The 140,860-nt window shown below is 44.6% G+C and overlaps 5 protein-coding genes across 5 annotated transcripts; all 5 read left to right on the forward strand.

Annotated features, from left to right (window-relative positions):
* Positions 1-926: 926 nt before the first annotated feature.
* On the forward strand, positions 927-17,364 carry LOC307226992 (uncharacterized protein; the record flags this gene model as incomplete). Its single annotated transcript, XM_079996021.1, has 2 exons — positions 927-3,808; positions 14,839-17,364. The coding sequence occupies exons 1-2, from the start codon at positions 1,607-1,609 to the stop codon at positions 17,362-17,364; spliced, it is 4,728 nt and encodes a 1,575-aa protein (XP_079852147.1). The 5' UTR covers positions 927-1,606.
* A 7,797-nt stretch (positions 17,365-25,161) lies between these two features.
* LOC307226996 (uncharacterized protein) lies at positions 25,162-36,640 on the forward strand. The gene is made up of 3 exons (XM_079996037.1): positions 25,162-27,768; positions 30,552-31,814; positions 34,424-36,640. The coding sequence occupies exons 1-3, from the start codon at positions 25,654-25,656 to the stop codon at positions 36,536-36,538; spliced, it is 5,493 nt and encodes a 1,830-aa protein (XP_079852163.1). The 5' UTR covers positions 25,162-25,653; the 3' UTR covers positions 36,539-36,640.
* A 5,860-nt stretch (positions 36,641-42,500) lies between these two features.
* Positions 42,501-51,781, forward strand: LOC307223795 (disintegrin and metalloproteinase domain-containing protein 20-like). Its single transcript, XM_079990098.1, has 5 exons — positions 42,501-44,021; positions 47,280-47,380; positions 49,791-50,129; positions 50,705-50,788; positions 51,624-51,781. Exons 1-4 carry the CDS (start codon positions 42,651-42,653, stop codon positions 50,706-50,708), a joined length of 1,815 nt encoding a protein of 604 aa, XP_079846224.1. The 5' UTR covers positions 42,501-42,650; the 3' UTR covers positions 50,709-50,788; positions 51,624-51,781.
* A 3,370-nt stretch (positions 51,782-55,151) lies between these two features.
* SYNJ2BP (synaptojanin 2 binding protein) lies at positions 55,152-64,346 on the forward strand. Its single transcript, XM_079990479.1, has 4 exons — positions 55,152-55,354; positions 58,632-58,768; positions 60,459-60,554; positions 61,821-64,346. The coding sequence occupies exons 1-4, from the start codon at positions 55,291-55,293 to the stop codon at positions 61,959-61,961; spliced, it is 438 nt and encodes a 145-aa protein (XP_079846605.1). The 5' UTR covers positions 55,152-55,290; the 3' UTR covers positions 61,962-64,346.
* An 18,303-nt stretch (positions 64,347-82,649) lies between these two features.
* Positions 82,650-131,416, forward strand: LOC307224018 (deubiquitinase DESI2-like). Its single transcript, XM_079990467.1, has 5 exons — positions 82,650-82,776; positions 120,592-120,664; positions 121,432-121,525; positions 123,122-123,263; positions 129,675-131,416. Exons 1-5 carry the CDS (start codon positions 82,738-82,740, stop codon positions 129,915-129,917), a joined length of 591 nt encoding a protein of 196 aa, XP_079846593.1. The 5' UTR covers positions 82,650-82,737; the 3' UTR covers positions 129,918-131,416.
* The last annotated feature ends 9,444 nt before the right edge of the window (positions 131,417-140,860 follow it).

Raw genomic sequence — 140,860 nt, forward strand, 5'->3', positions numbered from 1 at the left:
GTGACTTAAAAGCTTCAAAAATAACTCATGCCAGACCAATCTGATTTCTTTTTTTTAATGGAATTACAAACTTGGTGAATGAGGGAAATGCTGTGGATATAGTCTATCTTGATTCAGTAAGGCGGTACCTGTTTATCTACTTGCACTGGTATGCAAACAATACTGCCAATGGTAGTTCATGAGGAAGCTCAGGCTCGATGACCTGGGTCTGCACTAAGAGACAGCCAAGATGGTCTCTGGCCTCTTCAGCAGCCTCAGCTTTTGTAGCTGGACTCATAACTGCAACATAACTAAAGTAGTCAAAAGCAATAAAGAAAGCATAAAAAATATACAACCAGACTGAACAATTTCCACATAAATCACAAGATCTATAATAAAGATACAAAAAACCAGCAACAGCAGCAACCACCACCCCTCCCAACAAAATCCGGCAAACAACACCCCAGCTCAAGGGTGTGTTCAGCAGTCTCAGCTTTTGTAGCTGCAGTCAGTCAGGGTCCCTCCCTCCTAGGTCAGGTGGGAAGAGGTTGCAAGGCAGAGAGCAGGTCTTCCAGGACTCGCAGCCAAGATGCCCTTGGGATGAGGGGCAGCTGCCCTCTATGCCCTGCATGTGTGTTGGTGGGGCAAGGAGTGAGCCACCTCAAAATGAGTAGACACATTGGAGAATTTTGAATGTGAGCCTTTTCATCAAAAGGAGCACGTATGCAACAGCTACAGTGTGACTCTGTGGACCAGATGGACAAGTAAAGACAGTTCGAAAGCACCCTTAAGTGCAAGTAGATAAATAGGTACCGCTTTCAAGTGGGAAGGTAAAAGGCGTTTCCGTGTGCTGCGCTGGTGCTGGTTCGCCAGAGCAGCTTCGTCACGCTGGCCACGTGACCCGGAAGTGTCTTCGGACAGCGCTGGCTGGGCGCACAACCCTAGAGTCGGACACGACTGGCCCGTACGGGCAGGGGTACCTTTACCTTTACCTTTACTCCAACCTGCATCTAATATCTTATTGTAAATTTATGAGATCTATGGATTTAGGGCGTTATACAAATTTAATAAAATAATAATAATTAAAAACTCCCCCTTCGCCTTACCTGCTATTGCTGCATATTGCTGGCCAAATCTCTGTAGAGCAGGCAACTTGCTGTTCACATATCCTGCTTCCAGCCCTTCAGTGGCACAAGAAATAATATATCTATACCAAATTTGTTCATGACAAGGCCATAGGAACTCCTACTAGCGCATAGCTGTCAACGTTTCCCTTTTTCTAAGGGAAATTCCCTTATTCCAAATAGGATTCCTCACAAGAAAAGGGAAAAGTTGACAGCTATGCGACTAGGTATTCTTCCATTGCCCTGCACTCAGTTCCCATGATTACCTGACACTATGGTCCTCAGCCTATCAGCACTCCTTTCTGTTCTTCCTGTTAAGTCCCCTGTCAGGCACTCTGACCCGCTTCCCGCTCGCCCAGTCTCTGCATTCTATTCTGTCCCTAATCACCAAGGCCCGCCCACATTCCAAAGGTAAATCTACAGACGGTTGCTATCATCAGAATCCTTCTCTCTCTATAGGAGTCTCCTTCCCATTTTGCTTTGGGCCCACAACAGGCCATCCCATGGGGTGCCTTAGTGCATTCTTTCACCTGTCAGGGAAGATGACAAGCAGTCTTCCCTGGCTGCTGGTGCTGATCTCATGGAATGTGTTGAGTGAGACTGCAGGTCAGAACCCTCCACAGGGCTATAGGTATGCCTCCTATGAGATGATTGTCCCAAGGAAATTAACCCCCCGATATGGACAAAACCCCCACACTATCACTTACTTGCTGCAAATTGAGGGGAAGGGCCACATCGTGAAGCTCAGGAAAAAGAAGAGCTTTGTGCCTAAACATTTCCCTGTCTTCACTTACAGTAGGGAGGGGGACCTTCAGATGGACTATCCTTTCATCAGAGATGACTGCTTCTACCGCGGCTTGGTAAAAGGCCATCCTGCCTCTCGAGTCACCCTCAGCACTTGCTCAGGGGGACTCCGGGGTCTGTTGCACTTAGAAAACCGCACCTATGAAATTGAACCTGTTCAGGCATCTGCTACTTCTCAACATGTGTTGTATAGATTGGAGGAAATGGTGGGTGCTGTACGAATGAGGTGTGGGCTAACAGAGGAAGAGCAAAGACGCCAAGAGGCCATGATCCAAAGCACAAATAATGTAACAGATCAAACTGATGCGAGAGGAGCCTGGTGGACACATACCAGATACTTGGAGCTTGCCATTGTGATAGAACATGAACGATATGTCAGGTTTGACAGAAATGAAAGTCGTATTGCTTTGCAAGTTCTAGATATTATCCATGCTGCAAACTCAATATATGAGCCACTTGCTGTTGAGTTGTCTATAGCTGGCCTGGAGATTTGGTCAGAAAAGAACCTCATGAAAATCGAAGACACAATAGAAAAAACACTGCTCAATTTTGTCAAATTTGTAAGAGAGTCACTAAGTAAACATATACATCTTGATTCTGCTCACTTATTTGTATATAAAAGTTTTGGAAGTACACTTGGATTAGCGTACTTAAGATCAATTTGTCTTGCCCACTATGCAAGTGGTGTTGAGTCATATGTGACTCCCAGTTTGTTTGATTTTACTGTTACATTTGCCCATGCAGTAGGACATAATCTTGGAATGAACCATGATGAAAAATACTGCACGTGTGATCGACATGCTTGCGTTATGGCTGCAGATGGAGTAGGCACAGATAAGTTTAGCAATTGCAGTTACAAGGATTACTTCTCAGTAAGGAACAGACAGTGTTTGTTAGTTCCACTAGACCCTGATCTAATGTATAAATTTGCATACTGTGGAAACAAAGTAGTGGAAGATAAAGAGGAATGTGATTGTGGCTCAACAGAGCAATGCAAGTTGGATCCATGTTGTCAGTCTAATTGCATGTTGAGTCCAGATGCCACTTGCGCTTTTGGAGAGTGCTGTGTTGAGTGTCAGTATCTTCCAGTTCATAAGGTTTGCAGAGAACAGGTCAGCAGCTGTGATCTCCCCGAGTATTGCAACGGGACTTCAGAATGGTGTCCTGAAGATGTTTATGTACAAGATGGTGCCCCGTGTAGTGATGGGGCATATTGCTATCATGGGAATTGCACAACTCACACTAGGCAGTGCAGAATGATCTTTGGCAACAAAGCAACTGGTGCATCAAAGGATTGTTTCAGTGAAATGAACACTCGAGGTGATCGCTTTGGCAACTGTGGGCTTAGACATGACACTTATAAGAAATGTGATACTCAGAACATCTTGTGCGGCCGAATCCAGTGTGAAAATGTTGATAAACTACCTTCTTTGGAGGAACACAGCACCATAATTAATACGCCTCTTGGCAATAGGCATTGCTGGAGTACAGATTACCACGCTGGATTGGAGATACCCGATATTGGAGCAGTGAGAGATGGGACTCCTTGTGGCACAGAAATGATGTGTATTAATGGGGAGTGCAAGAATGTGTCCCTCTTGAAATATGATTGCAATGTCACAAAGTGTCATAATCGAGGAATATGCAACACTTACAAACATTGTCATTGTGATGATGGCTGGGCCCCTCCAGACTGTCTAAACCAAGGTAATGGTGGCAGCATTGACAGTGGACCTCCTCCACCAGGGAACCCTTCAAAACGTAGCGTCAACATGACAGGAATTATAGCAGCAATTGTATTTCTTGTTTCTACTATTTTTGCTGTTTTGGGGCTGGGTATTTATTTCAGGAAGCGTCTGAGAGAGCGGTTTGTAAAAAAAACCAGAAAAAACATGAAGAAGGTGTAAAAGAGGAAGAAAATCCTGTCCCAACTGAATCAGAGAATTGAACAATACACTGAATGTGTCAAATAGATGTGCAAGAAATAATGGACAGTATTATGCAGTGATACATTTAAGTTTCTAAAGTTTTTAAAGCCCTTCTTCATTTGTCTACTAGGCACAATAGGACAGAACTCTGCAATGTGTTGATGTTGTCTGCAGTCTCTAACTCTCAGAAGTATCTCCCTTAAGCTCACTGGGGAAAATAATGTGCAGGAATGCTAAATACTTTCAGCAAAAGCCAGGCTCTGAATAAAATCCCATTCTCACAGAAACTAATATAACCACTGATGTCATTTGAGTAACTGAGGTGATATCCTAAAATATGCCTGTTGTAGAGCAGTAAAAAGGCAACAAAACACTTTAACAGCTGAGCATCACAATGTTACGTAATCTTAGTGATTCCATGTCTTCATATCAAAGCAACTGAAGAATGCAGAGAACCATGGAAACAAAATGTTAAAATGACAAAATGTTGATTTGTTTATCAAATTTATTCTTCATACTTTAAAGAAGGTAATCCAAAGTGATTTATAATATAAAAGCAAACACATACAGTACATTGAAACCAGCAGAAAATAAAATAAAAACCAAAGATAAATGTGAAATAAAATCCCATTTTGAAAAGGCGGGATTAAAACATTCCAACCACTGGAGACCACAGATAACTAAAAACAAAGGTATAGCAAAAGGGGGGGGGGGTTGCTTAGTTCCTAAAGCTATTTCTTCATGATGCCAGGTGAGCCTCCTCAGGGGGAGCATTCCATAAGTAGGGAGCCACCACTGAAAAGCCCCCTTCTTGTGTTGCCACCCCCCAGAACTCCTGAGGAGGAGGCACAAGAAGAAAGGCCTCAGATTATTATTGTTGAGTCTATGCTGGTTTATACGGGGAGAGTTGTTTCTTCAGGTAGTTGGGTACTGAGCCACAATAGGCTTTGTAGGTCAAAACCAGCACTTTTAATTGGGCCCAGAAACTGATTGGCAACCAGTGTGGTTGGGCCAGGATTGGTGTTATGTGCTCAGACTGTCTTGCCTCCATGAGCAACCTGGCTACTGAATTCTGTACCAACTTCTGAATTGCCTTCAAAGACAGCCCCATGTATAACACATTGAGTAATCTAACCCAGAGGTCATCAGAGTATGGCTGGCCACCAGCCAAAGCAGATGGAAGGCACTTCATGCTACCAAGGCCACTTGAGCCTCAAGTGACAGCAAAGCGAAGTTTCCAGAAGTATCCCCAAGCTATGTAACTACTCCTTCAGAGGGAGTGTAATCCCATCAAGAGCAGGCCATTTCCCATCCATCCAGTCTAGGGAACCATTCACTTCAGTTTAATCTGAACTGAGCTTCAGTTTATTGGCTCCCATCCAATCTATTACTGAGTCAAGACATCAGTCATGCACATCCACTGCTACACTTGTAGATGTTAAGAAATCCAGATGTGCCATCAACATATTGCTGTCAACGTACTGCAAGACTCTGGATGACTCCACCCAGCATTTTCCTGTAGATTAACATCTTGTAGATTAACATGTTTAACAGCATGGGGGCCATGCTTGATCCCTAAGGAGCCCTGCATTGAAGACTTTGTGAAGCTGAAAAGCACTCCCCAAGCATCATCCTGTGGAAATGACTATCCAAGTAGGACCAGAACCACCGCAAAGCAGTGCTGCCCACCCTCACACTGGGACAACTGCTCCAGAAGGATACCATGGTGAATGGTATTGAAAGCCGCTGAGAGATCAATAGGATTAACAGGGAATTAACACATTCTCCCATCCCTCGCCTGACTGAGGTCATCATACAGCATAACAAAAGCAGTTTCCATGGCCAAACAGACCTAAACCTTGATTAAAATGGATGCAGAAAATTGGTTTCATCCAAGAGAGCCTGGCTCTGGCTCACAACCAGTCGCTCAAAATATACAAGTAAGCGTTTATTTCTTTGTTTTAAAAGACAAAAAGCAGTGATTAAAAACTCTGAAAGTACAAATGCTAACATTTTTTTTATCGAAATAGGTGTAAAATGGTTGAGAAGTCCTAATGTTATGAATAATTTCTTCTGAATAAACCCTAAAGGGAGATTACTGAATGTTGCTATGGACAAAAGTGGGATGCTTTAATCCTTAAGTTCCAAAGTTCTGCTAATAGCAGACTGATCTTCTTATATAGGGACCAATTTCAGTGTTGCACATAGAGGTGACTGGATCTCATCTCTCTCTCTCTCTCTCACACACAAACAGAGTTGCAAATATTGGCCACAGATACTGCAGCTGAGGGAGGAAGGAGCTTCAATGCTCTATTCCACAGCATCCCAGCTCTTTCCTTTTCAGTACAGTTGAAGGTGAAGCAGCCTGCAGAGGAAAAAGGGGAAGGTGGAAGCAGTATTATGCCCTTATTAGATCCTCCTCTTTGGAGACTAAAAATTGGAATGTGGGGCTGAGCTGCTCTTTTACTCTCCAAAATTTCATAGGTGAAGTAGGCACACTTATTTGAAACAATAGGAAACTAAAGCCCAGGGAATGAGGCTGCTAGTCACCGAGACAGCTAATCTTACACAGTGGCATCAGGCTTCTTGCTTATAGTCTGAGGTCTGCACTTGCTCAGAGTCCACGCTGGCACTGTTTTGAGCCTGGTCCTCAGCTATCCATCTCTCCGCTGTAAATGGAGAAAACCACCTTTCTTTGTTTCTACAGAGGTTCCTTACAAATAAAAGGCAAGTATAGAAAACCAGGACGTACCTCTGTAAAAAAAAACACACCCTCATTTCAGAGATAACATGTTTTTCTGCCAGAAAAAGTATTAGAAAAAGTTAGTCTGTTAAAGCCTATAAAACAATTTGTTCTACCAAGACACTCTGCTGATTTACTACAAATTCATATTATCCCAAACTTGTATTTAAATCAGTTTGTATGTGTGTGCTGTATAATGTTGTAACTCTTTGTGACCTATTTCAATTACATATTACTTTTCAAAACTGCTTTGAGGTTTCCCCCCCTACAATCAAGTGGTATATAAATTTTATTAAATAAATAAATAAACAAACAAACATTTGCATTTGCCGTCATCTTTTATAAAATCAAAATTACTTTTAAAAAGAACTAGATTAAGTCAGTAGGGCAGAGACTCTTAATCTCAGGGTTGTGGATTCGAGCCCATGTTGGGCAAAAGATTCTTGGATTGCAGGGGGCTGGAGTAGAAGACCTTCATGATCCCTTCAAACTCTACATCTCTATGATTTTATGATAAGAGAGTATTTTAATTTCTTTATAAAAATGTATTCTGCTTAATATATATTTAGAGTGTGACCCGTAACACTCAGTAAATCAAAACAAAACTATTTGTCACAAATAAAATTGATTTTGTCTTGTAAATAAAAGAAAAAAATATTCTGGAAATCCATTATCATGTTTTAAATGCAATGGGAATTTAAAAAGCCATGTCAGATTTCTGGTGTTGAAAGTGACTTAAAAGCTTCAAAAATAACTCATGCCAGACCAATCTGATTTCTTTTTTTTAATGGAATTACAAACTTGGTGAATGAGGGAAATGCTGTGGATATAGTCTATCTTGATTCAGTAAGGCGGTACCTGTTTATCTACTTGCACTGGTATGCAAACAATACTGCCAATGGTAGTTCATGAGGAAGCTCAGGCTCGATGATTCTATGTGTCAGGGAACTGCCATCGGAGCCAGAGGGAGAGAGGGGGCTCCAGAGGGATTCCAGAGAGTGTCCCAGGATGGGGAGAAGCAGCCCATCTTCTGGGGAAGGAAATCAGCGTAGCAGCAGTGGAGAAGGGGGGCAGATGGGGGAATCGGCGAGGCGTTCCCATGACTCCTCGCCGGGGACCAGCGGGGAGAGCACGGGTCCTCCGCTGCCCACACCCTCCTTGCGCTGAAGGCTTCCGCGCAGGGAGAGTAGGCAGAGACTAGGCGTCAAAGAGCTTCTTTGCTGGAAGAAGTTCAAGAAACGCCCACTGACGGATTCTGCCAGCGACTGAGACAGCCGCGGGCGAGTGGCTGTCCGGACAGAAAAGGTTCACTCAGGCAACCCAGCCAGGTGTGGCGCCGGTTTACGCATGAGCAACCCCTAGAACCATTACAGCAATCTGTCAATCACTGACGTTGCTTGTGCGCAGCCCCGGAGGGGCAGCACGATGAGCCAAACAGGGACAGCCGGAGAGACGGAGCAACAAGCTGCGGTGCGGAGTCTGGTCAAGAGGAACCAAGACCTGGAGGCGCATGTAGCTACCCTGATGGTGCGGCTGGACGAGAGACGGGCTCAGGATGCACAGGTCAGAACCACCCCCATTGCAAGGAAGGTACCGGGGCTGGTACACAAGTTTGGTGGAAAGCCCCAAGACTACAATGCTTTCCGAACGGAAGTGCAGTACGCTTTGGAACTGCAGAAAGATGACTTTGCTGATGACGGGGAGAGGGTGGCTTACATTGTGGGGCATCTGCAGGATGGGGCGCGCGAATGGATCAGGCCCCTAATGGCGACGCAAAATGATGCCTTGAAGGACCTTAAGAAATTCTACCAGGCAATTGACGCGATGTTCTCCAGCGAGGTGGAGCAAAGCGTCACACAGCAGGAACTGATGGGGTGCAAGAATGGGGGCCAGTCCATCAGAAACTACTGGTCGCGTTTTGCAATGTTAGTCCACCGACTCGGGTGGGATCTGGACTCTGAACTGATACAAATGTTGTTTGAGGCGGGTCTATCCCCCGAAGTGAAAGACGTGTTGTCCCAAGCGCCCCGGCCACGGTCGATGGATGAACTCACAAAGGCTGTGCTTGCGATCGGCGTACACCAGGAAGCGCGGGCTCAGGAGAAGCGGGAGATAAGAGGGGAACGTTTCCATGACAACCGCATTCCTGAAATACCGAGGGAGCCTTCCCAGGCGGCGGAGCCGATGGAAATTGATGGGGGGCGCGCGCGTGAAGTATCAAATGCTGGTGAAGGTTGGAAAAGGGAGGGGAAGGAGTGGAAAACTACCAAGAAGTGTTTCCCCTGTCAGCGACCGGGACATTTTGCAAAGGTCTGCTCTCAACGAAAAGCCTGACAAGGCATGATGGGGGCTGCAGGCCACGACGAGAAGGGGGAGGAAGGGCCGGTGCAGGGAAACGACAACGCATGGCTGCCAACCAGCAGGGGCAGCAGCCAGGCCAGTGACCAATAGAAGTGCCCCAGCCTGACCCCCCCAAGGCAGCTATAGCCATAGAGGTGGTGCTAGAACTCCCAAATGGGCACCCCGTCAAAGTGGAGGGACTGCTAGATTCTGGCACTCATGTAATTTCTTCAGCAGAGACTTCGCTCTGGAGCACCAACTCCACCTGTTACCACTAGATTTTCCCTTGCAGGTGACCACCATCGATGGCAGGGAACTTCTGGGAGGGGAGGTGACACACCAGACACCGCCAATGCGAATGAGGGTCTCCAGGCACACGGAGACCATTGCCTTTCATGTGGCCACGCTGGCAGGACCCCCAATAATACTGGGAATGAGCTGGCTGGCAATACATGATCCAGTAGTGTCATGGCATCAGCGGTCAGTCACCTTTGGGTCAGCTTACTGCTTAGAACACTGTCTGGGAGGGAAGGGCCTAAGAATTACAGTGGCCAGGGTGGCTGGGCTGGCCTTGGAACAAAAAGGGGAGGTGCCACCACAATATGCTGACTTGAAGGAGGTCTTCAGTGAGAGGGAGGCAGATAGACTACCCCCCCACAGGCCCTTTGACTGCCAAATCAACCTACTCCCAGGGGCTCAGTTGCCGGTGGGTAAGCTGTATGCCATGTCTGACCGAGAGATGCAGGACCTGCGGCAGTTTATTGACAAGAACCTGGAGAGAATTCATAAGGGAATCAAAGGTGGTGGGGGGCAGTCCGGTGTTCTTTGTAGACAAAAAAGAGGCTAATCAGCCCAGACTAGTCGTGGATTACAGGGCCTTGAACCTGGTGTCAGAACCCGTGACCTTCCCAATGCCCAGGATTGACAACATTTTAACACGTGTGAGGCAGGGAAAGATTTTTACCAAGCTGGACCTCAGGGGAGCATACAATTTGATTAGGATAAGGGAGGGGGACAAATGGAAAACAACCATGTTCACCCCCCTGGGGGCTTTTGAGTACTTAGTCATGCCATTTGGATTACAATCGGGGTCCGCCTGCTTTCAAGCATTCATGCACCACGTGTTGGGGCCCCTGCTGTACAAGAATTGCGTAGCCTTTTTGGATGACGTCTTAATCTATTTGGACAATGAGAAGCAACACATCAGAGATGTCAGGGAGGTGCTACAGAGATTGCAGAAGCATCAGTTGTGGGTCAAGCTGGAAAAATGCCAATTCCACGCCAGAGAGGTCGAGTTTCTGGGGTACAAATTGTCAGACAAGGGCCTAGCTATGGACCCAGGCAAGGTGAAAGCAGTGCTGGAATGGAAAGCCCCCCAAAACCAGAAGGATGTGCAGAGGTTCTAAGGCTTCAGCAACTTCTACATTAAGTTCATAAAGAACTTCGCTCACTTGACAGCGCCCATAACAGATTGTCTTAGTAGCAAAAAGAAGTTTGCGTGGACAGAGAGTGCGCAGCAATCCTTTGAAAGGCTGAAGAAGGCGTTCGCTTCAGAAGAGCAGCTCCTGCACGTGGATCTGGAGAAGCCCACGAGACTGGAGATGGACGCGTCCGACCGAGCCGTTGGAGCGGTCCTTTTGCAGCCCAGGGCCAAGCAGAGCTGGAGGCCATGTGCCTTTTTCTCAAGGAAGCTGAGCAAGTCAGAGCAAAACTACACAGTGTATGACCGAGAACTGCTTGCGATCTATGTGGTGTTTCAGCAATGGAGACATCTATTGATAGGGGCGCGGCACAAGATCCAGGTCTGTACTGACCACGAGAACTTGGAATACTGGCGGACCGCACGAGTGCTCAACCAGAGACAGATTCGATGGGCCCAGGAGTTCGCCAAGTTTTCCTTCGAGATCAGATACGTGCCGGGAGAGGAAAACGTAAGAGCAGATGCTCTCCCCTTGATACCGGAGTACATGGAAGGAGAGGGACCACCGGAGATCCGACATGTGTTTCCCAAGGGCTGTTGTGTGTTTGTGGGAGCATTGGTTGGGAAACGAGAACTGGCAGGGCTTACTAGAGACGACACATCCGCTCAAGCAAAAATCAGGGAACTCCGAGACGGAAGGGAAGACAATGGAGGGTTTGAGGAAAAGGAAGGGCTACTGTACTATAAGGGGGCACTGTATGTACTGGGGGAGACCTTGAGGGGGAAGGTGCTTAAACAACTCCACGACAACCCAACAGCTGGACACTTTGGACAGCACAAGACCATGCTGCTTGTCACCAGGCAGTTCTGGTGGCCAAAGATGGAAGACGTACGAGAATATGTATGAGGGTGCGACCGTTGCCAGAGGGCAAAGGGGGAGAGGGCTGACCCCGCAGGGTTACTGGAACCCTTACATACACCGGGAAGGCCCTGGGAGGTGGTGTCCATTGATTTTATGACAGATTTGCCCAAGTCAAGGGGGAAGACAGCAGTCATGGTAGTAGTCGATCTACTGACAAAAATGTGCCATTTCACAGCTTGCTCACACACGGCAACAGCAGAGGAGACAGCCAGGTTGTTTGTGGATCACATTTTCAGACTGCATGGGGCTCCCTCGAGGGTAATCTCGGATTGCGGGAAACAATTTACTTCCAGGTTCTGGAAGAAGCTCATGAGCTTGCTACAGGTCGAGGTGAGCTTCTCGACGGCGAGGCACCCAGAAACGGACAAGCCGAAAGAGCAAACGGTATACTTCAGCAATACCTACGCTGCTACATCAGCGAGAGACAGAACGACTGGGTAGAGAAATTAGCTTTGGCTGAATTTGCGTACAATAACGCTGAACATGTGTCCACGGGAATGAGCCCGTTCATGGCCAATTATGGGTGTCACCCCAGGGCCTTCCCGGGGAGGGGGGAGGAAAGATGGAGTGTACCGGTGGCTGAGCAATTTGTGGAGGAAATGGAGGCCTTGCACCAGCAACTCAAGATGAACTTGGAGCGAGCCAAGGAAGTTTACAAGAGGCAGGTGGACAGGCACTGTCGGGAGGGGGAGGCCATACGGGTGGGAGACCGGGTGTGGTTGTCAACCCAAGGGTTACCTCTAAAGGGAGGGTGCAAGAAGTTGCAGCTGAGGAGGCTGGGGCCTTTTGAGGTAATACAGCAGGTGAACCCAGTGGCATTCACACTCAAGTTGCCTGACAGCATGAAGATACATCCGGTGTTCCATAGGTCCCTACTTTCACCGTACAGGGAGGGGCAGGAATTTCCGGGGTGGGAGGGAGGAGTCACCACCCACCCGCGGGTAGAGGAGAGGGAACACTGCAACCAAGCCACGGAAATACTCGATCCAAGATGGCGATGTTGCCAGGTGGAGTACTTGGTAGCTTGGGAGGGAGAACCCAGGTCGGAAAATACGTGGGTCCCCGCTGAATCAATCAATGACGGGTATCTGGTGGAAGAATTCCACAGTTTGTTCCCGTATAAGCCAAAACCACTAGCTAGATTCTGGGAGGAAGAATTTGGACCCACAGACGACAAAGGGGACTTTGTGGGTTTTCCTGCCTCCTCAGAGGAGGAAGGGGAGGTGTCAGAGGGAGAAGAATCAGACTGGGAGGTTCAACCTGCGGGAAGAGATCTGAGCGGGGGGGAGGCTGGTTTTGAATCCTCAGAGGATGATGACACCTACTTCAGGGGATTCCCTGCATTGTCAGCCGAGGAAAGAGAGGAGGTTGTATGGGAAAATCGCGCCGGGGGTGGAGGGGGTCCTGGGGAGGAGGTGGATGTCAGGGAACTGCCATCGGAGCCAGAGGGAGAAAGGGGGCTCCAGAGGGATTCCAGAGAGCGTCCCGGGATGGGGAGAAGCAGCCCATCTTCTGGGGAAGGAAATCAGCGTAGCACCAGTGGAGAAGGGGGGCAGATGGGGGAATCGGCGAGGCGGTCCCATGACTCCTTGCCGGGGACCAGCGGGGAGAGCACGGGTCCTCTGCTGCCCACACCCTCCTTGCACAGAAGGCTTCCGCGCAGGGAGAGTAGGCGGAGATTAGGCGTCAAAGAGCTTTGCTGGAAGAAGTTCAAGAAACGCCCACTGACGGATTCTGCCAGCGTTTAAGACAGCCACAGGTGAGTGGCTGTCCGGACAGAAAAGGTTCACTCAGGCAACCCAGCCAGGTGTGGCGCCGGTTTACGCACGAGCAACCCCTAGAACCATTACACTATGGTTTTATGATAAGAGACTATTTTAATTTCTTTATAAAAATGTATTCTGCTTAATATATATTTAGAGTGTGACCCGTAACACTCAGTAAATCAAAACAAAACTATTTGTCACAAATAAAATTGATTTAGTCATGAAAATAAAATAAAAAATATTCTGGAAATCCATTATCATGTTCTAAATGCAATGGAATTTTAAAAAGCTATGTCAGATTTCTGGTGTTGAAAGCTTCAAAAATAAGTCATGCCAGACCAATCTGATTTCTTTTTTTTTTAATGGAATTACAAATTTGGTGAATGAGGGAAATGCTGTGGATATAGTCTATCTTGATTCAGTAAGGCGGTACCTGTTTATCTACTTGCACTGGTATGCAAACAATACTGCCAATGGTAGTTCATGAGGAAGCCCAGGCTCGATGACCTGGGTCTGCACTAAGAGACAGCCAAGATGGTCTCTGGCCTCTTCAGCAGCCTCAGCTTTTGTAGCTGGACTCATAACTGCAACATAACTAAAGTAGTCAAAAGCAATAAAGAAAGCATAAAAAATATACAACCAGACTGAACAATTTCCACATAAATCACAAGATCTATAATAAAGATACAAAAAACCAGCAACAGCAGCAACCACTACCCCTCCCAACAAAATTCGGCAAACAACACCCCAGCCCAAGGGTGTGTTCAACAGTCTCAGCTTTTGTAGCTGAAGTCAGTCAGGGAAAAGGCTGCAAGGCAGAGAGCAGGTCTTCCAGGACTCGCAGCCAAGAGTCACGGCCAAGATGCCCTTGGGATGAGGGGCAGCTGCCCTCTATGCCCTGTATGTGTGTTGGTGGGGCAAGGAGTGAGCCACCTCAAAATGAGTAGACACATTGGAGAATTTTGAATGTGAGCCTTTTCATCAAAAGGAGCACGTATGCAACAGCTACAGTGTGACTCTATGGACCAGATGGACAAGTAAAGACTTCCTATAATTTGTTTTAAAAATACCTTCATATAAAATTTATAGCATTTGATACAAACAACTCCAACCTGCGGGTGGCGCTGTGGGTAAAACCTCAGTGCCTAGGACTTGCCGATTGCATGGTCGGCAGTTTGAATCCCCGTGGCGGAGTGAGCTCCCGTCTCTCGGTCCCAGCTCCTGCCCACCTAGCAGTTCGAAAGCACCCTTAAGTGCAAGTAGATAAATAGGTACCGCTTTATAGCGGGAAGGTAAACGGCGTTCCGTGTGCTGCGCTGGTGCTGGTTCGCCAGAGCAGCTTCGTCACGCTGGCCACGTGACCCGGAAGTGTCTTCGGACAGCGCTGGCTGGGCGCACAACCCTAGAGTCGGACACGACTGGCCCGTACGGGCAGGGGTACCTTTACCTTTACCTTTACTCCAACCTGCATCTAATATCTTATTGTAAATTTATGAGATCTATGGATTTAGGGCGTTATACAAATTTAATAAAATAATAATAATTAAAAACTCCCCCTTCGCCTTACCTGCTATTGCTGCATATTGCTGGCCAAATCTCTGTAGAGCAGGCAACTTGCTGTTCACATATCCTGCTTCCAGCCCTTCAGTGGCACAAGAAATAATATATCTATACCAAATTTGTTCATGACAAGGCCATAGGAACTCCTACTAGCGCATAGCTGTCAACGTTTCCCTTTTTCTAAGGGAAATTCCCTTATTCCAAATAGGATTCCTCACAAGAAAAGGGAAAAGTTGACAGCTATGCGACTAGGTATTCTTCCATTGCCCTGCACTCAGTTCCCATGATTACCTGACACTATGGTCCTCAGCCTATCAGCACTCCTTTCTGTTCTTCCTGTTAAGTCCCCTGTCAGGCACTCTGACCCGCTTCCCGCTCGCCCAGTCTCTGCATTCTATTCTGTCCCTAATCACCAAGGCCCGCCCACATTCCAAAGGTAAATCTACAGACGGTTGCTATCATCAGAATCCTTCTCTCTCTATAGGAGTCTCCTTCCCATTTTGCTTTGGGCCCACAACAGGCCATCCCATGGGGTGCCTTAGTGCATTCTTTCACCTGTCAGGGAAGATGACAAGCAGTCTTCCCTGGCTGCTGGTGCTGATCTCATGGAATGTGTTGAGTGAGACTGCAGGTCAGAACCCTCCACAGGGCTATAGGTATGCCTCCTATGAGATGATTGTCCCAAGGAAATTAACCCCCCGATATGGACAAAACCCCCACACTATCACTTACTTGCTGCAAATTGAGGGGAAGGGCCACATCGTGAAGCTCAGGAAAAAGAAGAGCTTTGTGCCTAAACATTTCCCTGTCTTCACTTACAGTAGGGAGGGGGACCTTCAGATGGACTATCCTTTCATCAGAGATGACTGCTTCTACCGCGGCTTGGTAAAAGGCCATCCTGCCTCTCGAGTCACCCTCAGCACTTGCTCAGGGGGACTCCGGGGTCTGTTGCACTTAGAAAACCGCACCTATGAAATTGAACCTGTTCAGGCATCTGCTACTTCTCAACATGTGTTGTATAGATTGGAGGAAATGGTGGGTGCTGTACGAATGAGGTGTGGGCTAACAGAGGAAGAGCAAAGACGCCAAGAGGCCATGATCCAAAGCACAAATAATGTAACAGATCAAACTGATGCGAGAGGAGCCTGGTGGACACATACCAGATACTTGGAGCTTGCCATTGTGATAGAACATGAACGATATGTCAGGTTTGACAGAAATGAAAGTCGTATTGCTTTGCAAGTTCTAGATATTATCCATGCTGCAAACTCAATATATGAGCCACTTGCTGTTGAGTTGTCTATAGCTGGCCTGGAGATTTGGTCAGAAAAGAACCTCATGAAAATCGAAGACACAATAGAAAAAACACTGCTCAATTTTGCCATGTTTGTAAGAGAGTCACTAAGTAAACATATACATCTTGATGCTGCTCATTTATTTGTATATAAAAGTTTTGGACCTACAGTTGGATTAGCGTACGTAAGAACAATTTGTCTTGCCCACTGGGCAACTGGTGTTGAGTCATATATGACTTACAGTTTGTTTGATTTTACTGTTATATTTGCCCATGAATTAGGACATAATCTTGGAATGAAACATGATGAAAAATACTGCACGTGTGATCGACATGCTTGCGTTATGGCTGCATATGGCGTAAGCACAGATAAGTTTAGCAATTGCAGTTACAAGGATTACTTCTCAGTAAGGAACAGACAGTGTCTGTTAGTTCCACTAGACCCTGATCTAATGTATAAATTTGCATACTGTGGAAACAAAGTAGTGGAAGATAAAGAGGAATGTGATTGTGGCTCAACAGAGCAATGCAAGTTGGATCCATGTTGCCAGTCTAATTGCATGTTGAGTCCAGATGCCACTTGCGCTTTTGGAGAGTGCTGTGTTGAGTGTCAGTATCTTCCAGTTCATAAGGTTTGCAGAGAACAGGTCAGCAGCTGTGATCTCCCCGAGTACTGCAATGGGACTTCAGAGTTGTGTCCTGAAGATGTTTATGTACAAGATGGTGCCCCGTGTAGTGATGGGGCATATTGCTATCATGGGAATTGCACAACTCACACTAGGCAGTGCAGAATGATCTTTGGCAACAAAGCAACCGGTGCATCAAAGGATTGCTTCAGTGAAATGAACGCTCGAGGTGATCGCTTTGGCAACTGTGGGCTTAGACATGACACTTATAAGAAATGTGATACTCAGAACATCTTGTGCGGCCGAATCCAGTGTGAAAATGTTGATACAGTACCTTCTTTGGAGGAACACAGCACCATAATTAACACACCCCTAGGCAATAGGAAATGCTGGAGTACAGATTACCATGCTGGAATGGAGATGCCTGATATTGGAGCAGTGAGAGATGGGACTCCTTGTGGCACAGAAATGATGTGTATTAATGGGGAGTGCAAGAAAGTGTCTCTCTTGAAATATGATTGCAATGTCGTAAAGTGTCATAATCGAGGAATATGCAACACTTACAAACATTGTCATTGTGATTATGGCTGGGCTCCTCCAGATTGTCTCAATGAAGGCTATGGCGGCAGCATTGACAGTGGAACTCCACCACCAGGGAAGGCTTCACAGCATATTGACATCGTCATAGGAATTATAGCAGCAATTGTATTTCTTGTTTTTACTGTTGTTGCTATACTTGGGCTGGGTAATTATTTCAGGAAGCACCCGAGAGAGCGGTTTGTAAAAAAACCAGAAAGAACATATGAAGAAGGTGTAAAAGAGGAAGAAAATTCTGTCCCAACTGAATCAGAGAATTGAACAATACACTGAATGTGTCAAATAGATGCACAGGAAATAATGGACAGTATTATGCAGAGATACATTTTAAAGCCCTTCTTCATTATATTTGTCTACTAGGCACAACAGGGCGGAACTCTGCAATATGATGAAAAATACTGCACTTGTGATCGACATGCTTGTGTTATGGTTGCATACCAAGCAAGCACAGATAAGTTTAGCAATTGTAGTTATAAGGATTACTTCTCAGTAAGGAACTTTCAATGTTTGTTAGTTCCACCAGTCCCTGATCTAATGTATAAATTTGCATCCTGTGGAAACAAAATAGTAGAAGATAAAGAGGAATGTGACTGTGGCTCACCAGAGCAATGCAAATTGGATCCATGTTGCCAGTCTAAGTGCATGTTGAGTCCAGATGCCACTTGTGCTTTTGGACAGTGCTGTGTTAATTGTCAATTTCTTCCAGCTCAGTCTGTTTGCAAAGAGAAAGTTCATGCCTGTAACCTTCCTGATTACTGCAATGGGACTTCAGAGTTGTGTCCTGAAGATGTTTACGTACAAGATGCTGCCCCGTGCAGTGATGGTGCATATTGCTATAATGGAAATTGCACAACTCACAATGGACATTGCAAAATGATATTTGGCAACAAAGCAACCGGTGCATCAAAGGATTGCTTCAGTGAAATAAATGCTTGAGGGGATCGCTTTGGCAACTGTGGGCTTAACATGACACTTATAAGAAATGTGATACTCAGCATATCTTGTGTGGCTGAATCCATTGTGAAAATGTTGATCAATTATTTTCTTTGCAGGAACACACCACCATACTTCATACTGCCCCTGGCAATAGGCAATGCTGGAGTACAGACTACCACGCTGGAATAGAGATACCCGATATTGGAGCAGTGAGAGATGGGACTTCTTGTGGTAGTGACCTGATGTACATTGATGGGAACTGCAGGAGCATGTCCTTCTTGCTGTATGATTGTAATATCACAAAGTGCCATGATTGAGAAATATGCAATACTCAGAAACATTGTCATTGTGATTATGGCTGGGCTCCTCCTGACTGTCTCTATGAAGGCTACGGTGGCAGTGTTGATATAATATTTTGAAATTTAGGTCCAGCATGGCAGCAATTATAGGAGTAATTATATTTGTTTTTTGTGTTCTTGTGGTTCTGGGTATTTATTTCAAGAAGCACTAGACACAGAAGTTTGGCCAACTGAAGGAGCAAATGCATGAAAAAAATATTTAAAAAGGAGAAGACATTCCAAACTGAATTAGAGAATTGAACAATGCACTGAAATTGATGTGCAAAATTGATAATGGACAATATTATACAGAAATACATTTAAGTCTTTAACCTTTTGATTACTCTTAAAAGTTAGGGGTATTTTTTAATTATTTTTTTTCAGCTAGGCACTACAAACAGGAAAATTTTGCAATGTGGTCTATATTCTCTAACTCTCATATGTATCTTCCTCAAGCCCACAGCAGGAAAAGCCCTGGGCAGGAGGGGCTAAACCCTCTGTGAAAGAAAATCCCATTCACACAGAAATTTACATAGTGATTCTGTTGAAATAACTGAGATGCTAACCTAAGATATGCTGACTGTCTAGCAATAATATTGCAGCTGATTGGCTTAGCTACTGAACAGCAGAAATGTATGCAGTCTTAGTTATTTCCACCAGTGTAGGATGGGCATTGAAAAAGGTACTGTGGAAGCAAAAAACATCAATGTTATAATGCTAAAATATACAGCAACCTTACTTATAAGAGCTTTTCCTTAATCTTTATTTATATGCAGAAGATAGTGCATAAACACTGAAAGTACAAATGGCAATGTTTTCAATCCAATATAAGTATAAAATTGCTCTGAAGTCAAACAAATGAGATATATTAGTTTTACGGATAATTCCTTGAGTAAATCCTCAAGGATGATGATGATGATATTTTTATTATTTATACCCTGCCCATTCTGGGCAGCTTACAGCAAACATAAAGCATAATAAAACATCAAACATTAAAAACTCCCCTATAAGGTAAAGGTAAACCTGGATGGTTTGTTGTTGTCGTTTAGTCATGTCCAACTCTTCGTGCCCCCATGGACCAGAGCACACCAGGCACTCCTGTCTTCCACTGCCTCCCGCAGTTTGGTCAAACTCATGTTCGTAGCTTCGAGAACGCTGTCCAACCATCTCATCCTCTGTTGTCCCCTTCTTGTGCCCTCAATCTTTCCCAACATCAGGGTCTTTTCCAGGGAGTCTTCTCTTCTCATGAGGTGGCCAAAGTACTGGAGCCTCTGCTTCAGGATCCGTCCTTCCAGTGAGCACTCAGGGCTGATTTCCTTAAGAATGGGTAGGTATGATCTTCTTGCATTCCATGGGACTCTCAAGAGTCTCCTCCAGCACCATAATTCAAAAGCATCCATTCTTCGGTGGTCAGCCTTCTTTATGGTCCAGCTCTCACTTTCATACATCACTACTGGGAAAACCATAACTTTAACTATATGGACCTTTGTTGGCAAGGTGATCTCTGCTTTTTAAGATGCTGTCTAGATTTGTCATTGCTTTTCTCCCAAGAAGCAGGCGTCTTTTAGTTTTGTGACTGCTGTCACCATCTGCAGTGATCATGGAACCCAAGAAAGTAAAATCTCTCACTGCCTCCCTTTCTTCCCCTTCTATTTGCCAGGAGGTGATGGGACCAGTGGCCATGATCCTAGTTTTTTTGATGTTGAGCTTGAGACCATATTTTGCCCTCTCCTCTTTCACCCTCATTAAAAGTTTCTTTAATTCCTCCTCACTTTCTGCCATCAAGGTTGTGTCATCTGCATATCTGAGGTTGTTGATATTTCTTCTGGCAGTCTTAATTCCAGCTTGGGATTCATTCAGTCCAGCCTTTCTCATGATGCATTCTGCATACAGTGGTACCTTGGGTTAAGTACTTAATTCGTTCCGTTCTTAACCTGAAACTATTCTTAACCTGAAGCACCACTTTAGCTAATGGGGGCCTCCTGCTACCGCCGCACTGCTGGAGCACGATTTCTGTTCCCATCCTGAAGCAAAGTTCTTAACCCGAGGTAATATTTCTGAGTTATTTCTGTAACCTGAAGCGTATGTATCCTGAAGCACATGTAACCCAAGGTACCACTGTATACGTTAAATAATCAGGGAGACAATATACAGCCTTGTACTCCTTTCCCAATTTTGAACCAATCAGTTGTTCCGTATCCAGTTCTAACTGTAGCTTCTTGTACCACATTCTCAGGAGACAGATGAGGTGATCAGGCGCTCCCATTTCTTTAAGAACTTGCCATAGTTTGCTGTGGTCGACACAGTCAAAGGCTTTTGCATAGTCAATGAAGCAGATGTAGATGTTTTTCTGGAACTCGCTAGCTTTCTCCATAATCCAGTGCATGTTTGCAATTTGATCTCTGGTTCCTCTGCCCCTTTGAAATCCAGCTTGCACTTCTGGGAGTTCATGGTCCACATACTGCTTAAGCCTGCCTTGTAGAATTTTAAGCATAACCTTGCTAGCGTGTGAAATGAGCGCAATTGTGTGGTAGTTGGAGCATTCTTTGTCATTGTCCTTCTTTGGGATTGGGATGTAGACTGATCTTCTCCAATACTCCAGTACTGCAGTGGCTTGCTGCTCCAGGTGGATCACGTTTAGTCAAAACTCTCCACTATGACCTGTCCATCTTGGGTGGCCCTGCACAATATAGCTCATAGCTTCTCTGAGTTATTCAATTCCCTTTGCCACAACAAGGCAGTGATCCATGAAGGAGCCTGGATGGTTAAGTCCAGTCAAAGGCTACTATGGGGTGCAGTGCTCATTTTGCTTCAGGCCAAGGGAGCCTGCATTTGTCCACAATAAGTTTTCTGAGCCATGTGGCCAGCATGACTGAATCACTTCTGGCACAACGGGGCACCATGATGAGTGCCAGAGTGCACGGAAACACCATTTCCTTATATAACTACTGACTTCTGCTATGCCAAGAAGAAGGATGCACAAATTCATTTCAATTACGTTTAGTCAGGGAAATAGACAGGCCTGCTGCCTTGACCCTGCAACAGTGGGTGTCATGGGCATGCTGACATCACTGTGACTTATGCATGTGGTGTTGGCACGCCCCATGGTTTGTGTCCACTGTAGAGTGGAATCTGGGGGCAGTGGCCCCTTCATTTAAAAATTGTGGGTGCCTGGGCACCCAGGGTCTGTTAGTTTCTGTTTGCCACTGAGTAGTGCTTTGGAGTCACAAGACTGTTTACATTCCACACATTCTATACTGTTGGAAGTCTCACGGGAGACGGATGTGACGTTACTGGTTTCCTGTTCCTTTGTTTGTTTGCAGTTGCTCTCTGCTTTCACAGAGAGAGGATGTATATTTCTTTGCTGTCTGCGTAGTAAGAAATAAAGCATAGCGATGTAGCCATAAATCTCATCACTTTCCTGTGCTGGAAACTCTGCTGAACAGGAATGTGCCTGAGGCCTCATCAAAGGCTCAGGTTGTTATCGTCAGAGGCATTTCTGAAGTACTTGGCCGGATGAAAATGAGCTTTATAAGCTTGGCCGAGCAGAGATCCCGACAGGGCCCTACATAGTTGGCACCTATGGAAATAGAAGAACTAGAAATATCCTTTTTGAAATCAATTACAATACAATTGAATTTTGAAAAGCAGTGTTGAATTGCCTGGTATTGAATGTGATTTGCATACATTAATAGTATATAGTTATTGTGAACCTTCAAAGTTGGATCAAACTCAATGTGACACATGAAGGTGACTGGATCTTATGAGATTATTCGTTGTTAAAAAGCAGAAATATGGCACACCAGATTAGTCATAGATAGTGATACTGAAGGAAGAAGGAATTTAAATATTTTGTCCTATACCTTTTCCTTGTTGACTAAGGCAACTGAGTGCATTTCTCTGGAAATGAGCTGTGTGCCTGCCAGTTGTTCCCTTTTGATGTTGCTTGTGTGAGCATGCAAGGGAGCCAGGCTGGTGGTCCCTGGGTTGAGCCAGGCAGGTCAACCTGATTTGGACAGCTGGGCTGTGGGGTGTGCACGGCTCTATTAAATACAACCTATGAAATCAGCTGGGACGCAGGTGGCGCTGTGGGTTAAAGCCTCAGCGCCTAGGACTTGCCGATCGAAAGGTCGGCGGTTCAAATCCCTGCGGCGGGGTGCGCTCCCGCTGCTCGGTCCCAGCGCTTGCCAACCTAGCAGTTCGAAAGCACCTCCGGGTGCAAGTAGATAAATAGGGTCCGCTTACCAGCGGGAAGGTAAACAGCGTTTCCGTGTGCGGCTCTGGCTCGCCAGAGCAGCGATGTCACGCTGGCCACGTGACCCGGAAGTGTCTCCGGACAGCGCTGGCCCCTGGCCTCTTAAGTGAGATGGGCGCACAACCCCAGAGTCTGTCAAGACTGGCCCGTACGGGCAGGGGTACCTTTACCTTTACCTTTATGAAATCAGCTCTCGGTAATTAGCCTACCTCTTCACAAAATACACCCTACTTTCAGAAGTCATCATTTTTTTTAAAAAGCAGAAAAATATTATATGGTATAGGGCTTTTTTACTGTGATTCTTTGGTTGAATGATTGCAAATCAGTTTTACCTTCAAATGGCATTTAAATCACCGTGCACCAATCTGGGGGCAATGTGCGCTTATATTTCATTACTGGTGACTTATAGAATCATAGAGTTGGAAGAGACCACAAGGGCCATCGAGTCCAACCCCCTGCCAAGCAGGAAACACCATCAGAGCACTCCTGACATATGGTTGTCAAGCCTCTGCTTAAAGACCTCCAAAGAAGGAGACTCCACCACACTCCTTGGCAGCAAATTCCACTGTCGAACAGCTCTTATTTCAATTAAATATTAGTTTTGAACAATTGCAAATGACCTTTAAGTTTTGTTTTCTAAAGTGGAATAAAGCAAGAATTACATTAAGAGAATATACAGTGGTACCTCAGGTTAAGAACTTAATTTGTTCTGGAAATCCATTCTTAACCTGATACTGTTCTTAACTTGTAGTACCACTTTAGCTAATGGGGACTCCCGCTGCTGCTGCGCCACCGCCACACGATTTCTGTTCTCATCCTGAAGCAAAGTTCTTAATCTGAGGTACTATTTCTGGGTTAGCGGAGTCTGTAACCTGAGGCGTCTGTAACCCGAAGCACCACTGTAAAACATTAAACATTAAAAAAACCTTCTCTATATAGGGCTGCCTTTATATTTCTTCTAAAAGTTGTATAGTTATTTATCTTCTTGACAACTGATGGGAGGGCATTCCACAGGGCAGGCGCCACTACCAAAAAGGCCCTCTGCCTGGTTCCCTATAACTTCACTTTCTTCGGTGAAGGAACTTCTAGAAGGCTCTCGGCGCTGGACCTCAGTGTCAAGGCTGAAAACTGGGGGTGGAGACACTCCTTTAGGTATATAGGGATGAGGCCATTTGGGGCTTTAAAGGTCAGCACCAACACTGATTTGTGCTTGGAAACATAGTGGGAGCCCATCTAGGAATAATGTTCATTTCGAGAGCATTCAACTTTCTGCAAGTGGTAAGGTTTAATGGCTCCCATCTATCAATATCTAGGGAAGCCTCTTTTTTAAAATTTATGTTTGTTATTTTATGTATTTCATTTATGTTTACTAGCTGAGTTATATCTCTTGGTGTTAACATACAAATCTAGAACTGATATTGCCTCAGTGAATTTGCTTAAGTGAATGGGTAGGATGCTGGTGGCTCTGTGGGTTAAACCACAGAGCCTCTTGGGCTTCCTGATCAGAAGGTCAGCGTTTTGAATCCCAGCTACGGGGTGAGCTCCCGTTGCTCGGTCCCAGCTCCTGCCAACCTAGCAGTTCGAAAGCACGTCAAAGTGCAAGTAGATAACTAGGTACGCTCCAGCGGGAAGGTAAACGGCATTTCCGTGCGCTGCTCTGGTTTCGGTGTTCTGTTGTGCCAGAAGTGGCTTAGTCATGCTGGCCACATGACCCGGAAAAACTGTCTGCAGCTCCCTTGACCTGTAAAGCGAGATGAGCACCACAACCCCAGAGTCGCCTGTGACTACACTCAACTGTCGGGGTCATTTACCTTTACCTTTTAAGTGAATGGGTAATTGAATTTTCACCTATTGGCATCAATTCCAATTTGGATCAATTAATCGAGTATCCTGATATTTTACCCCAAGCTTCAATTGTTTACATCAAATTAGGAATACTAGTTTTTTTAAAAAAAAAATTAAATTTCTTTTTTACCTTTTTAAATTCCTTTTTGGTGTGGGGGGTGCGATGGATGTTTAGTTGGGTTTGGGAATCTGTTTTAGTATGTTTGCAATTTTGGTATGTTTGTAGTTTTTACTGTTTTGGGTTTTATTGTGTTTTGTTCTTAAGGGGAGGGGTCAGGGATGCCTGGGAGTGTGTCCCAGCCAACAAAATGGCTGGGGCAGGTTCCACAGAGGGGGATGCACTGGGACAACAGATCTCAGTGATCACGGGTAGGAGGAGGAGTTACGCTAAGACCAGACCATGTCATTACTAAGGAGGCAGATTTAATCGCTGTTTGAGAACTATCCCTGCCTCCGGGTCTGGTCTTGACCAGATGGACACTGGAATCAGCAAGGGATACCCCCATAACCTGAACCTACTGCTGTGCAATGCCAGGTCAATGATTCATAAGACCACTGCTATCCATAACTTGATTGTGGATGGAGGTCTTGACCTGGCACGTGTAACAGAGACTTTGTTGGATGAAGCAGATGGGCCTGTTCTTGCCACTGCTTGTCCACCAGGTTTCTCTTACGCACATCCATCCCACGATTGACACATTGGACATGTCTGGGCTACATGATCCTAAGGGTCCCTACCAATTCTATGATTCTATGATTTTGTAAAATTCAGTGGAAATCCAATGTTTCTGAATACCAGTTGATAGGAATCAGAAAAAGGGAAAGCACCTAAGTCTTAACAGTAGGCTTCCCAGTTTGGCCACTTTGGGAAGAAGATGCTGAACTAGATTGGCATTTCACCTGACATAGCAGGGCTTTTTAAGTTCTGATGCTCTGTAATTACGCTTTCATGCATTCCCACCCTCCATCTTCCTTCTCCATTCTGTTCCATCAATCAACTAAGCTCCACCCACATTCTAAAGGTAAATCTACGGAGTGTTGCTATGGTCAGAATCATCCTCATGCTCTAGTTAGCATGCAGCTTTATTCCCACCACCATTCCAGACCAAAAGGGATTGTCATGAATGACAGGCATTAGTACAGCGCTCTAGTGAATTCTTTCACCTCTCAGGGAAAATGACTAACCGCCACACATGGCAACTGGTGCTAATCTCATGGAATGTTTTGTGTGAGACTACAGGTCAGAAACCACCACAAGGCTTTATGTATGCCTCTTACGAGGTGACCATCCCAAGAAAACTAGTCCCTAGGTATGGACAAGAACATCATGATGCCACCTACCTACTGCAGATTGAGGGGAAAGGCCATGTAGTGCATCTCAAGCAGAACAGGGGCTTTGTCCCTAAACACCTCCCTGTCTTCACTTACAGTAAGGAGGGAGACCTTCAGGTGGACTATCCTTTCATCAGAGATGACTGCTTCTACCGGGGCTTTGTCCAAGGCAAGCCTTCCTCATGGGTCACCCTCAGCACTTGTTCAGGGGGCCTCAGGGGTCTGCTGCATTTAGAAAATGACACCTATGAAATTCAGCCTGTGCAGAGATCTACTTCTCAACATGTGATGTATAGGTTGGAAGAAATAGAGGGTGCTGCACGTATGACATGTGGGTTAACAGAAGAAGAGCAAAGGCATCAAGAGACCACGATCCAAAATACAGAGAATATAGTGGCTAGGGGTGCTCCAGAAGGAGGTTGGTGGACACACACCCGTTACGCAGAGGTTGCAATTGTTGTGGATTACGAAAGATATGTGAGAATTGATAGAAATGAAACTGTTGCTGCTATGCGAGTTCTAGATGTCATTCATGTTGCTAATTCATTATATGAGCCACTTGGTGTCGTCGTGACTCTTGTTGGATTGGAGATTTGGTCAGAAAAGAACCTCATTGTGATTGATAACAACATTTACACCCTGCTTTCCAATTTCAATGACTGGAGAACAAACACCCTAAATAAACATCTAGAGAATGATGCTGCTCATTTATTTGTATATAAGGGCTTTGGACGTACGCGAGGATTATCATATTTAGGAACAATCTGTTGGACTGATCGGGCATGTGGTGTTGAATCATATGTTGGTTATAGTTTGTCTGATTTTTCTAATACATTTACTCATGAATTAGGACATAATCTTGGCATGCAGCATGATTCAAAATACTGTACTTGTGAACGACATGCCTGCATTATGGCTGCAGCTCAGGCAAACACTGATAAGTTTAGCAATTGCAGTTATCAGAATTATTTTGAGCTAAGGAACACTCCATGTTTGTTAATCCCACCAGAGCCTGATAAAATGTATAAGCTGAAACACTGTGGTAACAAAGTAGTGGAAGATGGAGAGCAATGTGACTGTGGTTCACCAGATCAATGCAAGTTGGATCCATGTTGCCAGTCTAACTGCATGCTGCGCCCAGGTGCCACTTGTGCTTTCGGACGGTGTTGTGCTGAGTGTCAGTATCTTCCAGCTCATTATGTCTGCAGACAAGAGGTTAGCAGCTGTGATCTTCCTGAGTACTGCAATGGGACTTCAGAGTGGTGTCCTAAAGATGTTTATGTACAAGATGGCACCCCGTGTAGAGATGGTGTATACTGTTATCATGGAAATTGCACAACTCACAGTGAGCAGTGCAAAATGATCTTTGGCATGGAAGCAACAGCTGCTTCAAAGGCTTGCTTCAATGAACTGAATGGTCGAGGGGATCGCTTTGGCAACTGCGGCCTTAGACATGGAACCTATAAGAAATGCAGTGCTAAGAATATCCTATGTGGAAAAATCCAGTGTGAAAATGTTTATAAACTACCTTCTTTGGAGGAACACAGCACCCTAGTTAATACACCCATTGGCAATAGGAAATGCTGGAGTACAGACTACCACAGTGGAATGGAGATACCTGATATTGGAGCAGTGAGAGATGGGACTCCTTGTGGCACTGACATGATATGCATTAATACGCAGTGCAAAAGTGTATCCCTCTTGAACTATGATTGTAATTTCACAAAGTGCCACTATAGGGGTATATGCAATACTCATAAACATTGTCATTGTGATTATGGCTGGGCCCCTCCAAACTGCCTCTCTAAAGGCTTTGGTGGCAGCATTGATAGCGGGCCTCCACCACGAGGTAACATTCTGGATCGTAACAATCTCAGTGCAGGATTAACAGAAGTAATTGGATTTGTTGTTCTGCTACTATTGTTGTTGTTGGTCTGGATATTTATTTCAGGAACGGACTGAGACTGAAGTTCTTACATTTAAGTAGAAGAGTTTGTCAAGCACAAAAAAGAAGAAATTCTGCAACGGATCACAGAAATGAACAATTGGCAGTGTACCAGATACAGAACAAACAATAGATTGTACTATGTAGATATACATTCAATTTGCTAAGTTTTTGATTATTTTAAAAAATCTTTTCATTAAATTTTCCTCCTAGGCACTCTAGGTTGTGAAAATCTTGGTTTTCTCAACAGGGGAGAATTACATTATATGTTGAGCCTCACTACATCCTCTGTCTTCCAGAAAGTATTCCCTCTACCCAGGGCTTTTTCCCCCCTCTGCAACTCACCAAAACTTAGTTCTGGCACCTGTCAGGTGGGTGCCATTGCCATTCTTAGAGAATGAGAGAGACATTCATAGTGAGTTCTGGCACCTCTTTTTCTAGAAAAAATAGCACTGCCTCTACCTCATGGATTTAGAAGCTGTGATAGTCTAAGTATTGTTGGATAACAACCCCTATTAGCCCCAGTCAGCACTGACAATGTTCAGGGATGATGGGAACCATTTCCAACAACATCTAGAGAGCCACAGGTTTTTTAATTGGGTGTATGTGTGTTAAACACTGAGCAGAATTCTAGTTCCCAAATAAGAACCCATTCTTAAGGAAGTGTGTGGATTTTTAAAGCACCCAGGGGGTCCCACCACTGAAGGAGGAAAACCTTTAAATATTTTAATCATGCTATGTCCATATTTACCAAGGCAACTGAGTGACTTTCTCTGGAAATCATCTGCCTGCCTGTCAGCTGTTTCCCCTAGTTGCCTGTATGAGAAGGAAGGAGGATGGGAGCCAGTCAGGCAAGTATGTGTCTCCTGTGGCTGAGTTCCATCCCATTCCACCAATAGTAGGCCCACCATTTCACTGCATTCCAGATCTTCTTTCCCTTCCAGGCCAATTAGAAGGGGATGAGGAGGGTGGGGATGGAGCAGCCTGCAGGGGGAACAGGCCAAGGAAAAGGAAGCAGTGTTATCAACTTACCTTGTCTTCCTTCTCCTCTCTGGTCCAAAGATTGGAGTGGGTGGCCAAGCTGCTCTCCTACCCATCCAACATTTCTCAGACAAAAGTATGGATGCTTCTGTGAAACCGTAGGAAATTGAGCCCATAAGTGCAGGAGGCAGGATTAACACAACAACCTCCTACTTTTTTGCCTGAAAAACATTTGCAGTCTAAACTTTGCACATGGACAGTGGGAATTTATCAATTCTACAACTTCTGCTACTTGTTTTGAAAGGAATGTTAAGCTTTTGTGAGCTTCAACTATCTGTCTCTTCATTGTAAATTCAAACAAGCACATTTATTTGCTTCTGGTGAAGTTCCCTAGAAAAAAAATTAAACCATTAAAAATAAGTCTATGAAATCAGCTTTCTGTAACCAGAACTTACCTCCTCACAAAACACACACTTCTCCTCCCTAGCAGAATAGCCATCCATCTATAGGCTGCTACTTTGTTTTATAATGACTCAGGTTAAATTATTGCAAGTTCATGTTACCTCCAAAGGTGTTCAGACACATTTTGGAGTGATTTTACCGTCTTGAATTTGCTTTTCAGCTTCCTTTTTACCAGCCTCCTCTGTGGTGGACCCTACACCTTTCCCCCTACTTGAGGCGTATTTTACTGCCAGTACAGTGGTACCTTGAGTTAAGAACTTAATTTGTTCCGGAGGTCCGTTCTTAACCTGAAACTGTTCTTAACCTGAGGTACCACTTTAGCTAACGGGGCCTCCCGTTGCTGGTGTGCAGCCGCTGCGTGATTTCTGTTCTCATCCTGAAGTAAAGTTCTTAACCTGAGGTACTATTTCTGGGTTAGCGGAGTCTGTAACCTGAAGCAAAATTTGCTCCCACAAGGTACAATGATGGCCATCAACTCGTGTGACTTTAAAACAGAGTTAGACAAAATCTATGAAGGATAAGGCATCAAAGGCTACTTGCCAAAATGGCTGGCATGCCTCAATTATTAGAGGCAGTATGTGACTCAATAGCACTTCCTATCACAAGTGGGGTAAACATACAGTTCCTGATTGTGGGCTTCCTAGTGGCATCTGCTTGGCCACTGAAGAAACAATATGTTGCATCAGATGGACCTTTGGCCTTATCCAGCAGGGTTTTTATTATATTCTGTCAGTGCCTGTTCAGCTAAACCTCTCTTCCATCCATTTTCTCTACAGTGGTACCTCAGGTTACATACGCTTCAGGTTACAGACTTCGCTAACCCAGAAATAGTGCTTCAGGTTAAGAACTTTGCTTCAGGATGAGAACAGAAATTGTGCTCTGGCGGCATGGCAGCAGCAGGAGGCCCCATTAGCTAAAGTGGTGCTTCAGGTTAAGAACAGTTTCAGGTTAAGTACAGACCTCTGGAACGAATTAAGTACTTAACCTGAGGTACCACTGTACTAAGTTCTGTGCTCAACCAAGCTCTGTCCAAATTCCAAAGGTGAATATACTGACTGTTTCTACGGACATAATTCTCTTGCTTCCCAACTTGCTTGAGGTTCAAAAGAAGCTTCCCTGTGTTGAATGACATGCAAGAGTGGAGTGCTCTAGTGAATTCATCCACCCGTCAGGCAAAATGACTAATGAACTTGCCTGGCTGCTGCTGCTGATCTCATGGAATGTTTTGAGTGAGAATGCAGGTCAGAAACCTCCACATGGATTTAGATATGCTTCTTATGAAGTGGTCATCCCAAGGAAACTGACCCCCAGATATGGTCTACAAGAACCCCATGATGTCACATACCTGCTGTAGACGGAGGGGAAGGTCCATGTTGTGCATCTGAGGCAGAAGAGGGGCTTCACTGCTAAACACCTCCCTGTCTTCACTTACAGTAAGGAGGGAGACCTCCAGACGGACTATCCTTTCATCAGAGACGACTGCTTCTACTGTGGCTTTGTACAAGACAAGCCTTCCTCCTGGGTCACCCTCAGCACTTGCTCAGGAGGCCTCAGGGGTCTGTTGCACTTAGAAAATGACACCTATGAAGTTGAACCTATCCAGGCGCCTGCTGCTGCTTCTCAACACGTGGCCTTGATCCAAAATACAAAGAATTCAGCAGCCCCAAGTGCTGCTGCAGGAGTCTGGTGGGCACACACCCGGTATGTGAAGCTTTCAATTGTGATAGAGCATCAACTATATGTCAAGTTTAACAGAAATGAAAGTCATGTTACTATGGAAGTTTTGGATGTCATCCACACTTCAAACTCACTATATGAGCCACTTGCTGTTGAGTTGTCTATAGCTGCACTGGATATATGGTCAGCAAGGAACCCCATAAAAGTTGTTAATGATATGGATATTACACTAGAGAATTTTAATCTCTGGAAAAGAGAATCACTCACTAGGCATATACAAAATGATGCTTCTCATTTATTCATAAATAATAATTTTGACTTTACACCTGGAAAAGCTTTCCTAGGAACGATTCGCAATCAATATATGGCAATTGGTGTTGAATCATATATGGGTTTTAGTTTGTTCTACTTTTCTGTCATATTTACTCATGAATTAGGACATAATCTTGGCATGCAACATGATGGAAAATACTGTAAACGTGATCGGCCTGAATGCATTATGGCTGCATTTCACACAAACTCTGATAAGTTTAGCAATTACAGTTACAATGAGTACTACAAGCTAAGGAACAATCCATGTTTATCCATTCCACCAGTCTCTGATAAAATGTTTAAATCTCCATACAGTGGCAACAAGGTAGTGGAAGATGGAGAGCAATGTGACTGCGGTTCTCCAGAACAATGCAAGTTGGATCCACGTTGCCAGTCTAATTGCATGCTGCGCCCAGGTGCCACTTGTGCTTTTGGACAGTGTTGTGCTGAGTGTCAGTATCTTCCAGCTCATTATGATGCAGAGATAGGAGTAGCCCCTGTGACCTCCCTGAGTACTGCAATGGAACTTCAGAGTGGTGTCCTGAATATGTTTATGTACAAGATGGCACCCCGTGTAGTCATGGTGTATATTGCTAACATGGAAATTGCACAACTCACAGTGGGCAGTGTAAAATGATATTTGGCAACAACTGGTGCTTCAAGGGCTTGCTTCAGTCATATGAATGGTCAAGGTGATTGTTTTGGCAACTGTGGCCTTAGACATGGAAATTATAAGAAATGCAGTGCTAAGAATATTCTGTGTTGCTGAATCCATTGTGAAAATGTTGGTGTATTATGCTCTTTGAAGGAACACAGCAGCATAATTCAAACGAAAATTAGAAACAAGATGTGTTGTAGTACAGACTATCACAGTGGACTGGAGATAGCGGATACTGGGGCAGTGAGAGGTAGCACCCCTTGTGGCAAGAACATGATGTGTATTAATGGGGAGTGCAAGAGTATATCCCTCTTGAGGAATGAATGTAATGTCACAAAGTACCATTATAGGGGAATATGCAACAACTACCAACATTGTCATTGTGTTTCTGGCTGGGCCCCTCCTGACTGTCTAAACAAAGGTCTCGGTGGCAGCATTGACAGTGGGCCCGCTCCACGAGGGTACATTTGGAATCGTTCGACTTCCGAAACGTTTGAAAACCGAGACACAAAGGGCTGGCTGCAAGTTCAATTGAAAAAATTGAAAAACACGCAGTAGAAGCTGTTCTACTTCTGAGGTGCATTCGAAAACGGAAGCAATTACTTCCAGATTTTTGGCGTTCAAAAACCAAAACGTTCGGCTTCCGAGATGCTCAAAAACCAAGGTGCCACTGTATTCTAACTTACAAAAGTAACTCTGCCTTGCCAGAGTGGTGCATGCTCTGATTATCTCCCACTTGGATTACTGCAATATGCTCTACAGGGGTGCCAAATTGAATAAAATATGGGGGGGGGGCAGGTAAGCTACGCCCCACATAATTTATCACATGATGCAGCACACACCTACACCCACACACCAATTGAATGGCAATGTCCATCAACTTTGGTGGGTCCCAGCCCGCTCAAATATTTTACTGGGGGGGGGGCATAGGGACCTCAGCCCCTAGGAGTTGGCTCCTGTGGTGCTTTATGTGGGGCTACCATTGAAGCCAACTCAGAAACTACAACTAATCCATAATGTGTCAGCTAGACTGGTGACTGGGAATAGCTGCTGGGACCACATAACACCAGTCCTAAACTGTCTACATTGGCTCCCAGTACGTTTCCGAGCACAAATCAGTGTTGGTGCTGACCTTCAAAACCCTAAACGGCCTTAGCCCTGTACATATGAAGGAGCATTTCCACCCCCAACGTTCAGCTTGGACGCATAGGTCCAGTTCCGAGGACCTTCTGGCAGTTCCCTCACTGCAAGAATTGAAGCTATAGGAACCCAGTCAGAGGGTCTTCTTGGTAGTGGCGCCCACCCTATGCCATGCCCTCCAATCAGATGTCAAACAGATAAACAGCTATCTGACTTTTAAAAGACATCTGAAGGCAGCCCTCTATAGGAAAGCTTTTAGTGTTTGATGTTTTATGGTGTTTTTATATTTTGCTGAAAGCTACCCAGAGTGGCTGGGGAAACCTAGTCAGATGGGCAGTATTTTCAAAATGGTGTGTCAGCTTCAGAGCTCAGACATGCATGTGTGGTCAGCTTGGAGGCATAATGAAGAAAGAGAGATGCCTAGGCAGCAAGGACGTATATAGTGCTACAGCTTCCTGCCAAGGCAAACAAAGGAAGGGATCTCACAGAGTTCTCTCTAGAAAATTTTGGATGAAAGCTCTGTGAGTCTCAGCCCCATCATGTGTCTATCTCGCAAAACATGAATGGTTGCTTTGGGGTGCAATAATGTACCAAAATTTCACCCAATGTATTTTAGAAATCTGTCAATTTGTTTTTGTTATCGCAGTATAAACATAAATATTTAAATCATCTCTCGTAAACCAACTTGTAATTCACAAAAGTATTTACACAATAATATTGCAGAGTAAAGGATACTCAAACCTACGTATTTCCTAAAGATACTTATTTGGCATTTCCCCCTGCCCATAAGAAATTTGTCATTTTCTTGCCATTCTTTTCATGCCTTTTTTTGTGTATATGTCAGGGATAATGTAAATTTAGTGGTTAATGTACATAACAACCAGACATTCAAACACCTCTGCACTGCTGTTTGAACTTTGGAAAACCAGAGGTTCAAAGAGCAGCATGTTTCAAAGCCCTTAGCAAACAGCCTTGCACTTCTGCTTTAAACATCCAAATTCCAGAGGTTTAATGCAGCAACATGAGGCTGCTTGCAAAGGGCTTTCAAAGAGCCACACACTTTAAAGTCCTTCAACTCAAGGCTTCAAAGCACAGCACCCCCCCCCCGATGTCACTATAATGCCAGGTGACTGATGGGTGGGCAGCCCTACTCACCTGTCAAATTTGATATCTCCCCATTGGCAGGCCAATGTGGTCTCCCAGCCAGAAAGTATTTCCCACCATTACTAGACACCCTCTGTTGTTATTTTCCCATTCTGTTCCATCATGGATACTTCAAACTCCGCCCACATTCCAAAAAGTGATTCTACTCACTGTTGCTATGGTCAGAATCATCCTCCTTCTTTATCCCACATGCAGTCTCCTTCCAGTCTTGCTACAGGCCCACCTGCAGCTACAGAGGGCTTCCTTGCCCTGTATAAGAAGCTGGAGTAGAGTAATTTAGCAGAAATTTTTGTCTCTTGGTGGAAATGATCAGCAATTCTGCCAGCTTGTTAATACTGATACTACGGAATGCCCTGGTTGAGGCTGCAGGTCAGACACCACCGAAGGGTTATAGGTATGCCTCTTATGAAGTGACCACTCCTAGAAAACTGACCTATGGTTATGGACAACAAGAACCCAGTGATGTCACCTACCTGCTGCAGATTGAGGGGCAGGGTCATGTGGTGCAGCTGAAGCAAAAGAGGGGTATTGTCCCTAAACAACTCCCTGTCATCACTTACAGTAAGGAGGGGGACCCCCAGATGGACTATCCTTTCATCAGAGATGACTGCTTCTACCATGGCTTTGTACAAGGCAAGCCTTCCTCTTGGGTTACCCTCAGCACTTGTTCAGGGTGGCTCAGGGGTGTACTGCACTTTGAAAATAACACCTATGAAATTGAACCTGTTCAGGTATCTTCTGCTTCTCAACACGTGGTGTATAGGTTGGAAGAAAAGGATGGGGCTATCCGCATGAGGTGTGGGTTAACAGAAGAAGAGCAAAGCCATCAGCTGGCCATGATGCAAACCACAAGGAATATATTGACCCACAGTGCTGCTGGTGAAGGCTGGTGGGGACACACTAGGTATCTGGAGGTTGCAATTGTGGTAGAACATGAACGATATGTCAAGTTTGGCAGAAATGAAAGTCGTATTGTTATGCAAGTTCTGGATGTCCTCCACACTGCCAATGCACTATATGAGCCATTTTCTGTTGAATTGTCTATATCTGCACTGGAGATATGGTCAGAAAGGAACCTCATTCAAGTTACTAACAGTATAAATGACACGCTTAGGAGTTTCTCACGTTGGAGAACAGCCTCACTAGTTAAACATATAAAGAATGACGCTGCTCACTTATTTGTATATAAGAGTTTTGGAAGTACACTTGGATTAGCATACATAGGCACAGTTTGTAGTACCCTTTGGGCATCTGGTGTTGAATCCTATATGACTTCCAGTTTGTTCCATATTTCTAACACATTTGCCCATGAATTAGGACATAATCTTGGCATGCAACATGATGGAAAATACTGTACTTGTGATCGACATGCCTGCATTATGGCTGCAGATCAAGCTAACGCTGATAAATTTAGTAATTGCAGTTATAAAGATTATTACAAAATAAGGAACTCTCATTGCTTGTTAATTCCACCAGACCCTTATAGAATGCAGAAAATCACATCTTGTGGCAACAAAGTAGTGGAAAATGGAGAACAATGTGACTGTGGTTCAAAACGTGAGTGTAAGTCAGATCCATGTTGCCGATCTAACTGTATGCTGCGTTCTGCTGCTACTTGTGCTTTTGGACTTTGCTGTGCTAAGTGTCAGTATCGTCCAGTTCATTCTGTTTGCAGACAGAATGTTGGCCGCTGTGATCTTCCTGAATACTGCAATGGGACTTCAGAATGGTGTCCTGAAGATGTGTATGTACAAGATGGTGCCCCATGCGGGGATGGTGCATACTGTTACCATGGGAATTGCACAACCCATGACAGACAGTGCAGAATGATATTTGGCAAGAAAGCAACAGCTGCTCCAGAGGTTTGCTTCAAAGAGATGAATGCCCGAGGTGATCGCTTTGGCAACTGTGGCCTTAGACATGGCACTTATAAGAAATGTAATGCTACCAATAGCTTGTGTGGTCGAATTCAGTGTGATAACATTACTAAGTTACCTTCTTTGAAACGACACAGCACAATATTTCAAATACCCATTGGCAATAGGAAATGCTGGGGTACGGACTACCACATTGGAATGGAGATTCCTGATATTGGAGCAGTGAGAGATGGGACTCCTTGTGGCAAGAGGATGATGTGTATTAATGGGGAGTGCAAGAGTGTGTCCCTCTTGAAATATGATTGTAATGTGACAAAATGCCATAATCGGGGAAGATGCAACACTTACAAACATTGTCATTGTGATTATGGCTGGGCTCCTCCAGATTGTCTCAATGAAGGCTATGGCGGCAGTATTGACAGTGGCCCCCCTCCACCACGCAGGATTGGCTACAAAGTAGGAATTTTTATAGGAATTGTATCTATCCTTTTCCTTCTGTTGGTGTTGGTTTAAGGGAAATGGACTGAGAAACTAATTTAAAAGACTGAGTTCAAGATTCCTTCAAACTGAATCTAAACAGGAGTAAAACCCACAATAAATCATGGAAGTCAACAATGCACATTGTATAAAAAATATACAAAGAAAATAATAGGCAGTATTTTACAAAAATGTAACTTTGAGTCTGAAAGCTTTTGAGTATTATTATTTCACTGCTTTTGTGGAGTTACTCTCCTTAGCAAATCAGTTTATGAAAATCTTGGACTCATCAGCAGGTAAGAAACTTGCTTTTTATCAAGGCTATCTATCCTCTAATCCTCTGAAATGTTGTTCCACTAAATACAGAGGGAAACATCTGTTTTCTGGAATGGATAACTGCACACTGAGCAAAAGCCACATTTCCCAATATCATTATTTCCCCACAGAAACCTTCATAAGCACTGCTGCTATGCGAATGCCTCTTCCCAATACACGTTGTGCATCATAACACACATAAGATGATGCTATAGCATCCCCCGATCTATCAACGCTGGAGCCAGCAATGACCCAACTACTGTAAGTCTTACAGGCAGGTATTTTAGTCACTCACACAGCCCTCTGGGACAGTGGAATAAGGGATCAAGATGTGGTTCTGAAGGGAGGTGCTAAACCTTCAGCCACACACATTGAAGGGAAAGATGAGCAGTGAAAGGGAGGAGACAGACCATGCAATAAAGGCAGCCACAAACACAAACTGACAGCATTCCTGCTCCAGTGGCTCACTCCATATGGCAGTTATGGGGAACGAGACACCCTCCAGATAGTGTTGGATGATCAACCCCCAGTTAAAGATTTTGGGATTTGTAGTCCAGCAACAACTGGAGGTTCCCCATTCTTGCCATAGAGCATGGGGTTGGGAAGCAGAATATGGAATTTTGAGCTGCACCAGGAAGAAAATGACCTCATCTTTTTCATGCCTTGCAAAAAAAGAAGAGAAAAGATTGAGTCAGGAGGAAAAGAGAGTTCCAAGATTTCAAACGCAGACTGCAAATACAACAGGGAATTCCATAAGTACTTAACGATCTGACACATCATCGACCATTTGCCTCTCTCACTCCTGTGCCCCAATCATAGATGCCAGGAAACTCAGGGGCTGGAGGAAGAGGAGGCCTTATTTGTAGAACTGCTTGTGTTGGGAACAGGTGATGATAATCAGTGGGTCAGATGTTGAGCTCCCCCATGTGGGCCATTTTGACAGGTGGGTAGCAAAGGGTGGAGGCTTGCCCTGAATTCAGGTACACTTAAGCAAACCAGGAGAAGTACTGCATGAACCAATAGTCATGCATGTACCAAAGAGTCCTGTTGACCCACCTTCTCTCAGCAACCCATATGACCAACCTTCCCCTGCTACTTTGTCCAACAGGCAACCCTCATGGCTGGCATCCTAACAGGCTTAATTTACCCACCCACCCCCATTTCTCCCTCCCTCACATCTCCCTGCTGCTCCCTCCTGCCCTTGAGGGTTGCTCCTGTAAGGCTAGCAATGGCAATATTTATAGAGTGGAGTGCCTGGCTTCAACCAACACAAAGCTTACCTGCCTATGGGGATGGGAGTGTCTCCTCTGTGTGGATGCTGTTGCTTCCCACTGTCGAGGAGGAATAATGTTGGAGCACTGCAGTATAGGCAAGGCATATGGCAAAGGTGGCGGTATGAGAAACTTCACAATGTATAATTGTTATACACTCCAGGCAGTTTGCAAAGATCTGTTTAGTGAATTTTTTAAGGGTGTTTTCTTGATTGTGAGATATTACTTGGGTCACACACTGCTGTGGCTATTTCTGGGCAATGGTATCTCCTCTTCACTGTCTTTTATTGTTTATCCTGTTTGATCTGGTGACTGCACATTTAAAAAAAATTCTGTGATTTTATCTGTAGTGTTTGTTGTTCAGAGACATGTTTATATAAATAATAGGCAAATAAACATTTGAAAGCACTAAACTGATAAATCCAGTTGTCAAATATTAGCTATAGCAACCTAAATTTGTTATTACTTCAATAGTTATTACTTCCACTACTGTGCCTTGCAACCCACATCTTCCTGATAGAGCCTACGCCTGTGTGTACAGAGAAACAAATGCTGCCAAATGGTTAAGTCTGGTACCGCACTCTTATTGTAAGAAACCCAAGATGCATCCCTGTGAAGGAGGCTGATTTGCATGTTTGGTGGAGCTGTAACATATGCTTAACTTTAACTGTTGATGTATGTTCAGCAACAAATGAGTGCTTGGGACACTTTTGCCTCCACTCCAGTAACCCTCAATAAGTTTTAAAAGAGCTCATTTCACCCTAAGCACAAGTGCCCCCGGCAGTGCAAGGGTTAAATTCTGCTGAAGATTAAAATGGTCTTCCTTTGTGAAATGAAGATTTGTTGCTTGCTGTTAGATGTACTATTGATGTGCTGAGAGCTTGGAGATCTGCTAACTCCTGCAGTAAAGACCTGTGCTGTAAGTACTATCAGCCAAGATCACTATAAGTGGGCACTTTCTTCCTGGCTGAAATCTCTACCAAGAAGGAACGTGTTTGTTGAGTCACATCGACATCTGGGATCTCACCTGCATTTACAATTGGCTGATGGTGCAAAGACCAGAAGTTGCTACAGGAATGATTTGCTGCTGCTTGCTGGTTGGAATACAAATCTGCACCCGTCACTGATTGCCTAAAGTATTTGCAATGCACCCAGATTAACATACTGGAGATATTATATTACAACACTATCAAGTTGATGCATCTTCTTGAAAATTACAATGGACCTCACATCATGACTGCATCCTTGAATCAACCATGAACAAACAAAGTCAAAGGATTACACTGAAACCTTGGGAGGAGGTGGGCAGTTTTGAACTTTGGGATAACTTTATGGTTTTGTCTATTTTACCAGTCTCTTGTTAATGTGGTTTGCTAAGCTGAATAAATATGGTCATTTGGGCCTTACTTCAGGTAAGTGGAGATGGAAGAACTGCTAATCATAGAATCATAGAGTTGGAAGAGACCACAAGGGCCATCGAGTCCAACCCCCTGCCAAGCAGGAAACACCATCAGAGCACTCCTGACATATGGTTGTCAAGCCTCTGCTTAAAGACCTCCAAAGAAAGAGACTCCACCACACTCCTTGGCAGCAAATTCCACTGTCGAACAGCTCTCACTGTCAGGAAGTTCTTCCTAATGTTTAGGTGGAATCTTTTCTTGTAGTTTGGAACCATTGCTCCGTGTCCGCTTCTCTGGAGCAGCAGAAAACAACCTTTCTCCCTCCTCTATGTGACATCCTTTTATATATTTGAACATGGCTATCATATCACCCCTTAACCTCCTCTTCTCCAGGCTAAACATGCCCAGCTCCCTTAGCCGTTCCTCATAAGGCATCGTTTCCAGGCCTTTGACCATTTTGGTCGCCCTCCTCTGTACACGTTCCAGTTTGTCAGTGTCCTTCTTGAACTGTGGGGCCCAGAACTGGACATAGTGCTCCAGGTGAGGTCTGACCAGAGCAGAATACAGTGGCACTATTACTTCCCTTGATCTAGATGCTATACTCCTATTCATGCAGCCCAGAATTGCATTGGCTTTTTTAGCTGCCACGTACACTGTTGGCTCATGTCAAGTTTGTGGTCAACCAAGACTCCTAGATCCTTTTCACATGTACTGCTCTCAAGCCAGGTGTCACCCATCTTGTATTTGTGCCTCTCATTTTTTTTTGCCCAAGTGCAATACTTTACATTTCTCCCTGTTAAAATTCATCTTGTTTGTTTTGGCCCAGTTCTCTAATCTGTCAAGGTCGTTTTGAAGTGTGATCCTGTCCTCTGGGGTGTTAGCCACCCCTCCCAGTTTGGTGTCATCTGCAAATTTGATCAGGATGCCCTTGAGTCCATCATCCAAGTCGTTGATAAAGATGTTGAATAAGACCAGGCCCAAGACAGAACCCTGTGGCACCCCACTAATCACTCTTCTCCAGGATGAAGAGGAACCATTGATGAGCACCCTTTGGGTTCGGTCAGTCAGCCAGTTACAAATCCACTGAGTGGTAGCATAGTCAAGACCGCATTTTACCAGCTTCTTTACAAGAATATCATGGGGCACCTTGTCAAATGCCTTGCTGAAATCAAGGTAGGCTACATCCACTGTGTTCCCTTCATCTACCAGGCTTGTAATTCTGTCAAAAAACGAGATCAGGTTAGTCTGACATGACTTATTTTTCAGAAATCCATGCTGACTATTGGTGATCACAGCATTCCTTTCTAGGTGCTCACAGACTGTTTGCTTAATTATCTGCCCCAGAATCTTCCCTAGTATTGATGTCAGACTGACTGGGCAGTAATTATTTGGGTCCTCTCTTTTCCCCTTTTTGAAAATAGGGACAACATTTGCCCTCCTCCAGTCTGCCGGGACTTCGCCTGTTCTCCAGGAATTCTCAAAGATGACTGCCAGTGGTTCTGAGATCACATTTGCCATGTTATTCAAACATCTTTTGTGCGATTCTAGGTTTTACGGAATGAGGGTTTGACCTAGTTCTAAATACAATAGGAAAATAATTCCTAGTTACTGACATAAGGGTTATATCTGCATATTCCCATCTACTTTCAGAATGTTAGTAAATAGTGAAAATGGAGGTCCCCATCAAATACATGCTATGTGCATACCCCAAATCCTGCACGCCCTACATGCCTATGTTTCTACTGTCAGTTTATTGGACTCTCTTCCATTTCTTGGTCCTTTGCTTCTCAACTTCCCATTGCACTTAATTTGCAGTCCCAGTCGCAATGCCTCCCCTCCCAGCATGTGACCAAATTGAGATGTAATAGACCAAACGTGCACAGACAGTGGTTTGGATTAAAAATGTCCACAACTTTATTGATCACAGGTATAGGTGGAATTTTGGCTCAGGCATTGGGTGTATATCCATTCCAGCCTTATAAATAATAATAATAATAATAATAATAATAATAATAATAATAATAATAATTTATTATTTGTACCCTGCCCGTTTGGACTAGGTTGCCCGAGCCACTCTGGGAAGCCTTCTGCCAGAGGTGCTGGAACATTTTCAGGGTAGTGCCAAAGATTATGGCCTCACCAAGTTGCTGATCTAGGGTCACCGCTGAAAGCTCTATGGCCCATCAGTCTCATTCTTGGCTTCTGGACAGATACATCCACCGAGATCTGTCTAACGGGTAACCCGGAATATGTTCAGGACAGGGTGATACACCACTTTACCCAAAACCTGAAGACTTGGATTCCACCCAATGCTTTAATCACTAAAAGTTGTGATGTTTTGCTGTGGGGAAGGCAAAACCTCAAGACAGTCCAGTTCATCTGCAGGCAAATTCCTTCCCGCCTAGCAACCATAGCAAGGAAGGCATAAGGAATCAAAATCAGTTAGACGGAATACAACCTAAGGAATAAAGCAGGGTTAAAGCAGCAACCTGAAAAGTGAAATATGGTTAAACATTATAGGACATTGACCTACATATGTAAAAAACAATTAAATATAAGGGAGGAAGGGTAAGATTGCTCTTTGGCCGACAATGCTGCAGAAGGCAAGTGCAGAGAGCTCTTTTAAGGTGTTGCTGCCTGGTGCAGGCATGGCAGAAGCCAATGTTTGGCTAGCCAGCAAGGCACTGCCCAACTGGTGGGGCCTCTGATTGGCCCCTTTGAAGCTGGGGTTAAGAAGAGAAGTTCCACCCTGAGAACATGCTGGCTGGGGGAATGCCCAAAACAGTTGACAAACATGCATGAGTTGACAGCCAGGATGGCAGCAGAGAGCGAGGGGCTGCAACTGCTGCCCACCTGAAAAGAGTGAGCACCCATTTCTTCCTGTGTCCCTTTCACCCAGCCATCTCTGCAACGTCTTTCCCTTTCCACCATGTGCTTCCTCATTCTCCATTCTATTCCTTCTCTGATTCTCCAAGCTCCACCTACATTCTAAAGGTAACTGCAATGACTGTTGCTATGGACAGAACCATCCCTTTCTTTGATGGTCTCATAAACAACCACCTTCTCATCTTTCTGGTCTGCTCTCAACTGTGGGAAGCTTTTGGGGCTGGGATAATAAGCCGAAGCAGGATGCTCTGGAGGTTGCTTTCCTAGTCAGAGAAAATGACTAACCACCACATATGGCAACTGGTGCTGATCTTGTTGAATATTTTGGGTGAGACTGCAGGTCAGAAACCACCACAAGGCTTTATGTATGCCTCTTACGAGGTGACCATCCCAAGAAAACTAGTCCCTAGGTATGGACAAGAACATCATGATGTCACCTACCTACTGCAGATTGAGGGGAAAGGCCATGTAGTGCATCTCAAGCAGAACAGGGGCTTTGTCCCTAAACACCTCCCTGTCTTCACTTACAGTAAGGAGGGAGACCTTCAGGTGGACTATCCTTTCATCAGAGATGACTGCTTCTACCGTGGCTTTGTCCAAGGCAAGCCTTCCTCATGGGTCACCCTCAGCACTTGTTCAGGGGGCCTCAGGGGTCTGCTGCATTTAGAAAATGACACCTATGAAATTCAGCCTGTGCAGAGATCTACTTCTCAACATGTGATGTATAGGTTGGAAGAAATAGAGGGTGCTGCACGTATGACATGTGGGTTAACAGAAGAAGAGCAAAGGCATCAAGAGACCACGATCCAAAATACAGAGAATATAGTGGCTAGGGGTGCTCCAGAAGGAGGTTGGTGGACACACACCCGTTACGCAGAGGTTGCAATTGTTGTGGATTACGAAAGATATGTGAGAATTGATAGAAATGAAACTGTTGCTGCTATGCGAGTTCTAGATGTCATTCATGTTGCTAATTCATTATATGAGCCACTTGGTGTCGTCGTGACTCTTGTTGGATTGGAGATTTGGTCAGAAAAGAACCTCATTGTGATTGATAACAACATTTACACCCTGCTTTCCAATTTCAATGACTGGAGAACAAACACCCTAAATAAACATCTAGAGAATGATGCTGCTCATTTATTTGTATATAAGGGCTTTGGACGTACACGAGGATTATCATATTTAGGAACAATCTGTTGGACTGATCGGGCATGTGGTGTTGAATCATATGTTGGTTATAGTTTGTCTGATTTTTCTAATACATTTACTCATGAATTAGGACATAATCTTGGCATGCAGCATGATTCAAAATACTGTACTTGTGAACGACATGCCTGCATTATGGCTGCAGCTCAGGCAAACACTGATAAGTTTAGCAATTGCAGTTATCAGAATTATTTTGAGCTAAGGAACACTCCATGTTTGTTAATCCCACCAGAGCCTGATAAAATGTATAAGCTGAAACACTGTGGTAACAAAGTAGTGGAAGATGGAGAGCAATGTGACTGTGGTTCACCAGATCAATGCAAGTTGGATCCATGTTGCCAGTCTAACTGCATGCTGCGCCCAGGTGCCACTTGTGCTTTCGGACAGTGTTGTGCTGAGTGTCAGTATCTTCCAGCTCATTATGTCTGCAGACAAGAGGTTAGCAGCTGTGATCTTCCTGAGTACTGCAATGGGACTTCAGGGTGGTGTCCTAAAGATGTTTATGTACAAGATGGCACCCCGTGTAGTGATGGTGTATACTGTTATCATGGAAATTGCACAACTCACAGTGAGCAGTGCAAAATGATCTTTGGCATGGAATCAACAGCTGCTTCAAAGGCTTGCTTCAATGAACTGAATGGTCGAGGGGATCGCTTTGGCAACTGCGGCCTTAGACATGGAATTTATAAGAAATGTAATGCTACGAATATCCTGTGTGGTCGAATCCAATGTGATAATATCGACGAATTACCTTCTTTAGAGCAGCATAACACTATAATTCAAACACAATCTGGAGATAGACAATGCTGGGGTACTGACTACCACAGTGGGATACAAATACTCAATATTGGAGCAGTGAGAGATGGGACTCCTTGTGGCAAGAGGATGATGTGTATTAATGGGGAGTGCAAGAGTGTGTCCCTCTTGAAATATGATTGTAATGTGACAAAATGCCATAATCGGGGAAGATGCAACACTTACAAACATTGTCATTGTGATTATGGCTGGGCTCCTCCAGATTGTCTCAGTGAAGGCTATGGTGGCAGCATTGATAGTGGACCCCCTCCACCACAGAATATTTTTAGCCCAAATTCCAGCACAGCAGCAATTATAGGAGTAATTATATTTGTTTTTTGTGTTCTTGTTGTTCTGGGTATTTATTTCAGGAAGCACTTGAGAGAAATGTTTGTCAGATTGAGAGAAAGAAAGCATGAGCAAGATATTAAAAAAGAAGAAAGTCCAGACTAAATCACAGAATTGAACAATGCATTGAATGTGCCAAACAGATGTGTGTGAAATAATGGACCATATCATGCAGAATGTGGCACCATAGTTAATACACTTATTGGCAATGAGAAGTGCTGGGGAACAGACTACCACAGTGGAAGGGTATACCTGATATTGGAGCAGTGAGAGATGGGACTCCTTGTGGCAAGAACATGATGTGTATTAATGTCGAGTGCAAGAGGGTGGTCCCTCTTGAAATATGATTGTAATGTCACAAAGTGCCATTATAGGTGAATATGCAACAACTACCAATATTGTCAATATGTTTCTGGCTGGGCCCCTCCTGACTGTCTAAACCTGATACTGGAGCAGTGAGAGATAGGACTCCTTGTGGCAAGATGTATATTAAGGGGAATGCTAGAATGTGCCATTCATGTGTAGATGAAGGCTATTGTGGGAGCATTGACAGTGGCCCTCCTCCACCAAACCAGGACACTGTCATTGCAGGAACTGCTGAAGGAATTGAATTTGTTATTAGCGCTCTAGCTGGTGTGTGCCTAGTGATGTGAGGTGAGAATATTATTGAGAATGAGAATAATATTCTTGAGAATATTCTCATTCTCAATAATATTCTCACCTCACATCACTAGGCACACACCAGCTACTGTATAGCAGTGAGAATATTCTCTGCTAGAAAATTATCCAGAGAATATTCTCCACAAACTGTAAATTCAAATGTGAGAACCAGTTTTACAACCCACATTAAAAAAATCTATTAAATAATAAGTTAAGCTGTGATATTGCCAGTGTAAGTAATGAAAAATGAGTTACATTACTGGGCAGTGTGTCACTCATCATTGGCAGTTCTGAAATGTGAGCTACAGAATTATTTATTTATTTTTTTAGTTTTAAAAATGCTATTCATTTAATTTCATGAACATTTGAATTCGTATGTATTTCAACTACAGTGGTACCTCAGGTTACATACACTTCAGGTTACAAACTCCGCTAACCCAGAAATAGTGCTTCAGGTTAAGAACTTTGCTTCAGGATGAGAACAGAAATTGTGCTCTGGCGGCGCAGCGGCAGCAGGAGGCCCCATTAGCTAAAGTGGTGCTTCAGGTTAAGAACAGTTTCAGGTTAAGTACGGACCTGCAGAATGAATTAAGTACTTAACCCGAGGTACCACTGTATATGTAATAGCCTTTTTTATATTTTGGTGTGACCTTATTCTTAGCAATTCTATACCCTTGGTCATACAGTGTTTTGTTTTGTTTTTTACATAAAGTAGCTGTCAGGGGCTCAGGAGCAGAGGCACAGGGAAGAGAGGAGATGGAGAGCGAAGGGGAAGAATCCGAGGGGAGCGTAGGAGAAGAGGACAGTGGACCGAGGGATTCCATGAGCCTCTCCAGCGAATTGGAAGATTCACAGAAGGGGGCACCAGTGGCCAGGGGTAGGGGGTTCCCAAGGGGAATGCCCCAGGAGCAAGGGGGCAGCAGGGACTCCCAGAGCAGTAGCTGGAAATCAGGACCAGCTTCCCCACCAGAGCAGAGTGGGGGGGAAGAGTCCCAAAGATCGGGGCCAGTGCATTCCCCACCAGGGAGAGAAGATAAGGCAGGGCTGACCACGCCTCCATCAGAAAGTCGGACAACGGAGGAGAGGTCAGATCCGGCCAGTGTCCCGGAAGAGGGAAGCAGTGACCGAAGTAGTGTAACAGTTAGGAGAAAGGTCACTGGGCTGGCGCGAGAGGCAAGTTCAAATGTACAGGAGCGCGGGACAGCAGAGAATGAGGATTGGGAACCGGGTCCTAAAGCCCGCCGGAGGGAGGGGGAGGAGCTAAGCGACTCAGCGTCGGAAGAGTCCAGAAAGGGCAATGCCCCAGCGGGCAGGAGGACCCAGAGGAGGAGAGAGCAGCGTAAAAGGTGGAGCAGGGCTAGGATCTTAAACTGGTGTCATAGGGGAGGAGACTCAGACGGGACTTCGCCGATCTAGGGTTTAAGACGTAGGGCTGCACGCTGTGGCTTTGAAATGGAAACTGAACTTCAATAAAGACTTTTGTACATTACTACAGCCTAGCGTTGGTCCTCTGTGAGCTGGGACCTAGAGGCAGCTCTGACAGTAGCTTTAATGCTTTATACACTTAAAGTATCTATACAATTATGTGTAACAGCATGTGAAGTGGCCTTGATTTAAACAGTTGACATTTCTATATTTTTATTTATCAAAGAATATGAATTCATCACATTGCCCCATTAAATAAAAGTATCTGTACAGTTTTTGTTTGCCATCTGAACAAGTTTACCCATAAATAAACATGTATATTAACTAATATCATTTCCAATGCATTAAAATGAATATTCTCCTATTCTAAATGGGAATTCTCTAATATTCTCATTAATTGAGAATATTCTTCAAAAGATTATTCTCTAGAATTTAACATCACTATGTTTGCCTGTGTGTTTATTTGAGATATGGACTGATGCAATGCTGGAGAAGACAGGGCAAGAACCCATCCAACTGAACACAATCAGGAAGATTACTGAACTGAACAATGACAGAATATATAAAAAGTGTGAAAGGGAAATATGCAGATATATTTGACTTTGCAAGTCTTTCATCAGTTCTTAAGAATTGCATTTGGATGTATGGCAATTTGTATTCCTGTCACATCAGTATATGGAAATCTTGTCTTTATCAATAAGAGATAACAAGTGGAGTTCCACAACAAAACATTTCAACTGATTGCTGATGTATGTGTATGTCATCTGATTGCTTGTAGTTGAGAGTGGGTGAGAGCATAAAATACAGTAGTCAGTGATTTAATCTGGGTCATGTACAACGTATGTTTGATTTCTTTGAAAGGCAACTGGGTACTTAATTTGGTCTAGGAGGAGGTCTGAGAGGGCAATTTAAGTTATTTAGCGTTTGACAAGCAGTTTAGAGGAGGGTCTGAGGTTGGTTAGGATTTCCACTTAAAATCCCCCACACTTCAGAATGCATCACATATAATTATTATTAACTTATTCCCTCCTAACACAAACCCAGCTTTCACTGGCATGCAGAATCTTTGTGCTCATTTAGCACACTACCCACACTAGCGTGGGCTGTACTGGTAAGCTATCTCACATGAAACTTGGATGCACAGTGGCCTGCCTAAGCCCCCAGAGGTCCTCTTATTTGACTACGGATCATGCCCAATGCCCCTCCCCAACCGCAAGAGATGGGAAGCTCAGTTGACTGGCTCCCTGCCAACTCAACTATGACCACAACCAATTGACCAGACTAGCCTGTACGTTCAACAAGGGTTGTATTCGACAAAGCAATAAGATGAATGGTTTATTAATACAAAGATTTTGCCTACTGGCCCAAATCCTATCTGAAGACTGTCTTTTTAAAAAAAAAGGAATTATTTTTTGATAGGTTTTTCTAGTCATAAATAAATACATATACATTTTAAAGTCTGGGGGAGGCTGAGCTGCAGCAACTTGCACCCAGTATCACTTCTGCTGTATACTCATTACAACCTGCTGCTCCTCACATCCCATATTCTGCTGGTAGAGGTTGCTCCTGTTTATGTGCTACATGATTCCTTCAAATCATGTACCAAGAAAACAATGTGTACACCTCCATTTTGTTCTATCCATCACTGACCAAGCTCCATGCACATTCAAACTATAACCTACTCTCTCACCATTCTGCGCTGTCCTTTACCAAGCTCCACCTACATTCCAATTGTAAAGCTACTAACTCCTTGCAAGGAACAGAATATATTTCCTCATCCGCTGCCCATTCTGCACCAGAGTGGGGTGCTCTAGTCTAGAGGACTTTTTCCTATCAGACAAAGTGTTGATAATGATCCTATGGAGGAGACTCAGTGAGTCCAATGGTCAGACATTGCCTCAGGACTTTAGGCATAGCTCTTACAATGTGATCATCCCAATGAAACTGACCTCCAGATGTGGAAAACAAGAACCCCGAGGCATTACCTAGCTGCTCAGTTTGAGGGAAAGAGCCATGTGCTGAAGCTCAGGCAAAAGAGGGGCCTTGTCCCTAAAAATGTACCAGTCTTCACTTACACTAAAAAGGGGTCTTTTAACTCCTAAGGTCCCAGGTTTTCCTGGGTGAGAACTTGACCAAAATCTAAATACAAAATAAATACAAAATAAATAAATACAAAATAAATACAAAAAGGGGGGGGGGACCTAGGTACTAACCCATGGGTTATATCCGCATATCCCACATCCTCCAGTCTACTCTCAGAATATTAGTAAAATTCCAAAGAAGGTCCCTTCATCAAATGGATGTTTTGCACCTACCCCAAATCCTGCATGCCATACGTGTCTATTATTACACTGTCAACATATTGAACTATCTCCCATTTCTTGGTCCCCTGCTTCTCAACTTCCCATTGCACTTGCCTCTTCTTCCCATAACCCTTTAACCCAGCTATGTCTATTACACCTTTCCCCTTCCACCATGTGCTTCCCTATTCTCCATTCTATTATTTCTCTGATTCTCCAGGCTCCGCCTACATTCTAAAGGTAACTGCAATGACTGTTGCCAGGGTCAGAATCCTCCCTTTCCTTGTCTAGCTCACATACAACCACCTTCTCATCTTCTTTCTGGTCTGCTCTCAGCTGAGTTGTGGGAGGCTTTTGGGGCTGGGATAGAAAGCTAGAGCAGGGTACTGTATTCTGGAGGTTGCTTTCCACTGTCAGGGAAAATGACTAGCCACCATGTGTGGCTGCTAGTGCTGATCTCATTCAATGTTGTGAGTGGGAATGCAGATCAGAAACCACCACAGGGTTTTAGATATGCCTCTTATGAGGTGACCATTCCAAAGAAATTGACCCCTAGATATGGAGAACAAAATCCCCATGATGTCACCTACCTATTGCAAATTGAGGGAAAAGAGCATGTGATTCATCTCAAGCAAAAGAGGGGCTTTGTCCCTAAACATTTCCCTGTCTTCACTTACAGTAAGGAAGGGGACCTCCAGACGGACTATCCTTTCATCAGAGATGACTGCTTCTACCGTGGCTTTGTCCAAGGCAAGCCTTCCTCTTGGGTTACCCTCAGCACTTGTTCAGGGGGCCTCAGGGGTCTGCTGCACTTAGAAAATGACACCTATGAAATTGAGCCTATTCAGGGATCTACTACTTCTCAGCACATGGTATATAGGTTGGAAGAAAAGGAGGATACTATCCGTATGAGGTGTGGGCTAACAGAGGAAGAACAACGTCGTCAAGAGGCCATGATCCCGGAGAGAGAGCATTTACCAGCCAAACGTTCTGAAAATGACTGGTGGACAGACTCCAGGTATGTAGAAGTTGCAATTGTGGTGGAACAAAAACTATATATACAGCTTGGGAGAAATCAAACTTTGACCAGTGCACGTGTTCTAGAGATAGTCCATACTGCCAATGCATTCTTTAAGCCTCTTGGTGTTGTTTTGTCTGTAGCTGGCTTGGAGATATGGTCAGAAAAGAACCTCATAGCAATTGCTGATAAAATGTCACAATTACTTGAAACTTTCAATACTTGGAGAAAAAACACACTAAATAAACATTTACCTAATGATGCCGGTCACTTATTTGTACATAAGCTGTATGGACAGACAGCTGGATTAGCATTCACAGCAACAATTTGTAGCTCTAACTGGGCATCTGGTGTTGAATCTTATGTGGGTTACAGTGTGTCCTTTTTTGCTGTGCTTTTTGCCCATGAATTAGGACATAATCTTGGCATGCAACATGATGGAACATACTGTACTTGTGAACGAAAATCCTGCATTATGGCTGCTTTTCCAGATGAAGTCGATCAGTTTAGCAATTGCAGTTATAACGATTATTATAAACTAAGGAACTCTAACTGCTTGCTCACTCCACCAACAGCTGATCAAAAAAATAATCTCAATTATTGTGGCAACGAAATAGTGGAAGATGAAGAGCAATGCGACTGTGGCTCACCAGCTAAGTGTAAGTCAGATCCATGTTGCCAATCTAATTGTAGGCTGAGTCCAGGTGCCATTTGTGCTTTTGGACAGTGCTGCACTAAGTGTCAGTATCTTCCAGCTGGAACTATTTGCAGAGCGAAAACTAGCAACTGTGATCTTCCTGAGTACTGCAACGGATCATCACAATTGTGTCCTGAAGATGTTTATATGCAAGATGGTGCCCCATGCAATAGTGCTGTACACTGTTATCATGGGAATTGCGCTACTCACAGTGAGCAGTGCAAAATGATCTTTGGCAAGAAAGCATCAGCTGCTTCAGACAATTGCTTCAAAGTAATGAATGCTCGTGGTGATCGCTTTGGCAACTGTGGCCTGGGACTTGGAACTTACAAGAAATGTAATGCTGAGAATGTCCTGTGTGGGCAAATCCAGTGCGCTAACGTGCAGACACTTCCTTCTTTGGTGGAACACCGCACCATAATTCAAACCTTAATTGGCAGTACCCAATGCTGGGGTGCAGATTACCACTTTGGAATGGATATAATCGATACTGCAGCAGTGAGAGATGGCACCCCTTGTGGGACTGGCATGTTGTGCATTAGTAGGGAATGCAAGAGCATGTCCCTCTTGAAGTATGATTGTAATGTGTCAAAGTGCCATAATCGGGGGAAATGCAACAACCACAAACATTGTCATTGTGATTATGGCTGGGCTCCTCCTGACTGTCTCAATAAAGGCTACGGTGGCAGCATTGACAGTGGACCAGCTCCACAAGGCATGAGTGGTACCGTGATAGCAATTATTGTAGGAACTGCATTTGTCATTTTTGCTGCTATTGGCCTGACTTTGTTTTACAGGACTATACTGCTATATCACTTAAGAAGACTGATTTCAAGAATCCATCCAATAGAATCAATGCAGGAAGTAAGCACACATTAGATCAGAGAAGTGAACAATGCACTCGCTATATCAAAAACTGAGAAAGGAAATTAAGTAGAGTAATATGCAAAACATATATATTTGTGTCTGTAAGGTTTTCATTAGCATTTTTAAACTGATCTTTGATGTAATTTATCTCCAGATAAAATATTGCACTCACTGAAAACCCCCCACAATATGTATATATGTGTGCATATACATATACACATAAACACTTTCAAAGCTCTCTGTAACACCAATGTTTTTTTTTTAAAAAAACCATGATAATGAATGACATAAAATAAGAACATAGGAAGTTGCCTTGTATTAAGTCAGACCTTTGGTCCATCTAACTCAGTATTGTCTACACAAGACACAGGCAAACTTGGCCCTCCAGATGTTTTGGGACTACAGCTCCCATCATCCCTGACCACTGGTCCTGTTAACTAGGGATGATGTGATTTGTAGTTCCAAAACATCTGGAAGGCCAAGTTTGCCTATGCCTGGTCTATACTGACTGATAGTCTCCAGGATTTCAGACTGAGGTCTCTCCTAGCCTTACCTGGAAATGTTAGGGATTGAACCTGAGACATTATACATACAAAGCAGATGTTCTACCACTGACCTAGGGTTCTTCACCATTATCGGGCAAAGAGATAGCTCAGTCAGTAGAGCATTGGATTCTTAATCTCAGGGCTGTGGGTTTGAGCCCTATGTTGGGCAAAATACTCCTGCATTACAAGGGGTTGAACTAAATGACCCTCGTGGTCCCATCCAACTCTACAATTCTACAAGATTTGGTCAACAATAAAATTACATTGAGAAAACAAATACATCATAAATGAATAGATCAGATTAGTACATCAACATTGCTGGTTCAACCTTCAGGGAAAGCCTGAGTGGAAAGATAAGTTTTAAGCAGGCACCTAAATGCCACTAGTACAGGAATCTTCTTGATGTTCACTGGAAGCATATTGCAATAGGCAGGTGCCACATCACTAAAAGCCCTGCTATTAATGAACCTAAGACAAACCTTGGGAGCAAACGGTACTACCAGGAGTGTCTCTCCTGAAAATGAAGTGACCACCAGCAGCATACAAGTGGTAAGGCATTCTTAGAAGTAGCGTGATGCCAAGCTGTTCAAGGCTTTATATACTAACAGCAAGACATTAAACTTGACTCAGTAGCATACTGGAAGTCAGTGCAGCTCTTTCAGTTAGTTGTTATATGCATGGCTGGCCCATCCATGAGGTGGGGGTGAAGCAGCAGCTTCAGGCAGCTGAAGCCCCCAAGGTGCTGTCCCCGCAGGCACCTCATCCACTCCAATGGACAAAATCTCATGAGATCTCATTGAGCTAAGATATTGGCACCACAGCTGGCGGAGGTGGGTGGAGAAGAGGCAGTGCTGGCAGCAATGCGGGCAGCACGGCACCATTTCACCTCAAGTGGCAAAATGGGATGCACCACCCCTGGTTATACATATGTAATTAGTAGAGCACCCCTTTCAACAGCCTCGCTGCTTCATTCTGCACTAAGCTACAGCTTCTATATCAGTTTTAAGGGCAGCCCCAGAGGGAGCATATTGCAGTAACCCTATCTGGAGGTAACCATTACCGTATTCACGGCCCCATAGGACGCACCGCCCCATAGGACGCACCTAGTTTTTTTTTGGGGGGGGGAAATAAAGGGAAAAAAAATTATTTCCCCCCCAGAGCTTCCCCTCGACCCCAGCCCCCAGAACAGGCTGCCGCCCCAAGCCTTGCGCGCCCGGCAGGACCTCCCGCCGGGTGCGCGAGGCTTGCGGACACCTGCCCGAAGCAGGGGGCAGGCTCCGTAGCTCTCCCTGCTCCCGCTCCCCCAGTGTGCCCCAATCTGTTCTAGAGTTCCCTCAACTCTCTGGAGCAGATTTTGGGAGGCCATACAGGGGGAGGATGGGGGAAGTCATGCTACACAGGCAGCTATCCTTACACTGATTGGACATAGTAATTGAATACTGCCCATAGATTTGAGTGTCATCAGCATCCTGAAGACCCATGTTCCAAATCCCCTAATGACTACTATGACCTCACTCTTCACAATCCTTCCAAAAGTAACCTCCATAACACTGTGTAACACTTCATGTATTGGATGAAGTGGACAGTAATCCACGAAAGTTTATGCCATAGTAAATATATTCATCTTTATCGTGCCAGAAGGCTTTGCTTTTTCAGCAAAACAGGGAAATGAAAATGAAGGCTAAGCTTTTTGTAACAGAAAAGAAAGGATTTTTAATGATAATATGTTTACAATTGATTTTTCAACCTAAAATCAGTACACACACACCTTTTACCTTCCTCTTTCATACAACACAATGTGAATCAAACAAACCAGAAGTCATAAGGTAACCATACCATTAACAGTGGTATAACATATGCCTACTCAAAAGAAATTCACACTGGATTTAATGGGATTTACTCCTACGTAAATAGATCTAGGATTGTAGTCTACCAGTGACATCTTCATACAGCTACCATAGCTTCCCATTCCTCCAGAATACAGCAAAAAAAACACAAAAACAAAAACCTTGCATTTTACCATTGGCAGAGGGCTCAGGGTATCAGTTTTCCTCGTAGGGGTTCCTCTAACAATCTCTGTCACGACCTCGGGTCGCTCCAGCCGTTTTTGTCACGGCTCCTGGAACCACGAAGCTCTTCAAGCCGTTTCCCTCAGAGCTGAGAGATCTAGACTTCTCTCCCTCGCTTGCTGTGATCCACAGGACAGGATTTCTCCCCTGCCTCAAGAGTGTCAGCCTGCTCCCTCCAAGCCTCAGCTGGTCCAAGTCCTCCCCCAAGCGGTGGTTTAGTAGCCAGGGAGCCAGACGTCCAAAGTTTGCATGCTGCGTTTCATGCGTAAAATAAAAGAATAAAATTGACGAGGAGCTGATGGATGAGGCGACCTCCCTGGCCTGGGCTGCTTCTGCTCTGCCCACCCCTCCTGGCGCGCAGGCGGGTCTTTGTGGGACCGCTTTGGGTTTTATGTAGAACATTTGGGATTTAGATGATGGAAGTGGCGTCCCGTTTTTGAAAAATAGGCGCAATTCCTCACAGACGATGAACCTGAAGCCCTCTCCTTACTACTTGCAAACAGTACTGCCTAAAATGTTGTCGCTACTGACTGCCTTTATATTTTGTGAGAGGACGGTCTAAATCATTAATTATTGTTAATTATTATTAATGGTTATTATTGATTATTATTCAAACCACCGCCCTTATATTTCGTGAGAGGGCGGCTTACAACATAATATAAATACTTCCATAAATAATAAACGAACGAATGGGACCCTCAGGATTACGGAAACGAAACGTCTCTCCCTGCACCTGAGGAGACGACTGCCTGAGGGGGAAGGGCCCGCGCGCAAGTTGCCAAAGCCCGTTGAGGACTACGAGTCCCAGAATCCTCAGCGGCCGCCTTCCTTTCCTCCTGTCGCGAGGCTGATAAAACTGAAAGTGCTGCCGCCGCTGTTGCTGCTGCTGCTGCGGCAGCTGCCGCTTTGGTCCGGTTGTTTCACCTTCAAACGCGCGGAGAAGGGGCGGCCGGGCGGGAGGCAGCGCCGCTGAGGAGCAAAGCATGAACGGGGGAGTGGATTACCTCCTCTCCGAGGAAGTGATCCATCTCACCAGAGGACCTTCAGGTACAACTCCAGAGTGGGGGGTGGGGTGGGGTGGGGAGAGGGCGGCCGCGTGGGCTTGGATCGCAGCCTTTCGCTTCCGAGATCTGACCCGGCCAACTTCCCCGAGCGCCGAGCAACCACCAACTTTCGGATCTGGGTCCTGACTCTTGAGTTAGTAGGAAAGCGCCCGGCTGAGGCCTGTATACTTTTTGTCCTTGCGAAGCCGCTTGTACAGAACTTCACTGCGTGGGCGAGAGGACGCCTCTGTTTGGAAATGTTAATAATAGACTGTGCCGACTCGGTGCAGCTTTTTCGGCCTCTCTCTCCCCCGCACCCCTTGCAGCACGAGAGAGAACGGTTCCCACGGCATTGCAATCTGGCTCACATCACATTGCCTACCATTTTAAGTCGCTACATCACATGCTTACCATTTTGAGTATTATATAGTTACTGGATCGAAGGCTTTAAACTTAACCTTCGGTCTCACTCAGAATTGCATTGATTTCTTAACAGGGCAAGCACATTTTTGTTTTTCTGAGAATATATTTGAGGCAAACTGCATGTATTTGCAGGTGCAGTGGAACTCTGTATGATCTACCCACACACACCAGCAGCAGAATGCAAGACTGAGATTGCAGTCCTGTGCACACTTCCCTTGTACTAAGTTCCCTTGAATGCAAGGGAGCTTCTGAATTAGAACATAAGAAGAGCCTGCTGGATCAGGCCAAGGGCCCATCTAGTCTAGCAGCCTGTTCTCATAGTGGCTAACCAGATACCTGTGGAAAACCAAGCAGGATTTAGTCACAAGAGCAGAGCACTCACCCCTCCTATATACACAGATGTATAGGCTTCCACTTGCTGCACGATAGAAGAGTGAGATAGAGCTGTTGCAGAAAGAAAGGAACTGCCCATATCCTATCATATTTGCTACAGTTCAGAATTTGCCCCAAATTAAAGCTCATAATTCCTCCTTTGAATACTAAGATTCATACAGTACAGGCTACCTTTTCGCAACTTTGGTTCATTTTGATTGCTTTCTAATTTAGCATATTTGACAATTTCATATCATGTGGCGTTGATTATTTCCTTTTAACATTGCCCGATGGACTAATCCCAATGCTAATATGAATTGTGACCTGTGCTAATGGCATTCTCCAGTAGAAGAGTAGAATCAGGGTGTACTCATCACTCTCTGGCTCAAAATGATTTCTATTAACATCATAAAATATCTTACCCTGCCATTGCCTTAGTAAAAAGGCAAGCCTCTTTTTAACCAGGATTTGCAAATCCTGCTTTCAAATTTTGATTAAAGTTGGAACCTTGGTTTAGACATTGGGTGCAGATAGAAAAGGTGAAGCACGTTATGGCTGACTGGGAAGGGAGGGAGCATTTGAGCCTGCTGCTGACTTTTGTGTTTAAAAGTTTGGCAGCATCTGGAATGGAATCTAGGATTTGAGAACAGCTTCAGGTTATGAGCGGACCTCCAGAATGAATTAAGTTCTTAACCCAAGGTACCACTGTACTAGTGGTTGCAGACTGGATCTGCACCCCACTTACCCCTCTCATTGTCAACTCTTCTTTGTAGAATCTCCTGAATACTTTTCTGTAGAAATTTGGCCTTCTTGATTGCCTGTCCTTTGCTGCCTGGAAAAGTGAGATGGCATGAATAATGAACTCTAGGCTAGTAGGATTCAACTGTTTCAGGGCCAGGACTATGCATCAACATGGGGCTTTTCTTCCTTCCTTCCATATATATCCTTCGCTCTTTAGAGTGACCAGAAGCAAAGGCAGCAGGGCTGCTGTATTTTTGACAGCTGTATAAAAGAGGGGATTTTTTTTGTGTGGGCACAGCTTGACATGCAAGAGTGAAGATACCAAAATATTTTCTTTGATACATATATAATAGGTGAAGGAAATCTGTCACCTGTATCTGGTCACTATTTCTCACCACCACCATCATTCCCCTTTAAAATTAACAAAGTGGAGCCACTGATGTGACCGACCATAGACTGGGCCCCAATCCACTCACTTTACTCTCTGTCTCTGAAATGCTGCTTGTTGCTCACAAGCAATTTCTCACTAACAGTCCAAATTTGGTCTAGCCAAACCTTCCCCAACTGGGTGCCCTTCAATATTTTTTGGCTACCAGTGCTGTTAGCCACAGCCAGCATCTCTGATAGTTGGGGATGATGGAAGTTGTAGTCCAAGGCATCTGCTTGGGGAAGGCTGGCCTAGCCTGCTAAAATTCTTAGCAACTGACAAGGCAACCTGCATCAGAACTATTTGATCTTGCACAATCCTCATAGGATTAAGCCATTTTCTAGTACAGATGAAGGATCACATGTTTGACCACCTTGTATCATCATCCTCATTATCTGCACATGAGCAGAGATTTAATCCTAGCCTTTCTTCTTCCCATGCTCAGAAGGCATTTGAGCCGAGGGAGCAGTCACACATGGAATCTACCACTTGAGAATACAGACCATGAAGTTCTGGGACCATGTAGTGTGCTTTTCTTCTTGGATGAGCCTCAGGATATAAAAACAGTAAACGAGGGGCAGAAAAGTGATTTAAACATTACTCTTGATTTTGTGTATATATGTTGATAAATGCACAATTCATTTTTTTGTCTTGCAAAATAAATTGCAACTAGATATTCTGTCATTACACCCATAACCTAGCTTTAAGGGGGCATTAGGTGAATAGCTAATACAGTGGTACCTCAGGTTAAGAACTTAATTCGTTCTGGAGGTCTGTTCTTAACCTGAAATTGTTCTTAACCTGAAGCACCACTTTAGCTAATGGGGCCTCCTGCTGCCGCTGTGCCGCCAGAGCACAATTTCTGTTCTCATCCTGAAGCAAAGTTCTTAACCCAAGGTAATATTTCTGGGTTAGCGGAGTCTGTAACCTGAAGCGTATGTAACCCGAGGTACCACTGTATATTTGAGTTTCTAACACTGGCTTTGTCTGATTAAGGTATGTGGAATGCACGAATTCAATTTTACACAAGGAGACATTTGCCTGACCTCACTCTTACGTGAAGATCGTGTATCCAGAAAGAAGGCCCTAAAACTATTGTAATTTCAGGCTTCTTTCCAAACCGTGTTACTTAACATTAAAGTGAAAAATATGCTTTTACTAGAATTGGTTTTTTTTAAAAAGATAGCATTGGCCTCGATCCCAGCTTTTGGCGTAGATTTCTACTGGCATAGAAGGATGGCCTCAGTTGGGTATTTTGGGTGCCTGGCCTTTTGCTAGTCTTGGTTCTCATTTCTGTTTACCTTGTTCTTGTTCTTAGGTTTGGGGTTTAATATAGTCGGTGGAACAGACCAGCAGTACATCTCCAATGACACGGGCATCTACGTTAGTCGAATCAAAGAAGATGGAGCTGCCGCCCTCGATGGACGCCTGCAGGAGGGGGACAAAATTTTAGCAGTAAGTAGTTTAGGCCCCTCCACAGAAATGGTTTCAGGTTCAATAATAACAGTTTCCTCAAAACTGGCTCAAGGAAACTGACCTTTGTAAGGGTTTTTTGTGAGTGGAACTCAAGCCCAGCTGAGTTTTTGGTTTCTTTACGGGTTTGCTCTCCTTCTGAGCATCCGCTCTGGCTTGGTTTGCCTCCTCAGTGTGACTTTATTTTACAACAAATGCATGGAGGCATTTCTCCGCCTTTCCAGAGGCAGGTGATCCAAAGCTGGGAGCTAATTCCTCCTGCCTGAGAGTTGTTTGTTTCTGCAATGAAAGGAAGGGATCTTCTGGGTAAGATACTGATGCTGTTCCTCCACCCTTCTAGAAGTTTGGACTGTTTGCCTCTGCGGGAAAAGAAACCTTACTGATATTTTCCAAGTTTTCTCCCCCCCCCCCCCAGCTGAAATTTAAAGTAGCAAATATTGCCTCACAGTAAAGGCTCTGTTGCACATTGAAAATGTAATATGTACTCACTGATGCCCTTAGGCCGTCACACATCATTTTTCATTATGTGAGCCATATAAAAATGTGCTATAAAGAGCCACAGTTTTCCCTAGTGTGTTTCTAGAGTATGCATTGCTCTCGGTTTGAAACCACTGTTTAACTTACGCAGCTCCATTCATGTATGTGGTGTTTTCAAGAGTAAGACAAGCAAATAAGACAAGAGTCCCTACTCTAAGAAGCTCACAAATCTAATTCTTCACATTGGTGCATGCTGGGAAACAGAAGGAGAGGCAAGGTGACCAGGGATGCAAAAATGCAGTGTGAGAACCAAGTTTCACTGGTTGAGGGTGGAATTTCGCTGCCCCAAATCTCTAGTTCTATTTGTCAACTTACTATTATTTTTGCTTCACATGCAAATTGTCTTCATGGCATCACACTGTGCATGCAATTGTGAGGGTGGGGAGATATGTAACCACGTTTCTCATAACTCTGGAAATGTGCTAACTTTTAATATTTACATTGGCAGTATTTTTATTGAGCCCTCTTTCTAAACATTACTCTTGATTTTAAGTAGAAATACTCATTTATAAGCAACTTTCTTCTGGAGGCAGTGATGTGGCTATGTGGACATCCCTACTGCTTTGATTTGTTTTTGTCTGAGCCCATATGGTTGGATTCTAAGGCTTTCCTGCTCCTCAGTTTATGTATGTGTGTGTCTGCCCCATCCAACCCTTCTGTTCTCACCTGGAAAATAGGTGACCTATGACAAATCCACAGCATCTAACAAAAAGAAGGTACACTTAGGCTGGGATAGTAATTGATTCAAATTGGATTTGTTTAGAGGTACTTGTCGGAATACTATCGTATTGTCTGCTTATTTTACAGTGCAGTACTTAAAACAGATAGGAATTCTTAATTGTTCTCAATGAGATTTATCCCAAGTAACGTACATTTACTGCTGAACACATAAAGCTTTCCAAAACCAGCGTGATTTCACAAGCGTGGGTACTTGCCGATAGTTAAGAAGTTATGGATTTTCTGTTTCAATAATATATGGAGAATCCTGGCCATTTCACTGCCTGTTCCCAAAATGTAAAAGGGTGTGAAGCCCTTTGAACACTTACATACTGTGTCAATGCTATGTACAATCCAGCATCTAACCTGGCTTGCCTGTGTATGCCTAATTTGTTGTTTTAAAATGGTTTTTTCTCAGGTTAATGGGAAGGAGCTGAAGAACATGCTGCACCAGCACGTTGTGGATCTGTTCAGGACTGCGGGTGATAAAGTATTACTAAAGGTTCAACATAGGGTGTGTATTATTTTGTTTCTTGGAACTTACCGCTATAGCTTGAAAGGTTATGCCCTGCCAACTGCTGCTTCTGAGGTAATCCATGAAGGTGAGGAGCCTTAAGAAGATGGGGGGCAGAAAGAGTTCCTATCTGGCTGTACATATATTTTAAACATGAAACTTTTCAATCCCTGTGTTACTCGGGGTGCCCTTTTTTCTGGTGTTCTTCCACCCACTGGAAAGATTTTGGATTGTGTAGTCTCAAGGCAAATGAGGTCACTACTTTGCTGAAGCTAAGCAGGTCTGGGTTTAGTCAGTATCTGGGTGGGAACCTGAGAAACCAGTGGCTGCCACCCTGAGTTTAATGATGGAAGGAAGTCTGTCTATAAATGTAATAAGCTAAACAAATATTTGTTGTTGGTATGCCCCCATGGCAGTGTTGGGGAGCCTGCAGGGCTAATCCGTCCCACCAGGTGGCCTCATTTGACCTGCCAAGCCATATTGGCCAAGCCACATCCTCCTGTCCCACACCTGACTTCATATATAACATGAGGTGAGGGGAAGGTAAAGATGTGGCTGCGTCTAAAAAGGGTTTGCAAGCACCTGTTAGGCAGCACCTACAAAGCCCTGTGCTGCAGTGTGATGTGTCTTCAAGAGTGTCTCTCAGTTCTCTTGTTTCCTAACACTGTAAATGATTGCTGTTGCCACACACATGTGGTCACCTTCAGAATAAATCTCACTCAACATGTGATATGCTGAAGGTAAAATCCTCTCCTTGATTACTGTAGCATGGAAAAAGATTTTCCAACATCAGCATCATAATTATATAAAAAAAGAGTCTCTCTTGTCCCAAGCAGGATATGATCCAAAGTTTGAGGTTGAAGGTTGTTGGTGGGCTTTGTGGGAAAAGTGGCTGTTGAGGAAGGCGTCTGCAGTCTGCCTTCAACAATGACAAGAAGCCATTCTCTAGAGGTGGGAGACTTTATGACTTATCTCAAGCATAATTTGGAGGCTAGATTTGGCGAAGGTAGGAAATTGAAAAGAAAAAAAGAAAGTTCGGGTAGTCTCATCATTGTGCAAAGAGCACAAGCCGTCTAGGGTTAATGAATGTTCAGCTTTGTTGAATACTAACTTGGAGCAGAATCTCTTTGTTGAATACTAACTTGGGTTTCCTGACTTGAGGGTGTTGCTCCTGCTTGGCTTGAGAAGTACGTGATCCTTAGAAATTGCTTCAGGTTTCTTGCTCTGGCTTGGCTGTCCTCAATGCTGCTCTCCTTCCTGTTTCAGCTGCTGCCCCAGAACGGTCCCTCAAGCCACCGAGGGGACGGAGACCCGGGAGGCCTTCCTTTGGCGGTTATCTTAGTGCCAGGGCTGGCCATAGTGGCGGCTGCCGTGTGGGCCTTCGTGAGATACCGGCAACGGGTGTGACTTGACACCACTTCTTCTGGAAGACCCACAGATCTACAAAATAATTTAAAGAGAGCAAATCAACAATCTTATTCTGGACTGACATGGGGGAGGGAAGGAGAGAATCATTGCCTGATGTAAAGTTGCTGCTGCTTGTGATGTTGCGTATTTCATGTATATGGAGGTACAGTGATTGTTTCTGGACTTGGGATGTCCCACTTCACGGGTTCTGCTGAAGATGGCATAATCGCCTTCTGATTTTTCTTTTTCTTTTTTTGTCCCCTGAATGTTTTTGAAATGTGGGCCGGGATGCACAAGATCTATACAGCTAGCGTCTCGTGACCAGAGAGGGCTTTTGTCATCCTTCTACTGCCTCTTGACAAGCTGCTTCTGTAACTTAGGCAAAACTTCTGGAGAAGTTGCGAGCCCAGCTGTGGTTTGATGGTGCTGTGGGGAGTCAAAATGCCTTGGAGCAGGCAGCAGCTTCTGCTTGCCTGTTCAAAGAGCCTCTCTGGATTACAGAGGCAGCATCTAAGTGGGTTGTTTTTGTTTTTTTGGTAAATGAAAGAAAAAAGGGGAAATGCTAAAAATAAAATTTCAAGTTTTCTCACAGCCCATACACATGCCCCTTGTACTGGGAGAGGAATGTATATAATGGTTGTGGTGGGCAGACTATTCTTTCAAAGGTATGCCTTAGAGAAGGATACTGAGTTTAGTCTAAGGCTTTTTAGACTAAAGTTCCCACTTCAGGTGGATTGCTGGTACAAAATAAGCCATAAGTGTTGGGATTGCCCTGAAAGGGCAGGGGGTGGCATAGCTTAACAGGGCCATGTGGGGAAGGGAATGAGGTGCCAGCTACAGGGGCTGCTTAGGTTTTGTTCATGGACTTGGAAATACGTTCCATTGAAATTGGTGGGGTTGACTCCGAAGTAAGTACATGCATAGGATTTAGAGTACAAGGAAAAGGTTCAAATGAGATGTAACAGGAAGCCCTAGTTACAATGAGGGATCGTGCTCAGCTTCTTGAGAAGAAGCATGAATCCATTGGGGTGGAAAAAGCATGAAATATTAAGTAAGCCTTCCCCAAACTGGTGCACTCCAGATGCTAGTAGGACTACAATTCCCATCATCCTTGACCATGCCATCTCAGGGTGATGGGAGTTGGAGTCCAGCAACATCTGGAGGGCATCAAGCTGGGGAAGTTCATTAAGGCAAAGCAACACTTGGGGGTCTAATCAAAGAGTGCAGCTTTCCGTTTATGGAAAGCTATATTGGGGTAGAATATTCATTTTCCCTGTGATACTTCTCTGCCAAAGTGGATGCACCTTCATGAGGGGTGTTTGTCTACCCAACACTACTCTTTATGGAGAAGAACTGGGTGATGTGGCTTCTGGGAAGCGTAGCGATAGCTAATATTTACATGGGAGAATTAATTTGGTGACACGTTTACTTTGGAGAAACAAAGCTAGCCTTGCCCACTCTGATTGTACATCTGCCCAGGAGATGCCTGTGCTACCAATTTCATGCTTCCGGCCAAGTCAGCCTTGGGGCAGGGGAGGAGAAAGTTCAGCTAACTGTCACTGGGCTGTCATGGTTCGACTAGGTGTGTTGAGCTAAACTCACCTGGCTGCCTTGAACAGTTTGGGCAGGAAGATCAATGCTTGAACTGAAGATCAGCGACTGCAAAACCCAGAGGACAGTGTGTGTCATACTGCATCCTTATTAACCCAGTTCATCCATCATGGTTCTTGACACCTTTAGGAAGTAGGAAAATATTACGCATAGCCCCATTGCATCCCCTTACCTTTGCTTAAGCAGTGATAGTATTGAGTGTTATAGTCAACTGACAGCTAACCTTGCAATGATCTGGGGTAAATTCAGTGTTCATTTCAGAAGGACAAAAGCTGTAATCCTAAGCACAGTTACTAGAAAGTCAATCCAATGGAACTCTGGAGATTCCTTCTAAGAAATCATGTTTTGGGTGGAGAGATCAAATTAGTTCCCACGGTCCTGGAGTACTGAGTATGTCTTTCAAGTAATGAACATTGCATGTTCATGCCACACATCATCTGACTGAAGAGCCTGAATAGATTCCTGTAAATGCCCAGTACAGTTTTTGAGCCATAATCCATGGGCCTTGCTGCGACGAACCATTTTTAAAATAGAGGTTAGATGATGTTGAGATGGGACACAAAGGAAAGGCAGCGACAACTTCACTTTCAAGACAATTAACCTTCCCAGGTGGATTGCATTTTACTGTTTGATGGCTTGAGCAGCATCCGTTTCACGTTTCTTTAAGCGAATATGTTTCCTGTACTTTGCAAAAGAACGTTGATGTGAGAGATCTGTATGATGCCAAAAAATAAAATAAAATCACATATGCAATATATATATTGAGACTATAAACTGTAGTCTTACAGTGCTTTGCTTTCCTAATCTCTTAGCTTTTCTTTACAGGATTTTGAGGAAATGCTTGAGGTATTTGTCATGACTGGTGCTTGGCTAGTGTAGAGCCCCCACCCCTTTCCTGAACTTGAAAGAAGGGCTATAGCTTGGTGGTAGACCATCTACTTTGCATGGAGAAGGTCCCATGTTCAGTCCCCGGGATCTCCAGGTAGAGCTGGAAGAGACTCTTCTGAAAATCCTGGTGAGCTGCGGCCAGTCAGTGTTGACAATGCTGAGCCTTATGAGCCAGTGGTCTGACTTCCTAGGGAAACTGGTTCCAGCAACCAGAACTTAGTGCCATTAATATTATGCATTTGCATATCACTTTCCAGTCCAAAGGTCCCCAAACCAGCAAACATATGAACAAAACAAAATACCGTATTTTTCGCACCATAGGACGCACCGGACAATAGGACGCACCTTGTTTTAGAGGGGGGAGAACAAGAAAAAAAAAATCTCCCCCTCTCTGCCCAGCGCCCCTTCAGTGAAGCGGCAGGAGGTGCTGCGCAGAGAGGGGGAGAACTTTCCCCCTCTTGTTTTCCCGCTCTAAAACAAGGTGCCGTTTAAGGTGCGTTCAGGCGGCTACCTTGGAAGCCTGGAAAGCGAGAGGGGTCGGTGTGCACTGACCCCTCTCGCTCTCCAGGCTTCAGGTTCCTTTCGACCTGCTCTTTGGGGATGGCGGGGGGAAGCCCACCACCAGCCCCAAAGAGCAGGTCAGGGAGCAGCGGAAAGGCGCAGCGGAGAGGCTCCTGCCATAGCCGCGCATCACCTCTCCAGCCGGGAGAGGGTTGCGGGGTGCTTCTTTAGCCCCCCGCGCGCTCTCCCGGCTGGAGAGGTGACGCGCGGCTATAGAGGCTCCTGCCATAGCCGTGCGTCACCTCTCCAGCCGGGAGAGGGTCGCGGGGCTATGGCGTCTTCGCTCCATAGGACGCACACACATTTCCCCTTCATTTTTGAAGGGGAAAAAGTGCGTCCTATAGAGCGAAAAATACGGTATATAGTGAGCTACAGGAAAATGTGATTCAGCAAGGGAATCGCAAGGAAGAGAGTGGTGTCCTGTTTGTCGGCTTCCCCAGAGGCATCTGCTTGGCTGCTGAGATAACAATATTGGTGGGCTGGATGGGCCTTTGGTCTGATCCGGCAGGGCACTGTTTAATAATCAAACCCTAATGAAATTCAAATCTCACCATCCAGCTCAAGATGACTGTCAGAAATCAAAGTCACATAAATGTTTGGCTAAAAATCAGTGCAAAATAGAAAGTGGACAGCTGGCACCTCCACTAGCAATAGGTGACGTCAAGTGATTCCCATGGAAGGAACGGCAGGATGGGAAGGGGAGTCCTTGGCCACATTCTCTGCTGCAACAGCCAGTGACCTCTGCAAGCAGCAGGGCAAATGGAGATTTGTTGGTATCTTGGCCCCTCCCTCTTCACCAGTGTGGTGTAGTGGTTAAGAGCAGGGGACTCGTAATCTGGTGAACCGGGTTCGCTTCCCCGCTCCTCCACATGCAGCTGCTGGGTGACCTTGGGCTAGTCACACTTCTCTGAAGTCTCTCATCCTCAGGAAGGAAAAGGAGATTGTTAGCCGCTTTGAGACTCCTTAAGGGGAGTGAAAGGCGGGATATCGAGTCCAAACTCCTCTTCTCTGCTAATAGTGACAATTCATGGGTGATTGAGAATAAAGAAATGGAATTTATTTTTATATTAGGTTTTTAGATTGGTAATGTTTTGGAGGGGCAAGCAGACAACACCCTAAAATTGAAATTTATAACCTCTCTCTCTTTAATTTAGACTGCACTCTCAGTCCAAGGCAAACTGTAAAGTGCCCGCTTTGGGTCCCAGGTGTGAAGAGATGCTCCCAAGTGTTTTGCCCTTTCCTCATTTGGAAGGGAACATTTCCTGTTCTTTTCTGTATTTTTGCCTGATCCCTTTGGAAGTGGCCAACCAAATACACCCAGCATGTTCTAAGCGAGAAGCACATTACAGCAGCATTCAATCCCTTTCTTACCATTTGCCAACACACCATTGTTTGCTTTTCTTTGCTAGTGTAGCGTATTGAGGGAATGTCAGAAGGGTCCTTGCTGGAAAGCCTGAAAGGGAAGCTGAGAAGAACAAATTGGTTTGTCGAAGATGACCCTGAAAGGATGACTTTTCATACAAAAAATAAGAATCAATCAGCTATTGGAGTTAAACTGTTTTTTGCCTGAGACACTGGAGACTGGCACACCCAGGACATGACGGAAGGGGCTATTTTGCTTATCGATTCAGTCAAAAGAAATGGGCTTGCTTGCTCCACTTCAAAGCGGCAGCAATTACAAATGCCACTGTTGCTAAGTGCTCCTATTGTGCAACTGTGTCCCCCTCCCCACCCCCAAAATCTGCTTGGTGTACCTTTAACGCAGCAGGAGAAAGGCAGCAATCAGCATCTGTTAAGTGGGAGTATACATCAAGCAACAGCTTTTAAAGAGAAACCTTTCTGAATTGCCACACAAACTGCAGGTCACAGTAGCTGGAGTGGGGCAGAGGCACCGCAGCTTAGTTTATTATGTTCTGTATTCAGCAGCACTATGGCAACACCAAGTGACAGCCGTGCTGTTTTCCTAATGGAAATTCACAAGCATCTTGCAAAGAGAAAAGCTATGGAAAGATTACCTTGAATGCCTTGCGGGGTTCAGTTTCCTCACTTGGCATCTAGAGACACTCTGTCCTTCCAGTGGTCTCCCTCCAGATTGCATTTAGGAAGTTACGTGGTGCTTTATAAACCACATTGCAGAGGAAAGCCAGTTGGAAAACTGCATTCACACACAAGAAAGATCTCAGTTGTGCAAATAAATAATTGATTTTGGTTTTAAAGGACCAGATTCAACTAACCTGGCGCACTAGTGGAAGCCAGCAGAAGGACTCCTGCTAGCTCAATAGGGCTTTCCCCCTTTCTCCAAATATCTGGTGGGTTGGGCAGACCCCCAGAACAGGGCCCAGGGAGAAGCAGAGGGAGATTCTTGCATCTGGAAAACACATGCTTGTGCTGACAATCTTAGTGCAACTAATTCCACCCAAAGCCTTTGGCTTCCCAGCAGGCTCACTTAAAATGAACCTTACTTAGTCACATCTAAAGACCTATACAGCTCAGGACCAGGTTGGCTGAGAAGAGACTGATTTATTATCCCTTATACACCCAGTGGATCACTGCTGTTCTAGCTAGGAACTGGCCTCAGTAACCAGGTCATTCTGGTAAGTTGCAGGTTAGACTACAGTAATGCACTCTATATGGGGCTGCCTTTGAAAAAGCCTTGGAAACTGCATTTAGTTGAGAATATTGGGGGGGGGGGGGCTAAAGGTAAAGGTAAAGGGACCCCTGATCATTAGGTCCAGTCGTGACCGATTCTGGGGTTGCGGCACTCATCTTGCTTTATTGGCCGAGGAAGCTGGCTTACAGCTTCCAGGTCATGTGGCCAGCATGACCAGAGCAGCACACAGAAATGCCATTTACCTTCCCACTGGAGCAGTACCTATTTATCTACTTGCACTTTGATGTGCTTTCGAACTGCTAGGTTGGCAGGAGCAGGGACCGAGCAGCGGGAGCTCACCCGTCACAGGGATTCGAACCACCAACCTGATCGGCAAGTCCTAGGCTCTGTGGTTTCACCCACAGCGCCACCCATGTCCCTTTCTGTATGTGCCTACTTGTACTCAAAAGAGCTTCTTTTGAAGACCTCCTGCAGGTGCCCTGACAAGGTGAAGGTGAGAGGACAGGACCTTCTCAGTGGTGGTACCCCAGTTATGGAATGTTTTCTTCAGAGTGCTCTGGAAAAGGTTCCTCATCCCAGCTCTACCATGAACATGGCTCTTCCGCAACAAGGCTACCAAATGACCATTTTTCCCCAGACAGGAAGAAATAGGACAGCCCTCGCTGTCCAGCATCTCATATTCCAGTTGAGGGGGCCTCTCCTCCACCCCCCAACTATTACCACAGGGCTACATAAGGACCATCTTTCCCTCACATGTCATGTATCTAGCATTAAAAAAAAAATCCATTCTAGCATGTTTTTGCTCTTTTACAATTTTAAGTGATGTTTATTGTTTTAATATATTCTGTTAACCACTTGTGAGGATCACCTGCAAATCAGTGGAAAAGGACCTAAAACAAATGGTTAGACTACCTCAATCCAAATCTCCAAATTCTCTTCCCCACCACTTGGGGGATGCCCTGGGACAAAAAAAACTCAGCAAATTTCCCCTGCGTTTTCTCTTTGCCTAGCACAACAAATGCTTCTTTTTTTCAAGTTGGGGAAATGAAAGGGAACTTTACAGTCAAACAAGAATGTAGTCTTCTTGGGTCTCTTTTCCCCCAGAACTGACTCCAGAGCCTCCCTTGGTTACCACACAGAACTATTAGAAAGGCAAATCTTTATTGTCTGTTCAGGAAGCTGATGTGAAATCTGAGTCACTCCTAATGGATATTTGAATAGCAGCATCCCCATTTGAACAAGGCTAGCGGTTGAGTTGGCTAAGTAATCATTTCAATAAAGTTGGGGGCTTCACAGAAGAGAAAATGAAGTCATCATTATATACAAGGAAGGCCTACAAAGTGAGGCTTGTGTACGCTTAGCGTTTTGCCCACTGTGGTCAGTCTTTGTAATGAGACTCCAAATTGTTGTTTGTGTTTCTGTTTCTTCACCCTCATTATCAATTGATGACTCTTCCTGCCCACTCATTAACTAATTGTTTAATAAAGAATACTATGGATGGGGGGATCACCAGGTCGATGCAGAGGGCCCTTTTCATTGTCCGTATGTGGAGAAGAGGGCAGGAGGCCTGCATTACTAGATATGCCCCTGTTGGCAGGCTGCTCGCTACAGGAGCCTGGGAGACACTTTGCTCCTGTATTGCCTATATGATTTTAAAATTGCTTCAGTACGGCTCAGGAGGCCTCCTGGATGGGGGAAACAGCTAAAGGGATTAAACTGGTCAACTCAGCAGAAGTGACATTGTAAGGCACGGTCACAGAACATAATGGGGCCAATGAAATCCAATCAAGCTAGCATTACAATAGGGTGGCCTTTCAGATGTGGGCCCAGATATGGGGATGCAACACAACATTTTGTTGCAGGTCCCACGTGTGCTGCATCTTCTTGTAGCTTAGTAATGATGACCAATAATTGGGTCTTCTTGCACTGTAAAATGGTGGTATTGAAATGAGCTATATTTTTATTTTGTTTTGACTACATGTGTCACAACCACATTGATCCAGCTGGCCTGGGGGAGGTACATCCAATAAATTCTGTCCGGATGAGCAGCCTTTTGGAGACACCCAGGCCCCTGTCACTTGTGATTGTTACTTTGCCTCAGGAGGATGCTGAGAGCAAACAAAGGTAATCACTGGTGTTGCACAACTGAAGTTTAGTGTGTTACATGGGTCCAGTGTTTTGAAATAGAAAAGTGTAACTGTCTTGTAGCAATAAGGAGCTACCGTTGATGACCTACAAGAAGAAATTTGGTACAGTCCGCCTGAAAATGGAGGGTTTCTTCAGATGAAGAGGGCATTACCCAAACACTTGGCTTTCACTTCCGCGTGTGTGTATCTTCATGGCATTTTCACCTGCTAAATGTTTTCTTCTCCACACACTCCTACTTAAATACAGGGGGGAAATGGAAGGTGGTGGTGAAAGGAGAGCTTTGTACTGACACAAGGAAAGATTCGAAGTGAATCATGGAACCCTAGAGTCTGTCATCACTGCTGGAGAGTTTAGGGAGAAGCTGGTGCACATTAGGCAGGCTCCCCAATCCAGAAGTAATTGAGGAGCACATGGGGTTGTTGCTAGGTAACTGCCAAGTGTTCGGATTAGTCACTATCACCTCTTTGCCCAGCAAGCCAAGTCCTTAAGTCAATTTCACAGCTCATCTCTCCCTGCAGGCTCCTAAGAGAATGATGAGTGGCATAATTGTCTAAGGGCTTAGACTACAAGGTTAAATTGAAACATTTATTAATATGGCATCTTTCTCCTACAAGCCAAGCCCTTAGTCAACTTCGCAGATGGCTCTTCCGCCACCCCTGCAAAATCTGATCCGTAGGGCTGAGCTCCTCTCTCTTTCATTGCCAAGGGCAATGGGAAACAGAGGCAGAGAAGGAGAGGCAGAGCTAAAGTAAGGGATCACTGTTTATAGACAGTTCTTGCTCACTTGTTCTGGGAGTCTGCACTAAAGGCTTCCTTGATATCGGTGGAAACAACTTTAATTGTGCTGAAGGAAGCACAATTGCCAAGGACAGATATGGTGCCACAAGGGAGGGCACAGGTGAAACTGAAACCTTCTACTTCTAAGGATGTCCTGTGACATCCTTAGGTCTACCTTCAATCATCTGAGGCTGTGTACACAGTGCTGGTTTAACATGCCACAAGGCTGTTCTTTTTTCAGTTCAGATCAATACTAGCTTGGGGGAAAATGCATCAAAGGGCAGAGTTTCATAAGAAACAATGGGATAGGTACTGGATAGATATGGATTGTGGCTAATGTGCACTCTTCCCAAACTACTGGCAGGGGTGCAGTGGATGAGAGTGTGCACATAGTCTCTCTGTATCCTGGAAGTCACATTATTACTAGAACGTGTTACATTTTCAAGATAGGACATTGCTTTAGTGCTGGCAAAGAAGGAATAATATATTGACTGGTTCACAGCCAGACCAAGGAACAGCAATAGTTCAGCAAAGAGGCTCACCAGTTTCATAGGGTTTATCCATTTAGATAAGAATGTCCACATCCTTCCAGACAGAGGAGGGACTCTCAGAAATGTCTCCTGGGTCATTAAAAATGAGAAGCCGACATGAATCTTTTGCCAGCTCACTGGTGTGACGCCAGAGTGGCACTTGTGAACATTGTTAATCAGAGATAGGAGACAGGAAAGAGCAATTTTTTGTTGCGCACACACACACTAACTTTGTTTATTCATTTATTTGACTTGCCCATTGCCTTATACCGAAGTCTCAACCAGACTTGCAACTCTGAGCAGTAAACTCCATTGCCCAGAGTTGTTTGAGGGAAAAAAGAGTGCTTTAAAGACATAGTGTGTGCACAGTCCTTTCAGTTCCTTGATCTAGGTCATTGGATAGAGTTTGAAATAGATGATTGGGAAGCAGAAGAGTTTACTCTACTCTAAATATACTCTCAGTTAAAATTATCCTTCAGTTTGCAGATTTATTAAGGAATCCTAGGTTCTCCTGTGTCCCTGTAAAGGTCTGCCTTTTCTTCTCCACAAACACACTCACAGGTCTCCCCTTTCTGAGGGGAAAGGGTAACAGAGGGGGAAATGGAGAACTGTTGTGGAAGGAACAAGTGGATGTAAAAAGACCAGGGAAGAAAGGTCAAGTGGGTGAGGGAGGGGAGAGAATAAGGTACAATTTAAGTATGAAATGGAAGGGGAATGGAAGGAAAAGACTGCAAGAGATGAGTGAAAAATACTTGGAGAGTCATGTGTGAGTGCGAAGGGAATACAGTGGTACCTTGGGTTACAGACACTTCAGGTTACAGACACTTCAGGTTACAGACTTCGCTAACCCAGAAATAGTACCTCAGGTTAAGAACTTTGCTTCAGGATGAGAACAGAAATTGTGTGGCGTCGGCGTGGCGTCAGCAGGAGGCGCCATTAGCTAAAGTGGTCCCTCAGGTTAAGAACAGTTTCAGATTAATAATAGACCTCCAGAACGAATTAAGTTCTTAACCCGAGGTACCACTGTATATAAAAGGGAGATCTCCACTTAAAGCCTCTGGATTAGCAAATTCTGTCTGAAAGGAGGAGGGCAGGAAGTCACAATACATCCAGAGCAATGTCGTACTTAACTTGGGGAAAGCTGAGCTATGGAACACCTTGCTGCAAGGAAAATGCATTTACCAATTTCCAAAGATGGGTAAGATATCAGTAGAAAACGATGTCTGTAATCACCATCAGATTATGCTACACTCTGGGCCTCAGTAATTTTCAGGCTTCTCAGGTGGGCCACGGGGCTTAAAAGTTTGAGAACCTCTGTTCCGGTCTATGAGTGTGCATATTTGGATGACCTGCAATTAGACTGCCAGATATAATCCTCTGTGGATTAAAAGGAGCAATGGTTAAGGAAAATCATTTCCCTCTTATCTCACTTCACTTCAGTATAATATGACACAAAGCAGCCGTGCAATCTTTGCAAAGAAAAGCAAATTGTGTTAGCACAGCAGCCTCTCCAGGGCTGATCTGCTTTCTGTAGCTGACAAATAAAATAATGAAAGCTAAATGCACTTACATTAACCCCAGGTTACTCTGCAGATGGATGCATACAATTGTACCAGAGAGAAAGATCACATTATTTCCTATTAGCATTACTTTTGTTTCACAGTCAATGCAACCAGCAGTTCCTCCTTTCATACTGCTCAATAGTTAGAATAATTTAACAGTTAGGATCTGATTTCTACCTCTTGTGCAAGATATATGTAATAATAAAAACTGAGGTCTAGACTGCATTTGATCTTAATTCAGAATAGAGCCTTCCATTTAAATTAAATGTACTAAATTAAAATTTTGAACCCATCAAATATATCTTCCTTGGCAGGGTTTTTCCTTCTGCTTTTTGCATACCCCCCAACAATGTTTAAGACAAGGATTGGGGACCTGTGGCACTCCAGATGTTGTTCCATAATCCCTGTCCATTGATCATGCTGGCTGAGGCTACTGGGACATCTTCAGGGCCACAAATTCCCATCCCAGATTTCAGGCTGCTCCTTTTGTAAGCACAGGATTCAGGACTTGCTGTGTTCCTTAAATGATGTTTAAAGCCAGAGTAGCCCCATTGACTTCAATGGGAATGCTCCAAAGTAAGTCATTTGAAAATTGTTTCTACTCAAACCAATAGCATCCCATGGTCCTTTGTTTTCATTGCAGATGGAGGATGTCTTGGCAGTTCTAAATTACAGGACTCCATCCTACTTCCCATGTGACTTTACCTCACTGGGACCATGGAAGGTGAGTCACAGGTTGCTTTTTCTTGATGACTCCCGTTGTCTGCATTTGATGCAGCTCAGCTGGTCTGGCACAACAAGCCATACTCAAGCGTAAACTCTGCCTTTTCATTCAGCTCCAAACATTTCTCCTCAATGTACAAACACATCCTTTAAATTGCAGGCTTCATTGTTCTTCACTTAAAGGGGTGTGCCACAACAACCAGTAATGGCATGCCATTGGTGGTTGCAGACCCTGAATTCCTAACAAAACGAAGGAAGCCTTGTTCTTGTCTGCCTTTGCTTTGAAGCCAGCAATCAGCATTTTATTTACATACGAAAGAATGCACACACTACCCCAAATGAACACAGTGAGAACTACTTTGGAGTAAACGTGAGCAGACTTCCTATGCACAAGACCGTATCCATTTCTATGTCCTGTGACTGCCTTATAGAATCAACTGGGGATGTTTTGCTACCTATCTCTCCTGTTGATTTTCAAGTCCCTGTTTGATTCTCAAGACCAGGGTTTCCCAACTTGAGTCCCCAGCTGTTTTTAGACTACAGTTCTCATCATCCTTGAACACTGGTCCTGCTAGGTAGGGATGATGGGAGTTGTAGTCCAAAAACAGCTGGAGACCCAAGTTTGGGAAACCCCGCTCTAGATCAGCCTTTCTCAACCTCGGATCCTCAGATGTTGTTGGACTTCAACTCCCATCATCCATAGCAGGACATCTGGAGACCCAAGGCTGAGAAAGGCTGCTCCAGATCCTTTTGATGCCATTGATCATGGAATTCTTATGTGCCAATTTAGGGATGAGTTTGCCAGGCACAGGAGCCATGTGGCTCTGCTCATCTTTGGAGGATAGGTCCCACAAGGTGGTACTGAGGGACTACTGGTCTTCAAGAGCAGGTGTGGGGAACCTTTGTCCCTCCAGGTGTTGCTGAATTGCAACTTCCATTATCCTTGGCCATTATTTCTGATGCTGATGGGAGTTGTAGTTCAGCAACACCTGGAGGCTCAAAGATTCCCCACGCTTGTGGTAGAAGGTTACCAATCTTCCTTGGGCTTTCATTGCGCCACAACATTTTGATCTCATCCCTTAAATGCTTCCACATCTGCTTGATAAGGTTGTCCTGAAATTGGGCTGTGGACTCATCAGTATGCTGATGACACTTGGCTCTGTCTCTCATTTCTTTCAGATCCTAGGGATGCAGTGGAATTCACTTTAGGGGAGTGGATGGGAGAAAACAACCTGAAACTTAATTCAGAAGAAACAGAGGAATGTCTGCTTTAGTGGGACACCTGATCTGGGAGTAAGTGCATATCCTGTTTTGGATGGGGTGATGCTACTCTTAAAAAAAAAAAAAAAAACAACTTTGATGCTTGGGTAGATGTTTCTTGATGCAGCACCACTCTTAGATGATCTGGTGGTCACAGTAACTAAGCATTATCTGATGGCTGATGAGGCAGTTGTCCCATTTCCTAGAGAGGTCAGACCTGGCTACAGTAATCCATGCTTCCTTAACTTCTAGAATAGACAGCTGTGATTGTTGTAGTTGCTGCTGCTGTTCATAACAGGTGACCAGTGTGTGCTTTAAAAATTAAATCCTCTGCTGATCTACCACCCGATCTAACCATGAGGCAAAGCAAGGGCCATCAGATGAGATATAGGTTTGCCAGCAGGTGGAGACAGAGTAGTTCTACCCAATGGTTTGTCTCACAAAGTCTGAAAGGAATGTTGCCCTGTTAAGTGTATTTAAATGAAACTAATGTAGAACTTGGTTTTCCCAAGGAGCTGTTTGGCAGGTATTGCAGGGCTAAAGTTGCTGCTTCTAATGAAGTCATCTTTCACAGCTTTAGCAAAATAATAGAATTAAAAATGAGAAGTGTGGTTGCCATTTAGACTGCCAGTCCATGGTGGAGTAAAACAAGCGGCACTTCCTGTTGTCAGAAAAGTAGTAGTAGTAATAGCAGTGGTAAAAGTTTTAACATTTAGAACAATATCCTCATATAAGGTCCTTTTGAAAGGTAACTTTTTGGTCTGATTTGTCTAGTTTTAATGAGGATTGTTTTAAATAAATAAATAAATAAATAAATAGCTACAGAAATGTGGAGAAAGATTTGAAAAGAAAGTTTTTTTTGGGGGGGGAATTCAAACTGAGATAAATAAAAAATGAAAGATTTGTCTATCCCTATGCAAAAGTATATCAAGAGAGTTTGAAAATTCATGGTATAGCATTTAAAAAGGTATAGAAAAGTTACTAGAGGTCTGGGGTCATTGCATCAGAATGATAAGTTGGGAATCTACTTAGAAAACAGTTGCCAGATGTTCTTTCCAAATCATATATAACTAAACTTGAATTTTTGTAGGCTACAGTGTGTTTCTGTACCCAAACTGCGCTCTCTCTCTCTCTCTCTCAATTTATGAAAGCCCAGCGCAATAAAATGTGGCCTAAGCTGATAAGAGAAAGTTCAGAAATACCTTTGTCCCTAGAAATATATGAAGATTCATCCTGACATGCTGCTAAGCTGTCATTCTGAAAGACAGATGAGCCTGCAAGATTCAGAGTGATGATGTCAACTTCAGTTTCAAGCATAGAGATTTGGAGAGAGGTGAAAGAGAGAGTGGTTTTGGACAGCACTAGAATTGGACAAGGCAAATACGCTGTACTTTGGAGAAATGAGTTTCATTTTGTTTCACAAATGGGCAGAAATAAGAAAGGCTAGGATCCAAATGGCCATGACCTGGATATGAAAGCCACCTAGCTTCAGTGCTGCACTATCCTCCAGTGCAATAGTGGGGGAACCTGTAGCCCTGCAGGCATTGTTGGACTTCAACTCTCCACTAGCTTCTGCCAGCAGGACCAATGGTCAGGGATGGTGGGAGTTGTAGTCCAGCAACATCTGAAGAACCACACGTTCCCCATCTCTGTTCCAAAGCAACCATCCACAGAGCCCCAATAAGAGGGCAGCTACCTAGAGCTAAGTCAAACACAGGAGGCTGCCACACGGAGTCAGATCATTGGTCTATCTAGCTCAGGAGTGTTTACACTGGCTGTCAGCAGCTCTCCAGGATTTCAGACAGGGAATCTTTCCCAGTCCTACCTGAAGATTGAACCTTGGACCTTCGGCCTGCAAGACAGATGCTCTACTGCTGAGCTGCAGCCCTAGTTGCCGCTGGATTTACAGACTTCACTGTGCTTCAGTACCCAAACGGCACAATCTACCTCCAGCTTCCTGAAAGTGAAGAGCAAGAAAATATGACCTAACCTGATAAGAGAAAGTTCAGAAATACCTTTGTCCCCCAGAATAGGCGCACCTCAAGCAGACCACTTCCCAAAACGCAGCACTATCTTCTCTTTAGTTAAATCTGTCTAACAGGAACCCAAGAGGAAATTCTTCCAATTTAGAAGAAGAAGAGTTTGGATTTGATATCCCACTTTATCACTACCCTAGGGAGTCTCAAAGCGGCTAACATTCTCCTTTCCCTTCCTCCCCTACAACAAACACTCTGTGAGGTGAGTGGGACTGAGAGACTTCAGAGAAGTGTGACTGGCCCAAGGTCACCCAGCAGCTGCATGTGGAGGAGCGAAGATGTGAACCCGGTTCACCAAATTACGAGACTACCGCTCTTAACCACTACACCACACTGGCTCTCAATTTACACCCCTTCCATTCTCTGCACAAAGTGATAATTTCTAACAAGCACCCATCTCTGAAGATTTCCTATGCTTGAGATTCACTAGGGAATGGGGAGTCTAAAAACAGCCACAACTTTCTCTTTTTCACACAAGTGGATGAAATTTGAAGACAAATGAGCCTCCCTACCTCCCCTGGATTAAGTCTAACAAATTTCAGGTAGATCCATCTAGAGCGTTTTGTGCAGAGAACCTTTCATTGTGCCTTTTATTGTTGTTGTTATTAAAGCAATTCATTAATATTTAAATTTGGGCCAGAATTTAATGCAAATTCTAGGCAGGGTTACTCTTTCTGAGAAGATAAAGCCTGGCTAATTTCAGAACGACGTGTTATAATTATAATTATATTATTTCTGTTTTATGGCTATGATGTAGGTACATTATATTGTTTATTATTATGTTGCTATGTAGTAAACTGTCTTGTCAAGGAAGGGTGGTATATAAAGTTCACAAATAAAACAACAGAGCATGCAAATAGCCTAATGGGTGCTAAAGGAGGGGGTAAGTATCTAAATTCTTCATAATACTGAGAAAAGGAAGCAACTGCCAGCATTGCACACAGCATGCAATCTGTTAATTAACAGTAATGGTTTCTTGGAAGCTATTAGAAGTTATATACTCTAAGTTCATATTACTGTCAAAACCTACTTTAAACACCCACTTTACAAAATTTAACCAGGAGCTTCACTGTTTGTGTTCTAATATGCAGACAAAGCCCACTTCATTAAGACAAAGTTAAGTTAGAGTTACCTGAATGTCGGCAATAATTCTATTAAAAAATCACATTTTAACAGACCACATATAAAACATAGTGTTGCTTTGTTTTACGGTGACCCTGATAAAGATTGTAACAAAATGGCATTGGTTGCAATCCTATACACTTTTACCTGGGAGTAAGTCCATTTGAACTCTGTTAGGCTTACTTCAGAGGCAACATGTATAGGATTGAACAGACAGTTACAGTTTCATGCACCGTTTAGTTCTTCATTGTAACTCTAAAAAAACACCCACCAATAGTTAGAGGAATGAACAGTCTAGTTAACATTTCAGCATAAGTTTAAATTCTCCTTTTCTCCTAATAGAGTGTGGTGTTATTAGACTGGATAGATTGGCTAAAAATAATAAATTCTGGTTCAAAATGGGAGCTTGGATCATGGTGGCCATGGCAGCGGCAAAATATTAATTGAACCTTCCAAAAAGTACGACCATTTCCACCTGTTCACTTTTGTTTCCTGTTCTTCTCATTTTGCAGATGGAGAGATAATGACTTGTTCATTGGTGCTTAGTGAATTCACCACTTGTGAGATCAGCCTCACAAGCTGAGCTCTCTAGTCCACTGTTAAGGACAAGCTGTCGGTAGGGGCAAGGCCTTTTTAGTGATGGCCCCACATATCTGGAACTTCCTCCCATGGGTACTACCTTTGGTCCCCTCCTTGGTAACTTTATTTTAAAAATTCTCTTCTACTTGACATTTAACTGATAGTTTTCATATTTTGATTGTGGCAGTTTTAGGCATCAATTTATTTATCTTGTTTTAATGTTTTGTTGTTTAATGGATGTGTTTTTGTTGACATTTTATTCACAGAGTTTTACCCTAGTACTCAGAATGTAAATGCATCAAATAAATAGATACTGAGATGCAACTTGAAATCGAGGCTTTCAGTTCGAAGTCCTTGAAGCACACTTCAAGGGAGGTACACTGCCATTAGATTACAACCAAATCAGAGCCGAACCTGATGCCCTCCAGAGATCATTAGAATATAAGTTTCATTAGCCCCAGAGAGCATGGTGAATGGTTAGGGATGCTGAAAACAGAAGCAGCTCACTGGGTGGGGCAGCCTCCCAACAGTGGGTTGCTATAGAGGTGTTGGGGAGTTCAGTGCAGTGGATACATTAGCAGAAGCACCAGATTGGCGGCTCTGCTGGTGCATTTGCACTGCACCAGCCTCCTCTTCACCACCACCCCAGCTCTCTCCCAGTAAGTAACAGCAACCCGTTGCCTGGGAAGCTAGTGTAGTAGCACCACTTCACCTGGCAAACCACTTCTGGCTGTTTAATGCCTGGGATTAAGCCTGAGATGTTCTGCTTGCAAAGCAGTTGCTCTCTAACTGAACTACAGACCTTCACCTAAACCTGCCATCCTCTAGATATCTAACAACTTCTAGAAGGGCCACAGGATTTGGGGTAGAGCATCTCTTAGCATGCAGAACATCACAGGTGTAATCCCTGACATCTCCAAGTAGGAGTGGTAATGTTCCCTGTCTGAAAACCCAGACAGCTGCCAGCTTGTGTTGATAGGACTGTGCTAGATCAATGGTCTGACTTGGTGTAAGGCACTTTCTTATGTCTTCCCTGCTTCCCCTGCCCAACTGAGATTTTTATCCAGCTTCCATAAGAACATAAGAAGAGCCTGCTATATCAGGACAATGGCACATCTAGTCCACTATCCTGTTCTCACAGTAGCCAACCAGATGCCTGTGAGAAACTAGCAAGCAGGATTCAAGCACAAGAGTACAGTGGACGCTCAGGTTGCGAACGTGATCCGTGCAGGAGGCACGTTCGCAACCCACAGCATTTGCAACCCGCAGCACTGCATCTGCGCACACACGGGTCGCAATTTGGCGCTTCTGCGCATGCACGAGCACCAAAACCCGGAAGTAACCTGTTCCAGTACTTCTGGGTTCGGCGCGGTGCGCAACCCGAAAACGCACAACCTGAAGCGCCTGTAACCCGAGGTATGACTGTATTCTCCCCTCCAGTGGTTTCCTGCAACTGGCATTCAGAAGCTTGCTGCCTCTGCCTGAGATTTTTTCCAGCTTCCAGATTTGAGTGAGGGCTGGGGGTGAGGGAGTGATATTCACCCCTCTTCAGCCTCTCCCACCAAACCTCAGACGAAAGTCTGCTCCAGTGAGAATTCCAATGCACATAGCCTGCGCCAACCTTTATTATTCCCATTAATTCAAACCAGTGCTGCCTATTGCAGCCTGCATTAACCTGACAGAGCATCAAAGAAAGTGGCTGGGTGGACTGAGTGGCTTGCAGTGGTTAGACTGAACTGTTCCTCTGCAATCTCAAGGGGGCAGGATGGATGGCTGTAGAATCCACATTTCTCAGGTTCTCCAGTTGTATTTCACTCTTGGATGGCACTCAGAGACGATATTTCACAAAACAACTTTTGCTGCAGAAAGAAAAGGGGCTGGGAGCAGAAACAAAAAAACGTTAGGTCAAAATTATTCAGTCCAAGAGAGTATGATGTTACATAGGATATTACAATCAATCAATCAATCAATCAATCACAACACTAGGAGTTTGGGATCCAAGCCGTCTCCATTGTAAGCTAGGGAGTTTTGCCATTGAGCTCAGCAGGAGCAGGACTGCATCCTTGGATTTAATGAGTAACCCAACAGATGGGATGTAGGCTGTACACACACACACACACACACACACACAGAAAGAGAGAGAGAGAGAGAGAGAGACCTCCTCATACATCCCATGAAGCACGTCCTTGCATCTTATACATTCTAAGCATTCATTTGGATTAATGAGTCCCTGTCAGTCCTGTATTCTTATTCAGGGTGCATAAAATTATCTCCATCATCCTGATAAATCCACTGAAATGTGCCCTCTCTGTAGAAGAAACTGCAGAAGAATAAAATGGGTCTCCCCTCGTTCAGAACAGAGAAGCGCGGGGGGGGGGGGGGTTAGGCAGGTGAGCCGGACCTTTTATCGTCAGCATCAATATGCTTGCTGGATCTTGCCATTCCTCAAATGGAAGGTAGGAAGGCTCTCTCTCTCTCTCTCTCTCTCTTCCTCTCTCTCTGTTGAATGGTCCGCATGCAGCTGAGGGAAAGCATTCAGCTGTTGCCTGCGAAAGACCAGGGAATGCTGGGCTATGCTGATGTAACAGGCTCTCTGCAATTTTCATTCAGATGTGGTTGGCTGCAAGCTGGCAGCCAGCCTCAGCTACGCCTCCAACTCAGATGAGGTAATCCCAGCTCCCTTTTTTGGCTACTCCAAGCAGGATCTGCGCTTCCCCAGCTTTCAGGTCAGCTTACTCCCCTCCCTGAAATTCACCGGACACAGAAAGACCACCCTCTTTCCTTATCCCCCCCTTTCCCTTCCCTATCTCTTGATTGCACATCCCACTATGTTTTTTTGGGAAGGGGAGGGAGGAGCGATCACAGGAAGAAATATACCGCAATGGATTCATACTTTACTCTGGCCTCCAGGTCCGATTTGAACGGGATTTGCGAGTCTCCGGCAAGGATGCACAGTCCCGCTACACCCCCGCAGCCCTAACTAGCGACGGGATAGGAGAAAGTCCACAACACCCTCCCTCCCCCTCCTTCTGCTAGAAGTCTCAGCTGCTGTGACTGACCTCCTTCCCCAGCTCCTGGTTGTCGAATCGTCTCCCTTCGGAGATGCATCATCTTCGGAGAAGATGGAGTGGAACTCTTCTGCTCTTTCCAGCCACCAAGAGATGCTTCTGTTGAGGCGAGCTGGCGCAGAAATCAGGGGTTTGAGCCTCCAGTGCAAAGTGCTGAGAAGAGCAAAGTCTTTGCGCTCAGGATTTTCCGGGTCACTGCTGTCCTCTCGTCAGCATCTGGAGAGCTCTTTGCACGCGATTCTCGTCAACGGGTCTCCAGAGTGCGGCTCCGAGGAATGGACGGCGCGAGGGACTTCAGCACTCTGGACAGCTCCTCCGCCGAACCGCTCCAGAGGCTGAACTAAATGCTTTTGTTCACGTCCAGCTTCCCTTTAAGAAAACTCATCCCCCTACTGAGTATGGGTCCCCCCCCACCAGAGCCTCAAAGAGTTATCCAAGCCTTTTCTTGCTTTTTTCAAAGAAATCTTATGAGATGGCTTGCTTGCTACACATCCCTTGAAGAGCCAAGGTGTTAAGACGTAAACCTCAGGACCCTGGAGAGCTCCCGCAGGTGCCGAAACTTTGGGAACAGAGAAGAGACCCCCAGGAAGCAGTGTGGCGTTGCTGCTTTCTCCTTAGCTGAATTTAAAGGCTCTCTGTGTTGCATAGATGAGCTCTTATTTTGTGTGCAATGCCTGTCAGAGAGCTGTTCTAGTCTAGAAACCTGGTGCTAAGCTTCACTTTAAGGTGTTTTATTCTTATTATTTTACTCTTTACTAGAGCATTTCCCCGATCCCAATGTCACTCCACACTTTGAACTTCATTATAAATATTTATACTTTGGCTGAAAGTCTGCTCCGGATTCTTCCCCCCACCCAGCCTTTAATCCTCTCGTCTCCCTTCTGTGGTCCCCCCCATTCTGAGAGATTTAGGACAAGGGTTCATCCACAACGCAAACAATCCAGCCCTTTGGTGCTGTTTGGGATTTGCAGTTAGGAGAGAGGCAGGACGGGGTCTGGCTTGAGCATGCTATACAAACGCTGCCACATCAGTCAGCTGCAGTATTAAAAGAGGAAAGCAAGCAAAAGACTGAATGTTCTGTTCGGAGGTGAAAGGGGAGCATCTTTTCCAAAAAAAATTGGCATCAAAGAGCGGGGGAAGCCCTTCTTGGACATCCCCATCACAACAGACTATTCTTCACACAAGCATTTCTTCCCTGTGCAGCTAGGAGTGAAAGAAAGAAAGACCCCAATCCCTTTGGGCACTGCCACATCTGGCAGGGATTTAAAGACTTAAAATCCAGCCTTCGCTGCAATCCACAATGGCAAATGAACCAGTGATTTTGAATGTTTATGACATGGTGAGTAAGAAACAATCTGATGCCTCTGTTGGGGTGGTGGTGGTTGGGGGGGGGCGGTGAGGAAGACGATTCCAGGATGTTGATTGGACAAGAGATTCTATTATGATGAGCCAAGCAGCACAACTCACAGCACTGGCCGGGCTAGATTTTCACAGCCATTGGTGTGACAGGGATGCTGGCGCCGACACTTGCTTCTTTGCTTTTTCACAGCCTGTCAGAGCTAGCTCAAGGTAAAAAGATGACAGGAAATTTTGGGGGATAGTACCTTGGAAAGGCTTTTCATCCCTCCTCTTTAATTTTCAAAAGCCCAACTGGGGATGGGGGGGGGGGGAGGCAGCGGGAGAGTTATGACAGAATAGCCTGTTTTCATAGCTAGATGCCCTTGACATTCAAGGCGATTAAACACTCTAGACTAGAGAGGAATGGGGAGAGAGATTTAATATGTCAGACCCTCTTGAAACCTGATCATGTGTGGAAAAAAATACAACAGAGGTCAATGAAGTTTACTCCCATGTAAGTGTGCAGAGGATTGCAGCCTTCATGTTCACATTCCACATTAGGACCTCAGGAGCATGAGTGAAGTCGGTGCGGACACCTTGATCAAATGGGATATAATTGAAGATGAATATTGTAACCAGAGGAATACCCAATTTTAAGTAGCAAAGCTTCTATCACTGGGTCCTCAGGGTTCATCTCCTTGTCTCATACAGTGGTACCTCGAGTTACATATGCTTCAGGTTACATACGCTTCAGGTTACAGACTCAGCTAACCCAGAAATATTGCTTCAGGTTAAGAACTTTGTTTCAGGATGAGAACAGAAATTGTGCTCTGGCGGCGCGGCAGCAGCAGCAGCAGGAGGCCCCATTAGCTAAAGTGGTGCTTCAGGTTAAGAACAGTTTCAGGTTAAGTACAGACCGCTGGAACGAATTAAGTACTTAACCCGAGGTACCACTGTAACACTAGAACTCATATACATCCAATGAAGCCAAATGCTGGATGATTCAGAACAGAGAAAAGAAGATTCCTCTTCACACAGTACGTGGTTAAACAATGGGACTCACTCCCCCAGGAGGCACTGATAGCCTTTAGATGACTAAGAGAGGAGTAGACAAATTCATGGAAGAGAAGGGTATATCAATGGCTACTAGGCATGATGGCTATGCTCTGCCTCCATGGTCAGAGCCAGTAATGCTTCTGAATACCAGTTGCCAGAAATTGCAGGAGAGGAGAATGCTCTTGTGCTCAGGTCCTGCTTGCAGGTTTCCCACAGGCATCTAGTTGGCCACTGTGAGAACAGGATGCTGGACTAGATTTGCCATTGATTCAGCAGGCTCTTTGTGGGTTTATAATAAAGCACGTTCTCAGGCAGTGGTGTCTATGAGAAACACTCTCTTCAGATTTTACCCAATTGGGGATTTTGGAACTCCCTTTGCTGTTAACTTTGATCTTTTGTTGTTTTTCTGTGCAGTCCTCTCCTGGTGATGATGGAAATCATTTTGATTAACCCCTATTTTTAAAATGAGATATCAAGGCATAGGGGGTATTTAATGTACAGTTTCTCATGGACTCTCAAGGATAACTTAATATACTTCTCTCTTATAAGAATAGGCTTGGCTGTGGTATATAGCCAGTACCTCTTTGAGTGATGTTTTTCCCTGCATTTTCTAATCCAATACTCAAATGTTTGTCAGACGTCACAAAACATCATTCAATTTTATTGTTAAATTAGGCCCAGCAGCTGGCTTTTTTTGTAAATGCTCATTTTCACTTCTGAAAAATTTATGAAGGATCTGTTACACTAATGAAGGTAAATTGTAGCAACAAGTCACAAAGCCCTCATTAAAGAATGATGATAAAAGGTTTTTCAGGAATTCCAATCAGAGGAGGCATGTCCAAAGTCCATTTTGGGGGCTTAATCCGGCCTGCTGGTCTGTTTAATTTGGCCCCTGTGGCAGTTTATTTCCTGGGGTAAAATCATACAAAAAGTTCAACAACTTCAATCATAAAAAAAGGATAACAACTTGAGTTGGCCCTTTGGTTGGCCCTTTGATCGGCCCTTCACTTCATCAAATCTGGCCCTCTTTGAAAAAAGTTTGGACACCACTGAATTAGAGTGATTACAATGTGGGCAATTGGTTAGTATTTGATATTAAATAGTTTTGTATTCTGGACTTTAATAATAATAATAATAGGGGGCCACTAGGTGGCGCATCGGAAGATGGCTGACAATAACATCTCTCCGACCCACACGAGGTAATTTGGAGGCTATGATGGGGGTAATTAGCCTCCTTAACCCCCCCAGGATTATGGGGGGGGGGCGGCCCTTGCCTGCTGTGCCCTATACCACCCCCGAATTTGTGGGGGTGGGGGCACTAGGCACAAAGCCCTCCTGTGGGATTTTCGGCACTCCTCGACGCCGTCCCCGATTCGCGCCGCTGGTTGCAATGATCTTTAAAAGAAATAATTTGGACATGATTAATTGCACATACATCAAGGAAAAAGGGGAGTAAATACTGCTGACAGAAGAGATCTCTGATAACAATACAACAATAAAATATGAGAAGAACGTCAAGATATGGTAATGACTGAGGGGGGAGGGGGGAAAAACCTGCCTCTACCTTTTTATGTGATTTAACAAGAATCCCCCTCCCCTAATGAGTCAGAAATTAAGGACTTAAGCGGTGGATTTAAGGCTGTGTGGAGATAAACTTTCGATACAAAGCAATGTTTCAAGATGAAGCTGGAAAGCTAAGAGTTTTGGAGTGACGCAGTCAGGAAAAAATGCCGTTCGCCATTTTGTTGAGGCATTGTGGGAGCTCTTGGGTCTGGGAGGAGAAAGAGAGAAATAGAGTTGTTTACATATCGTGAATCAACTCCTCGGTGGGACTTAAGAGCGACAAATGCCAAAATTTACGATGGATAAAGTGATGTTATCTACGAAGGAGATATATGGAAACCATCTGGACTTAGTGGAGGAATGGGAAATCCACACAGGATTATTACACTTGCTATCGGCTTAAGGAGACTAACAGAAGAGATCGTAAAGGAAAAAGAGAAATTATACGAACAAGATATGATGTGGCAACACCAAGATAAGACTGGATAGAATTATGAACTTTGTTTGGACTGATTGGGACTGATTTGGACATTAACGCAGTAATAAGAAGATGATCTGAATTCCCCTTTGGATCTTGAAGTATGGGTTCCCCCAACAAAATTTAAAAATTTGGCTTTGTAATTCGGAATTTATATGATGTGATTTAATTTGATGTGATTGGCCAGTTAATAAAAATTATTTTAATAATAATAATAATAATAATAATAATAATAATAATAATTAGTTATTTATACCCCACCCATCTGGCTGGGTTTCCACCAGCCATTCTGGGTGGCTCCCAATAGAATATTAAAAACATGATAAAACATCAAACATTAAAAACTTCCCTAAACAGGGCTGCTTTCAGGTGTCTTTTAAAAGTCAGATAGTTGTTTATTTCCTTGACATCTGATGGGAGGGCATTCCACAGGGTGGGTGCCACTACCGAGAAGTCCCTCTGCCTGGTTCCCTGTAACCTCACTTCGTACAGTGAAGGAACTGGCAGCACTGGACCTCAACGTCTGGGCTGAACGATGGGGGGGGGGTGGAGACGCTCTTTCAGGTATACTGGGCCGAAGCCGTTTAGGGCTTTAAAGGTCAGCATCAACACTTCGAACGGTGCTCGGAAGTGTACTGAGAGCCAGTGTAGGTCTTTCAGGGCTGGTGTTCTGTGGTCTCGGTGGCCACTTTAGTTTGGTTACCGTTTCAACATTTTGATAATTTGCATTTTACAGGTTCTGGTATTTATTTATAATTTACTTATACCCCACCCCCCTTTAGCCAATAAAAGTCTTAGAACAACTTACCAAAAAATCACCTCTGTGGTGGTCCTTTCCCTCAGGGTCACAATATGAAAACACAGGATACACAAGGGATAAGAAAGGAAGGAGTGACAAGCAAGCTCAAGAACAGGTTCTTAAAGTTACAGCCTATGTCTGTGGCAGTTCTGGATGCCTTAACCTTTATAAAGAGCTGTCTCTCCCTGGAAGCTCTCTTCCGCCAGATCTGTTATGTTGCTATAACTGTGTCCACAAAGCCATCTGTAAGGCAGTGTTTTGTTTTGAAATTGTTCCAGACATTTAAAGGCTCACCATGTGTTGGGTTTATAAATGGCAGGAGTGTGTGTGTGTGTGTTTATTATCTATATCTATCTATCTATCTATCTATCTAGTGACATTTGGGCTGACACACTTCAAAGTGCCCACCTAGCAGGGCACTGAACTCTCTTTAAAAAAATTATTGCAAATATAAGTAAATATTTCTAAAGAAAGCAGTCTTGCTTACTCATCTCTTCTTTTTGTTGGCCATAACCAGAATCAGATAAAAATTCTGTGCCATTTTAATGCATTGTTATTTTCAGGACGTACTTAGGGGCTCCCACCAGACTAACTTGGCCTGAAGAGCAGTATGTGTCATGTCAATATCTGTCTGTCTGAATGCTCCCATTGTTTTAAATGTTAGCTTCTCAAATCATGTTGTTTCCCCTTTCTCTTGCATTGTTTGTGCCCTTCCAGTTGGAAACTGCACCCAGAAAGTGTGATTTATTTTCAAGGATTAACTCAAGCCCCATCTCCCATTTTAAGCCAAAGGAACACATTAGGAGCTTCTCGTCTCGATTTTTTAGGAGGTACTTGAAAAATTACTGCAACAAATGCTCTTAAAATATACTTATTTGCAATATTGGTCATTAATAAAGAGATTGATTTATAATTCTTGGCGAAATGAAATACAAACCTTACGTTTAGTGTTTAGTGAGAAATAAACACTTGTGGACTCAATTAAGTTTGCTTCCTATTAATTGTGTTTAAAACTTTAGGAAGCTCCTGGGAAGATCAGCTGAGGAACTGTTGGATCCCATTGATCTCCTCCACAGCAGGAGAGGGAGGTTTATGTACAGAGAAGAGAGGTCTGTTGCTGGGAGTCTCCTGGTGGACAACTTCACTGCCATCACTGTTCCATGGGCAATGGTGGCGGCCAAAACAGGGTGTATCAGAGGAGGCCATGGATCTGCAGGTTCCTAAGTCTCCTTGTTTCCATCACACTCCCCCAAACTGGTCGCAAAACTACACCAGTCCTGGAGCTGGCTTAGATTATGTTAGTCCTGCTCAAAGTAGACCCCTTGAAACTAATAGGCATGGCTGGCTTACATCTGCTCATTTCAGTGGTTAGTTAGATACAGTCCAAAGTGATCAATGGGAGGGTTTTGGGTTTTTTAAACTTGACCACAGCAAAAGAAGAAGCAGCAGCAGCTACTTTCCTTACCTTGCACCTCATGGGCATGCACTGAAAGCTTAATGAGTGGTTGTTTCTCTGCCACAGAATCACCCGCCATTACCATTTCAGGATTGATCTGCCCAAATGCAGTCCCTAAACAACTTGGGACCAAGTTACCTAAGGGACTGCCTCACTCCACATATCCCTTCCTTGCAACTGCAATCCTCATGTGGGACACTGCTGAGAGGTCACTTAGTTTGTACTATGAACTGAACTTTTAGTGTTGCAACTCCACCCCTCTACAATCAGTTACCAGCTGAAATTAGACTGGGGCCTAGTATCTTGACGTTTTAGTGGCCACTGAAGATATTTTTGCTTTAGAAGGCTTTTCCTGAAGTATGAGTCATTTTATGGCATATGAATTGCACAATTGTAATAATTTGTGGTTTTTTTTCCTTTTTAATAATCTGTATCGTTTATATTTTATCTCTTTTTGTCTTATTGTACACCACTTTAGTAGCTTTTGTGTGGCACAGTTTATAAATCTGTAAAATAAGTAAATAAATCCTATTTATGTGAGTCCCATTAAGTTCAGTGGGGCTTACTCCCATGTATGGGGGTATAGGATTGCAGCCTTAATGTTTAATATAGTAAGAGCAGAATGTGACTTGCTCTGAATTTTGGTTGCTATTCCTTCCTTAGATTTCCACCCCCTTAATTTTTTTTAAATAAATCAACAGTTAATTGTTCTGGAATTAATAGTATGCTTTCCAGATGGATTTATTTTACTACTATATTAATTGCTTCTTTGTTTTTTGTTTTTTTTACAAAGGTAATGGTTCCCTCAGGTGTGATACTGGTAGCAGTAGTAGTAAATGCTGAAGCCTAGTTATGTGTTTTGCCTCCAGATTGTTACATCTCAAATAGCAAGGTAACACTGCCCCTTCAACTACAGAATTCCTCAGGGCACCATTTTGTCATGAATGTTATTTAACATCTACAGTATATGAAACCGTTGGGAATGGCCAGTAGGGGTGTTGAAGCATGGTGTTGTCCATACTCTGATGACATGCAGCTAAAATCTGATTCAGGAGAAACTGGACAAGCTCTGGCTCAGTGCCTTAAGAGAGTGGTGGACTGAATGCAATAAACTGAGTTAGAATCTGGGGAAATGGAGGTTCTATGGGTAGGTGGCTCCCACGTTGAGAATATATACCAGTTGCCAGTATGGATGCTTCCTCTAATGGCCTAGGTACGTAGCTTGGAAATGCCAAGTTTCTGATTCAGATCCAAGTTGGTCCAAGTTGATTCAACCCTCTTTCCAGGCAGGATCTGAACTGAATCTTATATTCAGCACATACTCCTATTTGATACACAGTGATCTTGTATCATGGCAGACATATATCTTTGGACTGGGAAAAGCTGTTAAACAACAGTTACAAAACAGTAACTGTTCAGTAGTGTAACGGTGACTATTGGAAGCGGGGTGACATCTAGGGATAGCAATTAACATGAATTTAAAGCTCTGTCTTGCCTGAGAAAGAATATCACTTGACTGTGTAACGGGGAGCACTTGAGCCACAGGAAAGCATAGCCTAAGGACAAAAGTTCAATTAATGGCCTCTGTGCACATATGAAATAGCCGCTTCATGAAGCCCTGATGTCTTGTCTATTCAAGGATTCTAACTGTTTATCTTCATTGTGCTGGACATACACAAGAATGAAATGTCACATCATTAATGAAATGTTAACAAATGACACCTGTAATATTTTTTTCCTATCACATCAAGTAAGAACTCACAACCACTCACCTTTCCTTTACTTAAATAAGGCAATGTAGGAGAAGAACATATTAAGTTTCCTGTGCAGACAAGAAACCTGTGAAGGGTGGGGAACAGGTGATTCATTGGATGGCTAATTGAAATTGTGGGCTTAATAATGGCATTTTTGTCTCCAGCTGGATCAACCTGAATCCAAAATTCTCTGAAGATTTCTTTTAATGGTTAACCTGTGGCTGCCGAGACAGAAGGCAAATGAAAAGAAAATCCCTGGACTCTGAAGGTCTGGTAGCTTCAGTTGCTCCTGCCAGCCCAAGAAAGTAATTCAGATCCAGCTAGGGAAGTTTTGGTTTAAAAGAAAAAAATAATTATCAGCAGTAGGTAGTGTATGGAATAGCAATCAGTTGTAAGTCAGGGAGCTGTCAGGATTCAAGCCTGCCTAAAATAAAGCCTAATTCACAGACCTAAGGGCCTAAAGGTAAAGGTAAAGGTACCCCTGCCCATACGGGCCAGTCTTGACAGACTGGGGTTGTGCGCCCATCTCACTTAAGAGGCCAGGGGCCAGCGCTGTCCGGAGACACTTCCAGGTCACGTGGCCAGCGTGACATCACTGCTCTGGCGAGCCAGAGCCGCACACAGAAACGCCGTTTACCTTCCCGCTGGTAAGCGGTCCCTATTTATCTACTTGCACCCGGAGGTGCTTTCGAACTGCTAGGTTGGCAGGCGCTGGGACCGAGCAGCGGGAGCGCACCCCGCCGCAGGGATTCGAACCGCCGACCTTTCGATCGGCAAGTCCTAGGCGCTGAGGCTTTAACCCACAGCGCCACCCGCGTCCCGCTAGATAGACCTAAGGGCCTATCTAGTGTAATATGGATAACAGCTATAATAGCAAATAGTGATGGGGCAAATTTGCACTGAGTGGTTCAGGGGGAGAAGATTCAGAATACAAACTCCCCAAGTTCAAAAAGCCTCTGCCCATTTTTTAGCCAGCCCAGCCCCCTTTGAATTTGGGTTCACCTCAAAATGTGTTCCCCCACCAGCCATTCATCCTAGATGCTCTCCAAGCAAAGCAAATTATCTTCAATAAGGGGCAGGAGGTAACCAGTAGTGAAGAGGACTTAGCAGTGGAGAAGATTTTTTCCTTCTTCATTGGAAAGGACACTCCTGAGTGTTGTGTCCAATCAGGGAGAATGGGATTTGTAGTTATAGAGGTTATAAAAAACTGTCCTTTTCCAACAAGCCTTTTAAGTAGAGATCTTTCCTGGTCTGCATCTGTACTTGAATGGTATTTATGTGTTTTAAGATGTTTTAATATTTGTGTATTTGCTGCCCTGGGCTCCTTTGGAAGAAAGGACAATATATTATTATTATCTGATTGGTCAACTACATATTTGTATTTTAAAATATTTCAGATTTTGAAGACTTGACTGTTTGCCATGCCTTCTTGTGACTCAAATAATATCAGTCTAGATTTTAAAAATGTCCTTAGCTTTCAATAAACCCAGATCTAATAGCAGGAATTATTCTGAAGAGCTGCACCTCTTCATGACAATGTCAATCTCTGCTAGCCAGGAACTGTGTGTTTCTTTGGACTTCAAACAAAGTTCGGACAAACCATATATCCTTATAGTAAGTGGTATAACCAGCTTGGGATGGTGTTTTATTTAATATGCTACCTTTCAATTAAAACAAAACAAATCTCTTGAGGTGACTTCCAATTAAAATAGACAAAAAACATCATAAAAACACAATCAAATCCAATACTACAGCAGATCAATAAGCCAGCAGAAAGCAATGTAACATTATCATAAAACCACATAGCAATAAAATACAGAAGTGGCAGTAAAAACCATCAATGATAATTTATGGGCATATTGAAAAGTTTTAACCTGGCACCTATAGCTCATCAGGACTGCCAAGTGAATATCCTTGGGGAGAGTGTTCCACAGTAGGGGCATCACTACAGAAAATTCTTATCCCCAGACTCTACCCTTTCAACCTCCAATGGCAGGGGAACCTAGGTCAGGGCCTCCAAAGATGATATTCAAACAAGGCAAATTCATATGGCATCAGGCAGTTATTCCTATAAGCAACTGTTTATAGTGAATATGTTTCATACTGGTATATTGTAGAAGTCATATTGTATCTGTAGTTGTGGTTTTTAAAAAAATCTGATATGTTTCTGAGTCACTCTGTGCTCTGTGTTCCCCATTCACTTTTATGAGAAGCTTTAAATTGTTCACTTTTGGCAAAAGTAGATAAAATTTGCAGACACAGGAGCCATTCTAGAGTGAATTGACGTAGCCTGCCAAATTACAGGCAACTATAAATTAATTTTTAATTTTGAAAAAACAAAGGAAAAATCTGTGGCTCATTATATTTTCTGCCAGAATTGTACTGAAACTCCAAAATTCATATTAGTTTTGTATTTTTGAGAGGTGGGTGTCTTTTGAGGGGCTTGCCTCTTATCCTTTCTTACCTTAAAACAATTAAGAGGTGTTTGAGTTGTTGTACACTTTTAAAAACATTAGCAGCTTCACTCTAGCTGGCTTAGCTTTCTGGTATCCTTCAATATGAAGGATCAATGGAAAAGTAACACACAGTGATTTTATGACCTACTTTAATTTCTTTTCCTGGCACAACACATGAGTGATTTGCTCATTGATCAGGACTCACTGAACCACCTACAATATAATTAGCATGAGCAAACAACAATGGCCATTGAATTGCACTGATGATGCTCAGTTGGGGGTAAACCTGAGTTCTGGAGTGTACCACTTTGAATGGCAGGATAGTGTTCACATGACTGAAAGGAGAGAAAAAGAGAAAAGCCCTGCACAAAGGAAACATAACTTTCAAGGAGACAGAGTCTAGTCCACCTTGCTATGTTTCTAAGTGTGCACGCGCGCACGCGCGCGCACACACACACACACACACACACATTAAGTCATGTGAGCCCCATCCTATGGTCCAAAGTGGAAGGTTTACCAAATCATCCACTGTGCGGGGAATTTAGTCTGTAATCTCCAGGACATTTTGGGTAAGTCTTGCTGGAGGAGGTCAGGAAGGCAAGAGAGAATTCTAATTGTATGAGAGACTCAGGGGTGTCAAATAAAGAGTCATAGAATCATAGAGTTTGAAGGGATCCTCAGGATCATCTAGTCCAACCCCCTGCAATGCAGGGATACACAACTCTCCCATACAGGGATTGAACCTGCAACCTTGGCATTATCAGCACCATGCTTTAACCAACTGAGCTATCCAGGTGTAAAGTTAGTCCTCCACAAAGTGAATGTGGGACCTATGACTGTTTAACTAATTTAGGGTTGTAATTTTGGTTCCTAATATGACATTGTGGTTGTTATGCTGCCAGAACCAGGAACGTTAAGTTTTAAATCTGATTCTGAAAAGCACTATTCATTCCAATGGACTGTATGCTGGCCCAGTCATGCCCTTCCTCAAAAGACCCAATTCAAGCCATGTGAGATTCAGTCCCTGGCATCTCCAGGTGGGGCTGGAAAGACCCCAGCCGCAAACTCTGGAGATCCATGACCGGTCAACTGAGACCATATTGAGCTAGATGGGCCAGTGGCCTGACTCTGTGTAGGCATCTTCCTATGTTCCTATCTTGAAGTCATCACATGACAAAGAGTCCTTGGTGATGGGAGTTGAGCTGCAACACTAGGGAGGTGGAATGGCTAAAGCTTCAACTGATATTTGTGTTGCCCTCAAATGGATCAATCCTACCTTTTCTGGGAATTAACAGCCCCATGAGACTGAAAACAAATCTACAATATCTTCCTCCAAATAACATTTCCCTTGGGGGTATGTTCAGCTTTTGGCTTTGCACAGCCCGTGCTCTTGACTGCAGTGCCATCAGCCCACCAGTCATGGCATGTGATTGTTATGGACACCCGTTAGTCTAGAGCTGGCAGGTTTCCCTCTGGTCATTGTTTGGGGAATAACATTAAGCCAAACTTGTTTCGGCTGCTAAGGGCAAAGCAGCCAAAGGGCACCCTAATCCACTTGAAGACAAATGGGGGTAATGCTAAATCACACGCATTTTGGAAGTCTCAGTCACCGCCCATCTCTAATTACTAGATAAATCACTGCTGAGAACAAACTATGACACTATCCCCCTTCCTCCCCCAAAATAAAAAAAAACCTGATTAATAAATACGGAAAGGAACTGGAAGATTCTCACTGAAGATGATGCTGGCGTGTCGTTATTGTGTTTCAAAGGTGGGGAGATAGCGAGATATAAATGCAACCCTTGCTGGATTTAATGAGCTACATTGCGTGGGTGGCTGCATAATACCATCCAGAGCCTCTTCTGTCACTGATGGAGAGATTATGCTTAGCAACATCGCCTGGCAACCAATCACAGCGTCATGCGTTGCAGGAATATCACTTCTGCTAAAAGAGAATTAGATATTACGGTCATTTGCAGCATAGTGTACTGTGGGCCACTTTAGAGTATAGGACCCCCAGGCTTGCTATCTCAGTCTACGCAAGCATGAATTGCTTTACCTGCTTGGGTGGTGACCAGACAAATGCGTAGACATGTAGCAATGTACATGGTCATCCTTCAAGAAGCTGCACAGTGCTCCTTGATTTTTCTTTTGTAAGTAAAGAAGCATTTTCTACCTACTGTAGTATATAGGTATATATAGTTATATAGGGTCAAACATTTATATATAAAAGCTAACCTCTGTTGCTTACACATATGCAGGACTGGCCCTACTGTTAGGCAGAGTGGGGGGATTGCCTCAGGCAATCAATGTGAGGGGCAGCCCAGCTGTTCCCCCCTGCTAGAGGTCAGACCAGTGTGGATCATGTACCTTGCTCTTCACCTGCCAGAATTAGTCTGTTGCCCTCTGGTATGGAGAAAGATACCATCCAAGCCAGCGTTAAAGTCAGATTCAACTGAACATCTCATCTTCGCCTTGGCAACAAAATGTTTTAGGTTAGCCCTGTAGACAGGTAGACATATGTTTGTATCCCGGTTGTATGTTTGGATGTAATGATTTGAATGGGGCTGAAATGTACAACTGCAAGTTTTATTGGATGGAACTACTGTAATTATCTTGACCCATCCCCTTCTAGGTTCAGGCCTGGCTATGGGACTAAATCAGCCTTGGTCGCCCTGACAGATGACCTTTATCAGGAGAAGGAGAGGGTGTGTGCAACCCTGTTAGTCTTTCTTGATCTCTTGGTGACTTTTGATACCATTGACCATGATCTCCTCCTGGTGAGATTGGTATTGGAAGCACTTAAAAAAAATAATTCACTTTTGTTCCCATCCTATCTCCAGGGTCAGTTGCAGAGAAGAGTATTGGATGGTTTTATTTTGGCTTCCTGAGAGTTGTGCTGTGAGGAGCACAGCGTACCATCTTGCTTCCAGTGCTGTTTAACATCATTAGGAGATTTGAGGTGAGGCGTCATCAGTGTGCTGATGGCACCTAAATCTATTTCTCTGTGACATCCAATTCAGAAGAGGCTGTGCAAGCCCTGGACTGGTGCCTGGACTCAGTGGTGGCTGGATGAGGGCCAAGAAAGTGTCTCTGAATCTTGGCAAGACAGAGGCTCTCTGAGTAGGTGGTTGCTGAGTCCATATAGTTGGCAATTGCCTGAAGGAGCAGGTTCATAGTATAGGTTCATAGTATAGGGGTGCTTTGGGAGCCATCTCTGTCGTTAAAAATCCAAAAGTGACCTCAAAAGCTAGGAATGACTTTTACCAGCTTTGGAATGAAATTCAAAATGTACACTGATTTACTATCTGTTCCCTTAGTATTTTATTATTTCTTTTTATTCTAAGCTAGTCAGCCAAAAAAGCCCTCAGTGGACTAATGACCAATAATTAAAATTACATACAAAATTACAAATAACTGGGGCATGGAGAATCACAACAGCAATATTAGCAATTTAACAAAATGCTTTCCTGAATGCGTACTATACTTATTTCAGATTTTCCAAATGTAAAGAAATGTTCAAAAAAGAAAGCAAGTGGATGGCGTCTAGCTCTAGACAGTGATTACACTCATTTCCCAGACTATTTTTCTGCTGTTATCTGAGCAAAATCACTATGTGATGTGCAGAAACTGAGATAAAATAAGATCTCACAAATAGGATCAGCACCCACAAATTACTATATTTCTTCTTCTTGGGGACTTTTGAAAAAGTGCAGCAATTCTGGGCCTCAACAATTTCTGTGGATGCTTCTCCTGCAAATGTAGTGATAGCAACCAACCTGGAGAGCTTTAAAAGAGGATTAGACAAATTCATAGAGGATGAAACTATTGGTTTCAAACTAGCCATAAGGGCAATGTTCCACCTCCACCATCGGAGGCAGTTTGCTTTTGTGTACCTGTTGCTGAAAATCACAAATGGAGAGAGTGCTCTCATGCTCAGGTCATCTTTCCATGCTGATTGCCAGCTTTCTATAGGCATCTGGCTGTCATCATCCTCATCATCCTCATAGCAGTGGTTGGCCACTGTGAGAACAAGATGCTGGGTATTTGGTCCAATTTAGCAGGGCACTTCTTATGTTCTAAACACTTTGCTTCCCCAAAGACAAGCACCTCAAAAGAGGGAATGCTTTATATACTCACTAAGAAAAGGTCGATGTATCACTTATATCTGAAATATACAAAAACAGGTGTAAGCACCTTGAATTCCCTTTGGCAGAAAAGGTAGGCTATAAATATTGTTATTAATAATAGGCCCTAACAATAAAGCAACAACAGCAACAAAGTACTTATAACTGGTCAATTAATTAGAGGCAGTTAAAAGAGGAAAAACTTTGGAAACCGGGGGGGGGGGGGAGTCCTGAGGTTCAGGGAACCCCGTGTAAAGGTATGGATTGATTGGTGTGTGTGTGAGTGTGTGTAAAACTGTTTTATTTTTGAAACTGCAAAAAATTGGGAGGGGAGAATAACTGGGTGGGAAAAATAAAGAGTCCTGCCTAGAGGTTTATGCTCTACAGGCAATGTGGAGAAAGGGAACTGGGAGCAATAAGGAGCTTAATTAATCAATTAAAAGGGACTTTCCAGAAGGGCTACAATATTGTACAAATTTAGGCTGCTGAAATCCTATAGAAGTCAAGGTAGCCTGCATCATTGCAAAATCTGCTTCTTTATACCTCAGATGAGTAGGTGCACCCCACCCCCCCACCTTCCATAGTTGTACAGAAGAAGGCATTTCAGCAATCTACACTAGCTGAAATGTCCTCCTCTGCACAACTATTCAAAACAGAGCAGCCCTGCATTTTTTTTCTTTGCATCTGGCTACCTATAGAGCCAATTAGACAGGGTAGCACTGTGCTAGATGATGTGCAGAATGCAGAGGTGTCATGGCCCCTGCATGTTCCTGCATCTTTTGAACCCCCTGTGTCTCTGGTGAAAGTAGAAGGCTTGTTAGTCTGTGGAAGACAAATGACCTTTGATATTGTTTCTTCTAAGTCTGCAAGTAAATAAAGCCCATATTCTGTCCTTTGCAGGTAGCACATAGACTCGTAGAATAGTAGAGTTGAAAGGAACCCTGAGGGTCATCTAATCCAACCCCCTGCGATGCAGGAATCTCAACTAAAGCACCAGTAACAGGTGTCCATCCAGCCTCTGCTTAAAAATATCCAAAGAAGTCTTCTGTAGTAGTTTGGATTTCCCAGTAGGAAACCACTGCTGTTGGTTGTAAGCTACTTTCCAGGTGCTTAAACATAAATATGCAGGTGCTTAATTTATAAATCTTGCTTCAGAAATGAGACTTGTAGAGGAAAAGATGGGTGAGGGCTGGAGCAGTAAATAGCAAGGAATGGAGCAATCTGTTAATGCACCCACGACTGTAGCAATTTCCTTTTTTGCTGTGCTCCTGCTAAGATAGACAGACCACATGTCTGACCTATCAAGGAGGTTATTCTATTAATAACAATAATATACAAGAAGGTTGTATATTAATTCCAACCACCATACATTGCAAGGTTTTGCACTATTGCCCAATTAGACATAGTGTGCAGAAAGGCATTTGCTTGCATTTGTTCCTTGTCCGTTAGAGAAAAATCCAAATCCTCTCCTGGATTTGTTTTTTCAATTCACTTGGAGGAGGAGGATTATTATTTTGACCACCCACACAGTCATCAGGCCCAGTCCTTCCTTCCACCCTGCTACCACCTGTCAAGGTTATAATATCTTTGGTGTTTTTCAGTAGCTAAAAACCAATGTACTCTTGATGGCTCAGTTCCTTTCCAAGTTTATCCCATCTTCTATGCACAACACAATATGTCAGTGTGTTTCCAGAGAGTATCAGAAGTGGGATATGATATCCAGCACGTGTGTACCTAGGTGCATAATATTTTGAAGGTGTAAGCCTATTTGAACCCGTGGAATGGGTAAATTTTAAATTAACAACAAACTGATATTATCTTTGCTCACCAGCAAGGAGCTCTTTGAATGGCAGTCCTTTTAATCCATCTAATTACAGAATCTCGGAAGGCAGGTAAGCAGACGCCAATCAGTGCAGTCAAAGTTTCATTATACAAACTATAAATTATTTCTTCACAGGGCATTTATATATCACGTTGGTTGGTTCACACACTCGACATACATTATCTTTGTAGACTTTATGACAGCCTTGTAAGGTAGGCCTGGCAGGCAGAACCAAAATCTTGGCTGCTGTATGAGCAGCCCAGTCTGCACAAAACAACAAATTGGCCTCAGCCAAAGGCAGATTGCAGGTGGCTGGAATGGAGGCATGAGACAGGCGGAAGCAGGTGGAACAGAGGGAGGAAGGAGGAGAAAAGAGTGAAGAGGACAATAAAAAGAACAATGAAGTTTCTCTCAGCAACAGGCTGCCCAGCCGCAAACTAAGGGGAGATGATTTATTTACACAGCATTTAGGCATCACATACCATTTCACTACCTGCAAAAACAAAACACCTAAATTAGGCAGTTGAAATCAAGAATGCTTAGTAGCATCCACACCACACAACCATTTCAAAGCACATTTAAAGCATGTGCAAAGCATGCAGCTCCCCCCAAAAGGATCCTGGGAACTGACATTTGCCGAGGAATTGTAGATTGGCGAGGGGTAAGCTACAGTTCCCAGGATTCTTTGTGTTGTGTATTGGGTCAAAGGATTTTATATCTGTATTATTATTGTCTGTATTTGCATTAGGGTAAAGTAACTGCCTTTTGGTTCCAGAGGGTACAGCTACTATTGGTTCATTTAAGCTGCTGTATTTGGATCCTCTGTTTTATTGGTTTCCTCCAAAAGGCAGGACTGTGATTGCCTGATATTGTTCCCTCCAAAATGTATCCTTTCTAGCTAGTTCCCTGTCCCTATAAATGTAGCTCTCCCCTCCTCAGGTCCCAGTCTTGTTGCTTTAATAAAGAAGTGTTACTAGAGAGCTGTCTCCAGCATATTATGTCAAGAGAGCTGAAATCACAAACCCCACGTCACAACAACTGGCGACGAGGATGGGATCTGGAATGCTGAGGAGCGGTTAAACGCAGCCCTGCCTCAGAGTCCGGATTGTAGCTAAGAACAAGACTCACTGGCCAGCTGAGAAGACGACCCTGCCCACAGGACAATGGAGAGTCCAAGGGTATTGGAGCCCTTCCAGCCATCAGAGCCCCACACGTGGGAAGACTACATCGAACGCTTCGAGTTCTTCACAGTGGCTCAAGGGATCACCGATGCCAGCAAAAGAAGGGCCACATTCCTGAGCTACTGTGGGCCTGAGATCTTCAAGCTGGCCAAGGCATTACTTGCCCCAGTGAAGCTAAGTGAAACATCTCTCAAAGATATTCTTGCCTGCCTAACAAGCCATATAGCGCCTACTGAGACTAAGATGGCCCAGCGGATGGAGTTTCATAACAGGCAGCAGCGTGCTGGGGAGTCTGTATCTGCATTTCTAGTTGAACTGCAGAAGCTCGCTCAGTACTGCGACTTCCAAGATCTGGAAGAGACTCTCCTGGATCGGTTTATCGGTGGTCTGAGCAGCAAGAAAGCCAGAAGACGCATCGTGGCCAAAGAAGAGGTTACCCTTGCTTCAGCCTTGAAGGAGGCCACCGCCACGGAGAATTATGAAAGAGAGGAGCTTGATGCCAGTCGCAGGGCCCCTAAGCCACAGATAGAAGTTGCGTATGCCATGGACGAGCTAGAGGCTACTCCGAGCCACAGCCCAGTCCGTGGGGTCGAGTCAGTGCGTCAGGCCTGCACAGTGCACAAAGATCACCAAGGCAGGTGCCCTGGTTGTGGCGGAAACCATGAGCGGAAGAGTTGTCGTTTCTGGGATGCTACGTGCCGGTCGTGCGGAAAGACAGGTCACATCACCAGGGTCTGCAGATTGGCGGCGTTGGGAGCGACAGGAGCACCTAGACTGGAGCATCGCAGATCGCCCACAGCAAACCATGTTCTAAAGGACTGCCACTACATAACGGAGATCAACAGGAGGGTCGTGCAGTTTCCAGCGCAAGGCAAGACACACGTCAAGGTGAAGATTGAGAGTCAGCTGTGCGACATGGAGGTGGACTCCGGATCTGGATTCACTATCGTGTCGGACCAGACCGCGAGGACATTCTTCCCCAGGGGTAAGTTGCCCCCTCTGGAGCCCTTCCCGGCAACTTTGCAGTCATACTCAGCGGGCCGCATCCATGTCATGGGAATGTGTGCCGTGAGAGTACAGTTCCAGGACAAACAGGCGGTACTCAAACTGGTGATTGCGAAGGGCAGTCGCCCCAGTCTCCTGGGCACTGACTGGTTCCCCGCCCTGGGACTGAGTATATCAGGGCTTAATTCAATCCAAACCTGCCCTGAGATGAGCGAGGCATTATGCAAAGAATTTGCTGGTCTCTTTAATGGAAAACTGGGTTGTTATAAAGGGCCCCCAGTTGACTTCAAATTGGACCCGGGGGTGGCCCCAATCCGACTCAAACCAAGGCGAGTGCCATTTGCACTGCAACCCAAGATCGAAGCAGAGCTGGATAAATTGGTCAAGCAGGGAGTTCTCTCACCCGTGGACTCCGCTAAGTGGGAGACTCCAATCGTCACGCCCCTTAAAGCAAATGGGGAAGTCAGGATCTGTGCTGATTACAAATGTACTATCAATAAGGCACTCAGGGGAAACTCATACCCCATTCCAGTCGTATCACATCTGTTGGCTAAACTGGCTGGGGGCAAGGTGTTCGCCAAAATTGACCTGGCGCAAGCTTACCAACAGCTGCCAGTAACCCCACAATCAGTGGAAGCACAGACTATTGTCACACATAAAGGGGCGTTCAGAGTTAACAGATTACAATTTGGAGTTTGTGTGGCCCCAGGGATTTTTCAAGGGCTCATGGAACGCCTGTTAAGAGGTCTGCCGGGGGTCTTGCCATTTTTTGATGACGTTTTGATTGCTGGAAAAGACCCACAGGAACTGGTTGCGCGTGTCCGTGCCGTGTTGCTCAAGTTCAAGGAGGTGGGGTTGCAACTAAAAAAGGAAAAATGCAGTTTTGGGGTGCCAACTGTGGAATTCTTGGGGTTTAAAATTGATGCATCAGGCATCCACCCCACAGATGCTAAGGTTAAGGCCATCATCGAGGCACCACGACCACAGAACAAGACGGAGTTGCAGTCATTCCTGGGACTTATTAACTTTTATCATTCGTTCTTACCCCAGAAAGCTTCTGTAGCTGAACCATTACATAGACTGTTGCAGAAAAAGAATGTGTGGCGATGGGGGCAGGAGCAGCAGAAGGCTTTTGACTCCTTGCGAGGAATGCTGAGTAGCAAGAGCGTCCTTGCTCATTATGATGAATCGAAGCCGCTGGTCCTGGCATGTGATGCCTCTCAATACGGCCTGGGGGCGGTGCTGAGTCATAGGGAACCGGATGGGTCGGAAAAGCCCATCTCTTTCTATTCCCGTACGTTGTCGCCCACGGAGCGCAACTATGCTCAAATTGACAAAGAGGCACTTGCAATTGTGGCAGGAATCAAAAAGTTCAATGATCATGTGTACGGTCGTCATTTCTCCATTGAAACGGACCACAAACCACTGTTGGGGTTGTTCAACCCGAACAAACAAATGCCACAAATTCTCTCCCCCAGAATGTTGCGTTGGTCTATATTCCTGAACGGGTTCCAGTACACCTTGACCCATGTGCCGGGGAAACGGTTGTGCCACGCTGATGCGCTGAGTCGATTGCCCCTTCCTGGCAGGAGCAATGAGGATCCTGCTCCAGCGGAGCACATGATGATGCTGGAAACACTTCCGGGGGCTCCTGTAACGGCTACTGATATTGCTGAGAAAACGAGGAAAGATGCTATTCTCTCCCGTGTGCTCACTTGGGTGGGGAGGGGGTGGCCAGGTGGTCCGCATGAAGACAAATTCAGGCCTTATGCGACAAGGCAGCACGAGTTATCCATGCATAAGGGTTGCCTCCTGTGGGGAGATAGGGTGATCATCCCAGCACCACTGAGAAACAGGGTTCTTGAGACGCTTCACATGGGACACCCGGGAATAGTCAGGATGAAGTCGCTAGCCCGATGTTATGTGTGGTGGCCTGGAATGGACCAGAACATAGAACAATGGGTACGAGCATGCAAGGCATGCCAAGAGGTGCGGCCAGAAGTGGCCAGAGCACCAGTTCACTGGTGGGAGCAGTCCAGAGCTCTCTGGAGCCGGCTGCACTTAGATTTTGCTGGGCCATTCCAGGGGAAGGTCTTTTTGGTTATCGTCGATGTATATTCCAAATGGTTAGAAGTGGCGATGGTCCCTAGCATGGCATCAGCTGCCGTAATCAAGGTGTTGAGGCAGCTGTTTGCAACCCACGGGTTACCTGAGACCATTGTATCAGATAATGGGGCAGCTTTTGTATCCCAATAATTCAGGGCATTCTTGGCTGATAACTTCATAAGAGGGGTCACATCCGCGCCCTTTCACCCGTCCTCCAATGGGCAGGCGGAGCGCATGGTAAGAACAGCCAAAGAATCCATTGCGCACTTAATGGAGGGTAACTGGTCAGCTCGCATCGCGCGGATGTTATTTTTGCAGCATGCGACACCGTGTACTGCGACGGGCAAGTCGCCAGCTGAGCTGCTCTTGGGTAGAAGATTGGTAACGGTGCTGGATTATGTCCACCCGGATAAAATGCCAAACCGTAATTCAAGAGCAAACCCCCAGGCTGAGACTGACACAACAAGGTATTTCGCCCCTGAAGATCTGGTTTGGGTGAGGAACTATTCACGACGTTTGCGGTGGGTGGCTGGTGTGGTCACCCGGACTAGTGGACCTGTGTCCTATTATGTGACCTTGGAAAATGGGCAAGTTTGGAAGAGACATATAGATCAGCTGAGGCGCCGGGGGCTCAGCAGGGAGGAGTCTGATAATTCATCCCTGGCTAACGACGCAGAGCTGCAAGACCAGAGTGAAAATGGCCCAGAGGTGCAATCACCAGGGGCTTCAGCAAATGAACCAGGGTCTGCTAGTCCTCAGGATGACGAGGTACAGGTAGGGGACCCTGAGATGTCTGGGACTCCATCTGTTCCTGACGAAACCCCTATAGCAGCCCCCCCTACCACAGGTGACACCCAATCCAGGACCGGCAACACCTGTTGTCAGGAGATCAAGTAGAAGTTGTAGGACCCCACAGTACCCAAGAGATTACGTCTGCTGTGCTCACTAGGGGGGGAGGGGTGTTGTGTATTGAGTCAAAGGATTTTATATCTGTATTATTATTGTCTGTATTTGCATTAGGGTAAAGTAACTGCCTTTTGGTTCCAGAGGGTACAGCTACTATTGGTTCATTTAAGCTGCTGTATTTGGATCCTCTGTCTTATTGGTTTCCTCCAAAAGGCAGGACTGTGATTGCCTGATATTGTTCCCTCCAAAATGTATCCTTTCTAGCTAGTTCCCTGTCCCTATAAATGTAGCTCTCCTCTCCTCAGGCCCCAGTCTTGTTGCTTAATAAAGAAGTGTTACTAGAGAGCTGTCTCCAGCATATTATGTCAAGAGAGCTGAAATCACAAACCCCACGTCACAACACTTTGAGGGTAGCCATGTGCTTTAAATGTATGGTGTGGGAAAGACTTTGGAGTGTTCAGTTGTCTTAGGGGAACAAATTCAGAATGTGCTTTCGTTCTGACTTGTTGACTTTAGCACCTAGCTCTGGCTGGGAGCTGTTGAGGTTGTGGTGGAGTGGGCAAACCAAAATCAACCTGACAAGCCAGAAATCTGCCTGCCACTTTCAGGCAGGGAAAGGCCCAACCACAGAGAAAGGCCATGTTTAATGACATCTCTTGAAAGCTCTGTCCTGCATGAAACTCTTGCCGAAGACCGGCAGACATTGTGCCTCGCCCTTCGCTTTCTGTTGGGAGCTGCTGGGCTATAGAACAGAAAAAGTGAGTTTGCCCCCACCCTCAAAAAAACACCCCATTTAGAAAACTGCAGGTTAGACGCAGAGTTCTCTGCAATCACATTTCCCTTGTCACAAAGGCGGCGGCGGCAGCAGCTCTGCACCTCGGGGAATCGCTCTCCACGGCAGCTAAATACTTGACGGAGACAAAGGCCGAGAACAGGTGCGTGGGCCAGTTCCTAGCAAAGCCGGTCCCCTGCGAATAAAAGGGAACCTCTTTTCAAGGGAGCTGGAACAAAGGGGAATCAAGCATAAAGCCTAGAGGCCAGGGGCACAGCTGCCTCTCCCGCTGTCCCCTTCCTTGCCCCAGAGGGTGGCTGGAGGGCTTTGGAGGGGACAGGCTGAGTGGCAGCTCCTAATTGCCTTCGGAAGGGGATTTTAACAGACAGATCCTTTCTCTACAAAGCTCAGTGGGGTGTGGGGCTTGGAAATCTGGCAGGGGGAGGTGAGGGACGAAGGCTGGCCAGAGAGGATCCACAGTGGCCCATAAGATACCTATTTACCTGACCTTGACACAAAAGCTCTGCTCACACACTATGTAAAAGGATGAAAGTTTACGGCGTTGCCTCCCTCCTTTTCCTCCCCACTGCTCTTTCCCTTCAACCCCATATTGCCTGCAACAGTAAGGTCTCACACCGAAGGCCACTGACCTGTACAAAGGACTCTATGATTTGAAAACAGGACATACTTTTGTGACCCAAGAAAACTTCTAACAGCACTGCTCCATACGGAGCAGGGGCTGGAGGGAGCCCTGGCTGAAATGAGGGCCACCTGATGGGGCCCAGTAAACAATAATATTAAATAGAGCTCTTCACTTCTCTCTCCATGGGTGCAGCTAGATCCTTTTAGAGAGTCTGGGGTTAAGAAACAAGCTTTGAGTTCCACCTTTAAATATGGAGGCCCGGCTGGAAGAAACATGGACATTTTTGGGACAGAGCCCCTCCGTGATCTGATGGTTAATGCAAAGGACTATCAAAATAACCGGCAGATAGGAGCTGAGAGGGAATTAAGAGCCTCTGATGTGAGGAATCCAGGCTGATACAAGATGGACTAATGGACAATGGCTAAGGGATTGAAACCGGGAAAGGGAGGGAGGGGTTTGGGAATCCAAAGGGTGTACAAGCATACTTTGATTCTTTTTACTGTTTTTGTTTTTTTTTGCTTTTACATAGGGGAATTTGTGTAAGGGAAAATGGATCGACCTCAGCAAAAGTTTTTAAGCATAATGATTATTATATATAAGCTAAAATTTCGATATATAAATTGAATTAAATATAACAATAAATTACAGTTAAAAATCAGAGATAAGAACTTGTTGAACAAATATTTGGACATGGAATACAAGAAGGGGAGGCGGGGAGAAGTCGCGGAAGAAAGTTATTGAAAATTAGGATTTTAAATGTTGAATGTTTTTTCTTTTTTGTTTATTTCTTTTTCTTTTTTGCTTTCTTATTTTCTGGCTTTTGTATATTTTGTGTATTTTTTGAAATTATAATAAATTTCATTTAAAAAAAAAAATAGAGAGTCTGGGGTTAGTGGTCTAATGGTGAGATGGGTGCTCTTGATAGGGTCATTGCTTGAGAGCCAGTGTGGTGTAGTGGTTAAGAGCGGTAGTCTCGTAATCTGGGAAACCGGGTTCGCGTCTCCGCTCCTCCACATGCAGCTGCTGGGTGACCTTGGGCTAGTCACACTTCTCTGAAGTCTCTCAGCCTCACTCACCTCACAGAGTGTTTGTTGTGGGGGAGGAAGGGAAAGGAGAATGCTAGCTGCTTTGAGACTCCTTCAGGTAGTGATAAAGCGGGATATCAAATTCAAACTCTTCTTCTTCTTCTTCTTCTTCTTCTTCTTCTTCTTCTTCTTCTTCTTCCATGGGGAAGGGCCAGAGTGGTAGGGCAACTGCTTTGCATGCAGAAGGTCTCAGGTTCAATCTCACACATGCCTAGGTAGAAGCAGGAGAGATGCCTGTCTGAAACTCTGCCATGCAGTGTAGACAGCCTTGAGCTAGATGGATGAGTGGTTTGACTCCATGTAAGGCAGCTTTTCTATGGTCCAAATGGTGGCAAGCCAGGTCTGCTGTATTTGCCCTCACCCCCAGTCTGCTGAGAGGGGCCTTAAACGTCTACCCCAAAGTCCTGCCCTGCTGATGCCACTGACGTCTGTGCACACTTCAGTGGAAGTGTGGAAATACTTTTCCTAGACAGTGAGAAGTGCCACCCCAAGTCTCATACTTCCATTTTTTTCTCACTTTTTAACTTAGTTGTGAAAAGTAAGATGCTGTAGCCTCAAGGGTGCAAAAAAGGAAAGAAAACAATCAGGGAAATGCCAGCACCAGACCACAACCAAAAAGGTATCCAATGTTGATCCAGAGGCGAATAGATTAAATCTGGAGTTTTTTCAAATTATTTTTTAAGATTTAATAATATTGTTCTTATTAGTTGTTGTTGTGTATTCTATGTTATTGCCTGTAAACCAGTCTGTTACTCAAGAAGAAAGAAAGAAATTAAGATTAATATATAAATGAAATGATAAAAATGTATCAATAAATGGTGTGCCTTGCAAAATTAGCATGGTTCACTCATTCTCTGATGAGGACAGAAGTGTGCACATGTGAGTGGTCAGTGGATTTGCTCCCTTAGGAAAATTAATGTACCGTATTTTTTGCCCTATAGGACGCACTTTTTCTCCTCCAAAAATGAAGGGGAAATCTGGGTGTGTCCTATGGGGCGAATGCAGGCTTTTGCTGAAGCCTGGAGAGCAAGAGGGGTCAGTGTGCACCGACCCCTCTCCCTCTCCAGGCTTCAGGAAGCTATCCGCAAGCCGTGGGAGCCCGCGGGAGTTTCCCCCGGGCTCCCCCGGCTTGCGCAGCACTGCCTCTTATCCCGAAGTCCCGGCGCGCTGAGAAGTCATGCCGGGGCTTCAGGTAGCTCTGCGCAAGCCACGGGAGGGCTCCCCCGGCTTGCTCAGCGCTGCTTCTTATCCCGAAGCTACCCAAAGCGACTGCTCAGCACGCTGGGGCTTCGGGATAAGAGGCTTGCGCAGCGCTGCCTCTTATCCCGAAGTCCTGGTGTGCTGAGCAGTCGTGCTGGGGCTTCGGGTAGCTCTGCACAAACCGCGGGAGGGCTCCCACAGCTTGCGGAGAGCAGCCTGTTCTGGGGGCTGGGGTCGGGGGAAGCTCGGGCTTCCCCCGCCCCAGCCTCGCGCCTTGGGGGGAAATAATTTTTTTCCCTTTATTTCCCCCCCAAAAAACTAGGTGCGCCTTATGGGCCGGTGCGCCCTATGGGGCGAAAAATACGGTAAATTGTGGAGCTATTTTTACATGCAGAAAATACTTCTGTCCTTCAGCACATTGTGCAACAGCATTCTTTCAACCCTTGGGTGCCTCTGGAAAGAGGAAAAGAGCACTGCCCCTGTTTTACATACCTAATGCATCATTAAGTTATGGTCTTTGCTGCCACAAGATGCAGTGATGGCCTTTAGATGGCTTTAAAACAGTGAAGGGGACTTCAGACTGTGACCCAGACTTCAGCTGCCACAGTGCTTGACCACTGGCTATGCCTGACCAATTTTGGCATTGCACATGGTGCCAATGAAATTTTAAAGACCAGAGTTAGCCACTGCTGATTGTGGGCTTCCCATAGGCTTCTGGTTGGCCACTGTGAGACCACGATGCTTGACTATTATGGGCCATTGGCCAGATCTAGCAGAGCTCTTCTTATGTTCTTAATGTGTGAAATGAATGTATTACAAAGCATTGTGTCAGAGATGAGGTGATATATTTTTTTACACATGATTATTAGTTAACACAGTCTTGATTCCTTGATGCTGCAGTCATCAAGTGATGAGCAAGCATGTGAGATCCATACTTATGTTCCCTTAGGGATTTACATAGGTCATCATTATGGGGTGATGCTTGATGTCTTCTCTAAATATTGCATTTATTAGTTAATTGTTGCTGGACACATTTGATCAGTAAGTACAAAGAAATTTGCTTAGGGTTACACTCCACGTTACCTGATAAAGACCGTTCCTTTAAATTGTAAACCATGCCACTGGGAACAGAGCAGATATGATTCTACACTTTGCTTTCTACTTAAATGAGACAAGACTGTGAGTGAGACTTCACTAGGAATAATTGAGACGTTAAATCAATTCCTTTATAAATTCCTGCAGGCAAAAATGGCTGGAGACAGAGGGGAACAAAAAAGTATTGAGTGTATGCAATTGTATTTTTATTTTTTTACATTTCCATATGCATTCTCCCCTCGCTGGTAATGGCTTTAAAGATCCTGGAAATGTATACTTAAGCAGTACGTGTAGAAGAATATGCTGCAAAGTAATTGCATGTCACAGTGGGAGACTTTGAAGAGAGTTATATATTTATACCGTATGAGTGTAGACCTGGGCTGGTGAGGGGCAGGGAAGAATGTGTTTTGCATAATTTTTTCCTGCCTTTCGCTCTATTATATGACACTCCAGAAAGCTGCCCAGAGTGGCTGAGCCACCCAGTCAGATGGATGGAATATAAATATTATTAGTATTTGTATTATTATTTGTATTATTATAACTTTGGGGTTGGCGAAATGGGCAGCCCAGAGGCATTTTCCAGCAAATTTTCCCTCTTCACATGTTACTCAAACATAGAGGACTTAGGATATGCATCCACTAACAGGCTTAATGCCACCCCGTATTCTGCCACATCATGAATAGCTCAGCAATTCAGAAAACCAATGGCGCAAGGTGTTACAATACTTTTTGGACAGCATTTATGTTCTTGCATCATCTCCCTCTGCAAACTATGATTTATGCCACAATATGCTCTATTCAACAAAGTGTTTTCTGGCTGATCTCTCCTTTCGCCGGCCATCTCACTGCTGTGATAATCCCTCCATGTGCAGCACTTAGCCATGAAATTTCCCCACAGTAACATGGCAATTTTTAAGTGCCAATTGCCTCCTTCAGCAAATAGTTCTCATTGCAAGAAAGAAACAGCTGCTTTTTGTCAATAGCTTCCCATTATTGCTGCCACCAGAGAATATGACACAAGGTTTACTTGGAGTAGTTGGGGAGATAAAAAAAACCTGGGCCACAGAATATGGTTTCATGTTCATTTTCAGCCTGTTTTGCATTCCCTGGATAACTGCAGAATCTCCCAACAATGAAAAAATAGATAATCTTTAATAATTTGGTTTGGTCTCACTTTTTTCCTGTTGCAATAGTGACTTGACTCCCACTCGATTTTTTTTAAAAAAACAACAACACCAAGCCCAACAGGTGTCATTAGATTGATTTGCAACTGTGAAATGTTGTCTATCACATTTCTAAAGTGAAGTAGTGCTGGTGAATGTTATCAGTCACAGAAGTGGTGGGAGAGAGGCAACAATAGCGAAATCTCTCTAACCGTTTGCCTTATACTGTAGGTGAGGGCCAAATTACACTAAGATTCTTTGAATCAGATGTGCAGGATTTTTAAAATGCAATTTTTAAAATGCAAATTCCATCAACTTGGGGGGGGGGGTGACTGATGGAATCGGAACAGGTGGGGGTGACCCCCAAAACAGCCTAGTGGGGAATGAGGATGCTCAGTGGCCATATAATATTCAGGACCTATTGGGGGGAGGCATGGGAAAAAACAGGGAGCACAATGGAATGGAATATTCCAAAAGAGGACATGGCTGGCCGTAACTTTAAACTTGAGAACTCCACGCTGCAGGATTTTGTAGCAGGTTTCACTTGTTTACAATTTGCCTTTGGCTCAAGTAAGTATTAGTGTTGGGTGAGGGGTGGCGAGAGACAACTGCTAGACAATTTCACTGTTGTTGTCTTTTTGAAAATATTGTAGCTCCTTTCCCCTTTGCCATGATCTCATTTTTCACATCAGGATCAATACAACCCAAGAAGTTAATGTCGAGACTGTACTTCACCTCCTTCCCACCCCGACCTCCTGTTTCCATGCCTGAAGCCGACTCCTTCAATCAATATGGCTCTGGCTCTAATAATGATTTTGGCTCCTTTTCAACCTTGATATCATGAATGGGTTTTCCCATGTTTCGCATGAATTATGTAGCTATGTGTTTGCAGCTACATCTGCCTTCTTCAAACATGTTCTCATGCATAAACACTGGAATCAATTTTTTATGAAAGCTGGTGTACAAATGTTTTCAACCAACATTTTTGTCCATAATACAGGATTGGGTCAAAACCTTCCTTCAACACTTTTCTCAACACAAAATGAAAAGAAGTGACAAGTATTCTGCATAAGCAGCAAATAATCAAAGAATAAACATGATCCTGAACTGTACCACGCCAAACGTGGGCTGAGCTGAAAGCTCTTTTACAAAAATATGCCCCCTATTTGGGGGCTCAGGTGGGAAGGGAGCAAATATCCCTCCATACACAACCAGGTTACCATTTCCCACTGCCAACACCTGTTTCAAGGTTGTGGGATTGATAGTGCTTCCCAAAATCTCTGCAGCTACCTTCCACTCTTTTTTCCTTTCAACACTTCTGAGAGTGAGGGCAGAAAGCACTACTGTCACTCTAACTGGCATCGTGGTAATGCTTTGTCATCACATAGCATCACCAGGTAGCCAATCAATAATTTTAGGGAGGAATTTCAGGTCAGCCCTTTCAGATTATAGATGGAAAGCAATGAAATTCTTCAGCAGTGCTTCCAGGACAGTTTATGAATTACAAGATAATACATAAATGAAATAAAATATTAGGGACGGGGGTGGCGCTGTGGGTAAAACCTCAGTACCTAGGACTTGCCAGTCGCATGGTCGGCGGTTCAAATCCTAATGGCGGGGTGAGCTCCCATCTTTCGGTCCCAGCTCCTGCCCACCTAGCAGTTCGAAAGCACCCCTAAGTGCAAGTAGATAAATAGGTACCACTTTATAGCGGGAAGGTAAACGGCGTTTCCGTGTGCTGCGCTGGTGCTGGCTCGCCAGAGCAGCTTCGTCACGCTGGCCACGTGACCCGGAAGTGTCTCCGGACAGCGCTGGCCCCCGGCCTCTTAAGTGAGATGGGCGCACAACCCTAGAGTCGGACATGACTGGCCCGTACGGGAAGGGGTACCTTTACCTTTTACATCAATAAAATACAGGATAAACATGTGAATATCTATCTATCTATCATCTATCTATCTATCATCTATCTATCATATATTATCTATCATCATCTATCATCTATCTATCTATCTATCTATCTATCTATCTATCTATCTATCATCATCTATTTATCATCTATCTACCGTATTTTCCGCTCTATAGGACGCACCAGACGATAAGACGCACCTAGGTTGGGGGAGAGGAAACATGAAAAAAAAAATTCTGAATCCCAGAAGCCAGAACAGCAAGAGGGATCTGGCTTCTGGGATAGCCTCTTGCTGTTCTGGCTTCTGGGATAGCCGCTGAAGCCTCTCCTGGGCAGCGGGATGAAGGCTCCCCCTGCCTGGAAGAGGCTGCCCTCTGTCCCTTCCCCCATCTCCCCCAAGAACCGTGCACTCTTTACAGGGAGGGCCGTTCTTGGGGGGTTTTCTGGGAGGTGGGGGAAGGGACAGAGCTCTGTCCCTTCCCCCCACTTCCCACAAGAGCCGCACGAAGCATCCTCAGGGCAGCGGGGAGCCTTCATCCCGCTGCCCTACAGAGGCTTTGCGGGAGCTATCCAAAAGCCAGAATAGCTAGAGGGAGCGCTGCGCAGTGCTCCCTCTAGCTGTTCTAGCTTCGTGGGAACTTTTTCCTAGACATCTTGTAGGGTGGGGCAAATCATGCATGTCTGCCCTGGGAAGATGCATGTGCCCCTCTTGCAGAGATGGCTTATGCACCTCCCTATGGAGACTCGGGATTTCAAGACCCCAAGAAGAATGCACTGCCATGAACACGGCTCTCATGATCAGCACAGAGAGTACATCCAGGCACGATGTGACTGTTCAGAGGCTGACTAATTCAGTCCAACAATGCATCTTTGGAAAGCAAACCGAGTGCCAGCTGCCAGTAACACTCAAGTTAGCCTTGGCTCCTAGCCTGTTGAAGTATAACGCAGATGGAAAATGTACTGGTCCTTAACAAAATAATAGCGATGCTCCTGGACTCTGAGCCTTAGCCGCTAGTGTGGAGCCAACATACTGAAACAGGAACTCATAGATGTATTTGGAATCCAAATCTAAACCCATATCCTATTTGCAGAATTTACTTCCTTCGTTGGCTCGGCTGAATCAAAAACCAGAAACACAATGTCCCCAAACCATTTTATTGGGCTCCAGCTGTACCCTTGTTTTCAAATGTTCCGTGTGTGATACATCTGTGGTTTTGAAAGATCTGATGGAATGTTTCCCACATGTTCAGTGTTGCCCATTTCCAAGCTGTTCAGCATTGCTAAATTGCAGCCAGGGCTGAGGCTGAAACTACACATGATCCTCAGCTGTGTGATTCTCTCTCGACCCCCCCCCCCATATATTTTATTTCCAAATGAAAAGCAACCTTGGGGAGTGTGCTTGAGAGTGAAAAGAGTGACAGGGGAGGGGTTGCTTAACTCTTTCACCCCTGGCAATCTTTCCTCTTAAACATCACTCTCAGCAGAACTTTTCTACCTGCGGGGGGGGGGGTATACTAGGCGATATGGAATTGTGGCAGCTCACCCATACAAGTGGCATTCTGCAAAGGGGAGCCCTCTTCTTCTTGTTGTTGTTGTTTAGTCGTTTAGTTGTGTCCGACTCTTCGTGACCCAATGGACCAGAGCACACCAGGCACTCCTGTCTTCCACTGCCTCCCGCAGTTTGGTCAGACTCATGTTTGTAGCTTCGAGAACACTGTCCAACCATCTCGTCCTCTGTCGTCCCCTTCTCCTTGTGCCCTCCATCTTTCCCAACATCAGGGTCTTTTCCAGGGACTCTTCTCTTCTCATAAGGTGGCCAAAGTATTGGAGCCTCAGCTTCACGATCTGTCCTTCCAGTGAGCGTTCAGGGCTAATTTCCTTAAGAATGGATACGTTTGATCTTCTTGCAGTCCATGGGACTCTCAAGAGTCTCCTCCAGCACCATAATTCAAAAGCATCAATTCTTCGGTGATCAGCCTTCTTTATGGTCCAGCTCTCACTTCCATACATCACAACTGGGAAAACCATGGCTTTAACTATACGGACCTTTGTTGGCAAGGTGATGTCTCTGCTTTTTAAGATGCTATCTAGGTTTACCATCGTCTTTCTCCCAAGGAGCAGGCCTCTTCTTAGTAAGCCCTCTTCTTAGTAACAGCTGAATCCAATAGGTGCACTGCACTTGCAAAAGATGGCGTGAAACCTCTGGTGTAACTGCCATCTTTGTGCAGATGACAGTTCAGCTTTGCATGCCACCACTTGCACTATTGTTTGTACAACCACTTGTGCAACAGCCTAAACTCTCTTATGTTAAATCACACTCCCTAGGTACATGAATTTTTCATCCCACAGGTGAGAAAGCAGCTTGGAGAATAATTTCAAGTATGGGAAATAATTGGAGGGAGAAGGGTTAAGCAGCCCGTTTCTTCATTCTTCACCCATATCCCACCCTGCTGTTGCAAGCTCTTGATCACAACTTCTAAGGCTGCTTTGCATTATGAAATGCTGAGCCTTCAGGAGAAAGAATCATAAAATCAAGTTGGGCAGGTTTCCAGGTTTGTCTTTGAAACATAGGGACCAAATGTATGGGCAGCCCCCCCCCAAGTATGTGGGGATGGGGCTGAGCCCCTCTCCAATCTTGAGGGCCTTGCTGGCCTCCTGGCGGTGTGTCTCACTTGTGACATCACATGCACCTACCACTTGTAACATCACACACATGTGATGAGCCCCCCCCCCAATGTTGGGTGGAACTTGTTGCCTCTGCTTTGAAACCACGAGGGCTAGCCACATACACCAACCGAAACATGGAAGTTGAGAGGCCCACAGGAGGAGTCCAAATTCTGTGCAGGATTCCAGGCTCTGCCATTACTGCCTTCTGACAGTCACCTGACCTGAGAAAGTGTTACGAAGAGAGCAGCAAAGCACTGAGGTCCCTCTATTTAACTGTGCTGCCACTTTGCTCTTACACTTCTTTGGGCTGTCGAAGCAGCCATGTGTCTGTGGGTTTCTAAAAAGGAGTCCATGCTTTTTCCAGCTCACTAAGCAACTGTGTGGTTGTATAAACAGTGACAGAGCAGCTGCCCTTACAGATATACCGGGGGTTGTTCCTAAGAGCCATGAGTTGTTTGCACAGTTTAGTCATGCACACCCCTGAACTCCTCCTGCAGCTCTCTGGAGATGAAGGTGAAGGGAGGACAAAGTGGATGCTTTGATTCATCTGCTTTGCTTTTAGCTTCCTTGCTGAACTTCAAAGGGAATTTCATGCTTTTGAGGGAGACACAACAAGCCTCATTTGCTTCCCCCTAAGGGCACTGCCCTTCCTTAATCTGTGACCCTGGGACCTGTGCTGTCGCTGCTCATCACTGCTCAGGCTGGGGGTCCTGATCCCCCCCCAAATGTCCTTGGTTCATCCTACAAACAAGCAACACCATTCCCTCTCGCTTAATGATGAGAGCATTATTTTGTGGTTAAGTTTGTTTGTGTGTGTGTGTGTTTGTGTGTGTGTGTGTGTGCATCTCACTTTTGAGAGCTCACTTTTTAAAAATGAAAAGGTAGGTCAAGCAAAATGCAAAATGATTGTTTTCAACAATCGAAATAAAATAAAATACATTAGGAAGGTGGCAGAGACCTGCACGCTCAGAGTAGCTGAGGCATATTTATTTCCAATTTGTCATTGTCTGAGATCTGCAAATGATTAAATACAAATTTAATAATAAAATAAATATTAAATGAGTGCTGGTTTGTGCCAGACATCAGAAGATGCTGTGATACAATCATTTTTAGGCCAAAATAAAAATAAAAATCCATTTAAATGCCTTTATGGTTCTCATGCTGCAAAGGTGGAGAACGTGTGGACCACCCAGACATTACTGGATTCCAGCTTTCTTCAGCCAGCTGGCATGGTTAATGACATAACCATGCTATGACTATGTGCTTTTGATCACACATGCTTTTTGTGCCAGGCACTGCTATTACTTTACAAGGAAAGTTGTGATTCTGTTGTTTCTTTGTAGGTCTGGGGCAGACCTCTTCAAGGGGAAGAACAGTGCTATTGGATTGGGGGGTTGGTTGGTTGGTTTGGATGTCATCTTTGGATTCTCTCCTAGCATGTGGTTTTATAGCTGTATGATGGGGTTCTGTAGTAGAGGGAACTGCTGAAGTGATCGAACCAGTTTCTTTGTTAATGGCCCCCTTCAGCATGTCTAAGGAGTTGGTCAAGAGCAGGTCTGTTGCCTTAGCAACAGCTAAGCCAGCAATGCTATCAGAAGGATGAGGCCAGCTTCCCTTCCTTCGTCTGGCCGGAGGCCCCATCATCTTAAGGCCAGGAGAACAGTAGATTGGGGCTAGCATGGAATACACTTACACCTGAATAGCTCTCTGTGTTGGAACCAAAGCTATGAATTTGGAAGGTGGGTAACCTAGAAACCTAAAAGGGTTGGAATAATATCTGTTGTAGTGATAATGCTGTGAGGTTTCTCACCGCTTAGAGACTGTGGTACGTCCAGATGCACACAAATAAATTTTCAATTTTAAAAAAGGGATTGGAGTTTTGCACTGATGCTTCCCTGTGCTTGTGTTTTATTGTGTTAAGTTTGTATCATTGTTAGCTGCCATGAGGACTCCTGGTGATGCAGAGGGGCAGAGGACAAATTCTTTCATCATCATGGTCCATGATGTGCTTCTATATTATTTAATTAGGTTCCCAGAGGGCTCAGTGGAGCCAAACTGATGGGAAAGAATTAGCCAACAAGCAAATAAATGGTATAGTTAGGCTTTATACTGCTACATGTCCATGAAATATGTGGAGACACTGATTCAAAGTCTGTATTGTTATGCTGGGGTAAATTCCCACTTGTCTTGTGAGCAAGCTTACCCTCAGACAAGCTCTAGTCCTTTGTGAGAAATTGATGTTTGATTATTACCTCACAGAATTTGTAGATCTGTAATCTGAAAGTGAGATAAAGCCACAAAGGAAGAATAAGGCTGACATAGTAAGCATAGCTACTTCCTGACACAAGTTCTGCTGAAATCAACGAGAATTACTCCCAAATTAGTTCTGGGATGTACATTTCAATGGTATATGTGTGTTATTTTCCTTTTCCTTTTCTTAGGACGTTCTCTGCTACAAGTTTCACTGATGATATACAGTATAGAAAGCTGAGTAATTTATAGACCGTTTACCAGAAAACTTAGTTTGTTTACACATTACCCGTTATTCTGGCTCCAGTGCACGTCCACTGCTGGCTTTGAATCTGTGTACACATGATATTGGGGACGCGGGTGGCGCTGTGGGTTAAACTACAGAGCCTAGGGCTTGCCGATCAGAAGGTCAGCGGTTCGAATCCCCACGACGGGGTGAGCTCCCGTCTTTCGGTCCCAGCTCCTGCCCACCTAGCAGTTCGAAAGCATGCAGTGCAAGTTGATAAATAGGTACCACTCCAGCGGGAAGGTAAACGGCATTTCCGTGCACTGCTCTGGTTTAGTGGCTTAGTCATGCTGGCCACATGACCTGGAAGCTGTACGCCGGCTCCTTTGGCCAGTAAAGCGAGATGAGCGCTGCAACCCCAGAGTCATTCGCGACTGGACCTAACAGTCAGGGGTCCCTTTACCTTAACGCATGATATTACCCACAATGCAGAGCTATTGTGTAGTTTCTTGAGAAATGCTGCTATTTGACGCATTCCCCTTCAAACTGGCTTCACTCCAAAAGCAAAACTGAAGCCACATTCACTTTGCAGTTAAAGCCTGAAGTGTACATTTGAGACACTCATTGCACATGTGCAGATGACAGTGCGTGTGCAGATGACAGCTTCATGAATAGGGGTTGCAGGGGCAAAGAAACCAAACATCAGGTGTACATGAGGTGAAGACATCCCTGCCCTCTCACTGGTTTGTGTGCAGCAACATGCAAATGTGGCTTGAAACATTGGAGTGTGTGTGACCTTGCTACTTTTAAAGCCACTAACATGTACATAGCCTTGGGGTCAATGTATAGAGCCATATGCCCTACTCAGACTACAGTATTTTCCAAGTCGATATTGCCATACTATACCTCTTATGATCCAACTCTGGCCAAAACAGGTCACTATAGATCTTTGGTGCTTGGAGGGAAGAGGGATGAGATCAGTGCTATTTTTCTAGAAAAACAGGTGCTGGAACTCACCATGAACACCTCCCTCGTTCTCTTACAATGGCAATGGCGCCTACCTGAGAGGTGCTGGAGCTGCATTCTGGCGAGCCCTGGCTGAAAAAAAGCCCTAGATAGGATCACCTTGGTTGGCCAGTGCTGCACACATTTTAAAGTGGGGGTGGGCCCTCCAGCCCTCTCTAAATGGCCACACCTCCTCTCTCTAGGCCACACCCTGTACAGGCCTTGTCCTTGAGTGCTTTTGCCTGGCTGGGATGTGATCTTGAACTGCGATGACACCTCTTGCTTGCCTAGATGGAAAAGAGTGTGTCGGGAGTGTGTGCAGGCTGCTGTCCAAAAAGGAAAAGTCGTATCTGTTGCTCTGTGTACTTTTGCCTCTGGCTTTGGCCACCACTGGCATGCAGCCCCTTCGTGTATGCCTGTGAGGGGAATGCAGTCCTCAAGCTGAAAGGGTCCTTCATCCCTGCTTTTACGAATCAATGCTGACCCAGCTGATTTCTACTTTAGCTGGAAATTGCACTATAATGATTCTGTCCCTTTCACCTAGCCAGAGCCCACTGAAATGAAGATCTCCCTCCCTCCCTCTCTCTCTCTCTCTCTCTCTGTGTGTGTGTGTGTGTGTGTTTCTGCTTTCTTGACTCTAACAGACATAAACCATAATGACTGCTCCAGAAAAGAGTGTGTGTGTGTCTGTGTGCACACACAGTTTCATGCATTGCATGGGGTTGAACTAGATGACCCTAGTTCTTCAATTCTATGATTCTCTGACATCTTAGCTCCCTTCCTTTGCTTTCATATGCACAGGGCTCTGCACTGCTCAGATTGGAAAAATGCCTGCTTAATAAGGGACATACTGGGATTAGAAGCATAGTGGAAGATATGGCAGATGGGTCGGGGGCCACAGAGGCTCAGGTCTGATGCGAGGCTTTTCCCTACAATGGGAGCATTAGTTTCTAGCTGGAGTCCAAGGAACATTAAGGGGCTTTCTGGCAGGGGAGCAGGCTTGTAAAGCGGAGGAAAATTGCTGGCAAGGCACTTTAGAATTAGGAGCTGATGCTATTTGGGTTGAGCCTCCCTCCTTCCAGTCACCGTTGGGATTCCTCTCTTGAATAATAAGGCAACTCTGATTTTATATGGAACTTGAGCGTTCATTCAAAATGCATCTCCAGATACTTAGGGAGCTAATAGGACTGGCAGAATCATCAATAATGCAAGGGAGGAGGCAAGGAAAGTGGATTAAGTATATCCACTAGGAGCACACTAGTTGATACTACTACATATCAGGGCCACCCAGAGACAGGTGGGTCTATAAAGGCCAGATGGCAGAAAAATACCACTGAAGAGAATGAAGCAGAGGGCCTTGCGGAAAGCAACTTAGCTGAGAGAAGAGAAAGAGAGAGTTGCTGACCAGTTAGTTCATTATCACTATGGCATTGTGGGTTCTGTGGCTCAAGTACAGAAAGGCAGAATTTGAACTCTGTATCCTAAGAATTTTTTTTTTTAAAAAAAACCCCTCAAGTTTCTGGACCTTAAGGGGAAAAACCCTGCCCCAAAGATGCAGATTTTTTCTTGAGCAGTAACAGGGAAGTTAAACTGTGATGTCATAACATAACATAATGTTACAATAGTGCGTGCTACCCCCTGCCAAGCAGTAGAAAACTCCAGGGAGTTCCAGTTGCTAACCCAACGTCTGTGCTCCTTTGGCGGATTGAAGATGTGGCGGAGAGTGTCGTAGCTTTAAGAAATGTGGTTTATTCACCTATTTACACCTTCATTCCGCGTGTAGGGAGTCCAGCTGGCACAGCATGGTCATCTCACACAGGATTTGTTCCCCACAGCAGTGCAGCACTGGAGTCAAAGGCATCTCTCCCAACCAGCCTGCGCAAGATGGATCCCAGGCTTTTTTTTTTTAATCTCCGTTCTTCCCAGCACACCTTGCTCTTTTCCTGTCACTTTGAACCCCACCCAATCACCATGGCAACTTCTCTCAGATGGGCCACATGACACCTTTTGTCATGTTGATGCTTCTCTCCCATGTGAGACCCTGCCTTGGAAAGAAAGCTTAGCCAGTACTTTCCACTGGCCTCCAATCTTCCCTTTTGGGGTCTCTCCAAAATCTATAATGCCAACAGCGTAAGAGCCTTGCTACATCAAGCCAGTGGCCTTTCTAGTTCAGCATTGTGCTTTTGTAGTGGCCTCTGGAGAACACTGCCTTTTCCAACAACTGGTATTCAGAAGCATATTACCTCTGACAGTGGAGGTAGAATGTAGTCATCAGGGTGAATAGCCTTATCTTCCCAGAATTTATCTAATCCTGTTTTGAAGACATCCAAGTAGCTGGCCATCCTTTCCTCTTGTGAAAGCAATTTCCACAGTGTAACAGCGAGCAGTGTGAAAAAATACTTCCTCATCTGTCCTGAAACTTCCAGCGTTCAGCTGTCTTTGAGCATTATTGGCTATTTCAGCCAATGGGGGTATTTTCTGTCTCTCCCCACTCTCGTTGTAGTTATGAAAACTGCTTGATAACACTGATTTCCAAAATTTTGGGGAAATCCCCATTCAAGCCTGTTCTATCTTGGGTTGACAGCTGAAGATTTTCTGTGGACTCACCTCCTTTTGCTAGCATGAGTTTCCCCTGTGATGCATCTACCAAGTGGGAAGACCACTTCTGGGGTTGCTTTGACACATTCCACAGCTCCTCATGTTCTGACTCAGTTCTGCGGGTCAGAGTCAGCCATGACCCGAAAATGTTTCAAAGCATTCAAAGCCAGGGGGGCGGGTGATCGTTCTAGCAGCACTTGAACATATTCTCCTACTGGTAAATATACGTGGGCTGAGGTTAAGCTGTGCTTGAGCTATTATTATTATATTTGTTGGGTTTTGTGCAATTTTATATCTGATTCCCCCACCCCATGAGACATATTTTACAGGCTTGCTTTTCTATGTTAAATGTTTTGCTACCTATCCAGAGCCTTCAGGATGAAATGAGATGCAATAGCTACGTAAAATGATGCATAAATATAAAACTGTCCAAGCAATGTCTGTTTCATTAATACTTTCAAAATCTCTCTTTCTCTCCCCCCCCCCCCTTTCTCTAGTACTGGATAAATGAATACACTTCCACCTTGGGCATTGGAGTCTTTCACTCTGGGATTGAGATCTATGGCAGAGGTAGGAAGCTTTCTGCTAGTTGTGCCTGGAAATGAGTAGAACCTTCTGCTAGGTCCCAGAATTGAAGGCTGCAAGCTTCTCTGTTTTGCTGCTCATCACGGATGGGAAACTTGCCTTCTGAGGAGTGTGGCATCCATGCATGCGCAGTTGCTGTGCTCCAGTGCACAGTTTGCAACTGCCAGCCTTAAACACACACACAGATTCAAATAAGTCTAAGATCGGAAGTAGCCCTGTGGTCAAACTCTTTGCATCAAGGCAGGATTTTAAGCAGAGCAACTTCTCTGGCGACACTATCACGTCTGGCAGCTTCTGACTAAGAAGGGGGCAGTGTGCATCATGTGACTTCGCACGCACAACATGCCAGCGTTGTACATGTGATGTCAGGATGTTGCATTGTGCACGCATCATTGGGCCGAGTGCACATCCCAGCATTGCATGGGTGATGTCACACATGCATGACACATGTGTGATGTCACACACACGAGTGATGCTGCCCAATCTGGGGCACAACGTGACGCCTCTGCCACTGTGAGAACAGGATGCTGAAGTAGATGGTCCCTGGCCTGATCGATCAGGGCTGTTATTACATTCTTATGGCTGTCACGATGTTCTTTATACAGGAAGGGCAGAGTTGAGGCCCATCTGAAACCAGTTATGGGAAGATATTTGACTTAAATACTAACACTGAGCCATGTAGACAGTTGTAGCCTTTTTCAGATGCAACTTTGGTCTTATCCTTTCTTACCGTCTTTTTCTTTCCTTGCCAGAGTTCGCCTATGGAGGGCATCCCTACCCTTTCAGTGGGATTTTCGAAATCACACCAGGCAGTGCTGTGGAGCTTGGTGAGACCTTTAAATTCAAGTAAGGGCATTTCCTTCTCCTCTCAACATCTGCTGTCCTGCAGCCCATGAATTGTCAAAAGGGCAATGCATTTTTAGGGAAGCACTTGACAACTTGTGGCAGCATTCCCACATCCCAGTAAACCATAGTTAATGAATGTGTGAATGACTCCCACGTTCCTGTTTAAATTATGTCATTAAATACACAAGATGGACAGCAACAAAAATCTTCCCAGCATATCACCTCCTTGCAGGTTTATGTACACACTGGGTCAACCTGCACATCACAGTATACCATAGTTTCTGGTTTGTTTCCCTCAAACAAACCATGCTTGGTAAACCAAGATCAAACCTTGACTTCTCAATATAGTTTGTTTGGAATGAATGAAAACTCAGCTTCTGGTTTTCAGATGTAATACTAAGCCAGGAATTGGAGTTTGTTGTTCCTACTCATGCTGACACCACTTGCTGCACTGTTTTCCCCCTGGACCACACGTGAGGAGCCCATGCTGCAGCTTTGCCCCATGCCAACATCCTTCATCTATGACTTTGGGATGGCACTGGCTTGGGGTGCAACTATAGCATGGGATTCTCCTCCAAATGGTCTGAGACTTCTTACATTACCGCCCATGGGCCAGGGCATTTATTGCCAAGTAGAATGAACAGCAATGAATGTGCCAAGGACTTTGGCCCAAGAGAGAGAAAATATTTGGGCAATCTGTTGTAATCACACATTTTTGTGTGCAATCACAATTTATATACATAAATGTTACCCAAGCAAGTTGTGCCATGCAGCACGATGAATCCATCTGCTAAAGGCAGCACCAGCAGGGAATACAAGACCCAGAGTGTTTTTGTATAGTCCCCCAAACTTCCACTATAGTGTCCTCTTAAACAGATATGTCATTGCATCCAGTCCAATACTTAATTCATGTACAAAACCCTATATGGTATAGACCTTGGTTCCATTTAAAAATTTATCTCTCACCTCAAATTTTAAAGCTAGAATGTAAATTTAGAAAAGTGCACGTTGAGGCAGACTTATGAAAATGAGCCAGACTTTTGCATTTCCAGAGCGGGTCTTGACTACCCAAATCATCTCCTTAATCCCCAACCCCATTGGTTTTCTGGTGCATAAGTTGCTGATGCAGAGGCTCAAGAATGGAGAGCTTACAAGAAATATTACAAACTCAGCCCTGTTGCATGTACCACTAAACATTTTTAAACTATGTGAAGTTTAAACCCCAAACTATATCAGTAGAGCTCAAACCTACACTCTGTTCAGCATATTTTCCTCTCTCTTTCTCTTTTAAAAGAGAATATAAAAATAGATTATGCTAGTACTATATCCTGTGTGCATGGCAAGAATGGTTTCTAATTAATTGTGTGAGGTTATTGTGTTGTTTTTAAGCTGAGCACTATCTGAATTACTTTCTAAGCTGTTTAAGTCTGTAGCATTACTCTGTTCCAACATTCCATAAGGACTCCATCCTTGGCTCTATCTGCCAGGTAAAATATATCTGTACTACAGTGTCTCTCTCCTGGGCTGCCTTAACATCTTTCATGATTATCTTGCTGAATTTTCCCTGCTTTTGATGCTTACCTTTGCTTAACCCAGAGAATCCATTGCCTTGGGCACTACAGACTTTACAGAAGAAGATGTGGATAAAATCATGGAGGAACTGGGCAAGGAGTACAAGGGCAATGCCTACCATCTCATGCACAAGAATTGCAATCACTTTTCAGCTGCTCTGGCAGAGGTTGGTTCATCTTCCATTCTGTTTCTGTGTAGTGTACTTGTATGGCACTTTGGCCTCCAGCCGTGAACAGGTCTCTGATCAGAACATTGTTCTTCAATCACCCTTTGCACTAGCCTGATGGGCATTTACCCTTTGAGAGCTTTTACAAGCATAGCACTGAGTGGTAGTTGGTCTAAAATGGGTAATTAGACAGCTATGAGGGTGGCCATAATGTATCTATGTACAAGTAGAAAGACACAATCAATGTAGCTCTCCTATTCCGACGTTCAATGCATAGGGAATCTCCAGATTTAGGGAGGAACAGATATGGGACAGCAGTAGCTGGAGGAGAGCACTGCGTGGATAAAGGGCAATTAAAGGAGTCATAAGGGGTTCACAATCCGCATTGTGTCAAAGTATGGACAGGCCTTGAGTTGAGTTACTTCTGTACTGCTCTGTACCGCTGCTTCCTATTCTTTGCCTGTTTGCATTGCAAATATGATAGCCATACTTCTCATTGGTTACCCTAACAACCAGCACAATGGTGCCTTGATCTCACTTGACTTGCAAGAGTACAGTGAGCTGTACCCTTACATTACATTATAGGGCCTTTGGAGTAGTAGTAGTAGTAGTAGTAGTAGTAGTAATTCTTATACCCCGCCCATCTGACTGGGTTGCCCCTGTCACTCTGGGTGGCTTACAACAAAATACAGCATCAGACATTAAAAACTTCTTGAAACAGGCCTGCCATTAGGGATGGGGGGGGGGGAAGGCAATTAGCCTTGAGGGGAGGGGACTCCCATTAGTATCAGGTCATCCATGGCCCAGAAAAGTTTGAAACAGCAGCACAGGCTAAGCTTTTATCATGGCTGCTCTGCCCCAGAATGGATATGCCATTTGGGGCCCCAGTCTTCACCATACAAATCCTTCGGTATTCCTCCTTTGCACCAGGAATGAAACCCGAAACCCCTCGGCACAAGACCTTTGACCAGAAAGGCACTTGGCGATTAGCCGATGTTTCCCCTGCTCCCTTTTGTAGTTGCACAAATTAACGCTGATTACTCATCAGTTCCTCCTGATTGCTGCTCCCAGCTGCAATGCATCCTTGAGATGAAGTGTCCATAATTAGGAAATTGATTAGGAGCCACAAACCTGCTTTGTTTGAAAGGCATCCTTCTTGAAATCACAGAGTAGAGCTGCTCTCACTAAAAGGTTCCGTACTTTCCACTTTCAAAAGGGGGGGTGGGAATCCAACATGGCTCTGCTCTCAACTGTGATATCTTTCAGATTTGTATGTGCAATCCATATGAAGTGTCATAGAAAAGGTCATAAACTGCTGTTATCGCACAGCAACTCCCCATTCCCTGAGCTATTTATGTGTCTCCTGACTGCTATAAAACTGTTCTACATTTTTTTTTTAACATAATGAAAGAGGCAGAGAGGAAAAGGCCAAATCAGTCATTCCGACCTGTTCAGCAGCCTCTAAGGCCACAGGTGAAAGAATTGCAAAACTTTTGACAGTTGGGTATATTGCTTGTCACACTGTAGCTGTGAATAATGAAGTCTGGTGGTCCCTTCTGCTTAACCCTTCCCCTGCCATCACTTTTCCACTGGTATCTCCCTGTCCCGTCCCTCCCCCCCCCCACTTTTAGCCCTATGAGGTTTTAAACTCATACTTGCAAGGTAAACAAGGTTTGGGACACTGGTGGGTTGGTTGGCTGGCATCCATCTGTCTTAGGAGGCAATGGAACAGTGTGCCTTCAGGGGTGAAGTCAAACTGTTGGAGAGTTACTGCAACTGGAGAGGGCTGCAGAAGGAAGGCAACTGAGAGGGGAAAGGGTTAATCACCTGCTTCCCTGCCAGATGCACAGTCCCCTCCCCAAAGGCACTTTGCAATGGAAAAGGGGTTGGTAGGGTTTCATTCCATGTGGGTGCAGCTTAGCTGTGTAGTTTAATAAGTCAAATTACTCAGGTATACCTGAGCTGCATTTCCTCCGAAGTCTTTGAGAGGGGAAATGGGCTGTGTAGGCGTGTGATGTGTTCTTTTCTTCCCGGACTCTGTGGGATGTCGATTCAGAACGTTAAGCATCTCAAGGCATTTTCTAAATTGCCATATCATCTCTCTCAAACCAAGTAGATGCATTTTAAGTTGGAAATGATTATATTTCAGGCCAGGATTCAAGTGCAATTATTATTTTGAAGGTTCCTTTCCCCCACATTGTATTCTTGGGTTTGATTGATAGAGTGACTTGTGGAAAGTATTTGCATCTTAGCAACTAGAGCCACTTCTCTTCCTACAGCACTGGCATGTTTCTCATTTTGGGAGTTGTATCCATTGTGATAGCAGTGAAGATTGGTCCATGAGTTTGTCCTCAGCCAGGCCCCACATGCCTACCTTTTTACTTACTTCCAGGCCAGGGGGTGGCCAGAGCAGTCAGTTCCCTCTTCCTTAGTCTCACACTTGCCCTTGCAGAACCCAACGATGAAGAGGATGGAGACAAGCTCAGTCAATAGAGCATGAGACTCTTAATCTCAGGATTGTTGGTTTGAGCCCCACGTTGGGCAAATGTATTCTGCATTGCAGGGGGTTGGACTAGATGGTGCTTTGGTCCCTTCCAACTCTGTGATTCTATGAAAAACTAGAATTAGCTGGCTCTGCTGTCATTGGCTCTGGCTCCACCTACTGTTGGCCTCCTTGCCTTCCGCTCTACCAGTCTCAATGGGCACTAGCCATACTACTCTGTAGTAGTTTTGCATGAAAAGAAAGCACTTTCCCTCATGCAAATTGTAGCACCCAGTTTCCACCTACCGTGTTGTGCAATGTCTCTTTAAAAGACAAACTGGAAGGTTCCACTTTTGCAGCTGAATCCTGTATGAGGGCCCTCTCATACTCTCCAAGTTGCCCAGTATTCCTGGGACAATCCTGGAATTATGTGCTGTGTCCCATTGGTGTAGTGGTGGTGACAACATAAAAGGAATCAGAAGCCCTGGGAAATGGCATTTTGCCGTGGATATGGTTCCTAAGATGGTGCTGTGGCCTAATGACAGCTGACACAGAAGTCTTTCTCATTGCTGCCACCACTGCCAGCAAAGTTTCAGTGGCGAAGGGAAGGGGGCAGCTGCAGCAATGAGCGTGACTGATGCTAATGTACGTAATTATGAACTAAGCCCGAATGTTGGAAGGGTTTGGGATTATCTGGAAGTTCCAAACTGGGAAAGTTCATATTCTGCACTCTCCAGTTCTGAACTTCGGCTGCATTACTATATCTAGAAGAGTTACAGGCCTTGTTTTTAATACAGTTTGGTAAGCACAAGGCCAATAGGTGCCAGATCAGCTTTCCCACATCACTTGTTCAAGGTCAATACCAAGCTGTAATACATAACATCTAGCACAGTGTAATCATAATACTCCTTTAGCCATTAATTGTGGCTGTCCTGACAGTGGCCATGTAGCAACACCTACTGGGATAGGGGGAGAAAATCCATTTTGTGCCAATGCAGTAAACTTGCAGCTTACTGTAAGATGACTTACAGTTGTTCATCCATTCAGAGTGAAAGCCATTATTCTCAAGTGTCACCAGTAATCTTAGTCTTAATTATAAGCAAGCCTTCCCCAGAGAGCCACTTGTTACCTTCCCTGTCATCCTGCAGCTGCTCCCTGTACTTAAAAATCTTCATCTCAAGGACCTTCATGCATAAAAAAGCAGAACTGCATTTCAACCAAGCTCTTTGGATCGCAGAAGTGTGGGGACTCATGCATATTGCAAGGGTGTCAGGCTTGCTTCTCTGAGCCCTTATTGGCTAGACTAACCTTCCCCAGCCTGGTGTCTTCAAGGTGTTTTGAACTCCAGCTCCCATCAGTCCCAGCCAACATGGCCAATGGTCAGAGGTGATGGGAGTTGCAGTCTAAAACATCTGGAGGACACCAGGCTGAGGAAGGCTGGGTTAAGCTGCAGTTATTCACATTGATGAGCTTCCCTGCTCTATTCAGAGGGGCAGGTTTAAATTTTTGGAGCCCAGAGCTTGAAGAACTTTGACTCACCACAGCAGCCTACTTGAATTTATACCCATTCTACTTTTAAAAATGAATAATCAAAGAAACTTACAGTGAAAAAACAAGGTAAAAGGGGAAAAAATACACATAAAAACAGCAATCATTAAAGCAATAATATTAAAACTTCAGCAAGAACATCATCAAACATCCAAAGAAAACAGTGATCACCTATTAAAAGCTGGCTTCCCTTCAAAGTGTGGAAAGACAGGGAGGGAGCCTAGTGAATTGCCACTGAGTGGGGCCACTGCTGAGAAGGCTCTGCCTCTTGTATCCACCCTCCTGTGTGGATGGGACAGACAGCAAGGTCTCCAAGTCTGGTTTTGTAGGGGAGCAGGCAGTTTCTGAGGTAACCTGGTTCTAAGCCATTTAGCGCTTCTTATTACAATCTAGACTAGGCCTTCACAACATTTGCCCTACAAAGCCCCCCATAGCTTACCAGGGGGCATGTTTGAGACATGTTGTTGCACATGCTTTTCCTGCTAAAGGTCCCAAGTTAAATCTGTGGCATCTCCAGGGAGGGCCAAGTTAGGCCTCTGTCTGAAACCTTGGAGAGCCACTACTTGTCATTGAAGAAAATACTGAGCTCAATGGTCTGATTTGGTGTATGACACCTCACAATAAGAACATAAGAGCCTGCTGGATCAGGCCAATAGCACATGTAATCCATATGCAGAACCTGAGCCCAAGAGGACTCTCTTCTCTGCCATGGTTTCCAACAACTAGTATTCAGAAGCATTTCTGCTTCTGACCTATGTTCTGTGTCAAACAGACCACAAGACATGACTGGTCAGATGCTTTAGCTTTGGTTAAGAAGTTGTTCAGGCCTGTTCTATAGAAACTGAAGCCCCAGCCAGGATGTGATGCAGCAGGCCTATGTTAGTTCCACAAAATCACAGTCCTAGAACAGGCAGAGATGTTACCTTCTTTGGATCAACTTCCAAGCAGAAAGCCAGATGACTGCAGAGGTCTCTAGGCCAGCTACTGTTGGCTTGGTCTCAGAAGCTTTCTTGTTCCCCCTTTTCTGGCCGTGGGATCTTATTTCACAGTAGGCATTGCAGGGCTTGCTTCTCCACTCCTGCTCATTTGCCATGCTCTCTCAGCGCTGCAAGATGAAGGCCGTTCTGTCCCTAGAGCTTGCGCGTAGAATGGATTTTATGGCCTGTTGCCACCTGCCTAGTTTGTTTTGTTGCTTTTTGTAGGCCTTCTTTTTCCCTCTTGAGGGAAGTGCATGGTCTTCCCTTCCTTGACCCCACTGCCTGCAGTAGATGTAGAACAAATCCAGCTTTAGACCTGTATTCTGGTGGTATGTGGGCATGTTCGTATTTCAACGAAGTGATGAGTACGCTTTATTTCTCGGGAATCTTCCATATAAGGGGATCACACAGTTTTGGTTTTGCCAGGACAAAACTGTAAGGTCCAGAGCCCTGCTCAGCAAACTGAGCAGGAGGGCCCCCTAACACAATGGGGCAAGCAGTGCCCGTTTAAAATAAGAAAAGCAGTACACACCCTCTAAAGCAGGAGTACTGAATCTTTCCTGGCCTGAAGGCCACATTCACCTTTGGCCAACCTTTTGGAGTCCACTTGCCAGTTGCAAGGGTGGACATAGAACTCTTGCACAAGCACCCTCACATGCACACACAGACAGACAGACAGACAGACAGCCACCCATTCCTCAACTGATCCATGCAGCTATGCTGAGGAGGGGGTTGTGGTTATTACCTTCACTCTGCTCATGACATGATTGATCTAATGACCAGGAAGGGTAAGCTGTATGCTCATCAGGTTGCTGCATCCCACTCACTCCAGCACAGTGTCTGCTTTCATTAAAATCTTTTTGCAGTTGCTGTTGCCAAAATCAGCGGGGTCTTGCAGTGGGGTTGGTGGGGGGTGTCCAGAAAAAATATATCTTATGAGTGGGGGAGACTCACAAATCAAAGGTTAATCTCCTGATCTAAAGAGTGCCCCCCATGAAACCATTAAGTCCAAAGTCTCAAATTACCCGACTGCACCCCCAATCACAAGTTGCCCAAATAGCTGAAATGCCAACTTGCCAAGTGTTTCCCCCTTTGCTTTTGGGGTTTATGTGACACTTCCACATGGTCTGTGTGCTTCACTGCCACAATAGAACGTGGCAGTGATACGTGGCATCATTTCTCTCCCACCTCCCCACCATAGCTGTCAACGTTTCCCCTTTTTAAAGGGAAATTCCCTTATTTTGAACAGGGTTCCTTGCAAGAAAAGGGAAAAGCTATGCTCCCCACCCCTGGAAACATGAACAGGCATGGGGAGGTGACCGTGTGAGGAGCAGTCACCTTTCATCAGGCACCTATAATATAACGGTTACCTGTTGTTGATGCTCTTCTGTCCATTTCCCCCAGATCCTGTGTGGGAAGGAAATCCCCCGCTGGGTGAACCGCCTGGCCTACTTCAGCTCTTGCATTCCCTTCCTGCAAAGCTGCCTGCCCAAGGAATGGCTGACTCCAGCAGCCCTGCAGAGCCACATCAGCCTCGGCCTCCACAAGGAAGAGCAGGGAGACACCACCGACGAGGAATCCCCGTCCACTTCCGCAGCGGCCTCCGCCTCAGGCCCTTCACGGACCTGCAGACACACAAGAGTCTGAACTGTGCCTGGAGGAGCCGCTCTGCCCAGCCTCTGCCTCTGCCCCATTGCCTGGTCACTTGCCATTGACATCCTTCTCCGAGGACACTGGACAGCCTCACCTCTCAAGGAGAAGATGAACACCCTTGCCTCTTTTTTAAAGGACAGCTTGTTTCTCAGCCGCGTCACTCCAGAACTCCGTCAAAGAGTGTGGGGTTTAAGCTCCTGAGGCTAGGTGGTACTCTTTGATTTTAAATACACAAAACGAAACAAAAACTGCTGGAATCATGGGGATGTGGCACAGCAGGCCTGAAGGGAAGCCACACGGAGAAGTCCCTTACCTGGGACTCTTTTAATCCCCTGCCTCTTCCAGCAGTGACCACAAAAACACCTTCTCTCCTGTTTTTCTGAGGTGGCAACTTACCCATAGTGCACCTCTTTTAAGTACCAAAATCAGAGCTTACCTTTCTCACCCCAAGACCAGCAACAAGCTCCAGTTAATTCTCTTATCTCCTCAGTTTTCTTTCTTTTTGTCATCACTAGGTTCTAAAAACCATCTGATGGATAAATGAAAGGTGCTGCCCTTCTACCGCCGCAGATTATGATTATGATTATTATGATTATTTTGTGAGTTAGAATATTGTATAAGAGACCGAAGGACTTGTTACCCTTCAACTACAATAGCAAAATTAATCTAAAAAAAATAATAATGAATGTGTGAGTCTGACTTTTTATTTATTTATTAGAGCGAGTGAGAGGAAGACACACAATAGTCAAGTTTGTAACTCCTTTCTGAGCAGAGGTTCTCAGGCCTTTAAATCCAGGGGTTTAATCTCAGGTCTTTAATCCGGGAACCTGTGTCCCTCTAGCTGTGGCTGGATTATAACTGCCAATGCAGAGCTAGCTACCAAAACAGAGTCACAGCTCCTATTTAAGGCTCTGACTGAGGATAACTGCAAATATAGTAACTTCTGAGATAGGGTCTCATGAAGCCTTCAGCCTGAGCCCAGCATGGAGTTGTCCTGAATATGTACCTAAGCGGGGGCCAGTGCTCACAACAGAACAAAAGCACCACTTCTTAAGACTTTCTTTGTAGGGAAATGTTGCTCCACCTGCACTCCCCACACAATCAGGTCCCAAGTTCAATCCCTGGGATATCCAGGTAGTAAAGACCTCTGTCTAAGACTGGCAGTCAGATTACACTATACAGTGGTACCTTAGTTATCGAACTTATTCTGTTTCGGGAGTCCATTCGACTCCCGGAACAGTTTGAAAACCAAGGTGCAGCTTCCGATTGGCTGCAGGAGCTTCCTGCACTCAAGCGGAAGCTGTGGAAGGTGCGTCAAACATTCGGCTTCCAAAAAACGTTCGCAAACCGGAACACTCACTTCCGGTTTCGCAGTGTTTGGGAGCCAATTTGTTTGACACCCAAGCTGTTCGACAACCAAGGTACCACTGTACTGAGGTGGCTAGACCAATGGGCTGAAAGCAGCTGAAAATATGTTAAGTTTGGCTTTATTTATTTTTTTAAAAAAGGTAAGGCAAATAGAACTGTAAATTCCAGAGGCAAAGGTGGGCAGTTCCTGTGTACAGAGAGCCAGTGTGGTGTAGTAATTAAGAGCGGTAGTCTCCTAATCTGGGGAACTGGGTTCGAGTCTCTGCTCCTCCACATGCAGCTGCTGGGTGACCTTGGGCCAGTCACACTTTTCTGAAGTCTCTCAGCCCCACTCACCCCACAGAGTGTTTGTTGTGGGGGAGGAAGGGAAAGGAGAATGTTAGCTGCTTTGAGACTCCTTCGGGTAGTGATAAAGCGGGATATCAAATCCAAACTCTTCTTCTTCTACAGCAGGTTACCTGCCAGTCATGTAAAAGCCATAGGTTTCATATATATATATATATATATATATATATATACGCACTCATGCATGCATCACCATCCTCCATCCAGGAAGGAAGAGGCAGCATCACAGTTCCAGGGCACATTCCAGCCAGGCAAAAGCCCTTGAAGAGAGTGTGCAGCATGGCTCCTGGGAAGGGCCCTGAGAGCTGAACAGACAGAACTAGAAGGCCACATTTGGCCCCGAAGCCGAAGGCTCCCCACCCGATTTATATAATGACGTGTTGGTTCCTTCCTTCCGATCCTTTCCCTAATCATACCTAGCATGGTTTTGATCATTCCCAGCATTCCAAAATGTCCTTTTCTGTGAGCTTCGTACTGTGACCCCCCAATATCTCGATCTTTGACAAAGTGCTTTAAGCGAGACAAAACGCCGTCTATGTAGCAGCTCTGTGGGTGAGACCCCTTGGTCTCCACTGCTAGTTACACCACTGAGACGTCTTATGTGAAGACTGCCAGTTTTTTTTGCAAATCAAATCATCAAATGCTAACAAGAGCCCATAGGATGAGATGCAGTGGAGGAGTGGCAAGATTGCAACTGGTCCAAGGCAGCCCAGGCTAGATAGGAACAAAGTAAGTTGCCTTGCACCAGGCCTCTACTTCATCCTCCTCAGCATGTGTGGGGCAGTGGCAGACTTTGGGTTTTTAAATTTCAGCGGCACCCTGTGCAACGCCAAATCCTACCCTCCAGCTGTCTTTCATCTTCTTTGATTTTTCATTGTTGCAGCATTCCTTGCAGTGCCCTCTTACCTTGATACCCAGTGTGGATGAAATGGTCACACACTCCTAAATCCGGGGGCAGGGCGGGCAGGAGAGCAGGGAAGTCTAATTGCTCCAGCGTAAATTCATGAACTGACAGGGTTCTTACTCTGTGCCGTTGCATTAAATACAAGCCTGTACAAGCTTCATTTTCTTTCAGGGTGGTAAAGGTAGGGTTTCCATACGTCCAGAATTTCCCGTTGGAAACAGTGTCCTGGTGGAAATCGCTGAAATCTCCGGGGAAATCCAGACATACGGCAACCCACGTCAAAAGTGTAGATTTTGGCAAATTTCCTTAAGAAATTCATGATGGGGTTTTTTTTATTATCACTTTTTGAAATATGGCAACCCTCGTAAAGGGGTTTCAGTCTGAGTGCATACTAGCCCCTGGGTGCAGACATCAGTTACTGCTCAGGTTCTGATGTTTAGAGAAGGGCCATTGCTCAGCCATGGGGCATCTGCGTTCCATACAAGGTCCCAGGTTCAGTCTCTGGTATCTCCAGGTAGGGCTGAGAAAGACATCCTGCCTGAAACCTGGAGAGCCACTGACAGTGTGGACAATACAGTGGTACCTCGAGTTACAAACGCTTCGGGTTACAAACTCCGCTAACCCCAAAGTAGTTGCTCCAGGTTTCAAATTTTGCCCCAGAATGAGAGTGGAAATCACACGGCGGGAGCAGAAGGAGGCCTCATTAGCGAAAGCGCACCTCAGGTTAAGAACAGTTTCAGTTTAAGAACGGACCGCCGGAACAAATTAAGTTCGTAACCTGAGGCACCACTGAACTGAGCTTAGGTGATCTGACTCAGTATAGCACAGCTTCCTATATTCCTTAATCCTAAAGCTTCTATTTGTAGTACGAGGTGTGTCAAAAAATGACAGATGAATCTTGATGGTGGACTGGGATTTTTTAACTGAAAAAAATATTTTTAATACTTATAATCCAACCATAGGTTCCGAAGTGGAAATACACACACACACACACACACACACACACACACACACACACTGTTAGGCTTTTCAACTTGTGAGAAGGAAATATTTCAGCTGCCCTGATAGAACAACCCCCTTCTTCTCCCTCTTCAGTCCTGTTCCAGTGGCTTTCCTGACCCCCTTGAACCATCAGAGGGTTTTTCAGTAGAGGTGGGATGGCCATCTGTCATTGATGCTTTAGATGAGATTCCTGCATTATAGGGGGTTGGACTAGATGACCCTCAGGGTCCTTTGCAACTCTAAAATTCTAGGATTCTATGAATTTTGTGGGGCACGGAGTGGGGGGAGGAGGGGGAAAAACCCTGATGTGCAAGCAGAAGTCCTTCTACAGAGCTTCTGCTGATGGGACTCATTGATGCCACTAACTTCAAAAACTGAAAATGTAAAACAGCAAATATAATAGTGACAGCAAAAACATAAGCGTGCCCAATTCACTTCAACCCTGCCCAAAGAACCTGGGCAAAGAGGTACGTCTTCACTGGGTGCCAAATGAAAATCATTGTGGGGATGAGGCACTCCTCAGAGGGAGGCCGTTCCAAAGAAAATTCACCAGCAGGTCTTCACCACAAACCTCATTACATGCAGGAACCACTTTCAGGGCTTCCCCTGGAGATCTTTGGGCAGGTTGGTCTAGAACAGGCATCCCCAACCTGCAGCCCTCCAGGTGCTTTGGCTTACAACTCCCATGATCCCTAGCTAACAGGACCAGTGAGCAGGGATGATGGGAATTGCAGTCCAAAACATCTGGAGGGCCGAAGGTTGGGGATGTCTGGTCTAGATGGAGCCATTCTTTCAGATATTTGAGGACCAAGTCATTTAGGGCCTTAAATGTCAAGATAAACACCTTAAATTGGTCCCAGGAGGAATTTCCAGGAAGTCGGTTCTGGAGATAGCTGGAAATTCACGTCCTCATGGGCTTCAACTCCTGTAGCCTGATCTTGGCAGTGTTGCAGTATACTTTACTCATAAGTAGGGGTGGGGTGGAAATTTGATTTTGTTTGCATTTTGATGAGCAACCACCTAAGTAGCATACTTTGAATCAACACGCAAACAAAAGCGCAAGTGTGCTTTGAAATTCACACTTCTCCAAATTCTGTAATGCAGTTCTCCAAGCAAAGATGCATATAGTAGGGAAATGTTTTTTATAAATATGTTTATGCTTATGAAAATAACATGCAGAAATGGACCATACTGGAGAAAATGTCTTGCAAAATGTGTATATTAGTCACAACTGAGTCCTGAAAATGTGTATACTAGTCCTAACGAATTTTTATGAGGACTTTTTTTTTTTTAGTTGCAGATTGCTGCAGAAATGTGGAGAACTGTATTTAGGATCTGTCCAAGCAAATCATGAATTCTCTATAAACAGGCCATCTGGAAGTGACCGCAGTCTCTGAGGAAAATGGAGCCTATACTATATACGGACACACACACACACACTGCATAAGCTCTCCAATATAAGCTCCTTTCTGTACAACACTTAGAGTTATCTTTTTATACATTAAGTGGTATAGAAGTGGTCTAAATAAATTGTCTCTTAAAAAAACAACGCTATCTGAATTAGGAAGTAATTATTAGACTGAATATGAGTTGACCCTCTGCCGTTGCAGATGGCCATGCCCAGAATCAGTCACATGCTGTTTTTCCCCGTGGCTGTTCAGGGCTGCTGACTCCACATTGTCTGCTTCTCTCTGTTTATCCTCCAAACTGGCACCGCACAGTCTTTTCCTCCTAAGTTCATTGAGCAATATTTATGTGAATCAGCATGATGGTGATTGTCATTATTTTGAAATTCCTAGAGCTGCTCTTCAGGGTGGGAGGTGGGGATTATGGGGCTGAGTTGCCCCTTTATTGCCCTGGAGAGTTAGCAGTCGTTGAATGCAACATCCTCTGACATTCCCAGGTCTCACTCTCTGCCAACAAACAGCCATGTGACCTGCATTATGTGAAATGGCTTGTTACGCATGGCTTTAGTCCTGCCTGGGTGGGGCTGAGGAAAGCTTGCTGCAAAATATCCACTTGGAAAGAGGAATCTGGGGTGAGATGTAGCAGCAAATTGTTCCTAGTATTATGGCAGACATTCATTGGCTGAGTTTCTGTTCTGCATTTGATTGCAAGGCTTTTTGTTTAAAAAGACAATTCTTTACATTCTGCTCCTGGTAGATACCATTTCTCTTGTCAAGTCTGAACTCCATCTACTTTTTGTTTGATTGTTTTCTGTATTTTTATGGGTGTTGTCATTCTTTAAGAGCTCAGTCCTATACAGTGGTACCTCGGGTTAAGTACTTAATTCGTTCTGGAGGTCCGTTCTTAACCTCAAAATGTTCTTAACCTGAAGCACCACTTTAGCTAATGGGGCCTCCTGCTGCCACCACGCCGTGGAGCACGATTTCTGTTCTCATCCTGAAGCAAAGTTCTTAACCCGAGGTACTATTTCTGGGTTAGCGGAGTCTGTAACCTGAAGCCTATGTAACCCGAGGTACCACTGTATATGTCTTTTCTAGCTCTACAGTTCTAGGATTCTATGTTGTAGGATACAACTGCAAAAAAAACCACTGGTCCGTGAGGGCCCATAGTGCTTGCATTGTTTCAAGGTCTTTTGATTTGCAGTTACTGACTGGAAAGTGGGGGGGGGGGTTCCAATAACGTCAGCTGTCCTGCCACCTAAAGCCATTAGAAAGAGGGGGAAAATATTTTTTTGCAATTTGCTAAACAAAAGCCTAGTGATTATTATCTCTTCACTTGACCCGATGCAACATTAAATTCCCATTATTGCTGCGTGTATACATAGATTTATTTGGTTCAGTTACACACACAATCACCTCAATTTTATTTCTACCCTTTTGTGCCCTGTGGTGCTATTTATTTTTCCTCTTCTGCTGTATTTGTATTTCAATCACTCCAATCAGCCATTAGCATGACGAAGATCAGTTTCCGGGGTGATGTGATGGTGTCCGGACTAAAGTGACATTTCATTCTTTAGCTCCCTACCTTGTATATTGCCAGCCTTGGTTCATTTAGAAAATGGATGTAATGTACCTACTCCTGTGCCCTCACTGACCCTCAAAAGTATACATTCTGCCAGCGCAGAATGCGAAATGCTTGTCAGTACTCAAAGTGCGTTTTTCAAGTGGGCCTCATTTAGTTAACTTGTGCATGCAAAAATCAGGGAGCTTTTGGTAAACATGATGAGAGACACTTAAGAGGCAGCTACCAAGGCTTTCAAAAAAGATGAAGAGGAAGTTGCTGCTGAATCTAACAGAGACGCCTTGCATTAAAACAGAGATGAATCAGCTGGTGTCAGCATACCTGATCTAAGAATCTCAGGCTGCCATCCTATGCCCTCTGACCTAGAAGCAATAAACTAGAGGTGAATTTTGAAATGCAGAAGCTCATTGTGACAACACCCATAGCCATGCTGACAAAGGAGAAACCAAAACTGCAGGCAGCTTTGTTGATCATCAGACATCAATATCCCTATATCTGTATGCTGCATCTCTCTCTCTCTCTCTCTCTCTCTCTCTCTCTCTCTCTCTCTCTCTCGTGTGTGTGTGTGTGTGCTCAGCATGACACAGCATGTTGGCATCCATCTGTCTTGAAAGACAATGAAAAAGTGTGCCATCAAGGGTAAAGTCAAACCATTGGAGAGCCACAGTGCCTGCTGTGGCTGTAGAGAACACTACAGGAGAGACGTGTTTTGTTGCAGCTGGGGCAGATGAAGGTGTCTGGTTTTGCTGTTAACAGATGCCTGTGGGAAGCAAGGTATCATTCTCGCACTTGTGTTCCTCAGTAACTGGTACTGAGGTATACTGAATGCTATTCTAACCACTATCCTGCACTGAAGCGTGTATCAGGCCCGTATTGTGGTGGACACTGGTGAAAACACTGGCCAGTTTTAGCTGGGGAATTGGACAATGTTGAGTGTATGGAGCTAACTTCCTCTGGGTGTCTGCTGCCCTTGCACTGGTAAAAATATAGATAACAATGCATACTAAAACATTTATCAGAAAATAATTTTTATGAGCTGGTTTGCATCAGTTTCAATTCTGAATGATGGTAATAGCCCCCCATGTCTGACAGAAGAGATTGCACACATGCTCTGTGACAATTCAGTGGAATGATCCAGAAGCCAACTGAACAAATTGGAAGAAATTTTGAAATGGAAAACTTCTGACATGCCTCCTTTCAATAAGACAGTCACTTTCCCTTGGAAAGAAGCCTTTATGGTTTATTAGATTCAGCCACTCAAGCAACTTACTATTTCTTGACATCTGTGCTCTGGTTAGTTGTAAGGAAACATTCTCTGCTTGCTTTTAGTATCCTCTCTTCATCTTTAGGTGAAAATAAATTCAAAAAGGAAGTACACCTAGACACCTTAAAGCAGCAGCAATATGCAGATGCTGGGTGAAACGAACAGCTGTCACATTTTCACCTGGTCTCACCTCAAAGGGTCCTCAGCCGGACCATACTATTTTTGGAGAAGAGTTTGGGTAATTCCCACCCTATATTTTTGAATATGTAGAGACATATTTGTGTAATCATTGTTTGATTGGATTCTCCATAAAAAGTGACTGGGTGATGGCTTTTCCAAACGAAACACTGTGTGGAAGCAACCATAGCTGTTTTGCTGTTTCATGGGTGGATTTGTCTTTTTAAAAAGCTTTAGATAAACTGCAGAAATTATGTGTTGTACTTGCCCCTCTGGTTCAAGGCACATGAAGATCATCCAGAGAAAAGATGATGGGCAGCCTAATCCAATGCATGCTGTACAATAATGTGTTTGAAGAAGGCCTTTGGTATTGATACCAGACTGCAGTCCTGTTCTTGCTGCAATGCAGCTGAGTGTTTTCTGAGGAGTTAACAAAACAACAGGGTTGATTCTGAGCTGCTTATCTCTATCCTGGCTATAAAAGCTATTTCTACACCACTCTTTGGACTAATGTGTCCCCTCAAAGCATTAGTGCTTGACTGCTTATGGCTGTCTTAGAAATTCAATGGGAGATAAAACATAACAGTTATCTTTAAACTACATGACTGATCTTAATGAAATTTTCCAGAAGGTTAGATCCTAGGCCCTTTCAATTTTCCCTAACAGTTCTGGTTTTAAGACACTTAATGCCTTTTATTTGCTGTTTTATATGGTGTGGTCTTTATTGAGGCTTTTTTTTTGGTTCTGTTTAATTTTATTGTTTTAATTATGCAAACTGTCGTGATTTTTTTTTTAATTGATGGGAAGCACAGAAGTTCTTTAACAGCACAATCCTATGCATATCCATTCAGGAATAAGCCGCACTGAGTTCAGTGGAACATCCTCCCAGGATAGTCTGCATAGGATTGCAGCCTAAAGTCATGTACATGTTACTATGGACTCCAGCGTGTTCCCACCATTGGTGTTTGAAGCTGAGTACACATTACGTTAGCCACAATCCTTAGGCATCCTATAGCTTCTTGAGAATTACTCCTGTTTGATGCGCTTTCCTTCAAATCAACTTCCATCCAATTAGAAAACAGAAGCTACAGTTTAAGCTAAGGTCTGTACATACTCAGGCAGACAGCTTCAGTGAATTAGAGTTCAGTGAATTGGGGGAACAAACCAGGTACTGGATATTCCTGTCCTCTCTCTGGTCTGTACAGCACCTTAAGAAAAGATGAGGCTTGTGGCTTGCTGTTGTTTCAACACAGTTCTTTTTCTGTACAGATTACTGTGATAGACCCTTTATGTATTTAAGGCATCAATCACATTTGTATATGATGTTGCAGTGTTGCTACTCTTCATCCTCTACAGTTCTATATTTGCTGTACAAAACAAACAAACCCTACAGTGTTTGGAGTATTATTATTTTTTAACCACTGGTTTATTTTGAAACACTACAAATCTTTAATATTCATTCCTGGAATGTGGCTGGTGCTGGTGTCACATGCTGGCAGCTTCTAAGAGCTACAAGTGAGAGCTGAGTGCAGGGTGGGGATGAAAGATGGACAAAACTGGCTAAACCAGGTGAGGGTAGCCGATGGGTCTCAAACCCTCCATGAGTTAGGAACCTCCCCTGCATGCGAAGACAAGCTCTGGCAGATTGAGCACACAAGACTAATAGCGGGTCCAACAGTCAAGAAGGCAGTTTCTGCACGTGCTGGAGAGGGAAGTGAGGGGCAGATGGGGCTTGTCAACCTGGGAAGGTAGCCCATCTAGGAGAAGGAAAGCTCTGATCCATATCTCTGCTGCCTTGCGGGATATCTTCAGGACAACAGAAGGCTAAGGAGTAAACCCTACATAAATATGGAGTGGAATCCCTAAGACGGTTGGATGGTGCCTTGTACACCTCCTTTGGGCAATTCCTGCAGCCAAGCTGGTGCCAAACGTATTGCTCTGCTTTCCTTTAGACCACATCAGCAAGGCAGCCCAGGACCTCCATACACACTGCCCAGGCTTGCACCCCAAGGAGATCACTTTGGTGCTGCTAACGCAGCAGTTTGACTTCGCCCCCAGAAATGCACTCCATTGTCTCTTGTGACAGATGGATGCCAACAACAGCAGGATAATTTAACACTCTCCAGATTCTGTTTGGTGCAGAGCTCTGTATAATCCAGAAGCCTGCATGGAAGACAGGATTTCATTCCATTTTTTAAATACAGTGGTACCTCGGGTTACATATGCTTCAGGTTACAGATGCTTCAGGTTACAGACTCCGCTAACCTCAGGTTAAGAACTTTGCTTCAGGATGAGAACAGAAATTGCGTGGTGGCGGCGTGAGGCCCCAGTAGCTAAAGTGGTACCTCAGGTTAAGAACAGTTTCAGGTTAAGAACGGACCTCCAGAACGAATTAAATTCTTAACCCAAGGTACCACTGTAGCTGTTAATTCTCTGCAAAATAGCAGGGAGAAAAGGCATTGCTTTAACATTTGGTATAAAGAATATGCCATCTAGTGGATAAACGCAAGCACAGTGATCAAATCTGCTTTGCCAATTTTAAGATGGTCGCATTACCGGGAAAGGGGGGGCTGTGTCTAGGTTTGGGCATAATAGCTTTAAAAAACGGCTTTCTCAGATCTATTTTCCTTTCGCAGCCTCTAATTTAGTATGTCATTTATTCATTCTTGAAGGCTAGTGTCACTGCTGCCAAGCATATATGATGAGTTTTTGAGACAGAATACTGTATAGCCCACCAGCCAGCTTCATATACACAGATATTAAAAAATATAGAAAAAGAAACACTGAGATAATCTGCCTGGAAACACCACCCATCAGATCTGGAAGTCCCAATTTCTAACGAGTACATGGGACTTCTGTTTACACGATGGTGTAGAACTTATAAGTTTG

The sequence above is a fragment of the Podarcis cretensis genome (genome assembly GCF_951804945.1).
Source record: "Podarcis cretensis genome assembly, chromosome: 1".
In the NCBI taxonomy this organism is placed as follows: domain Eukaryota; kingdom Metazoa; phylum Chordata; class Lepidosauria; order Squamata; family Lacertidae; genus Podarcis; species Podarcis cretensis.

Coding starts and splice junctions, on each gene's coding strand:
- LOC307226996 (XM_079996037.1), top strand. CDS start 25,654: ATGACTAACCGCCACACATGGCAACTGGTGCTAATCTCATGGAATGTT. Junction 27,769..30,551: donor TATTTATTTCAGGAACGGAC/TGAGACTGAAGT, acceptor TACCTGCTGTAG/ACGGAGGGGAAGGTCCATGT. Junction 31,815..34,423: donor CACAACTCACAGTGGGCAGT/GTAAAATGATAT, acceptor GGAGTAGAGTAA/TTTAGCAGAAATTTTTGTCT.
- LOC307223795 (XM_079990098.1), top strand. CDS start 42,651: ATGACTAACCACCACATATGGCAACTGGTGCTGATCTTGTTGAATATT. Junction 44,022..47,279: donor ATTATGTCTGCAGACAAGAG/GTTAGCAGCTGT, acceptor TGTTTATTTGAG/ATATGGACTGATGCAATGCT. Junction 47,381..49,790: donor AATGACAGAATATATAAAAA/GTGTGAAAGGGA, acceptor CTTCACTTACAG/TAAGGAAGGGGACCTCCAGA.
- SYNJ2BP (XM_079990479.1), top strand. CDS start 55,291: ATGAACGGGGGAGTGGATTACCTCCTCTCCGAGGAAGTGATCCATCTC. Junction 55,355..58,631: donor TCTCACCAGAGGACCTTCAG/GTACAACTCCAG, acceptor TCTTGTTCTTAG/GTTTGGGGTTTAATATAGTC. Junction 58,769..60,458: donor AGGGGGACAAAATTTTAGCA/GTAAGTAGTTTA, acceptor GTTTTTTCTCAG/GTTAATGGGAAGGAGCTGAA.
- LOC307224018 (XM_079990467.1), top strand. CDS start 82,738: ATGGCAAATGAACCAGTGATTTTGAATGTTTATGACATG. Junction 82,777..120,591: donor TTTTGAATGTTTATGACATG/GTGAGTAAGAAA, acceptor CCCTTTCTCTAG/TACTGGATAAATGAATACAC. Junction 120,665..121,431: donor GATTGAGATCTATGGCAGAG/GTAGGAAGCTTT, acceptor TTTCCTTGCCAG/AGTTCGCCTATGGAGGGCAT.